The 144,179-nt window shown below is 36.9% G+C and overlaps 5 protein-coding genes across 8 annotated transcripts in view; 3 read left to right on the forward strand and 2 right to left on the reverse strand.

Annotated features, from left to right (window-relative positions):
• Window positions 1-5,847: 5,847 nt before the first annotated feature.
• On the forward strand, window positions 5,848-14,397 carry LOC133527786 (large ribosomal subunit protein uL10). Its single transcript, XM_061864957.1, has 7 exons — window positions 5,848-5,976; window positions 6,154-6,243; window positions 6,325-6,561; window positions 6,631-6,787; window positions 7,940-8,064; window positions 8,330-8,566; window positions 14,136-14,397. The coding sequence occupies exons 2-7, from the start codon at window positions 6,190-6,192 to the stop codon at window positions 14,277-14,279; spliced, it is 954 nt and encodes a 317-aa protein (XP_061720941.1). The 5' UTR covers window positions 5,848-5,976; window positions 6,154-6,189; the 3' UTR covers window positions 14,280-14,397.
• Window positions 14,398-20,401: 6,004 nt separating this feature from the next.
• LOC133527667 (protein arginine N-methyltransferase 9-like) lies at window positions 20,402-25,879 on the reverse strand. The gene has a single exon (XM_061864777.1). It carries the CDS (start codon window positions 22,603-22,605, stop codon window positions 20,416-20,418), a length of 2,190 nt encoding a protein of 729 aa, XP_061720761.1. The 5' UTR covers window positions 22,606-25,879; the 3' UTR covers window positions 20,402-20,415.
• Window positions 25,880-29,106: 3,227 nt separating this feature from the next.
• Window positions 29,107-30,867, forward strand: LOC133527761 (RCC1 domain-containing protein 1). Its single transcript, XM_061864926.1, has 2 exons — window positions 29,107-30,065; window positions 30,313-30,867. Exons 1-2 carry the CDS (start codon window positions 29,467-29,469, stop codon window positions 30,806-30,808), a joined length of 1,095 nt encoding a protein of 364 aa, XP_061720910.1. The 5' UTR covers window positions 29,107-29,466; the 3' UTR covers window positions 30,809-30,867.
• An 11,811-nt stretch (window positions 30,868-42,678) lies between these two features.
• Window positions 42,679-88,715, forward strand: LOC133527595 (zinc finger protein 62 homolog). Of its 3 annotated transcripts, XM_061864673.1 has the most exons (6): window positions 42,679-42,760; window positions 42,884-43,047; window positions 53,027-53,159; window positions 65,896-67,048; window positions 83,771-84,626; window positions 84,717-88,715. In XM_061864673.1, exons 2-6 carry the CDS (start codon window positions 42,928-42,930, stop codon window positions 87,387-87,389), a joined length of 4,935 nt encoding a protein of 1,644 aa, XP_061720657.1. In that variant the 5' UTR covers window positions 42,679-42,760; window positions 42,884-42,927; the 3' UTR covers window positions 87,390-88,715. The 3 variants fall into 3 exon arrangements, with proteins under 3 accessions (XP_061720657.1, XP_061720665.1, XP_061720673.1); XM_061864681.1 differs by lacking the exon at window positions 42,679-42,760 and having other exon boundaries at window positions 42,785-43,047; XM_061864689.1 differs by lacking the exons at window positions 42,679-42,760; window positions 53,027-53,159 and having other exon boundaries at window positions 42,943-43,047.
• A 10,351-nt stretch (window positions 88,716-99,066) lies between these two features.
• The window catches only part of LOC133527696 (actin nucleation-promoting factor WASL-like), a 51,913-nt gene continuing 6,800 nt past the window's right edge, over window positions 99,067-144,179 (reverse strand). Inside the window, exons 2-11 of one of the 2 annotated variants that reach the window (XM_061864832.1) lie at window positions 137,625-137,852; window positions 137,424-137,523; window positions 133,355-133,525; window positions 131,931-132,044; window positions 131,388-131,570; window positions 124,382-124,483; window positions 121,595-121,690; window positions 117,182-117,387; window positions 108,823-108,909; window positions 99,067-104,701 (exon numbers count right to left, since the gene is read on the reverse strand). In XM_061864832.1, coding sequence (XP_061720816.1) covers window positions 104,531-104,701; window positions 108,823-108,909; window positions 117,182-117,387; window positions 121,595-121,690; window positions 124,382-124,483; window positions 131,388-131,570; window positions 131,931-132,044; window positions 133,355-133,525; window positions 137,424-137,523; window positions 137,625-137,852 — 1,458 coding nt within the window. In that variant the 3' untranslated portion in view covers window positions 99,067-104,530. Of the gene's footprint in view, window positions 104,702-106,737; window positions 108,910-117,181; window positions 117,388-121,594; window positions 121,691-124,381; window positions 124,484-131,387; window positions 131,571-131,930; window positions 132,045-133,354; window positions 133,526-137,423; window positions 137,524-137,624; window positions 137,853-144,179 lie in introns of those variants that run through there. The other variant, XM_061864823.1, reaches the window with a different exon arrangement.

A 144,179-nucleotide genomic window follows, 5' to 3' on the forward strand; every position in this document is an offset into this window, starting at 1 on the left:
ATTTTATATAAATTATTACCTATTTCAGTTTGTCTTTGTCTATCTTCATAAAATCTATAGGGCCCTCCACACTCGTGCACGAATCGAGGCGCGAAGCCGCGAATGCGAGTGTGGGGGGCCTCGCCTCGAGTCGATTTCGCAGATTGTTCACGCCTTATTCCCCGTTTTTTGTCGATATTTGGCCCGCCCCAAAGGAGCCACGAAGCGAAAACTTGCAAGACTCCACACTCGCAATCGCTTCGCGCCGCGATTCGCTCACGAGTCGGTTAATCTGTTAAACTGTCATAACCTTATATGGCGGCTACTTGGTTATATTGGGTGCGAACTTGATGAACCAAAAATCTGAGGGCACGGCAGTGCCCCCACCAAGTCGAGCAAAAAAGCACGGCCGTACCATCCTTTTCTCGAAGCAATTCAGACCATTTTCGACCCCCTGTAACTTCGTTGTGGATAAAACTAGAAGACTGAATTTTCAGTAACCATGCAGGCATTGTAAAGACACGGTATATTTCAAATTTCATTCAATTTGAACCAGTATTTTAAGAATTATAACGGGTCAAATTTCTTAATTTTGTCACTCACTGACTCACCGATCATCAAAATTCTAAGGCACTTCTAGCAGACCTAGAAGCTTCAAATTTGGAATATAAGTAGTGTTTGGTGTATGAATCAAGGAAAAACTAAAAAATCTAGAAAAGACCGCAAAGAAAATTAAGCCCATACAGCCAAGTCTTCAGTTAAATTTTTCAATATTGGCTTTATTCGTAACGATGTTTTATGTTTTATTTATACATATATACAATAAGTAGAAGGTACCGAAAGGGAAAAAAGTAGAACTGTCTACAAAATACAAAAAGAAATGAGATCCCATCAAAAACAATACTTGTCAAAAAAACCACGTCTCGCAACTCAGTTGTTCTGCGGTAAAAAGTTGTGAGATCCATGTAATACCAAGTCGGTTATTAATTTATTCAGTCTCTACTTAAGCGACTTTCTGTCTTAATACGTCCAGTCTCTAAGACCACGATCGTGGTCCATAACAATTGAAAATCAATTGTGTCTGGAATCTCCGTACTCGAAGCATTAAGTTGTTACGTAATAATTAACAGCATCTTATAGTGACGCATATCAATATTAAAATTCTTTAATGTTTTATATAAATATATTGAGACTTGGCCATCGCACTAAATAATTGAATTTAGACATCGACATAGACATAGAAAAGTTTTATTTAACATCACAAATATCGCATTGGTACATTTGAACATAAAATCTTAAAACTACTAAAACAATTTTATACTAAAATGCGTTGGCTGACATATAAACAGCGTGATGTTAAAAAGGGGCTCGACTCAGCATAAAGTTGCAGTAAATGTACTGCAACGCTGGTTTTCAGTCGGTCCCTAGTAATAAAAACAAAACATAAGAAAACAAATTTCAAAACAAAAACATTAGGAAAAGGAAGAGAAGAAAAAGTTAGATGGGTGTGTATGTGTATATGTGACGAAACGAAAATTTACATGTGTTTTCAGGCGATTGAATTTACACGTGTTTTCAGGCGATGGCCAAGTCTCAATATATTTATATAAAACATTAAAGAATTTTAATATTGATATGCGTCATTATAAGATGCTGTTAATTATTACGTAACAACTTAATAAGGTAAGAAATATTTTAATCTATAATTAAAATAAGTGTACTATTGCCGTGAACGTGAGAAAATAATCCTTGGCCGTCATATAATTACCTTGGAGAGGCTCAAAATCAAAAGGCACGGATCCGCCGCATAATTCTGACTAGTTGTAGTTTCCCGGTGCCCACCAACAAGACCGCTGCACTGAGCTGTGGAGCAGAAAGAGTCCAACAATCGGATTTTATCGGATAGATGTAATAACAACTTTGGCTGTCATATATTCATGTGTTTTTAGTTTTTTGGCCTGATATATGTGATATGATTAAAATTTACACTAATTGAAATTGTGGAGTAAAATCAAATGTGCTAAAGATCATGTTTTATATATATATAAAGCTATATTAAATGCAATAAATAGTATATGTTATATATGTATATATAATTGTTTTTATCATGAAGATTTTAATGACTACTATTTATTGTTATGAAGGTAATCTGGGAAATAAAACATGCGCTAATAAATAGGCGATTAAACATATATAACGCTTTAAAAAAATCAAAAGATAATAATCACACGCTCAGGATAGGTTAACTATTTGGTAGCCACAACAATAATGAACCGAAATTACCGACCTGTGGTCTCATTGAATAAAAATCATATAGGTATGTAGATATATGCAAGTGTCACAGTTAATTCAACAAGCCCCGTCTGATATATAAATTTGTATAGAAAATGACTTTTTTCCTGCCTATTGTATGTTTTCCGAACGAATTAAGCTCTTTTGATCCGAATATATAGGACTGAAAATATTTATAACTTGATAATAAACTGTTTTGTTACCTTTTATATTGAAAAAGCTTCAAAATATAGATATCATTATCTCTTAGGACAAAAGATGCCTGTGATTTTTAATAATATGTAACAATATTTTTCTATTTGTGAAATGCTAATTTAAAAACCTCATCCCAACAAAAACAAAAATGAAAAAATTCAAAAAGAAATTCCGTCGCCGGGATTCAAACCCAGAACCACTAGCTAGAACTGGATCACTACCTATCAAAACTCGCCAGGCTAAACCGGTTGTCAATTTTAGTACTGAGATACAAAGAGAGCGCCACGAGTATAAACGAACTTTTAAAAGGGACATTTTTTGTATGGAATTATCATTCTTCTCCTAGTGAGTATTATATTCTTTGATATCCAGTGAGCGAACATATTTCATCACCTTCCTTTTAAACTGTTCTGGTCTATCGTTAAATATGTCAACTCCCGCACTGCCCTTCTAATGTTAAGTGCGGTAACTAATTTTGAAATCTCATTTAATGGTGTGACATATCGTATGAGAACAAAGTACACGATCAAATATTGTATTAATATGAGTGATTGTAGTTTATGTTAAGAGGGTAGTGTAGAGCCAGGGATATGATTGTATAATTTTGCCATTCTTAAAAGGGCAAAGTTACGACCTTTTATTTTCCCAAATGGAATACTAAACAGCTTATGCAAACCAGGACGAGGTAGCTTAGCAGGAGCAGTAATTTTAATTTTACTTAACAATTCTGGACAATTCAGCCTCCTACTATTAACCAATTTATAAAGGGACATTAAATCTAGCACTTTTCTCCTGTTACTTAGTGAAATAAATCGAAAGAATTTCAGCCGTTTACTATATGATGTCAGTTTACTAGATATTTGGTGAAATGGAAAAATACTCTTTCTCGGGCCCAAAATCGGGTTTCATGTCAGTCCTGATAAAGTGTGGATGTAATTGGCACATTAGAGACAAAGTATTTTTTACATTTCAAATAAGGTGAGTTCGACTAAGATCGGACATCGGATAAAATCGTATGATGCAAATTTCCGCCTATTGTGGGGTTCTTTTTTCATGCTGGCAAGGTGATGCGATGCGCCATTTTGTTCCGCAACCCTCTTCAGTCCTAGACTACAAGTTCCGCACCCGCAGCACACAAGGCGCGTGCTTTGTACCGTTAGATGAAAAAGTACAAAAAATGGGTTTTTATTTTATCCGGATATAGCATTGGCTAGTTGTTTTGGAATAACTGGCAAGTTTGAGCATTATTTGTTACTTTTACAAATTGTATGCTATTTTCTGTATATTTGGAACTTTGATACGATGCCTGTAGGCCGAGATCCAGTCTTACACGAAGTGGTAAAGGATCGGATGTAAATCATCTGATCTTAATTAATTTCTCAGGGATACTCAAACTTTATACGTGTCACCACGATGCTTGATTAAATTTCTCTTACTGTTAGAGCAAAGAGGATTAGACAATTGTTGACTGACTGGCTGGTTTGAAACTTGGGGGATGTTTGAATGGAATGTGATGGTTCTCTGTCGAGCAAAAATTATAATTGTCAGCGGAGGCTGTTTTTTTGATTGAGTTTTATTTATTGTGTAATGTAATAGTAATATGTAATAGTTTTTAACTATATATAGGTTTTTCCTGAGATTAGTCTACAGGTGAGCGAAGTTCTCACACTTACAGACATAAATAGTGTTTTTTTACATAACCGCAAATTTAAATGGAAAGTAGGTTTAAGTGCTATGAAACAAATTTTAAACATGGTTCATTAATTATACAACTGCCTAAAATATGAGTGTATTGATTTCCACGTTCAGGGTTGCATCTATGTATGAGAGTTTCTTTATTTTATATATTTTAATTTAGTCTTCAGCGGCCTCCTAGCCTAGTAGGTTCTTAGTGATCCAGCTCTTGAAGCAGGAGGCCCCGGATTAAATTCTGTTAAGAGGCCCACTGATATTAAATAGATATATACTTTGCCTTAACTACCAGAACCTAATTCCTCTCTGATTTTCGAGCGGTAATATATTTCGTACATATGTTCCTACACCTACTCATTACTTATGACAATTATGGCGTTACGTGAGTAAATTAAGTATAGACTGATCTTACTGCAATTGACTGCTAAATACTAGTTAATTGTACCAAAACTGCCACATACTTAATTGAAACATTGTTGAAAAATAATTGGTTATATCTTAATAATAGCAGACTGATTAAAATTTGGTTGATTAAGATTTGGTCGTATAAATTCCTCCATTTTCATATTATTTTATTCACATGTCCTCTTTCATAACCTTCTTTCAACCTACCGCGTTTATGGTGTCAATGAACCCATGTGGTTCATTGATCCCACATGGGTTCATTGACCCCACATCTAAAAGTTTGACAACCTTAATTTCTTGAATATTGAGCGCATGGTGTAAGGTCGGACGGAAAAAATGCAAAAAAATATAAATCGGGTCGGATATGTTAGCCCGAATTACTGCTAGGCCAATTCTTCTATATATTAACCAGTGGATAAAACCGGTTATTTTGCAGTAGTAAACTCTATGGTTCTGGCAATAGGGCCGAAGTTATAGGCCCATCCGTTCTTACACCACCAGGCAAAAAAATAATGCTGTCAATTTATTTTGTTTCCTCTATTTAATCAGTCATTAAACGCTCACTATGACGTCTAGAGAAAGAAAATAAAATTCAATCATATAGAGCATTTTATTAATATCAATTATGTACTTGAATCATGTCCGTACTCTATCCACAAGCTGAGAAAAAAAAGATATCCAACATCATCTCAATCCACCTAAAAACATCCGAAACTTTGCCGAACTCACCTTGTTGTTAACGATGTGCTGATATTCCGTGAAACGAAAACGATTATCAGAGGGCCTACCGCGAACCACGTTCGACGTGTTTCTCCCCTATCACGCTTACGTATGAATTTACAAGTGCAACAGAGAGGCAACACGTCGAACGTGGTTCGCGGTAGGTTCGCAGGCCCGATTACGGGAAGTGTGGATGTAATGGGTGCTTAAATCCACACTTTATCAGTTGCCTACCGCGAAAACCGAAATTCGCAAATTGCGGGGATCTTTCTCATTTAGTCTCACTAAGACTTGTTTAGAGTCACAGAAAAAATGCCTGCAATTGACAAACTTCGATTTTCGCGGCTGTAGCCCTGGGCTACTGGGGATATTTGGTGAAACGGAAAAATACTCTCACACGGGCCCGACGCCGGGCCCGTTTGCATGTGAATGTAATTGGCCCTTTTAGCGAGATCGATACGATACGCATGATCGTGATCGGCAAAACGACACAAGTGTGGACCCAGCTCAACGTAGGTGTATGAGCCAGAGTAAAGTATATATACTAAAGTATATTGTTTGAGCAGTGTTTACCAAATCGGATCGTCTGTTACTAGTATTATATGGCAACACTTTACGTACGTCAATAAAAAAAGTTTATGTATCCGCCATTTCAATTTTGTCTCGCACGTACTACGTGCGTTAGTTGTTTTGGTGAGTGAAATTAATCGTAACTTTTCTTACTAATCCATCGAGTTTGTACAATTTAGTACTTCTTACACAATAGTTTTATTACAAGAAACTTATTAGCAGTGATATTTTGTTTGTATGCAGTGTAATCACTTAAAATATTTAACTGGCTCACGTTTAATCGTCCTATTATCTTTTCAGTCCTTAAATTTCTACGAAGTCCCTACACACTTCAAGATGGGTAGGGAGGACAAAGCGACCTGGAAGTCCAACTATTTCGTAAAGATTGTTGTAAGTATATTATTATCGCGCATGAGGAAATTTTAATCCTCTGCGAGGTGGTATTTAATGCTACATATTATTTGTTTTTAGCAACTCTTGGACGAGTACCCAAAATGTTTCATAGTGGGTGCCGACAACGTGGGCTCAAAGCAGATGCAGCAAATCCGTATGTCCTTGCGTGGACATAGCATCGTGCTGATGGGCAAGAACACCATGATGCGCAAGGCCATCCGTGGACACCTGGAGAACAACCCGGCGCTGGAGAAGCTGCTGCCGCACATCAAGGGCAACGTGGGCTTCGTGTTCACTCGTGGGGACCTCGTCGAGGTAAATAACCTTAATCTGCCGTTCTTGTGTTTAAGCCATGAATTGTATACTAATTATATTTTCTAAAAGGTGCGTGAGAAGCTGTTGGAGAACAAAGTGCGTGCTCTGGCTCGTCCCGGTGCTATCGCTCCACTGTCCGTTATTGTACCCGCGCACAACACTGGTCTTGGGCCCGAAAAGACATCTTTCTTCCAGGCCCTTTCCATCCCTACCAAGATTTCGAAGGGTGAGAATATATTAATTATTGTGTCAGGAAATGTCTGTCCTAATACCTGAGAGCTTAATATTTACTCTCTGGCTTCGCTTTCAGACTACAGTAAATTTTTCAAATTTATCCTAGTGTGGTTTTTGTATTTAAAAATTGCACTGGCATTTTGGACATACATGCCTAATTTATAAGAAAAAGTAATGTTGCATAACAATGGTGTACGTTGTTAAGTGTGTTCTACTTTCCATTACTATGATCCCATGTTTTTTTTTTATTCCGTTAATATTAAGAGTGTATTCCTGAGCATAAATTAAGTAACTTTCTCAAAGACACCAGTATTCTTTAACTCCATTTCATCAATATTTTATTTTTATCTGAATATGCCGCTGCGAGAGGGTACACTTGCATTAGGGCCTGTTTGCATATTGAATAGTGTTTTGTACGAGTTTATACACTACTAGACATAAATACTATAGGGACCGTGCACGTTGCCATCTTGTGGCCTGAATGGGGTTGGCCGGCCGAAGTATTAAACAGATGGCGCCATCATAGCTTGCCCTGTCAATCCCTAGAATTGTGTCAAATTCTTGTTTTTTTTTTTGGAATTTTGTGACATGGATTCCAGTACTTTAAGCCAAATCTCATAGAACAAAACTAGAGACAGGGGCAAGCTATGATGGTGCCATCTATGCAAACCTTTGACAGTTGCCAACCCCATTGGAACCATAAACATTTACATGTCACATATTTTCTTGTGCATAGTAGGTTCTGCCATCTTGTGGGCTACATCTGAACAATAAACATCATCACAACATTTCGGCCTCGTGCCAAAAATCTGACAGCTCCTGTGCTGCCTTCTACAGTTCATGCACGCTCCCTATCTCGGACAATCAATGTTCATAATTACATTGATATGTCACGATTTCAATTGTTTGATTGAGTTAAACGTAACGCCTGCCTTACAGCAATACTATATGCAACATTTAGTAACTTTTTATAAAATAAAAGAAAAAGTAATACGAAAATATTGAAAATTAACTATGCCATTTAATTTCCTTAAAAATACTTACCCATACCCCAAAATCAACAGAATTCAATAAAATATGGTACTCATATTTTTTTGATAATTAATAGATGGTGTCTTACAGATGACTGTGATGAATGTTACAGGTACTATTGAAATCATCAATGATGTGCATATTCTGAAGCCTGGTGACAAAGTGGGCGCGTCTGAAGCCACACTGCTTAACATGCTGAATATCTCTCCATTCTCATATGGTCTTGTAGTGAAACAGGTAACTATTATGCAGCCACCCAAAGCAATTGAGTCCAGTTTGTATCTTAATGACAGTCTGGAATTTGTCTTTGGTAAAGCATTTTGCATTTGACTTGTTTTGAGTAATCTATTCCTAGAAAAGATTTTTCAAGTCAAATGCACACAATTATTGCATATCCTCATGTAATTAAACTGAATGTTCCCATTGAGATTTTCTTTGTTTTATCTGAAATGGAAGTTTAATAATTTACAATACAGTCTGCTTAATAGGAATCTCATTTCAGGTATACGATTCGGGTACCATTTTCACACCAGCCATTCTTGACATCAAGCCGGAGGACCTTCGTGCCAGATTCCTGGAGGGAGTTGCTAATGTAGCCTCTCTTTCTCTGTCCATTGGCTACCCAACTATCGCCTCCGCACCACACTCCATTGCCAATGGGTTCAAGAACCTACTGGCTATTGCTGCTGTCACTGAAGTCGACTTCAAAGAGGCTACAACTATCAAGGAATTCATCAAGGTGAGCACAGATTTGATTCCTGTTAGTGATTTTTAATAATGAATAACATATCCATTATTTTCTAAACAAATATGGAACCAGTACTTTATTGTAGATGAAGTGTCATTTTCGTCATTTGTCTGTTCTAATACCAAGGAATTGTTAAAATTAATTCTTTGGCTTCGCTTTCAGACTACACGATTTCCTTCAAATTTATCCTAGTGTGATGAAAGCTTACTAGACATTGCACTGGCATTTTGCAGGAACAATTTTTCTATTATAATGACAAAAACGCTGATACAATGTTCTCACTTTTTCAGATGTTTTACCTAATACTATTTACAGATAAAAAACCTACTACAGTGAAATCTTGATAATCTGGCATGTCTGTATACCCAAAAAAAAAAAAAATATTTATTTCAGATTCATAAGATCCATATCTTTTTAGTCTCACTTAAACTCTGAATCCTATAAACTAAATGTTAGTAAATTTATAATAAAATTAAAACTATAATTCGGCATGAGTTGGGGTACAAATGCTCATTCTGTCCTAATTGGCTAATTTACTATGTGCACTTTACATTATCGTACTTCAATATCCTTATAGAGTCAGACAGCGAAGCGTTTGACATGTATCTGAGTCAGACCAAGCTAAGTTGGCAGCTATAGGCCACCCTGTGCAAGTAAAGTCCAAAAAATCCCACTAGTTACCATTAACTCGGTTTGGTGGTGAATTTTTTTCCCAGTAGTTACCACCAAAATTTGGTTAGAGTTTAATAGTAATAAAACAGTACAAATAGAGAGTGCTTTGATCAATAATTAATTAAAAGTCCAATTAATTATTAGTTCAATAGTTGATTAGTGTTTCAGTAAAATGCCTTAAAAATGATCAAAAAAATTAAAACCAGTGCGAAAAAATTTTGATTAGGTTAGGTTAGAAAAAATTTAAATTTAGATACAAATTAACGTTTGGATAAAATTATTATTTAAATTAGAATTTATTTCTCCAATACAATATTACAGTTCACTTAGAGAAATACAAGCAATCATATATATTAGAATAAATTTAAAAGTGGAAAAATGACTGTCCTGTGTGAGACTTGAACTCACGGCCTCTGGATAGCCTCTAGTTCAAAACTCACCCAGGACAATATTTTTTCCACTTTTAAATTTATTCTAAGCTTATTAGCATTGTTCACAGATGTTTCTGCTTGTTAAAAATTAATCATATATATTTAAGGTCCGACCGAGATCTCGGTCTCGGCATTCTCGGCCAAAAATCGGGCCGAGATTCTTGCCGAGACCGAGACTAGGCAATAAGTTATCATTAGTGGATTTGAATTTACCGCACACGAGTGCCCGTTTCTAAGCCACCCATTGGTGGCATCGCCCGCGTGATGTGACGTTTTTTGTGATTTTGATTGGTTTCGTACCCACATTTTAATCCAATTACTTATCAAATACGGTGTTGAGTTGGGATCGGATAGGCTCGGTTGCCAGTAATGACTTGAGGGCCTACCGCGAACCACGTTCGACGTGTTGCTTCTCTGTCGCACTTGTAAATTTGTGCGTAAGTGTGACAGGGAGGCAACACGTCGAACGTGGTTCGCGGTGGGCCATCTGTTCTTTGGTTCTTTTCGTTTTGTGGTTGTTGTTATTGCGGAAGAGTTAATAAATGAGTGTATAAGTATTGTTATGTAACTTAAATTAAATTTGGGTGTAAGATGACACTGGGTATTTTGATACTTAATATATTTTTATTTACGGGAAAAGGTAAGGTATAGTAGGTATGTACAAAACAATACCTGTGGCGGATTACTGTTGTGGAATATTGGACATAACTATAATTTTGATTATTGTTATTGTTCCTCTTTTTGTGCACATCCGTACTAGAAAAACTGGCCAAGTGCGTGTCGGGAAACGCATAATGGAGGGTTCCGTACCTTATTCATACAATACAAAAAGTCAGACAAGCAAAAGAGAGAATGTTCGTGGCACTTGCTTCGTTTTAATAAAAAGATATTCAAAATAATTTTCCTGAAAAAGTATATAAGTATTACAGCTTAATTATTTACCTTACTAAGATGCGACTTACATTACATAATACACCTTCGTTCCATATATCGTATAGTTTTCGAGTAAAAAAATGGTTGTGACATATGGACAGACGCTATAAGTTGCCATTTTGGCTACGGAACCATAAAAATACCATTTAATAGCGCTACGAATTGATCATGATAACTTTTTCTGATAAATCGTCGAATTTCGACTATTGAAACATTTTGATTGCAAAAAACGGTTTTTTTCGTCTATTTTATAAATTCTCGGTCTCGGCCGAGAATCCCATTGAATCTCGGTCTCGGTCTCGTTCTCGGCCGAGACAGAAAAAGCATTCTCGGTCGGACCTTATATATATTATTTACATAGTGCACGAATAGCATAAAATATATTCTAAAACAAAACAACTTATTTATTTCTGTAAGAAAAAAGTGGGTACATACGATACTGTATGAATTGGCAACTGGTAAGCCAAGTATAGTAAAGTGAAATTGATATCGCGCAAGCGCGGGCGGACCGGGCTGTCGTGCAGACCAGCGTAACGTGACCGAGACATTGATAAAGAGAGCGCGCCAGAGATACGCGTTTATACGAGGGCTGCTATTTATATACCCGGAAACCGGGATTACAATCTTCTTAAATAAATGAATATTATAGGACTTTATTACACAGGTTGACTAAGTCCCACAGTAAGCTCAATAAGGCTTGTGTTGAGGGTACTTAGACAACGATATATATAATATATAAATATTTATAAATACTTAAATACATAGAAAACACCCATGACTCAGGAACAAATATCCATGCTCATCACACGAATACATGCCCTTACCAGGATTTAAACCCGGGACCAGCAGCTTCGTAGGCAGGGTCACTACCCACTAGGCCAGACCGGTCGTCGTAATCTTAAATAGTATATTTGACCTCCATGGTATAATTTGAACTTTTTTAAGTACTGGCCGGTATATTTTTTCTTTCTAATTAACGCTAGTGTTTTGTTTTTGACGGGTTTTAAATGTCATCTCGCTGCAAGAATGGAACTCACTCGTGAAAATATTCGTGCTATGATTTATTATGATTTTCGGCGTGGTTTAACGCAACAACAGTGCATAGATCAACTAACTTCAACTTTTGGTGATGAAGCTCGTGAAAGTCAGAATGGCGGGTGTACCTAAATAAAAATAATTGTAAAGCATACCATATTTTTGTACCTAATTTGTACTATTTAGTACCTCCTTTAAAAAAAATTGTACCTCACGGTACTTAAAGTTATCACCAAAAAACAGGTCACCCGCCATTCTGACTGTCAGGACATGATTTACTGAGTTATAGCGTTTTTTCTTAAAAATTAAATCAATAACTTGAAAAATTATAACGCCTGCAAAATTGTAATAGCAAGCAAAATATTAAATGAGTAAAACTTGGAAAGCACAAATAAAATGACTCATATTATAATTGAATATGAAGGTACAAAAATTTGGCTTTTATAGAATTTATCAATAACCACGGAAACATAGCGTAATAAAGTACACCCGCCATTCTGACTGTCAGGATGGCGGGTGACCTGTTTTTTGGTGATAACACTGATAACTTTAAGTACCGTGAGGTACAATTTTTTTTAAAGGAGGTAGTAAATAGTACAAATTAGGTACAAAAATATGGTATAGTTTTCATTTTATTTTATTTAGGTACACCCGCCATTCTGACTCTCACTGAAGCTCCATCTAAAACTACTGTGTATCACTGGTTTAGTGAGTTCAATCGTGGACGTAGTATGCTTACGGACGAAGTTAAGGCAGGTCGCCCGAAATCGGTCGTTGTACCACAAAATATTGAGGCTGTGCGAAAACTTATAATGGACGACCGACATGTTACGTACCGCGAGATAGAGGCGACTCTGGGTATTTCTATGACTAGCATTAATAGCATATTACATGATCATTTAGCTGTAAAAAAAAATTGTCGGCGTTGAATACCGCACAACTTAACTAAGGAGCAAAAAAAGCTCGCGTCGAATGGTGCAATAAAAAGTTAAAAAAATATAACCGTGGTGACTCAAAGGCCGTTTATAACATCTATACAGGTGACGAATCCTGGATCTATGCATACGATCCCGAAACGAAGCAACAATCAACGGTATGGGTGTTTCAAAATGAGCCGAACCCAGTTACTCGTGCAAAAAGTACATTGAAACAAATGGTGGCCTGCTTCTTCGGTATTAATGGCCATGTAGCTAGTGATGGGTAGGACATCAATTTAAAATGAGTTTGTATGAGTACCTCATTCTCTAAAATGAGGTGTTACAATGTCTTACTTCAAATGAGGAGAGGTACTAGCAGTTTTGCAGCATCGACTATTCCATCAACTCAAAAACAGCCAAACTGATCATGTCCGCTATCGTTTTCATTTAATGTCTTTCTTAAGTTCTACTTCCACGATTTTTTTCATATTTTTTGGACCTATGGTTCAAAAATTAGAGGGGGGGGGGACACTTTTTTTCTTTCGGAGCGATTATCTCCGAATATATTCATTTTATCAAAAAATGCTTGTTGAATACCCCTATTAGTTTTGAAAGACCTTTCCAACAATACCCCACACTGTAGGGTTGAAGCAAAAAAAAAATCACCCCCACTTTACGTGTAGGGGAGGTACCCTCAAAAAAGTTAAATTTTTCGATTTCATTGTACGACTTTGTCGGCTTTATTGATTTATATACCCATGCCGAATTTCAGCTTTCTAGCATTAACGACCTCGGAGCAAAGCCTCGGACAGGACAGACAGACGGACATGGCGAAACTATAAGGGTTCCTAATTGACTACGGAACCCTAAAAAACCCTTATAAACCGCGAACAATTTGAATGAATGACACAACAGCCTTTAGGTTTTTTTAATAACGTTAGGTTTAGGTTGAACATTGACAACTGGTGATAACCCAAGGAAAAATCAGTCAATATTTGGCTAGTCAGACTCTATTATGAATTTAAAAATCGTCAGCCGATTGTATTACGGTGTTTCTAAATACAGCCTTTAGGTTTTTTTAATAACGTTAGGTTTAGGTTGAACATTGACAACTGGTGATAACCCAAGGAAAAATCAGTCGATATTTGGCTAGTCAGACTCTATTATGAATTTAAAAAATCGTCAGCCGATTGTATTACGGTGGAAAGATCGTCAGCTTAACTTTTAGGTATTCCTCCGTTTGGCTATGTGTTTCTAAATTGCGTTTATTTGCAGCAAACAAATAAACGCTTTATCTATCTCTCTAAATATGTCACAGATGAGAATGAAACTCAATGACTCATTGCCATTTGGGAATGGGAATAGCATTTTTTTTTTTACTTCCAAAAAGGTATTAAGTAAGGGTACCATTCTATTCCTTACATTTTATCCAAAATAAGATTGTTTAGCAATTATATATACAGAAACGCAATATTTTACCGACAATATCGCAATTTTTCTTTAACCTCTTTGCCACATTTGAAGGCGCTGTTAGCTAAATGGGCAACTAGTAAATGGTTTGAATGTTTTCAGGATCCCTCTAAGTTCGTAGCAGCAGCTGCTGCCGTCGCTCCGACCGCCGCGGCGGCGGGCGCCGCGCCCAAGGCCGAGGAGAAGAAGGTCGAGGAGGAGGAGCCCGAGAGCGACGACGACATGGGCTTCGGCCTCTTCGACTAATCCGCTTAGGCCTCTTGTGCTCATTTGCACGCTTGAAGGAAGTCAACGCCGCCGGGTTAGACACTCAAATGGCGGCTGACACATCTCTCATTTGTGTGAATAAAGCCATTATGGATAACATTGTTTTTGTTTTCGTCCACTAAACAAATCCTTACAATAATGTCAACTTACTATTTTAACCCTTTAAATGCATGATTTTTTTCTTTTTAGTCCAAATTAATGTAAATGTGTACCTGGGTCATTCTAGTTCCAAGTTCAGACAATAATTTTAGTTACTAAATGGGCCAGGGCAGGAGACAATATGGGGGACAAAATTTGCTTTGGTCTTTTTTCTGAAAAAGGTAAAATCAAAGGGCTCTAACAATTATAGCACAATCGGATTAAGACCAAACTCGAAATCTCTGGAACAGTCATGAAATTTGGTATGTAAATAAATTAAAGGACCCTTTCTCATGCCCGGTGTGGGCATGAAAAATTTTGACATTGGGGACCTCGAGGAATCGCAGCCATCTTGGAAAATGTGTACCATCCAGGAAAAAATCTTGTTTTAATCTTAAATCTACGTTCTTTATTAAATTATCCTGTAAATTAAATAGTGCTCGCTAGTCTTCAAAGTGTTATGTAAGTGAGTTTTGTAAAGAGAGAAAGAATATTCTTTAGGAGATAATAAATGTCTTAAACCATAAAAATACTTGCTGAACCCAGGTTTAGCGCTTATGCCCGTTCAGGGGATATTTGAAAGAAAATGAATTCCACTAACTATACATTTGTACACGATCTACCCCACTATCAATATATTTTACTTGACTGCGACTTAACCAGAAAGTAGGGTTATGGGTATGGGTTTAAGTACTGATGAATGATGATTCAGTACACCCTGTAGCTTAGGATACTGGACCGATTTCTTTAAATGACGTATCGGTAGATTCCTCTTGTCCTTTACAACCTATTTTCAACTTGTTCTATTGAGGGAAAGTCAACGAGAAAAGGTTGGTAGTGCCGTTGACCTTCGCTTTGCTCGTCTTGTCGGGGGCACAGCCGCTTTGAGAGAGGACTCTGAATATTAAATCATATTTTTTTCTTTTAGCGCCTAAACTATTGAGCGGATTTCAATAAAATAGACATCAGTAGATCCACAATTAGTACAGTCGGCGTCAAATACTTTGTAGCAGTCAGTGGCCAAATGGTTCGGTACACCATATATTTAGTATGGTGTACCGAACTATTTGGGTACTTTGGTTCCGAAATATATGGTGTACCGAACTATTTGGCTACTTTGGTTGCTACAAAGTATTTGACGCTGACTGTACACAAGTGCTATGGAAACAAAGTTACAAAAATCAACGTGTGCTACTCTGCAGCGGCGCCACCACCATAAAAATTAATGAATTATATGATGAAATGATGTATCTAAAAGGTACATCATATACCTTTAATGTTTGTGGCTGTATCAGAACTAGGAAGCTAAATAATACGCATTGAAAGTGGCGCAGTGGCGGATTAACCGAACAGCAGAAAAAGCATATGCTAAGGGCCCCCCGCGCACCGACCCTGACCATGCGATGCGACTGGCCAAGTTCAAGTAGAACTCGCACTCCGCGGATCCTGTACTATCACATTTTATTTACAATGTATTTGTTTCGTAAGTCGGTAACAATATTTATCAATTATTATTATTTGTTATTATCCTGTCAATTTTAGGCTTACGCAATGACCAAGAGCAGACTTTAGCATATAACCGAAGGTGCAGAGTGTATGGCTAAGCTGTAGGAAACAGCAGAGCTCGGAAATGAACAAAAAATACTGTGTTAAAAAAACATATTAGTGAAAAGCAAGGAAGGATGATTTATTTATTATTTCAAATAACAAATTGCACCTTACAGCTAATGCCTAATGCTGATCAGCTTTGAACCCGTAGTAGGCCAAAGGACGCGCTCCTCTACGGCTGGCCGGACGCCCGAAATATGCAGAGTTGCTGCAAAACCGTTATAAAAAGAAAACAGCGGGGCCCCTATGCAGGGCTTTGCATTCGCGTAGGCCGGATGTAAAGCCCTGCGTAGGGCCCGATACGATACCCAAAGTATCCCAGCAAGTCGTACTTTCAAGCAAGAACTAAGACCGAGCAGCAGGCGAGCCGAAATCTAAAAATTCGCATACTCGTAGGTACTAGGGAAAAATCGGTGACAATACAATATTATCGACCTGATCTGATGATGAAAACCGAAGGTAAGGAGGAAACCTATATAGAAGATAGGAAATGTGATAAGATAACACAACTTCATTAAGATTAGACTCTTTTAAAATAGCTAAAAAAATGGCGATTGGGAGGAGTGCGGCGCGTCTTCGTGGATGACACGAACTGCAAGAGAAAAAAAAACATTTCTTGTGTAGGGGCTCCATTAATTTTTCTTTTTATTTTATATTTATTATTGGTTGTTGTAGCTGTAATAGAAGTAGGTACATAAACCGATCATTTTCGCTATAGTTTTCATTTAAAGTATATATTAAGCTTTAGAGGGGGGGGACACATTTTTTTTTCTTTCGGAGCGATTATTTCCGAATTTTATACCTTTATAAAAAAAGGTTTTTTAAGAAGAAGTTATTCGTTTTGAAATATCTTATGCAACCATACGCCACACTGTAGGGTCAAAGCAAAAAAAAATCTAAGAAAAAACATTTTGTATGGGAGGTACCCAATTTTTTTTTATAAGTAGTTTTTATTTTACCGTTCTGTCGCAAAGCATGATTTATGTATCCATGCCAACTTACAGCTATCTAGCACTAACACTTACGGAGTAAATAACCCTCGGACAGACGGACATGGCGAAACTATAAGATACACTGCATAACTTGTTACAAACTAACCGAACACGAGTCTAAAAAAAACCGGCCAAGAGCATGTCGGGCCACGCTCAGTGTAGGGTTCCGTAGTTACTCTTCCGTCACAATAAGCTAAACTGGAGCTTAAAGTATACTAAATTGTTAACCAAGGGATGAAACGGTACCTTTCACCCGAGTTAAACAAATAGGCAAATTTGCATAATCAGTACCTAATTAAAGTAAGTCGTTTTACTATGAAGGGAAAACTTTTTGCGATAACTCAAAAACAGCTAAACTGATCATGTCCGCTATAGTTTTCATTTAATGTCTTTCTTAAGCTCTACTTCCACGATTTTTTTCATATTTTTTGGACCTATGGTTCAAAAGTTAGAGGGGGGGGGGACACATTTATTGTTTCTTTCGGAGCGATTATCTCCGAATATATTCACTTTATCAAAAAATGATTCTTGAAAACCCCTATTAGTTTTGAAAGACCTTTCCAACGACACCCCACACTCTAGGGTTGAAGCGAAAAAAATATTTCACCCCCACTTTACGTGTAGGGGAGGTACCCTAAAAAAAAATATTTTTTTAGATTTTATTGTACGACTTTGTCGGCTTTATTGATTTATATATCCATGCCAAATATCAGCATTCTAGCACTAACGACCACGGAGCAAAGCCTCGGACAGACAGACAGACGGACATGGCGAAACTATAAGGGTTCCTAGTTGACTACGGAACCCTAAAAAAAAGATATCGTAAAAATGTTGTGATGGTACTGAATCCTTGGGGTGCGAATCCGACTCGCACTTAATCTTTTTTTTTTCAAACCAGGGGGCCCCGCGCCTTCTTAATCCGCCCCTGAAGTGGTGCCGCTGGAGAGCATACTCTGTAGCGGCGCCACTTAGAATGTAATTGGCTATTGTTTTCCTATGGAAAATGTTGTACTACTGCCGTTTATTACGTACATACATACATATAATCACGCCTATTTCCCGAAGGGGTAGGCAGAGACCATAGATTTCCACTTGCTACGATCCTGACATACCTCTTTCGCTTCCTTCACTTTCATGACATTCCTCATACACGCTCGTCAGTTTAGGGTGCTCTTGACCTGGCCTTTCTTTCAGGATTTCCCCGATTTGATCAGAGAAAGTCCGCCGAGGTCTACCCCTTCCAGCTCCCTCTTCTACTTCTCCCTTATACACTCTCTTTGTTAACCTTCTTTCACTCATCCTTTCCACGTGTCCAAACCATCTCAACATACCTTTCTCAATTTTTGTCACTACATCTTCGTTCAGTCCACACTCTTCCCTTATCACACTGTTCCTACTTCTATCTTGTAATTTTACACCACACACACTTCTCAACGCTTTCATTTCCACTGCATTCACTTGACTCTGATGTTTCTTCTGCCATACCCAACTTTCGCTACCATACTTAAGTGTAGGCACCAACACCCCTCTATGCACAGCCAACCGTGCTTTTTGCGACACCTTCTGGCTGCTCATAATAGCGTTGAGTGCCCCATTCACACGATTTCCAGCATTCACTCTCCTTTCAATGTCTTCATCATGTTTACCGTCCCTAGTGAACAAGGTTCCCAGATACACAAACTCTTTCACTTGTTCAACTCTTTCTTGACCAATCAAAACTTCACAGTTTGTCATACTTTCTCCCTTTTCAAATACCATTACTTTCGTCTTGCTCACATTTATTTTCATTCCTTTCCTTTCAAAAGATCTATGCATTCTAGTTACCATCTCCTGCCATTCTTCACCCGATGACGCCAGCGATACCAGGTCATCAGCGTAAAGAAGACATTTGACGAGTAAACCACTCATTCTCAGCCCACATTCATCATTTCTCAAATCATGCATACTACTGTCCATGAATAGATTAAACAGCCACGGTGACGCTACACATCCTTGCCTAACACCCTTTTCGATGCTAAACCACTCAGTGTACGATCCGTTTACTCTCACACAAGCACTGGAATCCTCATAGAGCGACCGCTCAATCCATACACCGACAGTACCGACCAAATTACGTACATATGGAAAATAATAATTAAAATCATTAATTAGTCATTTTATTTACTTTCATTGATGCCGCGTTCGGTGAGCGTCAGGATGACGGGTGGACCTGAGCGAATTTCAACGAAATATTTATAAACATATTGTACCACTAATAGAAACCAGTGTACCTCTCCCTAAAACAAGATATTTAACAAAAACCCGCCAATTCTGCCGTCCGGATGGCGGGTGGACCTATTTAATTAGCTTTATTTCACTCAAAATGTATGTGGTTATACTGTTCCTCTAGTATACCTTCAATAGAAACCAGTGTACTTCTCCCTAAAGCGAGATATTTAAAAATAAGGTCCAAGGTGGACTTATTATTGGGCGTAACTTATTTTGGGAAGAGACGCAGCTATTTTTATTAAACGTACACTGAGGAACACTCGAGATACAATGTTTATTGTGACATTGTGAATTGCTCCAGCCCAAACCTTAACCCCCTGGATTATGCCATATGGCAGGTTATTGAGGAGAAAGCCTGTACTAAACCCCACACAAATCTTGACTCCCTCAAGCGGGCCATAGTTAAGACAGTGACGGAATTAGACATGATAATCGTGCGTGCCGCGCTATTGATGATGCCTCGTCATTTGAGGGCCTGTGTCAAGGCCAGAGGAGGCCATTTTGAATGATATTGTCATATGTAATTCCTGTTTTGTGTACTTCATTTTAATATATAGTTTATTCAACTTTCGTTCGTATATTTTATGTAGATAAAGATTATTGCAGTACCACAATTTAGTAACTAACTAGGTACAAATAGCCATGTCAGATGAACCTCTGTTTAGTCCATACAATACATATGACCATTGGATGACCATTGGCCGAGGTTATCGATAGAGGGGTAAGCTCTTAAAAGCCACTTCAGTTGTTAAATCGATCAAGGATTTAGCCATCCGTCACGGACTGTCAATTCGGTCGAACTGAACTCGCCAATCGAGTAGTTTGTAAGCGCCGCCCACCTCAGGGTAGTTTACGTTGGGCTATAATTGGGCGGACAGAATGGTTCAATATTTTATTTCCGTTCACTGGGTATAACTTTTAGTATATATTACTATAATTACATGCATCGTTGCGTGAATTAATATTATTATAACTAACTATCCAAACATGTAAGAGAAAAATATATTTTTAGAAGGTACCTAATTATTTTCCGATTTTAATATTTACTTCTAGTCACTCACTGTGTATCACTACACATAAATAAAAACACTTCAATGAATTCAAAAATTTTACGTAACATCTATATCAATCATCAGTTTAAATGATCCATTACAGTCCACACATCGAAAAATATTAGCTGACCCACCTTGAACTGTAGATAATTTGGGGTCTGCTAGAAATGCCATACTATCTATGAAACTGTCACTCCTGTTCGTTTGGATTTCTCCCATGTCCTTAACTAACACTATACTGTACCAACACAATATTGCATTAGCGTTGCCATCATTTAGAATAGGAACATTGACCACACCTGACACCATTGTATTAGTAAATGTTGCTAAAATCATAGGAGCTGACAGTTCAGTAAAATCCATAGTTGTCAAGTCAAGACAATAGTTCTGTGATACTTGGAACTTGTTGACATGCATTGCAATTTTATAATTACTAACATTTTCGTCATAAACTCTGTTCTGTCTATCCAGCCAGGGGCTGTCCACCAACTGCCCCATCAGCTTCACTGTGGCCGGTATGAACAGACCTGCAGGGTGCAGATTATTTTCTTTAAGGTGATAAGCTAATTCTTGTCGGCTTAAATCTATGTCACCACAAAGTTCAAAAGAATTGCAAAATATTGCATGATACTTTTCTTCGGCAAAAGAATCAATAGTCAATTCACTTTCCAGTAAGAATTTTATTTTAGATTGTGGTATCTTGTTCGCCTTAAATACTTTCTTGAAAAACCTTTTATCACTTACAGATTTGGCAGAACAAACCAAGGATCTTGCACCACGCTGCAACATTAACAAGCCAAACAGAGGAAAGGGGCACAAGTCTACAATATCAATCTGTGAAATATCTAATAACTGTGCAAAATAAACACAGGCCATAGCAATACAATCGTTTATTTTCTTAGTGTACTCTATATCATTCAAAAATCTGAGTGTTTCTGGTGAAACTCTTGTAACATGATCCAGGTTATCAGACAGTAAAGTCATTCTGCCTTCATTTATTAAGAACTGGGTTTCAAGGATTTCATTTTGTTCAAGATGATGAGAAACAAAATCCAAAAAGACTGCTTGTTGCCAAGCATTTGCTCTATTCTCTGATTTTGGATCTGTAGTAATCATAATGTTCTTAGTCAAGTGCAAGTTAAACCAGCCAACAATGATGTTGATTTCACCAGTCTGTGTAGCAGTCAGAGGCACCAATACAGGCTCTCGTTGCTGGAGCACTTGCTGTATATCATCAGGATTATTAAAATCTATTTTTAACACCAAACATGCTTCTGTCATATATGTAACATCTTTAAATACAGACATATCTGTGCAATCATAAGTATCACCAAATGTCAAAGTATGAACTGCCATTTTTGGGATTTTCAACAAACATTTGGCTGAATGCCGCAATTGGTATTTCATATAAAGATGGTCACACTTGGCACCCATTACAAAGAATTCTGCACTGTGAGGAATGACTTTTCCAGAATCGGTAATGAGATTGTCCCAGGCATGAGATAAGGATTGTAGCACATGTTCCCCAAGCAATCCAGAGTCAAACACCTCTGTTACTAACAAAGACCTTCTCCCTCCAATTTCCTCCGAGTCCATATCTGTAGACATTTTATTGATTATTACCACTTCCTGGGCTTGATTTTCATTCATAATAACTTTAGCAAGATTTGCCATAACATCCGATCCTTCACAGGCAGTTATTGCTAAAGGAGAACATTCATTGGCGTAGAGGGCTAGCAGCCCAGATCCAGTACCGATATCAAGTACACTGTCCTGAGCGGGTATAACTGTCTCCCAGATGGCTGCATGATATGCCTCATTCCGAATTTTATCATTTAGCATTCTAAAGTGCCATCTTTCAACCATTAGGTTTTTAACAGAATTAAGGTTTCTTTCAGCATCAACAAATCCAGCATCAATCTTTAAAGCATTCTGAAAATGAGACCATGCCACAGTGTAATATTCAAATTTATACAAGAATTTGCCAATGTCGTTAAGGAGATGAATATTTTCAGGAAAAATATTCAAGGCAATGCCAAAATTTGCAAATACTTCGTCAAGTTTACCAAAGCTGGCTAATGTTTCATTTACCCTTTTAAGTACAATCCGAAATTCTGACTCGAACATGGTTTTGATACTGGGATATCTATTAAATGTCAGAGCGTAAAGTTTCAAGGCCTTGTCATAACGACCATAAGATGATAGTTCCCTGGACATGATAATGTAGGATCTTGCAATATCTCCCATGTTCGCTATTTTCTTCTCACTTAATCCAACAAAAATAAACAAGACTGACAGCAGTACTGTTGAATGACAGTCATTTCGTCAGTCATAAATAGTCATAATCATAACTCCATGGAGATATAAACTTATAAGTCTGTGCATAACTCTAATTTTCACACGAGTAAATAATATCGCAGTGTTATTATTAAGATGTAAACTGTAATAAAAATAGACGCGCAAATTGAGGTTATAACGGTGAATACATAATTACATAATAGCACACCAAGCAGTCCAAGCACAGCAAATAGGTTTTTTTTTTTGCTATCGCCACGGAGGCATTTGCCAGCATCACGTCAATATAGTATAGATTTTTTTTTAATAAAACGGGATTGGGAATTTATTACGAAAGTGTTGATCAGATTAAGGAGCCCGGAATAGTCACAATTTTAAATTTTTAATTTTGATAAAATTTTAAAGGATTCGAAATTTATTAAAAAAAAAATATTATTAAATTAGGAGTTAAAACTGAGGGCATATGCGACGGAAGAGGGATTTTTTGAAAAATGAGACGAGTACAAATGTGAATGATTAAGACGGGGGCAATTCAGGAAAATATGGTTCAGGGTAATCAGGGTTCCATCATCCAGGCCACACTCAAGGATGTGTCCCGATAATGCAAAGGGCCCTCCTCACTCGTGCGCGAATCAAGGTGCGAAGACGCGAACGCGAATGTGGAGCTGGAGGAACCTCGCGTCGATTTCGCAGATTGTTCACGCCTTCGCGCCTTATTCCCCGTTTTTTGTCACAATGTAAGGGGTACACCTAGTGGATGTTGCCCTTGCCCGTGTCATGGGACGCACGCAGAGGCAGCACCCGCTAGGGTGTAAGGACTATTAGAGGGTTGATGGAATCTAAAATGAACTGGGCTATTGGGTGAAAGCGATGGACTAAATACTGGGCTATGGGATAAAAAACCGGACGCCTGCCTAATAAAACGGTATTCAATTTTATTTCCGGCAGACGGTGACTCTCCCCCACAAGATTGGCCCCCACAAAAAGCGACATCTAGGATGGCTCAAGGGCAACACCGGTGTGAGCGGCTCAGGGGTGTCGAGAGGTTTACGCCGCTTTCTACCCAGTGGCTGCGAGCAGCCACTGTGCCAACTCGCGTCTTATGCAATTTTTCACTTCCACCCCTGGAGCTTATAGCTCTAACGACTCCACTCTGGCCGGCCGGCTAAGGCAAGCCAGAGGCAGAGAATCCTGTCCCACCCACCCTCCTTGCGGCTAACAGAACTCCCCAGGAGCACTCGGGTACGTGAGGTCGCTACTCCCCAACAGCTTGCCACAAGCTGCCCTGCGTTGACTGATTGCACTGGTAAAACCAGCGGGCGATGGGGTCGTCACATTCCTACGCCTACTATATTATATTATTATTAAGTGACCAGTGACTGCCTTTTTTATGACAAGATTGGTGTCGCGGTCGAAAAGGCCACGTTACCACCGAAGACGAAAAGGAGCAAAACATAATGCTATTTACAGATTGTATTTTTGAGTAGCTAGTAATAAATAGTAGTCAACTCCTGCAGAGCCTGTTCCTTTCCCAGTGAGGGCGGCGGGAGTAATACCCCACAGGTCTGCGAAGGTTAGGCTTGTAGCGAATAATAGGGGAAGTATCCCTACTACTCGCCACAAACCTGCCTTTGTCAATTTCTGCCTCTCGTTGTTGATTTATAGTTGTCCGATCATTGGGATCTAATAGGACATGCCTCGGACGACGCACAAGTGTATTTCGAGGCATGACTTATCAGATCGATGACGTGATTGGATGATTTATCAAAGTAGCGTCTACTCAACACTTTAAAGTGTTGAGCTACAGTTGTTAGTCTCAAGTCCTTGTGCAAATTATTATTTCTCACATACCACGGCGCCCCACCCAGCTTCCGCAAGAATTTGTTTTGGAGTACCTGTAGGCTCTTTGCGACGGGGAGTGGCCTGGGCGAAGGCGACCGAGGCATATGAAAAAACTGTACGGATATACACTTTGTAATAGATGTGCAGCTTATTACGAATCGGCAACTTGCTCTTGTTCGAAGCGGACACAGTACCACAACGGCTCTCGCGAAAGTCACAGATGATATATTATTAGCATCGGATGAAGGAAAAAGTAGTATTTTAGTATTGTTAGATTTCTCAAGAGCCTTTGATTGCATCAATAAAGATCTTTTGTTGGCTAAAATGTCTTATTATGGGATTTCGTTTTCGGCACGAAAATGGTTTTATTCGTACCTGTCAAATAGAGAACAGTATGTCCTAACCGAAAATGAAGAGGGCCAAGAAGTACGATCCTCGGTAAAACCTGTAAACAAAGGAACGCCGCAAGGGTCCATTCTAAGTCCAATTCTTTTTACACTTTTTACAGCTGATCTCAGTAATAGACTAAAGCATTGTTCTATTCATTTATATGCAGATGATACGCAAGTTTACCTATCGTTTGATCCACAAGAGACCGGCCAGGCAGTGGAACAAATTAACGAAGATTTAGATATTATATCTCAGTGGGCAGTTAATAACAACTTAGTTCTTAACCCAACAAAATCCAAATTTTTAGTCTTAGGAACTAAAAATCAGTGTGATCGTGTAGCAAGCCATAAACCTAATATAATGATCAACGGACAGGTGGTTGAAAAAGTACACTCAGCGAAAAATTTGGGCCTTGTAGTTGACGAGGAATTGCGTTACATCGAGCACATCAATGTAAAAATCAGAAATGCGTTCTACAGACTGAAAATTTTGTATGGCGTAAGGAACCATTTAACTGAGCCAGTCAGGTTAATGCTGGTGGAATCACTTGTCCTGTCACAGTTCAATTACTGTGATGCAGTCTACGGGCCAAGAATATTTGCCAAAACTGCCCAAGCTATACAAAGAGTACAGAACGCGTGCATGCGATTCTGCTACTCGGTGCCAAAAAGAGCCCACATCTCACCATATCTTAATAAGAACTGTATACTTAAAATGGCGGGCCGAAGAGTATTGCACTTATCCTGTCATACAAAAAACTGTAACAACCAAGAAACCCGACTACCTTTATGAAAAAATTAACTGGTTAAAGGATGAGCATCATGTGAATACACGCAGTAAAATACAAAATAAAATATCCTTACCGCACCACAAAACTGTTGGGTATAGAGGGAGCTTTAAATTCTCAGCAGCCAAAATCTGGAACGATCTGCCACCACCTCTTAGAAATAATGTGTCCCAAAATACTTTTAAAACTAAACTGAAATCAATATATATATAAACTATAAACAGAAGAATACTTAAGCACCTCTGAAACACTTAATGAACAGTACCTTTTTTTTCATGTCTTGCCCTAGCTAATAGTCTTTTTTTTTTCTTTTCATGCCTTACCCTTGCTAAGTCAACTTAGATTTAGTTGTTAATAAATTTTAAAATACTATATATTTTAATATTTACTTATAATTAGGGGTGAACTGAAAACCAGCGCTGTGACAGCCAGTCTGCAAATGCTTGCTAACACAGCAAATGCTGAGTCCATCCCTTTTGTCACACTATTGTTTGCATAATTTGGATAGACTTAAGAAATTATGTTAATTTTATTGTTGCTGCTCTTCTATTCAACGTGTCTACTTGTTTGTTTTTCTTTTAACGTCTTTGTATTCTTGTATGTTTGTGACAATAAATAATTATTATTCTTATTCTTATTTAGAAGGCAATGAAGTCTGCATACATAATAAGCTGCACGATCGCGTATACTGTCCTAATATGTCGGTGGAAGTTTAACCGTTTATCTAGAACAACCCCGAGGTATCTGGCCTCATCTCACCATGGAATGGGACGATCGAAGAGTGTAATGTTAGGAATGGATGATATTATGTTATGATGTATATGATATTTAGTTTGCGGCAAGGCACTGATTCAAACTGGGAACTGTCAAATTGATTTTTGGTTCATCAAGTTCGCACCCAATATAACCAAGTAGCCGCCATAAAAGGTTATGACAGTTTAACAAATTAACCGACTCGTGAGCGAATCGCGGCGCGAAGTGATTGCGAGTGTGGAGTCTTGCAAGTTCCTTTGACGCGGGGCAATTACCGACAAAAAACGGGGAATAAGGCGCGAAGGCCTGAACAATCTGCGAAATCGACGCGAGGGCCCTCCACACTCGCGTTCGCGGCTTCGCGCACGAGTGTGGGATCCACTTGGGAGGTTTGCAAGTATTTTTTGTTTGATTTCTTGTAACCAATAATAATACATTTCGATGCTAGTGCGGAAACAATGTCATTACTTCACAAGTACCGAGATATCTGGCAAGACTTGGGACGAGTGAAGAATGACATTTCCGCACTTGTACCGAACGACGTTTTTTAATACAGTTGCGAAAAAATAAGAAAACAACAAATACTTTTTTTATGCATGTTCTATAAGACAGAAACAATTGTAAATATAAAATATTATACTATTATTACCTAAGTATCGTTATTTACGATTATTTGTGTATCGTATATTTATATTGTATTAAAAAAAATTGAATGTTGCCTTTGGAAACATAAAACATTCTTGCAGTAAGAAAAAACGCCTCTGCATTGACAGGCGTTTCAGCAGCTATTCCGTTCCATTCAGACAACTTATTAAGAGTTTTTCAACATTCAATATTAAAAAATAAACGTGTTATGATGATAAAGAGGTAAGTAATAAAATATGAAATATGCATATATTTATTATTCTTACATTAGCAGTAGGCTTTTATGTTGATTACGACTTTTAAAGTAAACTAACATTAACACTCATCAATAAGTAGTCATGAATTGGAACAGGTGGAAAAGTAAAAAGCACTAGTTCGCGAAATCCAACTTTCCGCCCGCTAAAGAGCTACGTAAAGTAGCACTTTTTGAGCAACTGTATTAAAATAAAATATTTTTGTTATCGACCAAGTAGACCTATCCTAGAATATTTGTAGGATGACAGTACACGTACGGATGCATATACAGTTGTCCACGCACACATATATACTTAGTTTCAGAATAAAATCAGAGATGGTGCTTTCAAATGAGTTTCCACAAAATGTTTCAAGAGGGCTCTCTTTATCTATATACTTACTTTACTCTTTGGATACATCTCAATCCCAAAAGCAAGAACCAGGCTGACGCAACTAGGAACAAAATAAGTTTTGTATGGAACTTGTTTCGCAAATATTTGCCAACGAAGAAAAATAAAACGTCAGTGCTATTTATTATGTCAAGTTTACATCAAGTCAACTGTCAGCCTAATTGTTTTGTTTGTTATGATGTTATGAAGGCTTCAATGTTTCGGGTATTTCGTGCAATTTCTTTATTATTTAGTGAAAATATCGAAAATAGTGAACCGTGATCAGAGTAAAGAGCGACTTTGTTATAATGCCACCGAGAAAATGGTTTACTAAGTGTGAAATATGTGGCAAGCGAGCCACTCGAGAAAATCACGAACAAAGGGATTTTTTGGCGAAATTTCCCTTGGATAAAGACCGGTACGTATTGCTTTAGATACTTTTGACCTTATTTTGGTGCAGCAGGCTTTAAACACATCGAAAATTTCATATTTTATATTTTTTTTAGTTGTGAACTAGGGATGTACTAAAACTATCGATAATTGTATGTTTATTTGTATATCAGTGTAAGTAATTAAATAAAATATGTGAAATTTCCTGAGAACTTGCATCCAATATGACAAAATTATTTCGTCGAAGATTTTCAGTGGAAAATTATCTATCATCTATGCATTAATGGTCATTATTTAACATATTTTTTTTAATCTAGTAATTATTTAATATATTAATCTGAAATGTAAGTAAATTAATCTCTCTTTTAAAATATTATACGACATTACTACACAAATTGATTTAATCCCATAGGAAGCTCAATAAGATGTGTTGTGGGTACTTAGGCAACGATATATACGTATAAATACATAGAAAACACACATGACTCAGGAACAAATACGCATCACACAAATAAATGCCCGTACCAGGATTTGAACCTGGTACCATCGGCTTCATAGGCAGGGTTACTGCCCAGTAGGCCAGACCGGTTCTCATGATTAACAGACATATAAATACATAACAAGTTAGAGCATTGATAAAGGGTTGTTGATAACTGGATGCCGAAAAACATGATTTATAGATGCATATTAGCGCTAAATAATCAGTTGATCATCTCATTAGCAAATACTTGGAATATAAACTGTAGATAAAGTCATGTTTGTCCAAGGCTGTATGTTTTCAGATGCAGGCAGTGGGTCAAATTTGTTGGGAACGAAGACCTGACGATACATCTTCCCATAGAAAAGTAACATTTATTGAAACATGTATGTGCAGAACATTTTGAAAATAAAGCTTTAAATAAAAAAAAAACACGACTTAAAAACTGCATTAAAATAATTCGGGTCCACATTAAGCCCGACCAGATATTAGTCCACTCAAAGAACTATCCTCTATATAACATACAACTTAGATGTGGACTCGATGCTAACCTGATTTCGAGTACAGGAGCCTATGTTTCAACCCTCCCCATTTTATCGATATCGATAAGAATCGCAAGCGTGTAGCGTACTACACTATTTAAATCGGTTATGTTGGTATTATGGTTCCTTGACAGTTCTTTGTCGTAGATTTTGGTAATGATTTGCGAAACAAACTGAGTCCACTCGCTAGTATGGAAGTCCCGTCTCTTAAAACGTAGTGATTATATGCTCTTTGGCAAGAACTGTCATTTGAGTCATTTCGCTTTATAACAAACCTTTTTCTATAATCTTAATCATTTATTTAGCTACCATGTAGCTACCTACTGCTTTTCTTTACTTCATTTTAAGCTACAGTATATAACTATGTATATGGTAAGTGGGGCAAATTTACATGGCCAGTGGTTTGATGCGATTCCTGTGTTAGATGCATTTCAACATGTATCCATAAAAGACCGTGATGATGATATTGATAGAACAGAATTTAAATTAATTCATATCTGCTGGTCCTATAATTTGTTTCAAGACAAAAATAAAGTTTACTTAGCTGGATCATTTAATGGAAATAATAAAAAGTTAATTATGCTAACTTTACCTATAAAAGTTGTGAACAACAAATTTTTGTTCTGTGGAAATGACTACAGTTTATTTTTGTTTGAGAAAGAGTTACATATAATGTGGGTGATCAATTTAGAAGATACAGATAATGTCACGAAAATAAATATGAAGACAGAAATTCCAAGTACCATTAAACGGTTGAAAGAAGATGATGCTATTGTTAAAGTTTGTAGTTCAAACTTTAATTTAATAAGTTTAACAGCAGGAGGAACTGTTTATACTGGACTACTGCCGGGACCCATAGATGTCTTCAACTGCATAGGCAAAGTTTGTGATGTTCAATGTGGATATGAGCACTATCTTCTGCTTACCGATAAAGGCAGAGTATATTCATGGGGAAATGGAAGGTGAAATACTTCTTTGGTATATTTAGTATTTTAGATCATTTAAGCACATATGGTCACAAGTCACAAACAGATAAAAATAAACATGCAAGGGTTGCACATAGTCTGGTCTGCCTTCAAAGATGTACAAATTTATTTTGATGTATGTGAAAGTGGCCTGTTCCTAAAACAATGGTTTCTCTTTCTGTCTTTGCACTACATATTGTCTGCATATTTGTAGTACCCCTTTTTTAAATGCAGTTTTTTTTAGGAGGCTACAGCTTGGTCATGGAGATCTTAACAGTATTGACTCTCCCAAAGAAGTAGAAGCTCTCAGTGGTATTAACATAACAAAGATAAGTGCTGGAGGTTGGCACTCCTTAGCCTTAAGTGAATCAGGAGATCTATATGCTTGGGGATGGAATGAAACTGGACAGTTAGGAATAAAAGAGACAGAGCCAGCTGACAATGACCATCTAAAAGTTCACCAAAGTGGCCTCAACAGCTACAGTCAGCCCACATTAGTTGACATCTTTGATGAAAATGGTGATATATATGACAAAAATGTAAAATACATATCATGTGGCAATCTACACTCTGCAATAATATTAGAAGACAATACTGTGTGGACAGCAGGCTGTAATAAATATGGACAATTAGGATTTGACAAGGAAATCACAAAACATGAACATTTTTTCCAAAAGGCATATCAGGGTTTAGAAAATTGCTTGATAAAATGTGGGCCTTGGGTTACTGTTATTTACTAATTGTATGTATTTGTATTCATAAGTTATTAAGATGTATCTAATTATACAATATCAAGGTATTATGTCTTTAATTCCATGGTGTCTCATTATTTTGATTTACGGTCCCCAGCCAGCAAGCTCGCCCAAATTTCACCTTCCCATACAAATTGTTCTCATTTTAAAACTATGTGTTGGATTGTAATGACATGAAATGTATCTAGTTATGTGATTAGTTTATACATATAGCTCCAGTTCATAAAACAAACGAAATAGAGCAAAAACAAGTTTTGTATGTAAATTCGTCTTGTAGAAATCTAGCTAGTTGTGTTAAAATGAGAGTGTAACAAGATCTGCACCCCGAAATCTTTTACGAAAAGGTACACATAATATCAGTGACATGTCAAACGCTTCATAATATACCATCAGACACAGGACATCCACCATCTTGTTTTTCAAAATAGTCATTTCAAATTCTGCAGTCTCTGCACCCAAGAAAAGCGAGGAAATGAGTATCATGTCATGACGACGTTTTAAAGAAAGAGCTTGGCCGCCATCTTGAATTCTTAAAAAAATAATATTAATAAAGTAAAAACCGTCTTCCAAACGGATAAAATAAAATATCCCATTTTATATGCACTAGCAACTGAAACGTTTGAAGTCGGTGTCAAGCTGAATAGTTACAATACTGGTTAATTGGCTTTCTGTATTAATCTTGTAAGTTTAAAGCTGTTAGTTCTGGTTGGTTGGTTGGTCTTAATATAAATAAATATAATGGTTCATTCTTTCTTATTAAACTACACCAGGGTTGGCATTAGATTTGTCGGCTTGGTACCGACCCAGACGTTTCAGTTAGTATTTGATCCTTTTTGAAGTCGGTTTTACTTTTTTTATTTAGATAAATGTCTTTTTCCATTTTTAGTGCTAAGTTTTTCTTATGCATGATGCATTAGTCTGTAAGACTTGTTCCTGTCTGGTCTAACTGTCATGTCACTAAAACTTTCGGCGCTTTACGTATCAAGTTTCAAGGTCTGGATCTAAAGCAATCTTAAGAATCCTATTTTTTTCACATTTTCCTGCATATTTTTTTTCACTACGAAAAACGATAAATAGGTTTTGTAATGTACAATTTGAGCACGTTCCTCCGAAACTACTGGACCAAATTAGTTGAAATTTAGGACACGTATGTAAATCTGTGATCCGAAAACGGACATGTAACTAACATAGATGAATTCTAAACATAGGGAGGGGCCACTTTCGTGTTATATATCAAATAAAATGGCTTATTGTGAGAATTTCAAATATAAGTTTTTAAAAAATTTCAAATAATTAGTTTCGAAGTTATTCAAGAAGAGACCATCCCCCCCCCCCCTTTTATTTACGAAACTGCTGGGTTAACATTTTGAAATAAATACACGAAATAGTTCTTTATCTATATAAACATTATAAAGATTACAGGAAAACCTATTAGAAATCTGTCAGTCAAGGGTAAGTCGGACTTAAGAAAAAAAAAATTAAGTGACGAGTTCCACTAATTGCCGCTGCGAAGGTGTTACAGACTCTGGTGAAATTTTGTGAACAGGTTTGATAGTTAGATAGAACTTCTATGTTGTTTCGTTTTTTGGAAATTGTTAAATATAGCGATGATGGGCTCAAAAGCTTAAGGCGCCTTTAACGTCTATGGCACTTAAGATCATTGTGAGTTCGCGGAGATGACTTAACGAACGAAGTAAGTATCTTTTTATATTTTACCCGACTACAGCAAAGCAAAAGCAGTATGTATGTGGATATATACATATGTATGTGTGTTCATCTGCTTCCAGAAAACTTCTAAGATAATCGAGCTGATGTAATGATGGAGACAGGAGGTGGTCATTAGACCTCTGATAAAACAACGCAACTTCTCTCGATGGATATTTATAGTAGCTTGTGGAAATAAAAGCACAGTCAGCGATAAAAGCTTATATCAAATTTCATTATTGACAAAAAAATATTTTCATGTAGACAAGTACTTGTAATAACAATAAATAAGCCTTTATGAACGTCGAATAAAGCTACGCTGGCTCTAATCCTCTCTCTCTCTCTCTCTCTCGCTCCTATCTCTGTCTATTTTTAGACAGAGAGACTACCTATTTCTACCTACCTAATAATGAATAATACCTAATAATAATTATTATTAATTACATTTAGTACCATGTACTAATTATTATTTGACAAATATGGTGTTATTCGAAACGTCTTTATTGTAGCAAAATAACACGTCATTGAACAAATTTTGCCCATATAACTGTAAACAAAAACCATAATAGAGTCTGGCTATTGAAATATTACACACATTTTTGGCGGGAAATTAAAAAAATCTTGGGTTGGTCACACTTTGTGTAGTAGGAATTATAGTTTTGATACTAGAAAATATTTTTGATTAACTGTGCACACGTAAGGTACCTAAGGAAATGAGTTAAATATACGTTGAGGTGCACTATGTAAAGTACAAAGACATACATATATCTATAGACATGTTTCGCCAAGATATTTTTATATATTTATATCAAATTAGTACTGACCAGTCACTCCACAGATTTCTTCTAAATATTAGTTTTCAGTAACTCGTTACGTTCCAATGTTTTGATTTTATTGATATTTTCCAGAACTTCTAGTTTATCCGTTTCTTTACACACTTGTTCTGTTCATGAGATTCAGGTATTGAGAAATTCACGTTCTTAATCAAAGTTATAGGCAAAAGTATCAAAATATTAATAGAGCACCAACCTACTAAATTGTTTAGGACTTGTAAACATTGCAGTTTTTCGTTATACAACGCTTCACGTCGACTTCGCACATTGTCGTAATTATTTACGAGGTTAAATAATAGTTTGCGGACCTCACTCGGTATAGTCATTATTAATATTATTTAAAATAAACTGAAATAAATCCCTTATAAACCGCGAACAATTTAAATGAATTACATAAATTGACAACAGACTTTTAGCTTTTTTTAAAATCATAGACAATTGGTGATACAACAATGAAATATCTGTCAACAATATTTGGTTAGCCAGACTCTACTTCTTTTGCTTTACCAAAATCGGATTACGCGCGTAGGTATTGTAGTGTTATCTATGCTTAGATATAGTGACAGCTGTGAGTTTAGTGAGTACTACAAGTGTGGTATAGGAACCCAACTACGACGATTGCGGATTCAAAATCTACTTTCCCTGCGAAATCCTTGTTTTAGTGGATCAATCAGGTGCTTGGTGCTTGCAAGCAATCCCAAAGCAAGAGCTAACAATACCATGGTATGTTATTTAAAAAAGTGCTTACACGGTATCATAAATAATTTTTAAGAAAAAAAAACCGACTTCAATGAGGGAGATCGGTGAAAGAACGATTATTGTTGATTTTAGATTTCATACAAGGAAATTAAAAAGACAGCGTCGTACGCCTAATTATGTAGAAAAGGAGGTAACGTGTTTTTTTTGCCACTGCACCCACCTTGACACATTTCAGATTTGCCCTATGGTTGACTGGTAAGATACCCGCAATAGGGTATTCGACTGTATATTTAACTTAAATTATTTCACACCATGCATGAAATAAAGCACCAGATAATTATTAAAAAAACTAAATAGGATAGAAATATAAAAATGTGCCTTGAAAACCTGCTAACTGCTTGCCAAAGAGAACAACTTGCCAAACGTGAACTATGCATCATTGAAGAGTTCCGTTCTGTTCATCATCAGCAGTTCCACTTCATCAAATGTCACTTCTACAAATGTAAATACTTGATTTGTTAATGAAAATACTAAGATCACTATTGTAATGACCCAACCTCCTTTCTACTCTTTGGTATTTTAGAACATTTAAATAAGAATATCACTTATGTCATTAATTTTTTATTGTAAAGAAAAGTATATATAATACATGCATATATTTATTACAAATTGAGTTTATTTTAACTATATATATGCCTCTAACATTTGAGGAGTTCCCTCAAGTCCTCGTGGACCCCATTGTCAGAACTCGAACTTGACAAAAATTTGTCTTGAAAATCTTTGCTTAACAAACACAGCGAAGAGGACAAATCGCCAAACGTGTACTATGCGTCGTTGAAGCGTTCCATTCTGATTATCATCAGCAGTTCCACTTCATCAAATGTTACTTTTTTAAGATGTAAATGCATGATTTGTTAAAAAAAAAAATCACTATATGTATGCCTTTCATATTTGAAGAGTTCACTCGATTCCTCATGGACCCCATCGTCAGAACTCGAACTTGACAAAAATTTGTCTTGAAAATCTAATTTGCTTAACAAACACATTGAAGAGGACAAATCGCCAAACGTGTACTATGCGTTGTTGAAGGGTTCCATTCTGATCATCATCAGCAATTTTTAAATGTAAATGCTTGATTTGTTACAGAAAATTCAAAAATCACTATATGTTTGCCTTTCATATTTGAAGAGTTCCCTCGATTCCTCATGGATCCCATCATCAGAACTGAGTTTTGACTAAAACGGGACCAATCTGTATATATATAAATTCAAACAAAAAAATAATTTTAAAAATCGGTTCAGAAATGACGGAGTTATGGAGTAACAAACATAAAAAAAAACATACAACCGAATTGATAACCTCCTCTTTTGAAATCTTGAAGTCGGTTAAAAATAGATTCCAATTAGAATAAGATTAATAAAATAAGTAGGAATAAATAAGTAAAAAACCTGTAAATAGTTGGAAAAGTTTAATAAAATCGCCTAAGAGGGCGGGGCCGGAGAGGTGCGCGGTGCGGGGGACGGGGACGAGGCGCTTAAATATAGGCCTAATTAAAGGCGCGCGCGTCGCCGTACCGAGCCAGTCGACTCGCCCGCTCAAACACGCGACGGGACATCCCAAGTACTAGGCAGAAGACAGGGCGGAGATCTTTGCTGAGTACTTGGGAATCCAGTTCCGGCCCAACCTAACTCGAGACCACGACCACCAACACGAAGTCGAACAACACCTGGAGAGGTACTTCGAGCGACCGCTGGAGACAGAAGAAGATCCGGTCTTCTTCTCACCCGGCCAAGTGCAGCGAGTCCTCCGGCGCTGCAAGCCAAGGAAAGCCCCGGGCCCCGACTCGATCCCGAACGCAGCGCTAAGTCACCTTCACCTGCCACTACGCTCCATAGTGGCCGTGACTCGCCTGTTCAAGGTCATGCGCTCGGGACACTACCCGACAGCCTGGAAACTTGGTCGGGTGATTATGCTACCCAAACCAGGCAAGGACAGAGGAAGACCGGAGAGCTACAGGCCGATTACCTTGCTCAGCACCCTCTCCAAGGTGTTCGAGCAGCTTCTGTTGGGACGGCTCCAGCCCTACGTCGAGCCAAGGCCGGAACAGTTAGGGTTTCGCGACGGGCACTCCACGACGCTGCAGTTAACTAGAGTGCTCCACTTTATGGCGGCGGCACTAAACAAGAAGGAGCACACCGCAGCCGTCTGCTTAGACATGGAAAAGGCCTTCGACAGGGTGTGGCACGAGGGGCTAGTGTACAAACTGTCGAAGACCCAAGCACCCCGACGCATCGTCCAGGTCGTGGCCTCATTCCTGACCGAGCGCCGCTTCGCAGTCGCAGTCGAGGATGCAGTCTCCCGGGAGCGCCTGATCCACGCGGGCGTACCACAGGGAAGCGTCCTATCTCCAGCCTGCTACGCTCTATACACCGACGACATCCCAGTCGTAGGAGACGTCAAGCTGGGCCTCTACGCGGACGAAGCAGCCCTCTTCGCCCCGTTCATGAACCCTACGCACGCCGCAAAGAAACTCCAGAGGTCCTTTGACGCCCTCCCCGACTGGCTCTCCAGGTGGAGGATGTCGGTGAACGTCGGCAAGACCCAGGCGCTGCTCACCGGCTTTACCAATAAGCCTCCCCGCCTCTTCGCCTACTCAGACAAGCTGTACCTTGGATGCCGCAGGTCAAGTACCTTGGAGTGACTCTTGACCGGCGGCTAACAATGAAGCCGCACGTCGATGAAGTGGTTCGGCGCGTGCAAACAGCACGCACCCTGCTCCGTCCAGTGCTCTGCAGCAGCCTCCCCTGCCGCACGAAGCTGGATATACAAGACTTACACACGGTCCTGCCTGACGTACGCAGCTCTTGCCTGGTACGCCATAACGGCTGAGACGAATAAAAAGAGACTGCTTGCGCAGGAGAATGCGTCTCTCCGCACTATAGTCAACGCCCCCCGCTTCGTGCGCAATATAGACATCCAGCGCGGGCTGAAATGGCAGAGCCTGGACGCCTTCATTAGCCAACTATCGAGCAAAATGTTCGAGCGCGCTGACCATTCGCGACACCTTCACCTACAGGGCATCGCGCCACTCCACGCACGCCCCCCGGACAACCGTCGACAGCGCCAGCTCCCCAGGACGACTCACTCCCCCCACAAAAGGGGTGTGGAAGAAATACGAGTACCGACGAGCCATTACCGATCGAGCAGCCACGTGAGCAACATCTCTCCGAACAAGAAGACCTCTCCGACCTCGACCCTCCTGCCTCTTCAAGTGGCCTGGGAGTTTCTTTTCTACATCCTGCCACCTATGCCAACCTACCTACAGTCCACACCCCTACGTCGTCGCAGAACCCTTTCTTCAACCGCATGAAAATAGTTATTTGGTCCTCGTCGAAGCCGGATCTCTGAAGCAAGAAAACAGAAAGATGGTAGTAACAAGAAGCAACCACGGCAAAGAAGAGGAGGAACATTCCTCGGACAGCACCTCGAAGATCCCGAATTCGGAAGAAACACGCACCACCGACCAGACTGGCACTACATCCGGTACGGGCACCACGTGCGGTACGGGCACTACGTCCGGTACGAGCACTACGTCGGGCACGGGCATGACGACAGGCACAAGCAACACGACGGGCACGGACGCCACGTCGGGTACGGGGACAACAAGGAAAACGCGCGCCACACCAGAGGCCGTGACCGACACCAACAACGTCGGAGCCCCCGCAGACACGTCCGGAATCAAAGCCACGCCACAGTCATCGAGCGCAACGCCACCGAACTAATGCCGCCCCCTACCAACAAGAAGACAACGAGACCCGCTCGGTCACACCGATCCAAGGCCTCCAGCAAGAGACTCCTCGCCGAGTTAGAGGCCAAGGGGAGGTTAGCCGAGCTAGAGCTGAAGCGTATACAAGTCAAACGGAGCTAGCAAGAATCCGACAAGAACGAATAGACGTCGCGTCATCGAAAGAAGAGTCCGAAGAGGAAGATCTCGCCCCACAACGTATTGCCGATTGGTTCAATCGCCGACCAGAAAGAGTAACAGCGATAGAAGAGCACGTCCACGAAGAAACGCGCGAGCCCGCCGCGCGCGCCCTAAACATGTGCGTAAGCCATTCAAGCCAGCAAGTCCTACAAGAAATACATACCGGACCTGCCGACATTCAGCGGTCTGTGCAACAAGTGAGTTGCAAGACGTCGAACTCGACACACAACTCTGTTTCATGTTCCCTTCCACTCCACTAACTATGGTTCTAACGCCGTCTTATCACGGATCCCACATTTGTATAACACCGAATTAATGCTGCTCTGCCGATCCTTTTGTAGGGACTAAGTATAAATTTAAAAAAGACATATATTCCGTTTTGCTCAGAGATAACGAAAATTAATATAAAATCAGTTTTGTATTATTTTTGCCACTTGTTCTAATTCGTTCGTAAAATAAGAAAATAAGTACAAATCTTATAATAATATTATCTAAGTAGGTATATCATAACTTCTTCAAGCTATGGGTTGGATGGGTACTAGGGAAATGCAATGCAATTTGTTAGAGGTTTTTTTTTTTTTTTTTTTAAGGAGTTTCTGTCTAAATATTGAATTTTTTTTTTCTTACTACCAAATTCTACCATTAATAAAAATTCAGTTCAAATACTATGTTCAGGTATTTATTTGGGCATATTTTGTGTAATTCCTGTTGATGACTGACTTGTAACTAATGCAAATTTTATGGTCTTTTGCCAAAAGTAAATTAAACTCGATTATTCATTAAGTACATATTTTACGACCGGTATTTATTTTTAAGGTTTCGAGCATTTGTGTGTATATTGTACATTTTCGTCGTTTTAAATTTTTTTGTTATTTTACTTTGTTACATATTGCAATTTAATGGATGACTGTCATTGGCCTTCTTTTATGTAAGCATTTATATGTTTAGTTATATCTACGGCTGTTGTTATCCTGAATACCAATAAAATAAAAATAAAAAATAAATAAAGTGGCTATAATTCAAAGCCGCGTACAACGAGTCCGCGCCCAACTTCTCTGTGAGTGAAAACGTCGCCCGTATAAGAAGAAGTCTCAAGGGTGTCGCCCTGGAGGCCGTCAGCGCCCTCCTCATCAGCCAGCCACATCCAGATGACCTTATCAAAGCACTAGAAAGAAGATACGGAAGGCCCGACGCACTACTCGTCAACGAGCTAGAGAAGATGAAAGGACTGCCGCGCCTTACAGACAGCCCACGCGATCTGTGCATATTTGATTTGCCAGCCCGATCGCCAACACTGTCCTGTCACGACTATCGAGATATTGAAGAAACCACAGTACCTCTACAACCCGTAGCTACTACGGTCGATGGTCGATAAACTAACGCCAATACTCCGCAACAAGTGGTACGACTACGCGGCTACAAGAGAGGACACCCCCGAGCTCAAGAAAATTGCCGACTTTCTGAACAACGAAGCCGACAAATGCACGCCTTACGCTCCGACTGAAAGCATGATGGAGAATGGAGAATGATGAAGAAAGAAAGAAATAAGGACCGCAAGAAAGAAGCCCGAGCGCGCCTACGCCGCCACCGTCGACACTAAGAAGCCAAAAGAAGAGAAACCGGCGTGCCCATTATGCGAACACGCTACCCACCAGCTGCCATCTTGCCCGCAATTCAACAAGATCGACACGAATGACCACTGTTAGGTAGCGAAGAAACACAACATTTGCTACCGATGCCTCGTTAGCAAACACCGTCACTTCGCGTGCCGAGCTAAGCCCTGCGGCCAGTAAGGATGCCCCATGAGACATCATCGCCTGCTACATCACGAGAAGACGCCAACCGAGCCACCACCGCCCAAATCAGAAGAAGTTGTGGCCTCAGCAGTGAATCAGGTCGCGAGCACCGCGACAAGAGCGAGCCGCGCATACTTGAAATTAGTGCCGGTAAAGGGCCCTCCACACTCGTGCGCGAATCGAGGCGCGAAGCCGCAAACGCGAGTGTGGAGGGCCCTCGCGTCGATTTCGCAGATTGTTCACGCCTTCGCGCCTTATTCCCCGTTTTTTGTTGGTATTTGGCCCACGTCAAAGGAGACGCGAAGCGCGAACTTGCAAGACTCCATACTCGCGATCGCTTCGCGCCGCGATTCGCTCACGAGTCGGTAAATCTGAACTGTCAGAAACTTCTATGGCGGCTACTTGGTTATATTGGGTGCTGCGAACTTGATCAACCAAAAAGCAATTTGACAGTTCCCAGTTTGAATCAGTGTCTTGCCGCAAACTAAATCCGATCAGCTGACGCTTCCGCGCCATCTTGACGCGAACCAAACTGCGAAACCGCTGTGAAGTTGTGCGAGTGTGGAGCCTACGTCAACGTCGCGGTATGTTCGCTCCGCGAAGTCGCGCCGCGATTCACGCGCATGGTCTGGAGGGGGCTTAACGCTACGCGACGCATTCGACGCGACTCTATATACACTCGCAGACGCCTTCGGCCTCGACGGACCTACCGAGCCGATGTGGGTACAAAGCGTGGGCGGGAAAGAGATGGAGCATACGCGGAGCAGGATGGTCGAGGTCCATATAAGAAACAAGCACGGCGGGCACGAACAAAGAATAACGAACGCGCACACCGTCGGCAGCCTCGGCTTCACCACGCAGTCTATAAGCAAGATCGAGATAGAAGGCTGCGCGCACTTGAGGGGAATCAAACACAAGTTGACGTACCACGACGCAACCCCGCAAATATTAATTGGCCAAGACAACTGGGAGCTGATCGTGTCACGAGAAATAAGAAAAGGACGGCGCAATCAACTCGTCACATCAAGGACCCTAGTAGGATGGGTGCTACACGGCTGCCGCACCACACAAGCGAAGCCGATCGCGTACTGCTGCGCACACCTCACTCGAGCCGAACCTACCGAGAACATAGAAGAAGCAATGAAAAAATACTTCGCCCTCAAGTCGCTATCAATCGAGCCAAGAAATTCGAACAGCGACCCAGAATAGCAAGCCCTCCGTATTGTTATTAGAGAGAAATCCGTGGATTATATGGAAATAGTTTAATAAGTAAAGTACATGTTTACACAATGAGATCACAAAGAGAAGTAAGAATGACACTTATAAAACATATGAATATACAAAATACAAATATCAAAAACCATGAGAGTGTTCTTATTACAAATAGTAACATAAAGGTTTAACACTCCGAATATTAGAATTTATTTTATTTAATCGTATGGCTAGATATTTGTCAAGGTCGCTTACAGTATTAGTGAAACTTTAACTAATTGGGTACTATAATTTTACATCTGGCTCCTTCACCCATCGGGCTGCGTTTTCATCAGGGAGGAGCAAGTCCAGAGTATCTCCAGGGTACTTTCTCTCTCGAATATTAGAAGAGAAGAGCCGTCGCCTCCCCGACGGCAGGGGGCTTACCGCGAAAACCGAAATTCGCAAATTGCGGGGATCTTTCTCTTTTACTCTTACTAAGACGTAATTAGAGTGACAGAGAAAAATGCCCGCAATTGACGAACTTCCATTTTCCCGGTAGGAGCCCAGGTTCGAGACAGGGGGCCTACCGCGAAAACTGAAATTCGCAATTTGCGGGGATCTTTCTCTTTTACTCTCACTAACACGTAATTAGAGTGACAGAAAAATGCCCGCAATTGACGAATATCGATTTTCCCGGTAGCCGCCCTGGGCTACTGTGGCGCGATACCCAACAATCGCACTGACGCGCTCAAAGATGATATAGAATGGTGCAATGGGTTTCATAATTTAAAAATTCAGTTTGATCTTCGTTTGTTTCTTTGTATCTATATCTCTGAGTGAGGAAACTAGTAATTATACTATAGTGGTTATTGGATCCACACCTGTAAACGGACCCGACGTCGTCCCCGATGCAAGGGTCGATTCCGTTTCACGAAATATCAGCACATCGTTAACAGTATTTAAAATGTACAAAATGTAAATGTATAAAATATTTTTGGCAATTCGGGACAAAGTTTTTTTTTTACATTTAAAATATTGTTAACGATGTTCTGATATTTCGTGAAGCGGAAAACGACCCTTGCAAGAGTCATCGGACCATCGTGTGGATCAAAGAGCATATAATCACTACGTGTGGATTAGGAGTAATAAGTCTATAACCTTGTAAAAAAAATACCTAAATGAAACCAAGCTTTTGAGTAAATTTTAAAGAGTAAAGATATACTACTGGCCACTTAGTCGATATAAAACGACAGACAATTTGAAAAACTTTGGCTGTAATGGCTCCTCTACATGATGGCCCAGCGTAGGCCAGTCCTAGGGACGCATTTATGCGTTAGAGGGAGCAAGTGATATTGCTATCTCATTTCACCGCATAGCTGCGTCCCTTGGACTGGCCTACGCTGGGCCATCGTGTAGAGGAGCCCTAAGAATTAATCTTCCATACAAATTGCCAGAGTCATATATTCTAAATCGATATTACTTAAAAATATAATATTACTCCTTTTCAGTGAATAAAAATGATGAAAATAAATAATAAAATGAATAAACCGAGGAACAACAAAAATATTACATGCATTTTATAAATTTTTGGAGTAAATTTTGTCTACTGATTTTTATTTCAAATCTCCTGGTTTTTAGGACATGTATCTATATATCTGGTTTTGTCAGATTGGACTTGGCAACACTGACGGCAAGACGAGATAGCGAATGGCGTACACCGGCAAGCGAGGTAAGCAAATTTCGTGCAAAATTAAAGTCTATTCTGTTATAAAGCCATAATTGTCAATGATACATGTTTATAGAAATGTGGTGAATAGAGATTGTAATGCATTTTTCATATGATTCTCTACAGATTCTTTGTTTAAATGACATGAAGTTATTGGAGAACAAATCAATATGGCTCTCAAGCTGGGAAAATGTAGACTTTGTCTCAAACTTGGCGACTTCTATTCCATCTTTACGGTGGATAATAGTGTGCAGTTGGCGGATATGGTGATGGAGTGTGCTCGGATCAAAGTAAGTAAAGTTTTGCTTCCAAGTATTTACTAAAATTTTACACGAGTTTTTCAATTTGCAAAGATACATGATTGACTGCCACTGAACTGCATTACTGGAGTTATGAGGGATAAATAATTTCACAATATGAATCTTACAATTTGGACTGAGTCATGCATTATTTTGTATGTTTTTTAACCAATCAAATATAGATATCTCAAGAGTGATAATAATGCAACAAGTTTTTTATCTTTAAATGATCTTTAACAGTATTTATGTAAAGAACATGAACATGAGAGTATTATGAGCTAAGCCTAAGATGGGCAGACAGATGGACATGGCAAAAATATTAGTCCCTAGTTGACTACAGAAACCCTAACCACTCACATGATTGATATTTTATATTAGCTACTGCTACCAAAAGCATGTGAGTGGAATGAAACTTGTTCATCTAAGCCAGGGGTCTCCAAATGTTTTTTACCTATAAGTATCTCAGAAACTTTCGCATGGGCCACCATCGGTTTTCGCACCTTGGGGTCTAGTTGCTGCTGTTAGGAACAGTTCCACTCTCAATGAATGCTGAAGCCTGGGATCCGTTTGGAAATCTCTTGCGGGCCGGACCGTGGGTTGTCATGTTGGGTGTCTGTGGGCTGAATTGGAATGCCCTGCGGGCCGGGAATTGGAGATCCCTGACCTAAGCGTAAGAGGATACTTTTTTGGGGTGTGTGCTGCTGCTTAATGTATATAATACTTAATATAAATGCTTAATATAATTATAAAAACTATCATAATTTTTTTATAATGCCATTCGATATATTATAAGTTTCTTATGTTATATTGTGACTTCATCTAAACTGTCATTGATATAATGCCTATTATAATATAATTTTTAAGTAGTATATAGACATATTTATAATTACTTTTGTTATATTATATTTTTGTATAATGTAATACTATATACAATTTTATCAAGTACCCCAATAATTATTATTTATTCAAAATAATTATATATCAAACTTTAATATATGAAAAAATTATAAAACATGTAGTGCTACCAAGTTTTTGGCAAAAATTTCATTTTTGGTACAAGCTTTTATTGCTTTTCTTTCCACTGCAACTAATAATCATCAAGATAATTCCAACAACCCAAAACACAATTTGTTGTTTGCATTGTTTTATCACAGAGTTCCCAAGCTCAATCGGAAATTGGGAATTGGTTTAAATACTAAATAACATATTTACAAATAATAATAATTTGATGTATGTTAATCATAGCTATGTCCCTTTGTTTGATTTTTTCAATATGTTTATATTTTGATCTCCCATCGCACAAATAGGGGTGTTATTCACCTTGTTTTTTTTATTTCCATTCATTTCAAGGATGCATTCCTCAGCTTAAATTAAACAACTTTCTCAAAGACACCGGTATTCTAATAAATTCCATTTAGGAGATAATTAATAATTTATTTTTATCCTATAAGGCCCTTACGAGCGTATGCACTTGCCTTAGGGCCTGTTTACATATTGATGAATGCTTAAAGTACGAGTGTGTACATTTGCTACTAAACGTAAATACTATCTCGGACGACTGTTGTTCAAAATGACATTGATATGTCACAGTTCTCAATTGTTTGCTTTAATTAAATGTAATGGCCGTGTTATAACAACGCTATATTAACATTTAATTACTTTTTATGAAAATATTTTTTTATATTTGTTTTGAAAATTAACTTTGCCATTTAGTTTCCTTAAAGGTACTTACCCATACCCAGGAGTTAACGGAATTCAATAAGAACACGGTGTATATTTGAAGCCAATGGCTGTAGCGTTGTAGCTGTCCAACGGAGGGGCCATTTTTATAAAGTTAAAGCAAGTTTTCTTGCGGTGATTCCTAGCTATGTTTCATAGAAATCGATCCAGCAGTTTGAAGAGTATTAGCTCTTTTCCAAAATGATGTAATGTATTTTTGCCAACAATATCGATTTTGTTGGAAATTTTAATTTGAAATTTTGAATCTAATTGTTATAAGAATTAGGAGTGAATAAAAAATATTGTTTCCAATTTAAGTTATCACTTTATCACTGAGTCACTTTGGTGGTCACTGCTCACTAGTGGGAATTTATTCGCAGTTATTACCACAAAAATATTTTCTCCTTTCTCGCGTTGTCCCGGCATTTTGCGACGCACTGTGGGCTGATGAAATTCGGCTCTCATTGACATTTAAATCGAAGTCGTTATTTTTATGTTTTTTTGTTTGAAATAGGTTTTGCCCAGCATTGTTGTGGTAACCTATGAATTTTAGACGATTTGGAATGAAAAATGTCGAGTTATGAATTAAAAAAAAAATGTATGTAGCAGGAACAATAAATCATTATTATTCAAGAACCGCAAATCAAACCGTAATATCCTCGTCATTTCAATCATCATAATACTTTTGCACTTTAGATTTCGCCCTGAATCTTGATATGTCAAAGACACCCTTCTCAGTCCTCACATTTAGTTGTATTTTGTTGCCACAATACTTTAAAGCGTCTCATTACCACTACACTATAATATATACTACTTAGCAGTAGCGGCGCGTGAAAATTCTGGCTAGGCAACTTACAAATTATTAAACTTGAGACTATATAAGATTCTTGGATTTTTCTATTAAAAGTCATCATTTTTTTTAAAGGATTTTACAAAAAAAATTATCAATGATAGCAAAATACTGTACAATTTTACCCATTTATTCAATTCAATGTTTTTGTATGGCAATATTAAGCATTCGCGCGGCAAACGCCACTCGATTCAAAATTGTGAACATTACACTCCAATATAAATCTTACCTGTTTGTATTTAAGGTTTAAATTCAAATGAAGCAGTATGTTATAATAACTGACGTTATCGCGGCCGTGTACAGAGGGCCTACCGCGTACCCCGAAGTTCGCAAATTGCGAGCATCTTTCTCTTTCACCCTAATTACGCCATTGGAGTAAAAGAGAAAGTAGCCCGCAATTTGCGTACTACGGTGTTCGCGGTAGGCCCCTCAGTGCTCGCGGACTTTATGAATATGTGCGTGCATTTTTCCAATATAAACCTTATGCTATTACGTTTAAGGTTTTTATTCAAATGAATAACCCGATACAAGACCGAGTTGCTTTGAAGCTCATTCGCGTGGACTCTCTATAGCAAACTTTATGAGCGTGTGTGTGAGTTTTCGTATCTGTGTAGTGGCGCATGAATGAATAGTCAAGCTTAGCTTCACTTCGCGCGCCTGTTATGATTAGTGCTTTAGTAAATCGTGTTATCAATTACAAGGTAATGTAATACGTAGTGTTTTCATTATGGATATATTTTTAATTTTAATGATGATATATAAGTTTGGTTTATGTAGCAATAAATTTTAGGCAAGCCGGTGGGAATCGAGTTGTATGGACCCGCCGCCCCTGCTACTTAGGTCTATATCTTATACCTTTAAACGAGCAATTCTTGTATATATATATATATATTTCTGTGATCTCCGAAACGGCTCTAACGATTTCGCTGAAATTTGGTATATGGGGGTTTTTGGGGGTATACAATCGATCTAGATTAGTCTTATGTTTGGGAAAACGCGTGTTTCGAGTTTTCATGCGTTTTTCTTTCGACGCAGAATATGGTCGCTAATTTCGAATTGCCAGCCACTGTCCGTCTGGTCCAGCGGGGACGCGGACAGCTAGAAACGAATGTTACGGGTTCGAATCTCGCCTGGTGACTAACTTATGTTTTTTTTTTATATGTTCAAGTTAATATATAATTTTTTAATTTTTATTGTTTTAGACAAGTTTAATTTTGTAAAAAATGTAGTTACGATTATAACCTATACACCACCATATTACAATAAATAGTTATAACCGAGCAAAGCTCGGTCGTCCAGGTACTATATATACTTTATTCGTGAAAACAGTGATAGTTTAATTTTAAAGTGCACTATTGTTACTGGTATCATTCTTATGACTTTCAAATATCGTAAACCTATGGACTAAAACTATATTTTTTATACTTTGTACTAGAGTCTGGCTACTGAAATATTACACAAATTTTTGGCGGGAAATTCAAAAAATCTTGGGCTGATCACACTTTGTGTAGTAGGAATTATAGTTTTGATACTAGAAAATATTTTTGATTTTCTGTGCACACGTAAGGTACCTAAGGAAATGAGTTGAATATACGTTGACGTGCACTATGTAAAGTACAAAGACATATGTGTATAGACATGTTTCGCCAAGATATTTTTATATCAAATTACTACTGACCAGACACTCCACAGATTTCTTCTAAATCTTGGTTTTCAGTAACTCGTTATGTTCCAATGTTTTGATTTTATTGATATTTTCCAGAACTTCTAGTTTAGTGTAGGAAATGAAGCAAGTTGTTGTATGGAGACCCATGCATTAATTTCTCAGTCGATGAAATTTTGCTTGGTTATTGTATAGTATGAGTCGAAACTAACATATAAATATCCAAAAAAAAAACACTTCTAAGTTAGGTATTTATACGTAAAAATATAAATCTGTTTATATGTTTAACCGAGTAATTCCTGTGTCCAAAATTATTTTACCAAATAAGTTATTTGTATCAGTATGTAATACTAGAAAAAAATCTAAAAATTTTGTCAAACGAGATTTTTTTTTAAATGATTTTTTTGACGCTCATTTTCATCGGAAAATTGCTCTGTCATTTTTTTCTTCTTATATGATCTTAGAATATAATTTGGCGTAGTAGGTAAGAATATCCAAAAAAAATACATACCCAAATGTATGTATTTTACAACTATTAAAAACTGAGAGTGGAAAATTTCTCAGCCTGTATTCTTTTTAAATATATACTAAGTAGTCACGTATACACTTAAATTCAAAATATCCAAAAGAAATATCATCCAGAACACCGAAATTTTTGAAGCGAAGATAAATCCATCCCGCGGTTACGCAATAATGTACCGTCTTCCTTTAGCAGTTAAGTGCAGATTAGTGTCCTTGTGCTACTAGTCCGACCCGACCCGACCGCGTGACCCGCAGCCGCAGACCACACTTAAGAAGGGAGTTGTCGTTGTCAGTGGTGTGTGAGTCTTTACACTACATTTAGTGATTTTTGCGTTTTCTTTGTACCGAATAATATATACTTACGCAGTTTTATATAACATTGATTAGAATAATATCACGCTAAAGACGTTTATAACAACCGACGTCAAAAACAACTAGGTTTCGAATTTTTGCCACGTAATAAAGATTACCTACTTATTGTATGCGTATCGTTAATAAATTGCGATATCTTAAAACTTAACCGTCGAGATCTTTAAAACTACTGAACCAGTTTTGATGAAACTTGTACTATAAGCTGAAAGATACTTCATTATCATTATCGTCAGCCTGTTGCAGTCCACTGCTGGACATAGGCCTCCCCCAGGTGCGCCACAAAGCACGATTTCCCGTTTTATGCATCCAGTCCCAGTTTTTTGCCAGCTACCTTCTTTAGACGCCCACATAGACTGACATTTATAAATATTATGCAACTCTAACAATATTACATATAACCCACCAAATGAAGACCAAAAACAGCCCACTGGCGGAAATAATTCGTGTATAAGTAAAATTTGGTACTATTGTAGTTGAAGGTGCCTTACACAACATACTGAAAGTACTGATGGATGGTTAGTGGTGGCGCTAACGGGTAGGGGGGGTTTAAAGGTCCCTTTTTTCAGTTTTTCTTAAATAACTCGTAAACGGTGGCCCATAGCAAAAAATGTTCTTTAACGTAAATAATATATATAAAATTGCCTAATCGAAAGATTCAGTGCACTTTTTCGCTAGGATATTTATTTACAAGTCGGCCGGTGCGTGTGGTGGATTTTTTTTTATAATGGATTAAGAAAGAATGGTCGCATTAAGAATGTTTGCAGTGCAAAACCTTCGTCGCCGATCAAAATATCTTTTTCCATTGATTTCGTGAACTCACACCCTTTTAGATTTCGCAGGAGTATTTTGCGATAAAAAGTAAGAGGTGTGCTTCTAACATTGTTAGTTGTCTAGAGGCTAGGGCATTATAGTACGCAAATGGCGGCGGATCTGCACGCAGAGCTGCAGCGTGCGCTTGCGTGACGTGTACAGCACCCTGCGTGGCGTGCGCTGCGTGACGTGCGCGTTACCCGGTGTGACAGGGGTGCTGTGCACGTCTACGCTTACGTCGACGCACACGTGCTGCGGCGCAAGCGGTGTGGCTCGGCCTTTAAAAAATATTAAAGCGGGGAAGTTAATTAAAATAAATTTTATGGTCCATTTTACTATATTTTCGTGAATAACCCGTAAACGGTCCCCAGTAGCAAAAATAATTTGAACAATTTTTTTTACAAAAAAGATTCAGTAAACTTTTTGAAAGTATCAATATTTAAAAAGATATGAAAGAGGGAAAGTCAATTAAAATCATTTCTAAGGTTCCTTTTCTTTCGTTTTTCGTAAATAATTTGTAAAGTATGATCCATAGCAAAAAATCTCTCATACATAAATATTAACCATAAATTTTTCTACAAGATATATGAAACTTTTCGCTAGGATCAACATTTAAAAAGATACTAAAGCGGGAATATTAATACTAATCAATATTAAAGTCACTTCTTAGTTTTTCGTAAATAACTCTTAAACGGCAGCTCATAACAAAACAGGTTCTTATACATAAATAAATAACATAATATTTCCTACAAAAAACATACCGAACACTTTTCTCCAGGATCAATATTTAAAACAATATTAAAGGGGGAAAGTAAATCACAAACAATTTACAAGTCCCTAATTTTTTTGTTTTTAAGATATATGTAGTTAAAATAAAAAAGGGTTTTTAAAATTGATTATTATTAACATTCCCGCTTTAGTATCTTTTTAAATATTCATCCTAGCGAAAAGTGTGCTACATATTTCTTATAGAAAATTTTATGTTACTTATTTATGTATGAGACATTTTTTTGCTATGGGTCATACTTTACAAATTATTTACGAAAACTAAAGAAAAGGAACCTTAGAATTGGTTTTATTAACTTTCCCTCTTTAATATCTTTTTAAATATTGATCCTTTCACAAATTGTACTGAATCTTTTTTGTAGAAGTTTTGTGTAGATTATATACAGCGTTTTTTGCTAATTGCCACCGTTTACGAAAATATAGAAAAATGGTCCAGAAAATTGATTTTAATTGATTTTCCCGCTTGAATATCTTTTTAAATATTGATCCTAGTAAAAAAGTGTACTGAATTTTGCTTGTAGGAAATGTTATTAGAGTAAGGTATATCAGTCGATCCATAAGTTCCGCCACAAAAGTTTTTATTGATAAAATGTAATACATATAATAAACGTATAACCGGGGACGGTTAATAAGGGTCCTGTGTTTTACGCGAAACAGCCGTAATGGGAAAGAACACTCACTGGAAAAAACTATGAGGTCGCGCGCACGTTGCATCTCAAACGCATGCCGGAAACGAACTATGATATGGCGCACGCGAGGTGATTGAGTGATTGATTTAGAGTGAATGTGATGAATGGTGAGTGGTATGAAGATTAAGGGGTTCACAGACGTGTGTATGATGAAGGTGTGTCTACACGTCTGTGTGGAATTGTAGGTTAAGGAGGTGCTACAAACGGCTTTTAATTTAATTTAATTTATTTATTTCAAGAGACAACAATGGTCCATAATGGTTAGTAACATTTAAGGTTTAAAACAAAGTGTTAGTACAACAAATACAAAAAGACAAAAAGAAAAGCGAAAAGTACAGCAACAATTAATAACAAACAATAACAAACAATCACCTAGTAGCGGTCATGATACCCTCAAAATGTCGCACAACAGGTGAGTCGTATCGGCCCGCTACCGTAGCCAGGATGGGGTTGGAGCTGGCCCGCACTCTGCAGAGCAACGAGGCAATCCTCTTTCTTATTATGGCATAGTAATCATCTGTGCGAGCTTGTGCAAACATACCCGATGCGCTGCAGAAACGGGGCAGCCCCAACAACATCCTGAAACCATTATTATATTGGACGCGCAGGGAACTGATGGTCTTCTGCGTAAAACTAGTCCAGAGGCTGCACGTGTAGAAAACTTGACAATAATTTTAATAAAAATGTATCATGATTCGAAAGCTTGTTTTATGCTAATCAAAAATTAATAATTAATTAATTTGATTGTTTTTAAATTTTAGTAACGATTTTATTTACTGTTTGTTTAAATTGTTTACTTTGGGATTGTCGTTAGACGCGAGTTCTCGCCTGGATTGTACTTCACAAAAGGGAGTAAAAATCAGGGTTACATTATTAAAATAGTTACAATAGTATTTTTGAATGAACTTTCTTTATTATAGCATATGTGGCCACCAGAATCCAAATATTACATAGAGTTATGAAGAACTGCGAAAGCAAATTATGTTAATTTATATTGTTAAATAATATTTTTGCAAGCATGAACATATTTGATTATGCTTAGTGCAGGTATTCGAATCGTTGCTAAGACTCTGACTAATATATACTTATAGGTATAAACTACAATGTAATAAATAATTGTTATTAAAACAGTTTTTTCTATGACGTACCGTCGATATTTCATTGAAATTAATAGGTATACTACATTAAGTGAAAAGTAATTACTTCCATACACACTATATCCAGACATTTTTATCGATAACGCTCAAACATCATTTATGCACGAGCGCCACCCTGTTTCGCGTCGGCAAGAGGCTAGCGGTTGGCGGTCGTACCAAGAAACAGTAATGCCGTTGTGAATATCGTTAGCGGCTTAATACATTGCGCCGTTGCTTAGCACACTACAAATAGTTTTCCATGCTAAACCATTAATGTAGAATGCATATTCAAATTGCCATGAGTTTGTTTGACAAAATGGTCCGACTCAGAGAAATCAGATGTCACTGGAATTATTTGTAAAAATATGTGGTTTTATTGACTAATACGTGAAAAAATGTACCCACATGTGGTATGTAACTCCATCATCCTTATAGTTTTTGGATGCACTCCTATTTCGACACGAAACAACGGCATTTTAAGAAAATTGACTCGCACATTTTTCTATGACAGCTAAATTCCGACTGTCGACGGAGGACACGATATGGCCACGATCTGGCCATGTCGCGGCGACACGCGCCACGCCTCCGTCAGATATCTAGTATCTTTTATGATCTGAGGTTGCAAATTAATAACCTATTACGTAGCAAATACATGATATGGGATGCTAGAGGTCTCAACTATACGAATAGGGGAATTAGAGGGGATTGATGTCTAATTTGATGGTAAATTTAGTAAATAGACGGAGACAGCTGTACGAGTCTTCCATCGCTAAATATCGCTGCGTGGGAAGGACCATCTCCCTGAAAGTGATACCTTACTTCAATTTGTGTCTTGCTATTTTAGTTTTACGTGTAATTGTGAACATAACAAGTCGAATTACTCCTTTTTTTTAAATACATTTAAAATTGGTCTTGACTCCATTTTCTAACCTCAAAGGAGCCGATTTCCGTTTCGTGATTGATATTTATAGATTTGTTGCACCCAAAATCCCCTGCAACTTGTTCGTTTTCCTTTTTTCATTGGGATTGCTTTGAAAATCAAAATAGTACATACATGAGCTAAGGCAGTGAATACATAAGCATTTTTGGCCAATTAGGTAATCAAAGTCATCCCTTTAGAGGGTGAAAAGGGGGTAGAAGTTGAACGGGGAATCAATAAAAAACAGATTGCAGAAGAAATAAGCTACTAAAATTACAGATTTCACGCAGGTGAAGTCGGGGGCAAACATATTTTGCAAGCTTTCTAGCCGCTGTTAGGTAATTAAACTAGACATAGTTTATTTCAGGGTAAAATCCTGACCATAAAATTTTCTGATCTTTACATTATTTACAAGAAGCTTGAAATTTACAGTTGTTTTTCGGTTCAGGCCTTACTGAGGTTAAATATTTCGAGTTTTAGAAGAATTTTGTTTTTTTTTTACAGATATTTGAAGGAGATGGATTACCAGATAAAGTATGTGCCGAATGCATTCAGAAACTCAGTAGTGCATATATTTTTAAACAACAATGTGAAAGAGCTGATCAGGAGTTACGTCGAAATTATGTACCTCCTCCGGGTGAGTGTGATCATTAATGTTTAAGGTGCTCATTGGTTTCCTCTCCTTGAAATGTTGCTGCACTACGCTATTAATTTATGTATATACGTATAATAATACGAAATATTTACTAAATTCTGTTAATTTGTTTCGTTATTATCATCTAGTCAGAACAGAACCAAACCTATCTCCTCCATAAATCTTGAAAGTCGTGTATTTTCGTGTTTTAAGTCGGAGGAATAGTAGGGGAGCCCCGTTTATTCCCTCGCTCCCACCCGCTGCCGCTGTGTGGCGCGGTATACACCATCACAATCAGCCCGAAATTCCTCAGACTTCGAGCGCGAAAACTCGTCATATAGTGCATAGCAAACTAGTGGAGCTCCCTCAGAAACTTACCAAATTTTAAATAAATGATGTACCTAAATTTAATATAACGTCGTGTCCTTTAACAATTAGATACGGAAATTATGAGGGACGAGATTTTACGGTGAGTATTGAAACATGAAAAATGTCATAAAAATTTCAATACAAAGCAAAGCTTACTACAATAAAATTTACTCTAATTACGAGTAGGATTAAATGCGAACTTTGCCGAATGCAATGCGAACTTTGCCGAATGCAGTGCGTAGTAGAAGTAGGGTCCTAAATAAGTTACATCCGCAGTATCTATACTTAGTCAGGTCACAAGTTCTTTCACAAAGGATTTTACTGATATAAAAGTAATAGGTACAGATCCTTTATTATTCATATACTTATATGGTTTGAAAGCTTATTTAATGCTGAAGTGCTTACAATATAGATTAAAGTAATTTGCTGTCTCAGTCTTGCATAATTCTATGTATGTCAAGAAACACGCTCTCTGTTCAAGGTGATATTGATCCCTATCTTTATTTAACACCCTTGCTTGAATCTTGTTTAACGGAAAACCGGCTTTATTATCTTTATTTTAATATATAGATAGTATGAATTGAACTAACAAGATTGCTACTGTACATGTTTTTTACCAAATGTACATACTTGTTATAGGGCAGTCAAATCTAAGCGTGTTACTGAAAAGTACCCTAAGTTTGAAGGGTCTATCAGCTGAATTACAGACTTCTCAAAGAACTTACTGCAGGTGACAAAGTTATGCTATAATAAAGTAATTTTTCACAATCCAGCCGCGTCTAACGATAATCACAAAATGAAATCTCTGGAACAGTCATGAAATTTGGTATGTATATAAATTAAACTCCCCTTTTTCATGCCCACACCATGTGACATTTGAGGACCTCGAGGAATCGCAGCCATCTTGGAAAATGTATACCATCCAGGAGAAATTCGCGTTTTACTCTAAATCTACATTCTTTATGAAAATATAGTGTAAGACAACATTAAAGCTTATTAAATTCTACACAAAAAATCCTGGATATAATTGTGGAAAGAATACATCTTGTTATAGAAAATACTTGCTGAATCTAAGTTTAACGCTTATACACTTCCAGGGGACATTCTCTTAATAGGAAACTCGGAGTAATATGAATTCCATTTTAACTATACATTTATACGTGATCTACCCCAATATTAACATTTTATTCGACTGCGACTTAATCAAAAGTAGGGTTATTGGTTTAAGTACTGATGATTCAGTACGCCCTGTAGCTTAGGATACTGGACGGATTTTTTTAAATGACGTATCCGTCATTGACGTATTAAAAGAAGAGGACGCCCAATGCGAAAGATATATGGAGCAAACTGACATTAGGCAATGCGCCCTGGTAGATGCTAATAACGCTTCTTTATAATTTTAGTCAAGATAAGTATTTCATACAAAAGCAAACTTAATGAAATACAGTTTAAGTGTCAAATTTGCAAACAAATTCTATTTGTTGTCTTTTACTTCTGGAGCTTTCTTTTTTCGCAATGTAATGTAAACGTACAGTAGGTAGATACAGGTTGATTATCGACTTTATTACAACAATTCTATGATTGTTGTTATGTTCTTCTTCCGGTGGACATGACGTAAAAATGTTTACGTGCATGAATGTTTTCAATACATTAGATGCTATTACTTGTAGAATTATCATGGTTTACATATTCCCCTTCGCATGTTGTCTTAAAAAAGTTTCAGTTGTTTTACAAACAGTAAATATATCTTCAGACGCATAAAAAAAGCCCACCCATGTACAGTCAGCATCAAATACTTTGTAGCAGTCAAAGTGGCCAAATAGTTCGGTACACCATACTAAATATATGGTGTACCGAACTATTTGGCTACTTTGGTTGCTACAAAGTATTTGACGCTGACTGTACAACAACAAAAAAAAAAACGTTTCGGCAACGAATATGTAACACCTTGGTGTTTCAGAACTCTATAGGCTACGGTGATCGCTTGCCACCAGGTGAGCCGTATGCCTATTTGCCACCAACATGGTATAAAAAAATCTAATGTAGACTCCATAGATTTTTGTTCCGTGACAACCGTTAATTTGTATCAATAAAAAGAATTATTAAATACTATAAAATTACGAAGAATTCACATTAGTTCTGTTAAATATCAATAGAACTCACTGAAAGAAATATATGCCTTCCTTTTTTCTTGTTGTTTTGCTATTCTAAGCGCTTTTTTTTACAGAAAATTTCGTCATGTTTGACAGTTGTCGTTGTCGACGGCCGAAACGAGACTGGGAGTAAAACTCATGCTCAAGCCGTTCGAGCATTACTTTTGTGGGGCGTTTCTTTTCGGATGATTGTGAATCCAGTTAATTATACTTACATCAATAGTATCCGTAGATTCCTCTTACCCTTCACAACTCGTTTACACTTAAACCAACCGCCTTGAGAGGACTGCGAATATTAAAACATATATTTTTTTTTTATACTACGTCGGTGGCAAACAAGCATACGGCCTGCCTGATGGTAAGCAGTCTCCGTAGCCTGTGTACACCTGCAACTCCAGAGGAGTTACATGCGCGTTGCCGACCCTAACCCCACCCCCCTCGTTGAGCTCTGGCAACCTTACTCACCGGCAGGAACACAACACTATGAGTAGGGTCAAGTGTTATTTGGCTGCGGTTTTCTGTAAGGTGGAGGTACTTCCCCAGTTGGGCTCTGCTCTAGATCTGGAATGACATCTGCTGTGCTGTGCCCTACCACACAAGGCGAGATGACATTCACATTGCCCATACCTCTCTTTTGGACGTAGTTTAAGGACATACCCGGGTCCAGATACATATTTTTTCTTCTAGCGCCTAAAGTGCTAGAAGTTTCTAGCGCTTCTTTTAGCGGATAGATCCATAATTAATACACGAGTGCTACGCAATACAAAGTAACTAAAATTAACGGAAGAAATAATTTTACGGCTAAATAATGTGCTTGCAAAAACAGATTTTAGTTCTTAAATGGGATTCAAACAATAGTGACAGTAATCAAATTTCATACCTACGAGGGTGGGATGATAAGTAACTGGCCTAAGTAGAAAATACTTGAATTTCGGTGTTAAAACTAATTTTATTTTTCGACATAGTCTCCACCTAGCTCTATGCACTTATTCCATCTTCGCTCTAAAGCTGCGATGCCCTCCATAAAATAGTACATTACGATACAAGTGCGAAAAATAGGAAATTCGAAACGAGTAGCGATAAATTAAAACACGACCGAAGGGAGTGTTTTAAATCGACACGAGTTGCGAATTACCTATTCGCACATGTATCGTACAACGTTTTACAGTACATATGGCCCTTTAAATGTTCGACACAGTAACATAATATGCTACTTCTCGCACTAGTGCTATAAAGTAGCCCCATATGTACTGTAATGATTCTTTTCGAGGCCTGCAAAATACTCCTCCACAGCGGCTATGACGGCATCATTAGTGGCAAATTTCTGTCCACCCAAAAAAGTTTTAAGCTTCGGGAACAGGTGGAAGTCGGATGGTGCCAGATCAGGCGAATAAGGTGGATGGGGCAGCAAATCATACTTTAATTCGCCGATTTTTGCCATGGCTTTAACACATGTGTGAACCCTAGCGTTGTCTTGATGGAAGATGATTTTTTTTTTTGCTAAGCCTGGTCGTTTTTGATGAATGCATTGATGAAGCTTATCTAAAAGATTAGCATAGTATTCCCCATTAATAGTTTTACCTTTGGGAAGGTAGTCTATCATCAAAATTCCACTAGCATCCCAAAAGACGGAAGCCATAACTTTTCCAGCCGACTTTACAGCCATAGCTTTTTTGGGACCCGAACATCCAGATTCAGTCCACTGTTTTGATTGAATTTTTGATTCTGGCGTGTAGTGGTGAACCCATGTTTCATCTGTTGTTACAAATCGACGCAAAAAATCAGCTTTATTTTTCTGAAAACGATCCAAACATTCTTCCGAATTTTGCACGCGGATTCTTTTTTGATCGTGCGTAAGCAATCGCGGCACCCAACGGGCGGATAACTTTTTCATATTTAATTCTTCACTTAGAATATGATGTACCCGTTCCTTTGATATCCCTGTAGTGTCAGCTATTTCTGATAACTTCAATCGTCGATCTGCCAAAACCATATCGTGCACTTTGGAGACCATTTCCGGAGTTGTGGCACTTTTTGGACGTCCAGAGCGGGCTTCATCTTGGACACTTGTACGGCCTCGTTTAAATTCAGCCACCCAGTTTTTTACTGTGGCGTGAGAAAGAGCACATTCACCTAAAACATTCTTTAACTCTTCATAAATACCTATCCCCTTCATACCCTTCATGTAAAGAAACTTTATCACCGCTCTTTGTTCAATTTTATCCATTTTGAAAACAATCGTCACAATATATTTTCAAATAACAGAAAATCGATAAAATATTTAAGCCATCAAATTTAAATTTCGAACACAGATAGCCAGAGACACGAAGCTTAAATTACGCTAGTTTATTTTTAAATTCAAACTTTTTAAATAGCTAAGGCCAGTTACTTATCATCCCGCCCTCGTACATTTTCGGGGGTCCCGGTTTGCGTGTCTAAAAATTTGAGCTTCGGGGACCATGGGGAGAAGACTGTATAAAAAAAGTATGCGACTTATTTGTTTTTGATTTTTTTCTCTTTAGCTATGGATATTATGAATATTGTGTAAGGCAAAGTGAAAGCTTATTAAATTTCACACAATAAATGTTTCTAACACTATGTCCCTAGAATGAAGCCATCTTATAGAAATATGGCTCAGAAGTCAAAAAGTTGTACTACTGACGTTTTATTCAAATAAAACTCGGTAAAATAGTTATTTGTACAACAAGAGAGCAAAGTTTGATATTTCTTCGAGTGTTTGTTTTGAGTCACGTGCAACCGAAAGATTCTAAGATAATAGATTCACGAGCGTAGCGAGTGAATCTAATTTAGAATCTTGAGCGTAGTAAGGGACTCAAAAGCGCACGAGATGTAAATAACTTTGATCTCGTGTAGTACACAAAATTTTTCACGTCAGTCAGCCATCAAAAAATACAACCTGAAAAAATGTAATCCGTCTTCATCACTATTTCACTCATGTTTTCTGAAGGTATTCTAACAATTAATTTTAATTACCGCAATAAACGAAACGAAAGAAATTTCAATAAAATGATACGAAAATAATGAATTAACGAACATCAATTGACAGTTCAATCGTCAACTTTTTTTTGTTAAAAAAAAAACTGTAAGATACGGTCCGAATTGCGGATACTACTATTTGTCAACTATAGTAGAGATCGTTAAAAGTCGTTAAGTCGAATTATTTACTGCGTAACAATTGCGTACCTAAATTTGTCTAGGTACATTGTTTTGATTGTATAAAAAAATATGTAAAATATCGTATTTTTATTACTTAAATTTTAAACTTTTATTACGAATGAAGACTCGTAGGGTGTTTTGGAACGATGCGGTCTGACTTATTTCGGGGGTCTATTATAAACCGTCAATATATCTTTGAATTACGCACTTTTTTATCTCTTTCTTTTTGCTAATGACGTGAAAGGGACAAAGACAATAGAATCCAAATACTTCGAACTTGTATTAGGCCCCGCACGTTGAAATGACATTCGAATATGAATGTCACTTGAATGTTATTTTGTCTCACTCGGTGAGCAAAATGCGATTTTGCTCACTGTTTTTAAGCAGCAAATTACCCTTGTTCCAGCTGCTGACGTGAAAATATATATTTGTACTGTTTATTAACTTAATACTAGGTACACATAAGGTAAGTGTATATCTGAACGAATCGTTCAGGAAGGAACAAAAATAAAATGTACCCTAGCATTAACTTATATAGAGAGAAGAACCCTTAAATTCGAAAAAAATCTGATTTGCTAACATTAACATGTCTAGTAACAAGTTAATAAAAAGTACTAATATTTATTTTATCCGAGTTTTATTTAATAGACACGAGTTGCGAATTACCGATTCGCACATGTATCGTACAACGTTCTACAGAACATATGCCCATTAAATGTTCGACACAGTAACGTAATATGCTAATATTCGCACTAGTGCGGTAAAGTAGCACCATATGTACTGTAAATAAAGTTGCGATCTAAATGTTTAAATAGTTAATTATATTGTGTTTTGACCAGTATAAAACAAGCTTTAAAATCATTGGAATTTTTTTATTTCAAGCTTTGTATTACATTTTATCAGTCAAAACCTTTGTGACAGAACTTGTGACCTGACTAAATGGATAATTGGCAACATCCATTCCCATTGGCAAAAGTTGACTTTATGATTATGTGGCATGTAGCCAAGTACATTTCACTGCAGTCTCAATGTAGACGGACTCGGTTGTAATAGACTAACAATATACGAGTACTATTCCTCCTTCAATTACTTAGGGCACTAAGAAAGTGTTAAAGCGAAAAAGAAAGGTTTATATGAATGATTATGAATTATTGTTGAAGGACGGTCGCTTCCCGCGTTCTCCTTTCATGATTATGTAGCACCACCATCTGTGCCGTAGCGAAGATTTGTTCACTAAATTTTAGTATTTCTAACTGGATATTATGTATGTTACAAGATACACATAAATGCTTGCGCTTCTGCGAATTTTTGCTTTTCCATCTTGCTTTGCGATGTGTATTTGTCTATGCTCCGCGAAATTTTAATATTCGCATTTAAACAAATATTTTAGGATGATGTTATATTCAGGACATAAAATTTATTAAGGAATCAGTAATGGTTTTACTTTAACTGTTTGGTTTGGTTTAAAATAATACTAAAACTATTTACATTTTAACTGCGTAACTAAATTAATGACAAAATTAAAACAATAACAACACTTGCCCCTAAATCAGGGTTATTCCCACAAGTTACCACCAATTTGTTACCAGTGGTAACTACTGGGATTTTTTCCCCACCTTTTACCACTGGTAACTACTGGGAAAAAAAATCCCACTAAGTAGTTACCACGAACTCGGTTTGGAATAAAACAATAGAAGTAGTATGGTATAAATATAGAGTGTTTTAATAAATAATCATAAGTTGATTTAGTCGATGAGTGTTTCAGAAAACTGCCTTAAAACCGATAAAAAATATTAAAATCAGTGCAAGTGAAAAATAAAATTAGAAAGAAATTAACGTTTGGATATAATTATACTTTAATTTAGAATTTATTTCTCCAACAGAGTATTACAATTCACTTACATAGAGCAATACAAGCAATCATAATACACATTATCTACATAGTGCACAAATAGCATAACATATATTCTAAAACAAAACAACTTATTATTTCTGTAAGAAAAAGTATATGTACTGTGTGAATTGGCAACTCGTAAGCCAGTACAGTGAAATTATCATCGGGCGAGTGCGGGCGGACCGGGCTGTCGCGCGGACCAGCGTATCGTGACCGAGACGTTAATAAAAAGATTGCGCTAGAGATACGCGTTTATACTGGATGGTCTGAGCGGTCAACACGTCCACCGAGCTCGCCCAGCAGTTGGCGATAACAGTCCTACAACATGCAAGAGGTTATGTTACGTGTTAATTTTTAATCGCTACGGCGTCTTATCCTACGCGCCAATAGTTAGTTAAAATGTCATTTTTACGTATAATAAATATTTTACTTTGGTTTTTTTGGAATTATTACATTATATGAATTATTATATGTATTTTTCCTTTTTGCCATGAACCTCGAGAGCATGAGAGCATTTATCTTATTAATTGTAAATTGAATTGATTGTGACGTTATCTATGAAAACTAGATCTTTTGTCAAGGGCGCTTATGCCACACTGCGTAGCGCAGCGTTGTATTTATATAGGAGCATCGTTGATAATTGCTTAAGCGCCATCGACAACAAAATCCGTTTCAATAAATAACGTCACAATTATACGAAGAAACAAACAAATCAGTCAAAAGCCGATTTTTTTATTACTTTTAAGCCAGTTTACTGAAACAGTAATCGACTTGTAATTAAAGGAATTAACTTATAATTAATTCGACTTTTAATTAATTATTGTTAAAGCACTATACTTATACTATTTTTATTAGTATTGAACGCTATCCAAATTTTAGTGGTAACTACTGGGAAAAGAAATTCCCACCTTTTACCAGTAGTAACTACTGGGGAAAAAATGCCAGTATTAGTTACCACCAAACCGAATTCATGGTAACTAGTGGGATTTTTTTTCCCAGTAGTTACCACTGGTAACAACTTGGTGGTAACTAGTGGGAATACCCCCTAAATCATGGTACACAGGCGTATTGGGTATTATAGACTTATAGCCCATTTTATACTGCTGGGAGTTACGAACTTTTTTACTATTAAGTATGCTATACATTACGATTGATATTGGAGTCCACGATTTTAGTATCCCGCACACGCACGAAATGTATAAGGAAAAAAAACAGGGGTCATAATCATAAATTTACTTGTAAATGGACAATTTATAGAGCCTGTGGCTTGCTGTGGTCTTATGGCGTAAGGCAATACGGGTTAGTGTGACCTGTTTACACATTGATTAGTGTTCATTGCGAGTTCATTTGCGGCATTATTCGGATAAACAATCATTATAGTAGTAGTAGCTAGTGCTGGTCGCCATGGTACCAAGGATAAGAATGACAAAGTAAACAATAGCAGGAATAAAACATTATCTGAATATTAAATAAGAGCCAAATCTTTTGACCTTTCCAAGAGACCATAGACCAAATATATGTAAACTAGATTAGCTTTTAAATATTATTGGGATAAAAATAGTTTTTTGTAAGCTAACTATTCGACCATTTTTATTCACGAATGGCTTGAAAGCGCACGTGTATAACGTGTGGCTTGAAAGCGCACATACTTATACATTGGACGTTGGACGTTAAGCTTAACGAGACTATGCGTTGCATCTCTGGCACTATCCTATCTACACCCGTCCTACATATATATACTTAGAATAAGAATAATAATTCGAAAAAAATTATCGTCATTCGCCAATAATTTGGTTGTTCTCAATCGTTAACCGCCATTCTAATTTTGTTCATCTCTGATATGCTACTCGCGTTTAGTAGCAAATGTATGACCTCAAAATAAACACTAATCAATGTATATAAGTACTTGAAACTGGAATTCAAGACCAAAAAAACTACGACAAGGTTGCCACTGCAATAAAATGTTTGTACAATAGTATATTACTTTTACAAAAAAACACGCTAAGTATTTTTTTTATTGGTAATTTTAATTCTATGATTTAAAGACTTATGTGTAATGCAAAAAAGTGCGTTCGTGTGCTAGTCGGAATCCAAAATTGGGAAAGCTGCATAGCTTATTTCATTAAACACACTTACTCTTCAGTGTCTTTACATATTAGAGTTACTACAAAAATATAAACTCGAATTACCCGCGCCAAAATTAGAAATATACCGCAAAAGCCCTCATTATGCAACAATAATATATGTATTATAATCACCTCCCAAATTATTTAAAAGTAAAGGGTCAATACGTATGCAAAGAAGTTGAAATCGTTCCTTGCTGAAAAGGCATATATATTTAATTTTGTAACAACTTGCTTTTTTACCATGGGGCAATAAAATAAACGATTGTGATTATGACTTAATTTTATTTACTTATTTTCACATAAATACGATACGAGACGCCCTAATATAAACTTTAACATCCGTGATTTTTGATTGCAAAGCTGATATTGTACTTATAAACCTTCGCGTATTCATAACATTTGATGCAATCATTTACAAATCTTACATCTAGCTAATCGTCAAAATCGCAAAATAATAGTGTCAAGCTCGCAGAGATGTGGACCATAGTTTATAAAAAGTATTCAAATGCAGAATAGTTTTCAAATTTGTATTTAAAATACAAAATAGGTATTTTAAAAATACTTTAAAATACAAATACTTTGCGATAAAAGGTACTCTTGAATATGTAGTGAATACCTAGTCTGAATTAAAAAATATTACTCGGAATTCACAAGTGGAAAAGGCTTTCTTTATTCTTTAAAAACAGTGTATCAATCAGTCCTCTTGAGAGAAAATTCGTGTTGTTTCTTAGTGTTAACGGGTTGAAAGGACTTTTAAGTGCTGGTTTTTAAAGGTCAATTTATAAAAAAACATTAATTTAGATTTTTAATATTTTACAGCTAGTTAGTATACCTATCGTTGGTTAGTGGAAACGTCTCGTTTGTGTTTCACCAGGGCAGAAAAGTTTATTCACCTCTCATGCCTTGAAGCCTCCAGTTTCCACATTTTTAATCATTCGCTACGCTTGTGGTCATGTGTGGCGTTACTAAACAGATTCACCAGTTCCATGTTAAAATAATGAGAGTTGCAAGAATTATAACGCCTCTTCTGGCATTATAATTCCTACCTACTTTGCCTAATAAAAAAGTGGTTTATATTTTGAAAATCTACCATAGGTATAAAATTGAAAATGCCAGAAAGGGAAAAAGAAACGGTCGGAGCGAGATGTCGCCTTACAAAATTTTAGGAATTTAGGTGACACGTTCTTGAATACAGCGCACGTATCATGAGAAAAAACTATGCAAATCTATTGTTTAAATATGATAATAGAACAAGAGCATAATAATTACCGTTTTCGCTGTGTATTTACTTCACAATCGGCTAAAGAAATCAGCAAAAAAAACTTTTGGTTTATTTTAAGTACTTAGTCCAAAGTATGTTTGTCAAGTTGGTATGCAATTTCATCTGCGTTTTTTACACGTAGTGAAATTAAAAATCAAAAGTGCTATCAACCTTAGTCTATATCCATACGAGAAGTGAGATAGTTTACAAATATGGATGAAAAAATAATATCTCTAATTTTTCCAAATAATATCATTTATTATTAAAGAACGTAGCCGTGTTTTCATGGAAAAGCGGCCCTTCATTTCAGAAAAATAAAATATTATTTGCAGAATATATGAGTATCTATATAGAGATTACCGTACCAAAAGTTTACGTAAATCGTATTAGCCAGTGTGGGATATTTTTTATTATTTATAAAAAGTTTTAAAAAATCATAGCTCAGAAAATAACAGAGATAGGAAGCTAAAACTTACAAGAAATAATACTTGTCATGAGGGCTCTCAATAAAAAAATACTGTAAACATTTCGTGGAAACGCTTTTCCATGAAAACACGGCTACGCTCTTTGCAAACTAACCCCCTTATTCATAAAATTTAGCAAACCTCTGTTAAATTTTCCCACTTTCTGACAAACACAAATAAATATCAATTACCTTTAATTCATAGAACAAAGTTATGATGGAAATTTCCATCACCATGCAAAGAAGGGTTAAAAGTACATACTAACACCACATTATCCCATACAATTTATTCGAGAAAATAAGTAAAGGTCACGCAGCTCGGGGATCTTGGAATGTGGGTACTTAGACAACGATGACTCAGGAGCAAATATCCGTGTTCATCACACGAATAAATGCCCTTACCAGGATTTGAACCTCGGACCATCATGGGCCAGGCAGGTCGTCAATAAGAACAACCATCGTATAATTCTTAGGTGTTACATCAAATGCTAACAAAATCAGGACAGATTTGCTTACATTATTACTTTATTACCCATTTCTATTGAACGCCACGTAATGGCCATGTGTTAGTTATTGCCGAATATATTCTTGTAAGTACAGCGGCTTTTGACAATCGTCACCCGCTTCCTGCTACAATGTCACAATTATATTTATATTTTTTCAAGCTCTTTTGCGCACATTAAAATTTGATCTTACCAAAAAAATACTTTACGAAATTCTTTGTAGTCGTCGGGAGCTCGGGAGGAACCTCAGAACTATTTCAATCTGAATACAATTTAAAAAAGTATGCTACTGTGAAAAGAGAGCGTACTCGTAATAAGGTATAATTTCCCATTACCTAATTAAAAAATAAATAAATAACAGGTACCTTCATAAAGACTGCCAGAAAACGCTGTACATAAAAAAATTGGTACCTTATATCCCATATATGTTTTGCTAAAATTCATAGACAACCTAACGTTATATTATTTTTGTATTTTTATTATTTAGTTTGATATCCACAAATTATTTAAAAAGATTGCTGCATATAAATTCATATTAATTTAAAAGATTTACCATAGTGTATATCGTGTCATTCACGAAGACTTGTGGCTTGACTCGTATAGTAATTGCATTAAAGGTTAGATTTGACAAATCGGTGCATCGTCGTTAATAACACGAATTATATGCATGCCCAGTTTTATATCGTGGACGGTCTTTGGGTAATATCTTGAAAGAAGAACTTTAAAATATTGGTGCTTAATAGTAGTTGAGGAAGAGGTGGCGATGCGCAATAATGGTCTGGAATGTTTCCAGGGTCGAGTTCCACACCGGTGCCACCCAACAGGACCAGTAGTGATTCCGTTTCCTCCATCCAAACTGAAGCTACTAACCAAACAAAACCGTCGCAAGCCTCTGAGCTGGACTCTACTAAAAGGAATAGTCGGAAACGTAGTCATGAAAGTCTGGAAATGGCTTCTGCCAGCAGTAAATCTAACGAATTTCGGCCCACCAATTCAAAACGCGTCGAAGAACTGAAGAGTAGTAACAAGAGGCCTAGGCTAACGGCTAGCAATTATTATATGGATTCAGATTACGAAGACAACAGCGCTTCTCAATTCTCAGGCGAGACGGACTCTGACGAGCCCCTACTGAGAGACGACTTCAAGTGTAAAGTTTGCGGCCGACAGTTCCCCTCGGCAAAAAGCTTAGCCGCGCATTCCAGGATTCATTCAGGCAAAACGAACAAGGCAAAAGATACTTTCCCTGAAAATGTAGTAGTTACTATTCCAAAGAAGAATATCCAGGATGCGACTGATGTAGAAGACAAAATTAGCTGCGATAAATGCGAAAAGACTTTCAAATTAAAAATAATGCTGAAACGTCACCAGGAGACATGCGGAAAGTCACCGCAAAAGACTCCACCCAATACACCGCCCAAGCCAATCCAAAAAGAGCTGTTAATATCGCTGGAACCCATAGACGGTATTCACGTGAAAAGAATAAATTGTAGCATGTGTACAACTACTTTCAAAACTATAGAGAACCTGGAAAAGCACATGAGAGTTGTGCACGCGGCCGTGCTGCCACAAATTAAATCGGAGCCCAAAACGAGCAACGGGAAGGTCTCCGTGCCTTGTATTTACTGTAAAAAACCATTCGACGACTACTATGTACACAGTGAACATTTCAGTAAATGCCCTGAAAGTACTAATGCTACCACATTTTCGTGCCCCGTTTGCAAAAAGGTTACATCAAAAAAGTCGGCATATTTCAAGCACATTAAGGACGTTCACTTCGAGCCGCGGATGTGGGCGCTGAAGCCGGACCAGCTGGAGCAGGAGCAGGCGGCGTCGCAGGAGCTGTTCGAGTGCCGCATGTGCTACAAGCAGCTGGCCACGGAGCAGCTGCTCATCACGCACCTGGCCGCGCACGTGTCTAATATCGAGGAGGCCGGTGACGAGTCCAGGTACGTCTCTTCCCTTCGCCCTCACCCCGCCCGCCATTCCAAACTAGGCTTCCTCACCTTCAAACAAAAAAGGAACCCGTTTAATAGTACCTACATTATTATAGAGGCCGGGAAACGAAGGGCCAGGTAGATATGAACAGTAAAATACGCGGCCGGCAACCCCATTTCTCGGCGAGAATAGTATAGGGCTTTTCTCAAACTTGCAATGAAATAAAAAAAATGTAGACAATTTGTTTTATTCGTAGGTTTACACTGCTAAAAACAAATTACGAATCTACTATTATTTGATGGTTGAATGCCAAGACGTTGTGTCACAATTTGACGTCTTAAAACAAAAGAAGGTTGGTATGATACAGGATTTTAATAGAAAGACAAGATTTTTTCGTGTCTAATACTGTAAATGGATAGTATTAACGTCACTCATAATTAAAAAAATGTAGGGCTATTAGGCCAAGCAATAAGAAGGTATAGAGGGAAATGCTTGGAATACAATTGTTGACTCTGTAACTCGGAGATCAAAGGCTACGGCCGGGGACTTTTGATATGTTCACCTCCTAACTAGTCCAAACAAAGTTACGAAGTCAATTATGTTCCAAGCACTTCCCTCTACAACTTTTTTTTAGCATCGTTGCCTGGCCTTCATTGGTGATCTTCAGAAAGTAAATTACCAATCTTACCAGTGACCTACTCAATATTACCAGAAATATTACTGCAAGGTAAATTCTACACAATAGTACATTACTATAGAGGACGGGAAATGAAACGACGCTCGCTACGCTCGGCCATCTATATCTACTTGGCCTGCAATCCCGTTTCTCGCCGAGGTTTGTATAGTGCTTTTCTCAAACTTGCAATGAAATATTAATTAAAAAAAATAGGATGATGATGATTGTTTCATGTTCTAATGTTATAGGTTATTCAGTGCGTCGGGTTCCATGTGGGAACGAAAAATTGATTATTTTTGCGCTACGGACATACAGCCCTATAAAGATTTCTGCATGACTGAAAAAACACTACAGGGCTGTATCTCCTAAACCGTACGCCGTGGCGCAAAAATAATCAAATTTTCGTTCCCCTTTGAAACCACGTAATAATATTTAACAAACACAAAAAAAGACAAAAAAAAAAACATAATGGCAGAATTTTGCTTATAGGTTTTTTAAGGTTGAATGCCAAGACGTCCCATAATTTGACGTTTAAAAACAAAAGAAGGTTGCCTTACAGGCCTAGGTGTGTAATGCCGTATGAAATTCCTTTACATATCATCTTCAGTCATCGCACCTGATATGTGGTATTTCCGGACCTAATTTGAAGTAAGTTGTGTCAACATTTCATTACAAGTTTGAGAAAACGCTTTTTACCTGTTACAGATCAAGTTTGCTAAGACCTAAATAAAATAAAATATTTGCATTAAAATCAGTTTAATCACAATAATTTTTTGTCTATAAGTATTGATCAAATTGTGTATGACTGTTTGTTACTAAATAAATAGAAAAAAAAAAAAATTATATATAAGTCAATCAATAACGACGATTACAGTCTAAATATCCGTCTGTTTGTCACATTGCAAAATATCTCGAGAACTACTGAATTAAGCTATCAATTTGAAATAGTTGTGAACAACGCTGACACACAAACATTGAGTGTTATTTTTTTTTATTAACCTATGGAGGTAAATACCCAATATGAAGAACGGGCAAAATTTCAAAGTCTAGTTGGTCTTTTTCAAACGCGGAAGGTAGGGTAATATCTGTTTTTTTTTTGGCCGCCGTGTGGTGCCGGCGTTTAGAATAGCACCACCCCATCTCGTCCCGTGGGTGTCGTAAAAGGCGACTAAGGGAAAACCGACGGACGGGCAGCAGCGTCCGTTGAGTATTGTCATCAACACCTACTGCGGTCCCAACTCGCACATCCAACTCAAAATATAACAAAACAAACCCCCATCTTAAAATCAAACACCCACCATCTTTAACTCAACGTGTAAATTCAACCGACCATAAAACTACTCGCATCTTAAAATAAAAATAACCCCCCATCTTAAATCAAAACTCCCATCTTCATAACATTCAACCAGGAACCATGGCCGCCCGTATTTGACGCGGGGACCATGGGTCCATCTAAATCATAACAATAAAGCCGGGTCTTCAACTCGAGCATCATCATTGCTTTTGACTGATGGTGATGCCGGACCCGGCATCGCATAAAACAAACCAGCTTTTCGCAAATGTCACCACGGACACAGGGTCGCCCGTATCATTAGCGAGGGCCCTGTGTCTTCAAATGACACTATAAAACCTAAAAAAAAAAATTGTTTTTTTTTTTTTTCATTCCATGCCATTGACATTTCAGGCGAATCCTTTTTTAATAAAAAATAACATTAATCCCAAAAGGACAAAAATACCTATCTTCGTAGCTTAGAATAATATATCTCATTATAATAGACACAAATCATCTTATACCTTGAAACGAGCAAGATAAGAATCTTTATTGCTTATTCTTATATATATATATATATATATATATATATATATATATATATATATATATATGAAATTTGCTATATGGGGGTTTTCGGCGGCGAAAACTTGATCTAGCTAGGTCTAATCTCTGGGAACAAGTGTATTTTTGGGTTTTAATATGTTTTCCGAGTCAAGTTCGGTCTCCCAGATATAACGAGATAAAGGGTCTAGCAAGCTAAGCTAAGAAGATTGGCCCCCGCAAGGGATTTGGTTGTAATTTGAGGTGCAGTAGTGGCAGGTCCTAAGAACACTGTATGCGTAATATCAGCCTTCGATCTTCTTTTGTTTCAGACTTATCCACGAAAATGTCAAAAAATCAAGGTAATTTTTAAACTGTTATTGCAGCTAAACCAAGCAAGCGAGAGCAACCAAATAAATTCAGAGTTAAGGAGCATAAAATGGGGTTCATAATGAATATTTTTACAGACATTCATTTCCTTGAACTTGGATGAAAAAAATAATGTTATTTTTTTCTGCTCCATTTTTTTGCCACTTCTCGCGGAGACACAACTATCAAAAAAATTACTTGATAAGCCACAATTGTTAACTACGTGTCTATTTAAAAACATTTTGAAAAATCATGGTGCGTCATGTCAAAAAAAAACAATTACGAAGATATGTTTACTATATCATATTATATCAATAGAGTAGTACCTACTACCTAGTGGCAAAAATGTGCCTGTGGTATAACTTCCTCTTTCGTTCATTATGAAATAATTAATTGACACATTTTCTAGCTATTATTTAATTTTTTTTAAAATTTATGCAAATAAGAAACGAAGTGGGTACATAAAAGTATTGGATGTAAAGTCATTGACAAAAACATTTTTTATTACCATTCCATATTAACAAATAACTCGGTACAGCAAACAGAACAATACAATTAAGAAATAGCTATAAAATGTGTAGTTGTAAATGTATGACATATGTACGTCATTGATCAATGACAATTAATTATTTCATAATGAACGAAAGAGGATGTCATACTACAGACTCATTTGCCACTAGGTAGTAGGTACTAGGTACTACTCTATTGATATAATATGATGTAGTAAACTTATGTTCGTAATTGTTTTTTTTTTTTTTAATATGACGCACCATGATTTTTCGAAATGTTTTTAAATGGATACGTAGTTAACAAATGTGGCTTATCACGTAATTTTTTTGATACTTGTGTCTCCGCGAAAAGTGGCAAAAAAATGGAGCAGAAAAAAATTACATTATTTTTTTCATCCAAGTTCAAGGAAATGAATGTCTGTAAAAATATGCATTATGAACCCCATTTTATGCTCCTTAATTCTGAATTTATTTGGTTGCTCTCGCTTGCTTGGTTTAGCTGCAATAACAGTTTAAAAATTACCTTGACTTTTTGACATTTTCGTGGATAAGTCTGAAACAAAAGAAGATCGAAGGCTGATATTACGCATACAGTGTTCTTAGGACCTGCCACTACTGCACCTCAAATTACAACCAAATCCCTTGCGGGGGCCAATCTTCTTAGCTTAGCTTGCTAGACCCTTTGAATATAGTTGAGTTTCATTATGCAAAACGGAACTTAATCGCAATAGAGTTTGACTCACCATATCGACCGAATCGATTCCGCTCGTGTCAAATCATTTCAGTCACGTCCAATTGTGAAGGTATGTTCAATTAAATCATCACCAATATAATTGATTATATGGGTTTTGCAGATTTAATCGAGAATCGTAAAAAAACCTATCTAATTTGCACTGTCACAAGTGTCACAACCCTATAATTTCTATTTCACAAGTGTCAGCTTACCTTTCGAGTTTTGGACTTTTAAAAACATTTATTTTTTTAGTAAGACAAAAACTATTAATAGTCGAAGTTTATCAACGAAAACATACAAATGGTCACACTTCTATCTTGATAACTTTCTTTTTAATTATGAAAAAACATTTCCAAAGTTTGCCATGTTTTGAAAGCTTGTTTTATACTGATCAAAACTTTATATAATTATTTTAAAATTTAGGTCGGGTCTTTATTTACTAATCGTTTACTTTGGGATTTTCTTTAGATGGGAATACTCAGCTGCATTGTAAAAAAATATTCTTGTCAAAAGATAGTAAAAATCAGCGCCACATTAATAAAATAGGTGAAGTTGTTTATTTGTATACCTACCTAGTTTAATATAACGTTATTTTATCACCAGCATTTAGTTCTTTCACCAGTCTGTATTTCAACTAATACCCTACAAAGTTAGGGTACTTTTCAGTGACACGCTAATTTTTGACTGCCATCCAACTAGTAGGTTTGGTAAAACACGTACAGTTGCAATTTTGGCAATTCAATCTACATGAATTATATATTTTAAGAAAACTAAAAGATCGGGCTTTTGTTTTATATAAGATTCAACCCTGTAAAAAAGAGAAAAATAATAGGGATCAAAATCACCTTGAACAGGTCGCGTATTTTATGCATGTTATAAAAAATAAAAAAATTCCGAATATTACATAGAATTGTGCAAACCTGAGACAGCAAATTACGTTAAATTATATTGTAAGTAATTCAGCATTAAATAAGCTTTCAAACCAAATGTATGAATAATAAGGGGTCTGTTTTTACAGCTATTTTATCAGTCAAAACCTTTTTGACAGAACTTCTGACTAAGTATTTACATGAGATAATTGAAAGTTTGTACGGAACCCTCGGTGCACGAGTTAAACGCACTCGCACTGTTTTTTTTATTAGTGGTCTTTTCTGTAAAGTGATAATACAGTAATACACTTTATTTCTTAGATTCAACACACCTATGAAAACTTTACTACATGTACTCTTGAGTCGTGCAAAGTTCCGAACTAATAAGGAAAGGTACCCAACTGTCCGGTTCCGATTTGATTTAGAGGTATATTTGTTATAGAGTAGTCTACGCTTTTTTTAGCTGCCCAAACTCAACCTATTGCGAGAAATTGTCCTCTAAAGTATTAAAAAATTACTAAATCTTCTAACTCCTATAGAAAAGTGATCTTCATCCAACGATGTTCCAGTTTTTTCAACCCCTCTAAAAATATTTTTTGCCAAACCCTGAAAAATATGCTTCAGTTTCAGCTATGACTTCCTCATTTGATGAAAATATTTTCCCACCAAGCCATTTCTTCATGTTTGGGAATAAATAAAAATCACATGGGGCCAAATCTGGGGAATAAGGTGGGTGGGGCAGTATTTCGTAACGCAATTCTACTAATTTGGCTGTTGCGACTGCTGACGAGTGTGCAGGGGGATTGTCGTGGTGAAAAAGGATTTTCTTCTTTGCCAGATGTGGCCGTTTTTTCAGAACTTCTGCGTTACATTTTTCCAACAAAGTAGCATAATAAGGGCCATTTATTGTTTTACCATTCTCTAAATAATCTATATAAATAACCCCTTGGCTGTCCCAAAAAACAGTGGCCATTACCTTTCCTGCCGAATTAACGGTTTTCGCTTTCTTCGGGGCCCGTTCGTTAGCAGAAGTCCACTGTTTTGACTGATTTTTCGTCTCTGGCGTATAATGGTCGATCCACGTTTCATCTACCGTCACAAACGACGTAAAAATTCATTAGGATTACGCTTGAATTTGGCTAAGCATTGCTCGGAAGTTGTTTCACGAAGTCTTTTTTGATCGAGTGTCAGCAAACGCGGCACCCATCTTGCGGAAAGCTTTTTCATATTCAAAATATTATGCAAGATATGAAAAACTCGTTCAGATGAAATGTGTACAGTCTCGGCTATCTCACTAATCTTCACTCAACGGTCATCCAAAACAATATCGTGAACTTTATTCACGACATCATCAGTGGTCACTTCAATCGGCCTTCCAGAGCGTTCTGCGTCATTGGTAGTGGTACGTCCAGAACGAAATTCTGTAAACCACTTATGTACCATTCCTTGAGAAGGAGCAGATTCCCCATAATATTTTTTTAAACAGTTTTCAGTCTCTTAAATAGTTTTTCCACGTAAAAAGTAATGTTTAATTAACACACGAAATTCGCTTTTCTCAATTTTCCGACAATTTTCCGATCGTATTTGACATATGCCTCAACAACTTTTTTATTGCCCCGCCTTATTAAAAAAAAAAAACTGCCAGCTACCAAGGAGTTCAGAATTGTAATTAAAAAGTTTATATGTTAAAATGATATCTGTTTTACATAAAGTCACTGACTTCTCAAACCGCCCTCGTAAGCTCAAGTTTTCCTAAAAAAACACCGGTCTTTATGTTTATCTTTAGCGATAAGATATTATAAAACTTCGAATATCGATTTTTTTTGGAAAAATTTTATTTATTTTTTCCTGCTCTCAAACATACACTTAGGAGCAAAACTGTTTCAATAGTAGCATATTAGTAGAATGTGGAGAAGTTGATGTCGATCAAAGGGAGGGGCACATGATTAATACATAAGAGTACTCCTTTAAATTCTCTACCAATCCGCCTAACATATGATGTACTTGGCATTTACGGTTTTTTTGTAATTTCGAAACGAAAAGTAGAAAAAAAATCACTTTTGTTATTTTTTCCAATATTTTTATTTCCTCCTATGGAAACTCCAAATAGGGAACCATATATAATTAGAAACTCTGCCACTATAAAATCATGAAATTATTTTAATGGGGCATATTTTTGAAGTTACTTTTAGGTGACTCATAGTTCGGTGCAAAAGTGTACCCTTAAAAACAGCCATAGAAAGTGTCTGTTAGTTCAATGTTAAAGACGACTATTTTTCTGCCATAACTAAAAACTATGTTCACGATATAAACAGTTGGCACCTCATTATAGAGAGCCTAAATTTCTTAATTATGTATTTGTATCCTATTTGGAATTTTTCATAGGAGGAACTAGAAATATTGGAAAAAATAAAAATGTGTTTTTTTTTCTACTTTTCGATTCGAAATTACAAAAAAACCGTAAATGCCAAGTACATCATATATCCTACTCTTGGGACAGTTTTGCACCTAAGTGTATACTCAAACCAGCCATCAACTAGTAAGTTGCTTGAGCCTCTGTAGGAGTTAGAAGATTTAGTAATTTTTTAGTACTTTGGAGGACAACTTCTCCCAATAGGTTGAGTTTGGGCAGCTAAAATAAATTAATAGTTTAAAAACACTAGAAAAACACGCTTTTTAACCTTGAAACCCGATCGTGTTCAAAGTCCATTACGTGACCTTTCTCACAAGTGCAAACACGATTATGATACGATATTCCATCATGGAATGCCAGTGCCTATCTTTCGGCTTCATCATCAGACCTTGAAACCTAATCGTGGTCAAAGTTCATTACAAGACTTTTCTAACAAATCCAATCACAGCTATGATACGATGTTCCATCATGAAGTTCCAGTTCATATCTTCCGGCTTCATCATCAGATCAGTTCGACAGTACCATATTATTGTATTGTCATCAGAACTACATTGGTACAGCTGCCAATTTTCATGACGCTACGATCCTTGGAAGATGGTTAAATTAGTTACCTTAGATCCATTACATAGTTACATACAGATCGACCTAATAAAAGCGTGTTAAAAATACCTGTCTGTTATTTTAGACTATAACATATATAAATATAAATTAAATCGGAACCGGACAGTTGGGTACCTTTCCTTGTAAGTCCTATTCGCGTTAGATAAGAAATTTGAGTGAAAGAGCCAAAAGATGATAATGACTTATGCATAATGGTTATAGAGCTGCGCAAATAACCATTAACTTATTTAATTAGTCTCGTATCTTACCACCTTTTGGGAATCTTACTGGGAAGATTGGTAAGTTACTGGTAATATTTCCAAACAGAATGGTAATGGGAATATTATCGCGGCACATCACTAGAAGTAGGTAAGCCAAGTAAGTCATGTCAACATTTCATTGCAAGTTTAAAACAATTATTTGTTGCAAACTGTCCGTCTATTCTTGACCCTTTTTCTGCATGAAGGTATCGAATTGAAACGTACACTTACTTCCGAATAGATTCATACCAAATCTTTGATTTCCCTTGAATTTCTAAGTAATCTCAAAAAAATAAATATATGTCCATTTTTTCATTAGAAAACCATAAGGATGATTTTGATTACCTCAAGAAAGCCGCTTTCCGTATCGTGATCGATATTCATAGATTTGTCGTACCCAAAATCTCTATATCTTTTTCGGTTTTGTTTTTTCTTTTGGATTGCTTTGAAAAGCAAAATAAAATATACACGAGCCATGGCAGTGTATATGTGCAGCACCATTTTGAGCAACTGACTGAGAGACTTCATCGTGCCGAGCACACTGGCTCGGCTAAGGCAAGTGTGCTCACTAAAATGTACACGAGCACGCTGCCGCGCGAGGACGTGTGTTAGCTTCCCGAGGAAATTTCCTCGCAAGGCGGCTCGCTCTGTGTGAACCCGCCTATTTATGAAAATCTTGATGGTAATTTTTTTTTTCTAATAGGTTCCTCCGACGCGGATCCGCATACGAGGGCTTAATTCGTACTTTGCCATTTTTTGGATGTTGAACCCATTACCTATATACAATACTCATTAGCTGCAAAATTGCATTTAAAGTATAGGAATGAATTCATCCATGAACTCCTAAGTATGTAAATATTTTAGAAATAGAGACAAATACCGGCCACGTCCTTGTCGGTCGATTCTTGCATAATGGAGGGTTCCGAATATGAAAAGCCATACAAGCAAGAGGGCGTCGTACTTATGCGGCACCTATGTCCTATTAAAAAGAGAAGTTCTTTATTGAAAAAAGTTTATTAGGCTGCGTTTCAACCAGAGATGTGCAAGGATGCTTAGCGAGGGATGTGTTTAATAAGAACCAATTAAATAGTGTTGGACTTTCGAAGCAATTAGTTTCAAAGATAAGTAGTTAGTTTAATCAAAAAGCTTGTTTTTGACACCTATCATGTGATGTGCCACACAATTATTATAATGGGAGATACGTTATATGTAGAGTATATAGACTATGGTAAAATTAAACTAAAGTCGTCTCCTTCACGATTTTCGTAAACATCTCTTCTAAATACCTAAAAGTGGTATGGATGTGTTCCTCGTTATCTCCAGAATACGAATTGACCGGTTTTAGTTTATGGGGGGGGGGGGGGGGGGGGGACAGATGGCGGCCGACCATCATTGATATTTTTTCACATCTTGAATGCTATGGGACTGATCAGTTCGTGTGAGGTGTCGTTTGAAAGATAATTAAACGTACTATTAATGTTGCTTATAGTCATAACTGTAGTAGTTTACAAAATATTTGAAAATATGTAATTTTTTACCGTGCATGGTTGGCATAAGTACTGATAAAACATGCTCCAGACTCAATAAATTATAACCAGTGATCGGATTTCCCGGTGCAACACGGGGTGAATGACCTCAAACATTATACTAATATGGATATACCCCGCGATCCGACAACTTATATTGTTGAATAAGTTACTGGCTATATTACATTCGGTAAATTTTAGTAAAATTTTGTCGCGAAAAAGAAATATTTTCGGAAAATAAGTGTATGTGCATTGTGCATATAATAAGTGTTAGTATTTTCTTTAAGTATTCATCATAACTCTTAGGTATAGGTTTTTTAAAATATGCATATAATAATAAAATAGCAAAAAATAAAAAAATGCATACAAACACATTATAAACCTACCTAACCTAGGATGCCGCCAGGGCGTTCATTATTATGCAATTTCGATATATGTACTTTCAACAATTACAAAAGATAGGTTGTAATACTCTGTTTAAAACTGACCTCGGTATCAATGTGTTGTTTACGTCCTCGGTGTTATTTAAGTATGAAGACTTAACATAGGTAACACAACACACTATAATAAATATATATTTTACCAAACAATTATGGCTTACTAGGTTGTATAAAATTGAAATAGCATATAATTATTTTCTCTAAGTCCAGTTAGAGTTAGCCACATTAGTCGTGATACAGGATAGCCAATCACAGAGTCCACAAAACAAGCCAAAGTCTTCTAATTAGCAAACAACTAAAAATCGCCACCGAACTTAAAGAATCGAAGAACATAATTAAACATATTTCAGTCATCCAGTCAGTTTGACAAATCACTAATATTTATATGTTTTCTTGCTTTGCACCATAAGTGGCCAGTAACATTAAGATATCGAATGATATATGTATACAACCTATTGAAGTATTGATAAACCGCGTTATATGTGATAATAAGAACAAGTAATATACAGGTTTACCATTAAATTAAACATTAAAGAATATTCAATGCATTAATAAAGATTTAGTTTACGAGTATATTCGTAATTTGAGCTGCCTATCTGAGTATACCTATCATATCGATATAATTTTTTTCACACGAAATCCGGGAATTTTGGTCATATCCATATTACGATTTCTACTTGGTATCCCACGGTGTTGCACCGGAAAATTCGATCACTGATTATAACTTTACCGCAATTAATGTAATTACAAAATATACGGGACATTTCATTAGCATTAATGGTCCTGCATAATTTCTTCTTCTCTTAAAAATATAAGTTTTATTGGTGTATGATATTATTATTAATATCACACACACCAATAAAACTTATATTTTTGAAAAGCCAATGAAATGTCCCGTATATTTTGTAAGGACATTAATGGCGGTAAAGTTATAATTTATTGAGTTAGAAGCACTTTAAAAATATTAGAGAAAATGTTACATGTTTACCTAGTGACCTAAATAATTTGAGAAAGAGTTAAATTTGCAAAGCATCCGACTTGGCAAATTTACTAAATGTAAAATATTTTTATTTGTGGTACACCGCATTTGATTTAAGAAAAAATAAACAATATTCGTTAATATCGGTTTTAATGATAGTCATAGTAACATTAGGACAATATTGAGTAATACTATCGATTTTTATTTAGTATTTGACGTTCTAATTTATAGTTTTTGTTTTGCTTATTGATTAATCGGTCACCTTAACATCGTGCTATAGGCTTAGCTTGTAAATAAGACTATAATAACAGTATAAGATGTACTAAGGTCTTAAATATCGCTCGTTCGACTGTAAGTCATACAAGAGAGTTAAGTAGCGATTGAAATACAAACAGCTATAAAAGGCGTTTTATCGCCTGTTTAGAACCTTAAGTGCAAACTGCAGCTTCTTATTACTCATATAGTTAGATGTTAAGGTTGTATAATTCACTTTGAGCTAACACTAGCTGCTTAACATGCATTATAGCGGCCAAAACAGCTACTGTGGACCTTAAAGCTTTAGATGAGCCTCTTTGAACACTTTTATGTCACCAAGCCTGTAGGCTAAGACTATGTAGCTATTCTAGAACCGCTCTAACGTCTTTAGCTAACAAAATAGGAAAATCTAGTGTACTACATTATAAAATAAAATAGTTATTAATATAGGTTTAGTATATTAGGTAATAAGTTACTAATATAATATGGAAATTTAATTCTGAAATAAATGTTTATTTAATTTAATTTAATTTAATTTAATAGGGACTAAGTGTCGCCTAATTGTTTGTTGGGATTTATATAACGATGCGCAGTGACCTATGCTAAACAAAACTCATCATTAATTGGTTGTGTAGTATCATATACAAAAAAAAAACTTATTTTTTGGGAAGTGCATAAAAATTCCGAATATTCTTTTAATAACATTGATTGCGTCAAAATTATAATTTATTGAGTTAGAAGCATATTTTAGCTGTACTTATGCTATTCGTGTACGTTAATAAATGATGTTGTAAATGACAACAGTTATGACTATAGTTGCTGGGAAAAAAATAATAGCACGTTTAATATTCTTTCAAACGACACCTCACACGAATTGATCGGTAAAATAGAACTGGAGAAATATTGAAAAGTCTACGACGGCGACGGTCGGCCGCCATTTTTGTGACGGTGCGTAGTGATCCATACTGAATAAAATTCGTCATTACTTGGTTATATAATATTATACACCAATAAACTTTGTTTTTGGAAAGTTAATGAAATTGACCGCAAATTTTGTAATAACATTATTTACGGTAAAGTTATAATTTATTGAGTTAAAACTGTTAGAAGCATGTTTTGTCAGTACTTAACGAGGAGCATATCCATACGAGTTTAAGATATTTAGAAGAGATGTCGACGACTTTCGTCGAGAAAGGCCAGTTTACTCCAGATAATTTACGAGGGGCGTCTGAAAAGTTCTAAGCCTAAGATAGAAAAAAAAAACAATTTACCAAAATGAATTTATGTTTATTTATCAATATAATCATTTTTTATACAGTGCTTTTAGGGCATTAAAAAATGCTTTATCTTGCCCTTCAAAATGCTCCTGTACAGCTGCCTTCATCTCTTCGTCACTTCTAAATCGCTTTCCCCTCAACTCTTTCTTTAAATTATTAAATAGAAAATAATCGCTTGGGGCTAGATCTGGGCTGTGCTCCTGTACAGCCGCCTTCATCTCTTCGTCACTTCTAAATCGCGTTCCCCTCAACTCTTTCTTTAAATTATTATAGAAAATAATCGCTTGGGGCTAGATATGGGCTGTACGGTGGGTGGTCAATTTCGTCAAAACCAACTTCCTTCAGAGCACGCCTCGCAACATTAGCGCTGTGAACGGTGCGTTGTCTTGCAAAAACAAAATGCGATAACTTAGTTTACCCCGCCTTTTCTCAACTATGGCTTGTCGCACCTGTCTTATTAGATTCGCATAATGAGTTCCGTTTATCGTAGAGCTTTTTTCTAAATAATTGATTAAAATAATGCCATCACAGTCCCAAAACACCGTAGCCATTAACTTAGAGGCCGACTTTTGCACTTTAATTTTCTTCGGCGGCTTTTCACCCTTTTCTATCCACTGCATCGATTCACACTTACACTCCGGATCATACTGCCTGATCCATGTTTCATCAACATTTACTATTCGGGAACAAACTTCATCTAAATCATCTTCTCACAATTCTAAAAACGCCCTTGAAGTTTGAACACGGCGTTCTTTATCGAAGGCCGTCAGCATTTTCGGTACCCAACGAGCACTGACTTAACTCATGTACAAATGTTCATGTAAAATTTCTCCAACTCTTTCTTTATATCTAAGACCTCGGCTATTTGCCAAACCTTAATTCTTCTATCTTCTAATACCAGCTTTTTGGCTCTTTCTACGTTTTCACCGGTCACTACCGATATTGGCCGCCCTGAGCGGGGTCGTCTTCGATCGATTCCCGTCCGAGTTTAAATAAGCGACTCCACTTTTTGACCGTGGCATAAGAAGGCCCAGAAGCACCGTAAATAATAGCCATTTTCTCAACCTTGTAATGAAATGTTGACATGACATTTCAAATTAGGTCCGGAAATACTACATATCAGGTGCGATGAGTGAAGATGATATGTAAAGGAATTTCATACAGCCTTACACACTTAGGCCTGTAAGGCACCTTCTCTTGTTTTTTTGTCGTCAATATATGGCACGTCTTGGCATTCAACCATAAAAAACCTATAAGCAAAATTCTGCCATTGTGCTTTTTTTTTGTCATTTTTGTGTTTTTTTGCTTTTATGCGTTTGTTAAATATTATTTTAGATTTCTGCATGACTGAAAAAAAACTTTATAGGGCTGTATCTCCTAAACCGTGCGTCGTAGCGCAAAAATAATAAAATTTTCGTTCCCCTTATAATAAACTCAAAGTAATAATAAAAAAACACAAACAAGAAAAAAAGGTAAAAGAAGAAAAAAAAAGAAAGAAAAAAAGCGCAATGGCGTGAATCGTAGCGCCAAAATAATTACATTATTGTTCCCCTTCAATACCCCACGCACTAAATAACCTATCACATTAGGACATGAAACAATCATCATCATCGTCATCCATTTTTTTTTTATTAGTATTTCATTGCAAGTTTGAGAAAAGTACTATACGAGGGTTGCTACTTATATATCCGGAAACAAAAAAACAAACAAACGTACACGGCTGAAAATGGTTTTATAGTTTTTCAAAGTATTCCCCTTGATGATCTATGCACTTTTGCATTCGTGTAAACCAATTTTTGAAGCACTTCTGCCACTCCGCCTGAGGTACCTCCATAACTTGTTGTTTGAATGCGTCGACAGCATCTTCAGCGGTCAAAAATCGTTGACCGCGTAATTTTTTTTTATATTGGGAAATAAATAAAAATCATTGGGTGCCAAGTCAGGGCTGTACGGCGGATGACCCGTTAATTCCACATTTTGACCTTCCAAAAATAGAGTTGTTTCGCGTGACGTATGACAGCTGGCATTGTCATGATGAAGAATGATTCTTCGTCGCTGGTTTGTTTTACTAATTTGTTCAAATACTTCCGGTAAGCAAATGGTCGTGTACCAATCTGAATTAACCGTTTTACGGTTCTGCATATGATCCCGGTTTCCGGATATATAAATAGCAGCCCTCGTAAAAATCTCTGCGAGAAACGGGGTTGCCGGCCGCGTATCCCTACCTGACCTCGCTACGCTCGGCCGTCTATATCTACTTGGCCTGCAACCCTTCGGTTCCCTTCCTCTGTAGTACCTCAAAAATACACTGCGGTGATTCGTCACTTTTTGTTAGGAACTTAATTACAGCACAGTGCAAAATTTTCGTAATATTCGTTGGTAATTCACACATGATGTACTTTTCCGTTGAATATCCCGAAACAGAATAATAAAAATGTGACATGCTTTTAAAATAATTTGTTTTTAAATGGCCTTTCTAGTGGTCAGTATCATAAACGCATATATAACCACGAAATACCTGAGGCTTAGAACTTTTCAGACGCTCCTCGTCTTCCTACTGCCTGCCGCATGAAACTTTTATTTTATGAAAGAAAATATCGTCAGGTGACAAGAAAAACTCGCCAATTACCACCACAAGTACATAGCTATAATGAACCATTTTACTAATAAAATAAGGTTCATTTTTGATATTGATGATAATTACTTTTTAGTAATTAGTGAGTTTTGCTACCTGACGATATGTTCCTGAACACAAATAAATAGGGTTACATATTTTGAATTAATTAAAAAAAAATCTCAATTTTTACCGACTTGCCTAACGAACGAACTAAGTTCCAATGGAAAGTATACAACTTGTACAACATAAATCAATCAGGTTGTCTATCTTTTTCGGTCACTATGATGTGGTAACCGTGTTTAAACAGGTGACTTTATATCGATAATTGCGCTCATCTGCCTGACGCTTGAATTATATATCAAAATGATGGTAATTTTTTTGCGACCACAGTGATATAGGGTTTCCTGCGAAAATCCGATCACAAATAATGGTTGCTAGGCTTTTAAATAAGGTAATAAATGAATAGTTAAAAAAAAACACTAGAAAAACACGCTTTTTAACCTTGAAACCCGATCGTGTTCAAAGTCCATTACGTGACCTTTCTCACAAGTGCAAACACGACTATTATACGATATTCCATCATGGAATGCCAGTGTCTATCTTTCGGCTCCATCATCAGACCTTGAAACCTAATCGTGGTCAAGGTTCATTACAAGACTTTTCTAAAAAATTCAATCACAGCTATGATACGATGTCCCATCATGAAGTTCCAGTTCATATCTTCCGGCTCCATCATCAGATCAGTTCGACAGTACCATATTATTGTATTGTCACCAGAACTACATACAGCTGCTAATTTTCATGACGCTACGATCCTTGGAAGATGGTTAAATTTATGTTCAGGAACATAATTTCTTTCATAAAATATAAGTTTCATCCGTCAGGCAGATCGGTTAAGGTTGGACATATATAACGTATCTTAGACTACTTGTATTAGTGATGTTTTTTTTTTACTTTTTTTTTTCATGTATGCCTTAAAAATATATTTCTTTATAATATTTCTTTTTATCTAAGTAGCGGATCACAAAATACACCAATGTTTCGAAATTCCATTAAAAAATAGCCTATAGTTTTCGAATAAAACGGCAATGACATATGAAGAGACAGACGAGACGGACGGAGGGACGGACATGCGAAACTGAGTTTCGTTTTTGCCTTAATTGCTATGGAACCCTAAATACGATTCCCACCGAACAGGTGGAGTCGGAGCGCATTTCACATTTGTACGGCCGTAAGCCGGTCAGTCCTCGCGGACGTCAAGGGCTCCGCATGGACCCCATCGCTTTTGCCATACTTAATGTATAGGCACATTTAAAATGCGCTCCGGCGCGGCCCGACTCCAGCCGGTTGGTGGGAAAAAAATATAAACTGGCTTTTAATTGTATACAATATTTCAGGCCAAGCACAATCGAAGATTCATCGTCAATAGTGTCTGACAACAGTGGCGGCGGCCCCCAGAAGTGTAAATACTGCGATAAAAGTTTCAAGTACAAGAAATCGTTAGCGAACCACGAGATGAAACATTTTGAACTTGAAAAAACAGAGCACAGCCAGAAGCAAGAAAAGTCTATGAATGAAGACACAGAAATAGAGGCAGAAGCTAAGGCGTCGAGCAGCCTACTCAACGAGTCGTACCGCGAGGAGTCCGAGTCCAGCCAGGAGGAGGGCGACGGTAACACGTGCGACATCTGCGAGAAGCAGTTCTCGTACCGGCGCCTGCTCGTGCACCACAAGCGCACCAAGCACAACATGAGCTCCGGCACCAAGCGCGCCAGCGTTGTGCTTAAGAACTGCCTAGTACGCTGTCTCATCTGCGACCTTGAGATGAGCGTCGGCGCGCTCAACGACCACAACAAGAAGCACATCCAGCAAAACATGAAGCCGCGCAACCTCTACACGTGCACCGACTGCGGCGACAAGTTCAAGAGCTGCAACGCTCTGGCGAACCACATCAAGCTGGTGCACAGGCTGAAGAAACTGCCGCCGAAACAGTTTGAAGGCGCCGACTTGGCGGATTTTTGTGAGGTCGTTGTGACGAAAGCGGAACCGCTGGACGAGATCCAGAGTCACAACGGCTTTGGTGAGGTTCCGGAGGGACAGGAGGGCGAGCCTTTGGTCAATCTTAGCGGATTTAACTGTACTATCTGCGGGAAGAACATGCCCACTCTAATTTCTCTGAAGCGACATGTCAATTGGCATTCAAATGTTGGGAACAATTTGGAAAAAAAGCTAGAATGCTTTGTTTGCAACGAGGTATTACTCTTTTGTTTACTTCTTCTATACAATCGTAATAACTTATGAAATTATTAGTAAATATGTAATCGATTTTATTTTTTGTTACAGACTTTCCGATTTCAATGCCACTACAAACTACATATGCGCGAGCACTATCGTGACACCAACCTCGATCCCAAACTGCTCACTTGTACCATCTGCAATCGAAAAAGCAAACACTTGAGGGCGGCTCAGGCGCATATGAACTATCACAAACAAACACGATTTAAGAATAAAGACTACCAGTGTTCCATATGCAAACGCGTCTTTCAGTACCGGAAGGTGTATCTTTCTCATATGGCTATACACTACAAGCGTGGTGAAAGCCAGAACACGATAGTAGGTGATTTACCACCCACAACTGCCGATAAAGGCGTATTTGATGGCAGCCATACTTGCCTTCATTGTGGAAAAGTCTGTGATTCTGAGAACTCTTTGAAACATCACATGTCTTGGCACAAATCGAAGACTTTGCTTTTTGGTGCGCGACACGAATGCCCAATTTGCCACGTCATGTTCACTAATAAAAAAAGGCAGGAACTACATACACGGACACATTACGAAGACGATAACGGCCCATTCAAATGTACAATATGCGGCAAAGGTTACACAGATGAGGATTATTTCCGCAGGCACGTGAAAGGTCACAACTTCGATCACCAGTCTCACAAGGATAGAATAGCCCGACTTCGAAAGGATAAGGTGAAGTGTCCCATCTGCGTACGCTACTATCCCGACTGGGTGAAGCTGATCCGGCATCTGCGGCGCACGCACCCCGAGAGCAAGATGGTGAAGGAGGACCCGGACGCGCCGGCGCCGCGCGTGTTCTCCTGCAAGCTGTGCGCCAAGACCTTCCGCGATGAGCGCCGCCTGCGCCACCACGAGGACTCGCATCTGCGCAAGCCCGAGTTCTTCAAGTGCAAATTCTGCGGCAAGAAAACTATTTCTCTCAAGAATCATAACGTGCACATTAAAGGACATCTCACTTCCAAACAAGTCGACAATCCATTTAAATGCCCTCAGTGCGATGAAACATTCATCAAAGGATATGATTTGCACCACCATTTGAGAGATGTGCACAAGATTAATGAAACGTGGATTGCCGATCGCAACGAGCAAACGCTAAACGGGCCATTGAAAGAATTTCAATGTTCGATATGCCTCAAAATACTCGCAAGTAAGGGTAACTATGAGAGGCACTTGGATTACCACAATTCGCTGAGATGCAACTACTGTTACGACTATTTTAGTTCGCTGAGGTTCCTGGAAGGACACTTGACGTTTAGTTGTGACAAAAAGAAGTTGGTTGGTGACACTGAAATATATCCGAGGAAAATTAAATGTTATGTCTGTTACAAACCCTTCCATTTACAAGTGAAACTGGATTGCCATTTGCGCACACAGCATGGTATAAAAGTATCTAAGGAGGCTTCAAAGAGCAAAAAAGATCTTGTTTGTGATTATTGCTTCAGAGTATTCGAAAACCTTGATGCTTTGACTGGACATAAAATTTACCATCGTACCGTTGGTTATTACGGATGTATATATTGCAAACGAAAATTTAACACTTTGACTCTTTACAGAAAACATAAGAACCACCACTTCGCTCAGCTAAATGTCGACAACCCCACTAAATGTGAACACTGCGACGACACTTTCGTCGCGTTCCGAGAAATGATTTACCACATGAGGGACGTGCACGGAGATGACAAGGAGTGGATCATAATGCCAAAGGAATCCATCGAGGAAACGTGTCCCATTTGCGGGAAGGTGTTCTTTAACCTGCACCGGCACCTCGACTACCACGAGGCGAACCGCTGCAAGAAGTGCGGCGAGTACTTCTACTCGCGCACCGACTTCGACAACCACCTGTGCGCCATCGAGAGCGACGACGAGGCGGCGGCGGGCGTGGACTTGGACATTCGCCCCAAGTACGAGGAGTGTCGTTTCTGCTTCAAGCCCATCACCCGAAAGAGTTCGAAGGCGAAGCACGACGTCATACACAAGGGTTCTGGCTCTATTTCCTGTAGGTTCTGTTCGCATAAATTTAAAACGATGGACGCTTTCAACATTCATGCGTTTTCTCACCGTAACCGCAAATACAGAAAAAATCCATTGAAATGTCGTAAATGTGGAGAGAAATTTATTCAATATGGACCCTTCATTAAGCACATGAGAGGGGTACATAAGTTCGTGCAAAAAATGCACTACCGGGCGACCGTCAAAGCGGAACCCTGCGTGGTATGCGGGGACGAATTTCCCAACCTGCACAATCACTACCGAGCGCATTTGCAGAACCAGTGCACCTCGTGTCTCAAGTATTTCACCTCCGCCAAAGTGTTCGCCGAACACGAGTGCGCTAAGGAGGACTCCGATCCTACCAAAGTGTTTACGTGTGACGCGAACTTGCCGCTCTTGATCAACACCTATATTCCAAAGGACGAACAGGACGAACAAAAATATTACGGTTACGGCGATGACGAAGAGGAAGAAGATAGCGAGGTGCGGCTGCAGGGCCACATTATAGACGAGGAAAGTCAGAATTCGAACGAGAATGAACACTTCCGGTTGCAGTGTCCCATCATATCGGACGTGCTGTCGCTGTACCAGACGCAGGACGAGGCGCAGGCGCCCGCGCGCGCCTCGTTAGACCCCGACCCCGAAGTCATCGACCTGTCCGACGACGACGTGGGCGTCGTCGACGACCAAGCCATGTGTCCCACCATTACCATTGATGACTAATACTCTCGTAACCGACATGTAACGATACATCTGATCTTCAAAACTAACTATGGACACCTCTATGACTATGATATGAGATCACGAAGGGAGTTTTAGGTTTGTGTGCACTGTGGCTGTGCTACATGATGCCATGAAGTATTGCTCGTCATCTTTAAGTTTGGCTTTAATATTTTTACTTGTTGTCCAGACCTAGTCCGATGTTAATACTGATTTTAAACGTACGGCCATGTAGCGATATCCAGGCGTGCGTATTTTATAAGGTCATCGCAAAATGAATCATGTTCAATAGAAATGGTATGTATGTACATGGACAGTCGATGTCAAAGGTATGTTTACACTTTTTCACCTTACTTCTTACAAGGTGAAAAAATGTAAACACCTTTGATGACGACCGTACCTTATTATTATTAATCGTTAGTCAATGTTTTACATATAAGGTTTATCCTGGTACTCTCACGTATCTAAAAGGTACCATAAGTATTGGCATGCATAAGACATTGCGGTTTTTGTAATTCAGTGTTTTTATTCTACAGTTAAAAATGACACTACCAAACTCACACAAACAATGTAGGCAGCTTAATACTGTTGTTATTAATTCCGTTTACATACTTATGATATATGCCCCTAAAGGAGACTAATGATAATAACAAAAATATAACTATAAATAAATAAAATAGAATGAAAAACATCTACGCATTATGCCAAAAAAATCCATTAGATGCCAATAATGCCTTCCATAAATTTGGATAAAACGAATACTTCTCAAACTGCTGGATCGATTTTTATCAAACATAGCTAAGAACCACCGCAAGGAAACTCGCTTTCTATGCTAATTATTAATATTTCAATGAAAACAACCATCGAAAAACTAGGTTATATGTCAAATGCTAACTAAATCTGTCATATTTGTTTACATTATTTGGAATTTCTAAGCTTTATGACTATCATGTTTTGAGATTTACAGGATTTGATAAGTACCTAAGAGGCAACAACGTGTCGAATTTGTATTCATCTATATTATCATAATTTTAGAACGGAGCCTAAAGCTGCCTGTAGGATTCTGACGAATCAATGGATATCTCAGACAAGTCTCCGGGGAATAAATAATGTCCCATAGACAAATATCACAAGCAACCCGGTATACGCTTGCGTAGCCGGATAATAATACAAGTACGATAAGTATGTCATTTTAGTCTGTAGGTTGGTATAAGTCGGAAAGATAATATGATAATACTACTGTATATATCATCATCATTGGCCTTTAACATCAATTAAATGATGGTTTAAACAACGCCCATAACACGTAAGTGCCGCAAACTTACGTAAATGACTAGTAAGTCCAATTCGAGAGCGGCAGCCGCGACCGCATAATATATATATACATATTCACATTATATATATATTCACATTATATATAATTTAGTAAGTCAAATTAACCTAATCCTTAATGAAAAAAGTGACTACTCAACTAATAAGTGGCCACTTATTATATATGGACTTCCAAACAATTTAACACAATCGATACTGTATTCCAGATCGCTGCTTTATTTTGTCTAACTGTATCCAACAGAATAATAATGTAAGGTTGCTGACACACTTCACCGTATTTGCGCTAATATGGTTCTACCTGTCGTTGGGCGACATTAAGGAAAGAGATTTAACATAATAATTTGAGTGAATACGGCGAAACATGTTGTGTTACTAAACTGCCGGTATTTCGTTGTAAATATAAGTGCTGGAATTAGAGATATTTCTATATGTATTTATTTTATAGATTTTACGTAATAGGTAACATATAAGGTGGCAAAATTGACATTGTAGTACGTACCTAATATTAAATACTGAAAATTGAGTGTTCAACTAGGACGCCATATTTTCTCGAACTGGGGTACGCGCGAAACGACAGTGTAATCTTTTCTTGTGTGAAGTGACATTTTTTTATGGGAAAATACACTATAGTGTGGTATCAAATGAAAGGTCTTTCTTTGTGAGCAGTTCTAAAAAATATGTCACATCATTAAATTTCAGTCACTTTCAATTACTTAAGTCATAAGTTCTGTCACAAAAAGGTCACACTGATAAAATATAATACATAGCTTTTAATAAAAAAAAGGGATTGTCGTTAGACGCAAATACGCGGCGGGATTGTAAAAAATCATACTTTACAAAAGGGAGTTAAAATCAGTGTCACATTAATAAAATAGGTACAATTGTTTTATTTGTATGAACATACTTTATTAGAACATTATTTTATCACCAGCATTTAGTTCTCCGACAAGTAAGTATTTAAACCAGCTAATGTCCTTCAAACTTATGGTACATTTCAGTGACACGCACATATCTGACTGCCATCCAACGAGTAGGTTTGGTAAAACACGTACAGTTGCAATACCAATACTCATGAGTTACTATACATACAAAATCCAGCTTTTATTTTATGTAACATTTAACCAAGTAAAAAAGAAAGAGAAATAGAGATCAAAATTACCTTGAACAGGTCTCATATTTCTTGCATGTTTTTTTAAATATTATTTTTCCGAATATTACATAGAATTATGCAAAACTGAGACAGCAACTTAATTATATTGCAAGTAATTCAGCATTAAATAAGCTTTCATCCCATATTTATGAATAATAAAATAAGGGATCTGTACCTATAGCTTTTTTAATCACTCAATACCTTTTTGACAGAACTTATGACCTAACTAAGTAAAATAAAAGTAATTTTCAAAACACACCATGTTTGGGCTTCTCCAGATACTATACCGTTCAATTTATTTTTGTAAAATATACCTCCAATGATACCTAATATTCCCCAAGAAAGCAATTTTGAAACTGCACACTTAGTAACTTTTTGTTAGATTCGACCCCTGTCGAATTACTCAATACGAGTATAATGTCATTCGGGTGGAATAATTCCCGGAGTATTGAAATTTGGTTTACATGTTCCTTTGGTAATGCGCTTTAAGTAAGAAAAAGTCCTGATGGGTGGGGGGTGAGCTCGAGAAAGGGGAGGGGGAGTTAAAGCTAATATTTTCAGTTAATTCTTACTTGGACTATTTTACTGGGACTTATAGATTCCGAGATAATATAAGCGACATTCTGAAAAAAAAAAACTCATCGTCAAGTCCCAAGGGAGTTTATTGCGTCTGCAATGCTCTGTCTCCTTTCGCAGTCTGTAGCATCACCACATCGCGGAAACTATGTACAAACTCAAGCACGTGTCTTGCGTAGTCCAACATGGTTCCCAGATCAGATCTTGGCGTTAGGGTCTGCTCAACTTTGACAGCTTTTCCCCATTGTTCGGCTGCATACGATTATCCCGCCCGTTTCGCGTGCTGCATTAGAGCAGTTTTGGTTGGAGGAATAGATGTCAGAGCTCTGTCCCCACTGCAAAACAATAGCTAAATGCTTGGTAAATCAAGATCACACTTTGTAGTAATGAAAAAAAAAAAAGTAAATATTTTCAAAATTGCTTTCTTCAGTTTCTTGGGCTTAGTTTAGACTAGATATGAGGAGATGAGATATCATATGATTTGGTATAAAAAAAAAATTCAAAACCGTATCGTTGTGAAAATTATTTTTATTCTAATTTAAAACAAGTGACTGAAATGTAACGATGAGTTCTATTTTTAGGACCGGTTCAAAAGGCCCTTGCATTTGATACCACATAAGTTAGGCTTCAGAATAATAAAAAGAAAACATACAAAAAAACCGGCCAAGAGCATATCGGGCCACGCTCAGTGTAGGATTCCGTAGTTACTCTTCCGTCACAATAAGCTAAACTGGAGCTTAAAGTATAGTAAATTGTTAACCAAGGGATGAAACGGTACCTTTCACGCGAGTTAAACAAATAGACAAATTTGCATAATCAGTACCTAATTAAAGTAAGTCTTTTTACTATGAAGGGGAAACTTTTTGCGATAACTCAAAAACAGCTAAACTGATCATGTCCGCTATAGTTTTCATTTAATGTCTTTCTTAAGCTCTACTTCCACGATTTTTTTAATTTTTTTTGGACCTATGGTTCAAAAGTTACAGGGGTGGGGGGGACACATTTTTTTTTCTTTCGGGGCGATTATCTCCGAATAGATTCACTTTATCAAAAAATATTTGTTGAAGACCCCTATTAGTTTTGAAAGACCTTTCCAACGATACCCCACATTGTAGGGTTGAAGCAAAAAAAGAAATCACCCCCACTTTACGTGTAGGGGTACCCACAAAAAAATTTTTTTTAGATTTCATTGTACGACTTTGTCGGCTTTATTGATTTATATATTCATGCCGAATTTCAGCTTTCTAGCACTAACGACCACGGAGCAAAGCCTCGGACAGACAGACAGACGGACATGGCGAAACTATAAGGGTTCCTAGTTGACTACGGAACCCTAAAAAAAGATGACGTCATACCTCTCCTCCTTTTGAATGGTGGTGCTACGGGTTAAATTGATGCATATGGCCTAAAGATCAATCGTACCGATTTTCTTTTTCTTGGTGATTCGATTCTTGGTGTACTAGTGTTAGTGTTGGTCGGGATGTAGTACTATAGTATTTTTAGCAATAGAAATAGTTTGATGGCCTTGCTGGACTGTACGATATAATATCCACAGCGGAGCTACAAACTTACTTTAGTTTTATCACGAAACGAACAAAAAGATACTTTTTTTTTAATGTCAAGGTATTCCTTCTGGTAATATATACCTTGCTTAACATTGCCTAACATGCCAAAGATTGCCTGGCTTGGAATACAGTTGAATCGTTTATTTAGAATTCCGTACCTCAAATGGAAAAACGGAAACCTTATAGGATCACTTTGTCTGTCCGTCCGTCTTGTTTGTCAAGACTTTTTATCTCGGGAACCCTTTGAATCTGTGACAAATCAAACTTCTAAGTTAACGTAAATAAATATTGCCGTTTGTGCCGAAAAATCGTATATTTTGTTGACACTCTCTAGGGAATCAAAATTCAACTCCCGTTGACCTTGAACCAAAGGGAATTTGCTATAGAAGTGGATTGTCAAAGAAAATTTTGTAGCCACAGTAACTTTACTATTGAGATCTATGCCTTGGCTTGAACCTTGAACTATGAAATTTGGCAAGGAATATCTTCTTACATTACAAATTCAGAGAAAAATCTCAAAACTATAAATTTGTAAAAAATAAACTAAAAAAGAAATTAAACTTGTACGAAACCCTCGGCGGCCGAGTCCGACTCACACTTGTTTGGTTTTTCAAGTTGGGCAATGTTTGCCTACCGCAAGGTTAAGTACACGTTAATGGCACAAATAATCAATATTGTCATCTTATATTATAGGAATAAGCGGAAAATGAAAATCTCTAATAATAATCAAGAAATATTCTAAGCTGGTCTACGCTCAGAGGAGATCAATGGTAGATTTTATTCAAATACGCTGATATTGCTGATCTTATTTCAAGAAATATACCTACAATATTTATGGGCATATTAAAAACTAAGTGTATATACCGTTTACTTTTATCGTAAAATCTACTAATTTTGATTTAATTCCACTCAGAATAACGAGTAGGTTCTACATGATTATTAATTTGATAAATAAAAAAGGAAAGAGTCCGAGAAAAACTGTCAGGTTTGTAACGCATTTTGTATGCACCGTCATAAATCACTTAATCAGACTCAATTTTATTGTATGGAAAACTGGAGACACTTTTTTCTTGTTTGTTACACAATATTCCTCGTGATTCTTCCTTGAAATAATCCAAAGGTAGATAAGTACCTCTAGTGTAAATTTATTCGATAGCCAGACGTGACGTACGCCTTTGCGTTAAGTGTCAATTTTTATGGGATTTTCAGTTTCTAAAACGTCCCGCTGGGCGCGCTGTTTTTAAATCCCATACAAAATGGTGAGCGCGCTCCTCTTCGCAGGCTCGTTCATACCTACTTACAACACACATTTTAACCAGGTGGATATTTTTGGCTGCAGTACTGGTGTATATAAAAAAACTTTTAATAGATGTACTTAGAGACAATAACTAAATGTAACATCTACTGATATGAAGCGAAAAAAATAGTAACTATTCAATATGAACGTCACACTGCATGCACTGTTAAGCGTTAACGATTATTTTATCTTCTTCGTAAATTTATCACTGTCAATGCCTCCCGGAGCCTTAAAATCCAGTGTTATAAAACTTTAAAAAAAATGGTCCGAATAATCTAACTAATTGTACATAATTAATAAGTGGTGAACGGTGTTGGTCACACATACTGTAAACAGTGTTTAAAATACTTTATATTTAAGCCTTTCTTGTAGTGACTGTTAGTTTACCTAAAAAAAATGAGACTTAGTTCAAACGGGTACGTCACGTCACGCTATCGAATAAATTTACACTAGGGGTTCTGTTAATAAACGATTTTTTTCAAATTTAACTAAATGGTACACTTCCTGAAAACACTCTTATAAGAACTGTCGTGGTTTAGTCATGTCATAGGCCATTCGCCAAAACAATTCAACAAATGGATACTGCATCGCTGATCGTGTCATGAACTTGGGTAGGGAAAAAATATATGTCGCTGACACATAATTTTTTTAAATAATTAGTAATAATTTGCATTTATGATATCATTTATTTAATGAATCTCAACATTATCAATAGTCGTAGGACGCTTTTTAAGAGGCTATCGACCGCCCAGTGGCGGCCTCATTAGTGGAATTGTGTTTTCTAATAAACCAATTTATTTCATTAAATTCAATCCAGTATAATAATGTTGTAGTCCTATTAATTCCCCAATTTAAGGCTTTGTCACATACATAGTTTTATTTTACTTATTTTTGCAAAAAATGCAAATGGTGGCGACTTTTTTCCGTTTAGGTGATAAAGTCAAAAGTAAGTAATATAAAATGAATCTCACATAGATCAGAAATTGTGGAAAAAGTAGGACAACATTATTAATATACTGGATTATACAGATGGATTGGTTTATGTAGAAAACACAATCCCACTAATGAGGGCGCCGCTGGACGGACGATGCAGCCTTAAAGGATATTATGATTAGCGCATCTAATTTGTGAACGCATTCGATACTTTTATTGAATCGAATATCGTCAGGTGCCGTACGTCTCCCAGTGTCGTCATGCAACATTGTTCGGGACCACCGATGGTTACAATACATATTAACTCTTATTAGGTAATATTCTTGCACGCATTCACACACTGCGTCATGGCACTGCATCCGTTAATTTACAATTTACAGGTAGGTACACAATTGATATTTTCCGATAATTTTTTTAGTGAGGTGCCAATTGGATTTTACTTTTTTTTTTTCTTTTAGTAGGGGAGCCCAAGAGGGGATTTTTGTAGTTACAAGTTCGAAACACATTATCCGTCAGATTAAGACAGTGTACAAATAATTGTGAGAGTCAGAATGTCGGGTGTACCTAAATGAAAATATAAAAACACTTACCATATTTTTGCACCTAATTTGTACTATTTAGTACCTCCATTAAAAATAAATTGTACCTCGCGGTGTTTAAAGTTATCACCAAAAAACAGTACACCCGCCATTCTGACTGTCAGAATGGCGGGTATATTTTATTATGCTATGATCCCGCGGTGATTGATAAATTCTATAAAAACCAAATTTTTGTACCTTCATATTCAATTACAATACGAGTCATTTTATTTGTGGTTTCCAAGTTTTACTCATTTTATATTTTGCTTACTATTACAATTTTGCAGGCGTTATAGTTTTTCAAGTTTCGATTTCATTTTTAAGAAAAAAACGCTAAGGTACAATTATTTTTATTACGTCAGGAATTAGTACCTTTAATGTTTAATCTGTTAAGTTCAAATAACTCAGAAAATCATGTCTTTTAAATGATTTTACGTAGGAAGATTTCTTTGAATTGGCGCCTAGCCTTTTTTAAGACAGTCAGAACCGTCCGTCCTGACAGTCAGAATGGCGGGTGTACTGTTTTTTGGTGATAACATTAAGTACAGTGAGGTACAATTTTTTTTAAAGGAGGTACTAAATAGTACAAATTAGGTACAAAAATATGTATGGTTTTCATTTAATTTTATTTAGGTACAACCGCCATTCTGACTCTCACAATAAATTGGCTCATATTATAATTGTATATGAAGGTACAAAAATTTGGTTTTTATAGAATTTATCAATGATCGCGGGATCATAGCGTAATAAAGTAGGTACACCCGCCATTCTGACTTACAAATAATTGTCAGATTAAGTATTACCACAATTATAGCATCATCGTGGACTAAACTAATCAATCTACTTAACGATTCTTTTTCCCTGCCCACTAACCAACGGACCAACATGGACGGCTAAAAGTAAAAGTTTTTAAGGCAGTCTCCACGGGTAGCACGATATCACTCGAGTAACTACAAAAAATCCCTCTTGGGCTTCCCTGCCATTTAATTTCCGTCTTAAGTGCGGTTATACTTATAAAGTATAAATGAATACCTACCAGCTCATTGGCTGCCATATGTATAGAATAGTACGAGCTCCGTGCACTTCCCGAGTTAAGGAAGTGGTCGCTCTGTTGCACCAAGCGCCAGAATGTGAAGCTTGTGTGCAGTGTACGTTAGGTTTAAAAATTATGATGTACTAGAAATATTATAATAACGGTAGTCAGAATACAGTCTCATAATGAATGTGTGAACTCATTTTGTATGAAGCTTAACTTTTAGATTAAGAGTTAGCCTCGGGATATGGTACATGCAAATTAAAGCAACGAAACTTGACAGTCGGTTTGCTATACTTTCGTTATTACTGGATCCAGACTTCTGTTGCCTGTTGTCAGGTGCCTGGATACATAGTAAGAATAGTATAGCTAACTATCAAGTTTCGTTGCTTTAATTTTCATGTACAATTTTGCGGCGCTAGGTCTTCGTCTATTGAGAAACTTGACGGTTCGAATGACTGGTAAGCAGCGCGTCAAAAGCACGTTAGAACTAGACTCGCAGCAAATAAGGTGGTTTAGGCTGGCCCTAGACGTTCTGCTTCGCGGTTCGAAACAATTGAATTCGTAGACGAAACTAAACAGTCAAGCCATTTGCGTCAGTAGAAAAAAAGTAGAAAATTAATAGTCCCATAGGATTTTTGAATTTCGTGCCTTTTTCCACTGACAAAGTTGTTTGATCGGCTATAAACGTGCAACAGCTTACCTTTAGTACCGTTATATCAAGTTTAGGGACAGGTTTTCAGCTTTTATTCAAAAGTAGTTATTCGTATGTAAATAGGTACATTTTGGTTTATATTGTAAGAATAGAATAATAATCTTACTGCATTAGGTTTATTATAGGGCTAAGGTTGAAAAGAAGATTTATATATGTACTTGAAGTATTACCAATGAAACTTATGGAAAGTAATTTTACACTGGATTTAATTACAAGATGTAGATGCACATGAAAATTTACCGCGAAAACCGTAATTCTCAAATTACGGGGATGTTTTTCTTTTACTTCCTTTAACCCTTTTCCAGGTCGCACCAATCTACAAGGTTTTCCCAGAAAAATCAAATATATTCGAATAAATTCAGCTTTGATGACTAATTTGAAGACAAGTCACATTTTCCGAAAGTGCAATCTAATTTGAACCTTAAATCGGATAGCTAAGGTTGAAATTCTATTGGCGCGTATGTGGTCGATAAATCGTACTATGCCTGGAAAAGGGTTAAGATGTAATTAGAGTGACAGAGGAAAATACTCGCAATTGAAGAACTTCGATTGTGGCGGTTATAGCGCTGAGACATATGTTCAGTTTCCAATATTTTATTTTGCTCTGGTGATAAAACCAAACAATAATCGTGACTTTTTTCTATTAAATCAATCCCGGCCTGCTTTTAAGGCGTAATGCGTGTGCATTCGCATATTTTCCCATCGGACGCATCGTACTAGATTTACATAGAAAACCATACAATGATCTGATTCGCATCGTACAGAAAGTGTCGGTGTCGGGTGAAGAGTTCTAAATCTGAACACAAAAAGATTGTTAAGAGAATAAGAGCAAAGATCATTTCGAACATTACGACCGCTTAGCTTAGCTACTTTGTTATGCTGCTGATTTCTGAATGCCGAGTGCGTTGTGCTTACAGAGATACATTTTTTGTTAACAACATACAATTGATGCAAAAATGCATGCAAAGAGAGATCAAAAAGTATGGGGTCTATGCAAAAACAAGTTAACAATACAACGTAGATAAAAACATCATAAATGGAAATTAGTAAGAAAAAAATGCTTGTTCAATGCGTTGTATGTTTGATGCGATCCGTCCGATGCTCCAGTGGCCTAGCTTTACGTAACGTAATTAAACAATGTTTACGGCACATTTTACATGTTTTGTCTAGATAAGTATGTGATATTTGTTATTCTACCTATTATTGTTTATTTTTCACTGGCTATTTGGGTTTATATGTGATTTTGTATTGATTGTGAGTAAATTTTCCCATATTAAAAATAAGACAAAATATTGAATTGAACTTTAAGAAGTATATAATTACGATTAGATAACATCTGTTATTGATTTCTTTTTGTCACTTTTCCGTGCTGTAATGATCCAGGGAAATAATAATTAATTACTTAAATATTAATTTGGACAAGTTTGGGCTATTTGGGTTTATATGTGATTTTGTATTGATTGTGAGTAAATTTTCCCATATTAAAAATAAGACAAAATATTGAATTGAACTTTAAGAAGTATATAATTACGATTAGATAACATCTGTTATTGATTTCTTTTTGTCACTTTTCCGTGCTGTAATGATCCAGGGAAATAATAATTAATTACTTAAATATTAATTTGGACTTTTATTTTTTAGAGCTACCCTCTTGTTTATAGCTATACTTCGTATCTTTAGGTATTTAAATAAAAGTAAACAAACAATTGGTAAATATACTTCGTATCTTTAGGTATTTAAATAAAAGTAAACAAACAATTGGTAAATATACTTCGTATCTTTAGGTATTTAAATAAAAGTAAACAAACAATTGGTAAATTTTCGGGTAGTTATAACATTTATTGGTTAACCAACCAAATACAAAACCGCTTGGATCTGTCACTGAAATACCTGACTTTAACCTACATTATTTGATCATGTAATGTTTTCATCTACCCTCAACTTATTACTTTTTATTTTATTTAAATACTAAAGATACAGTTTAGCGATCGACTTAAGTTCAGTTTCACCCTTAGCGGATGTCTGACTGATTAACGCGTACGTCAAGCCATTCCTCTGTAAAATATGAAACATGGAGAAACTTTCCATTATTTCCATACAATAACGATCGCTTTAACGGTGACAGACGGATTGGTACACTTCGACCCTCGCCTCGTGATTGTTTTTTCTTTAGATAAAACGGCCATTAATCTTATTTCACAGACCCATTGCTACAAATTCTTTATACATAGATCCGCACTCAAATCGGTGTGTCTGTTTAGGAGGTACCATATGTAGGTAAAATACACATAAAGTTGATATAAGTAGATGATGAAAAAATATCAATTAGTCAACCATTTTTATTTACTTTCGCTACATTTTTTTTGATATCTTGGGGCAGCTGCCCGAATGTCGTTTGAGTCACGAAAACTGTGTATTGGGGATTATCTTTTTAGGGTTCCTTTGCTTTTCCGTACGGTGTGTGATTATCTGACGATAAGTAAACTTAAAATAATGTACAATTTAAATTAATCATTATTTATTTAGTCAACATAGTGTTACATGCGATAATAACATGATTTGTTAGTCAAATTTCCAGTAAGATACAATTGGTAATATTACAAATAACAATCAAAAACATTAATATTTATAAAAATAGCTTTGCGCTTTTTATACAATGTTTAAATCTACTATACATATAAATATCAATTCTTAGTATGAGTAATTTTGATGTTCCTGCTTTAGCCAGCAAGAATTGCATGGAATGTTGATGCGAGAGTATATTCCCACCTGTGACCGCCTCGGTTTCTTGCTATCTTTTTTTATTATACAAATGTCGATTTTGATAGTTGCATATTCAACGGTTACAATTCAAATTCGTGAAATTAAACGTCATATAATGTAGGTTCAGACAGCGTCAAATACTTTGTAGCAGTCAAAGTGGCAAAATAGTTCCGTACACCATACAACCGTGCAACAGGTATTTAACCCACTCATGGCCAAGGCCCGTCGAGTGTACACAATACGCTGGGCCACCATACACACCGTTTTTAGCTAAAACGTATGACTCAGCTTATGGGTCCCGGGCCTGGTGCGTACGGTAAATAAATCGCCTCTTATGAAGCCGGCCAGTTGAACAACATTTTAACTAACCACCATTTTTCAGTGCCTATAAAAAAAAACATTGCAGTTTGTAGGAATGAACTTTTTATCTTTTTACATATTTAACTTGCTGTGTTTGTTTTTGTTTTATGGGTCAAATGTTAGCAGTTCTATTTGACCCATTTCCCTTGCCTTACCCCTGACACAACACAAAACATTTTTTAATACTTGTAAATATTTGTCACACACCATTATGATAATACAATATTAGTTAGTGGTGACCGTTTCAACTGCCTTGTTTTATATTGAAACGAAAAAAAAAGAATGAATATTAACATCATTGTTAATGGGTAATTGCCTAAGATACCATACAACGATCACCAAATATTATGACACAAAACTACAGTGGGATAAAATCCTCGTTGCCTTACCCCTCACACAAAACAAAATATCATTATACCACGGTTTGGTAAATGTTGCGTGCCATCATCCAAACAGTAATCGGTTGTAAAATGGTACAATATCAAACAGCTTCAATATGAAACCAGCCAATAAAGTTTATTTTAGCCTACTACGGAAACTTTTGTAGTTTTCACAAGTAGCGCCAGGCCACGGTGACCCATACCCTGAGCCATGTCAATAACTTCAAAAATATACATATTTTTGGTATCTTTGAAATATGGATTTATCTGTTTGCTTGCAATGCTTATGTATCTAGAATTTCAGTATATTTACTGTTGCGAATGCAACTTATTATATAAAATATTCCCAATGCGGTACCTAGACGCAGCCGTCGGGCTCGGCAGTATTCGGAGGCTTTTCAAAAGCACCAATAGGAGCGCTCCAAATATTTTGTATCGCCAATTAGAAGCACCTAAATTTAAACCACTTTTGTAGAACCACCTTTGTTTGTTTGTCGGTAGACGATCAAATATTGAAAATCACTCTTTCATAATCCTCCAAACTATCAACACCCACTTTCTACATTTAACAGTTTTAGCAAGAACCCTTGTTAACCAGTACCTTTTGGAAGATTATACTTCACTTCATTATAAATCGAAGTTTTGTTTGAGTCGTCGAGATCCTGACCTGCACGGCGGCTACATTTACTTTATTGCACTGATAGTAAACCAAAAATGAATATTCTAAGCTCTATTTTCATTAAACAAACGCTTTTATAATTTTTATCATAATATACCTACCTTATAGAAATGGATAACCTAGTGGATACGTACGAGTACGTTATTACGTTAAATTTCGTTTATGTTTAAATCAGAATTTATTCATGACTCACATGCGAGTCACTGGCCCTGCGGAACTGTTTGAGCATGACCAATAAGCTGAGTCGCTGGCCCTGAATGGGTTAACATTATTGATAATATTTGTTGTATATGGACCACGGCCAGAGGTAAAAACTTGGTGATAGCAGCATTGATATTAAGAGGCATATTACCCATGTAATATAACTAGAGTAAAACATAACATTTACGGTTCAATCTAGTAACTTATTCGATTTTTGTAATAGGGTTCGTTTGCGTCAAATCCGGTAGTTCTTATTTTATGCAGGCTTGATTATGATGATCGCCCAATAAATAATCCAAATTTGTGACCTCGAGCGCCGAACGCAACTTTGTCAAAAATTTAGAAAACCGCGAACATTTCGTACTTTTTTAGATTTAGTCGATAATAACCCTAAAGGACTAGTCGTGATTGTGCCTTCTCAATGCGTTTATAAAGTAGACTAAATTTGCTACAATACGAGACTAGAAAAGACATTGTCAATGTCGAACAGTGTGCAGATGAATGAAAATACGTGGTTTTAAAACTTGAAAAAAAAAAAAATCTAATTTTTTATAGTTTTAGTTATTCAAATAAAGCTGCAGTGCTGCGCTGCGCTCCGTAAGGTGTTGGTGTCCCAGCTTCTTAGTAGATGCACTAAGCTACGGATCTATAAGACCCTGATCCGCTCCATCCTGATGTATGGGAGTGAGGCTTGAACATTAACACTCAAGGAGAACAGCCTTCTAGTCACAGAACGTCAAAAGAGACGATGGCAGTTGGAGGATTCGAAAGAATGCCGAAATAGAACAACTAATAGCCGAGCCGAATATAATAGGTGAGACCGAAGCACATAGTCTCCGCTGGCTTGGCCACCTCGAAAGGATGGGTGACAATCGGGCAGTCAAGAGGGTTTACTTAGATCGACCAACTGGACGCCGTCCTGTTGGTCATCCTAAATATCGTTGGGCGGATAGAGTGGAGGTAGAGATTGCTCTGGACCGAGCAAAGCGGCGTGCAAGTAAGTACGTATTCAAATACTGAATAGTTACTAAATGGCACAATATTTAATCAGAATGGCGGTGAAATATGTGTGCAGTGACTGTTTATTGTCATTGCAATTATCTACTAGAGCTTCTGCGAGCCGCCTTGCGACCCCCATGTTAACGTAATTTTGAAAAAGTGCAAGAAATCTAAGTATACACCGTGGGCCCATATAACCCGACAGATTTTAACCATGCATTCCTGAGCCTGGCCAAGCAATAAGAAGGTATAGAAGGAAATGCTTTGAAAAATGTTGGCCATATTCATTTCTAGTATCTCATTGTCAGTTGTCACCATTTCGAAGTAAAAACAAAATTAAAAAAAAAAAACTTTAAAACTCCACGCTTAACCCTTTATCAGGCTGACAGTTCAAAAATGAAAATCGAATATCAGTCTTACTCATCGGAAATAGAACACAAGTTTGAAGTGCCATATGTGGGGAATATATCTCCCTTAGCCTGGTAAAGGGTTAAACCGCTGATCCGATTTCGTGTGATACCATAAATGAATTCAGTCATCTTCATTTCATTCAATCAATGAAACACGGCCTATCAGCTTCACTGATGTAGATATCAAGATTGGGAGCCCTAAATAAACAGTTGTGACATCGCGTCATTAATGAGACGTTTTGAGTTAAAAAGTAGTGATAGATTGCATGCTACATTGCTTGCTGAATTATTTTGTATGAAAAAATAAAATTAGTCCATTTTTTATAAAACTACGAAAGTGTGTTAATTACAGCCTAAACTAACATTATATTAATTATTATATTATATGTTTTTTCCTTTTTGCCATAAACCTCTAGAGCAACCTTATTAATTGTGACGTTTTTTTTTAATTTATTTACAGATACATTTTGCGAGTTTCCTTTCAAACTTTAATGTCTGTCATTAGATATGCCTAAACCAAGTCACATAGTGGCAGCGTCGCAGCAAAGGGGCGTTTTTCACTGAGTTATTATTACAGAAACAAATTTTCACATGAATTGTCATTATCATAACATTTCCCAGTCACAAAACATTACGCAACCGATTAAAAAAAATTATCTCTTTTTGTGGTCAAGAATACACCCTTCAAATCTGTCGGGTTTTATGGGTGTATAATTAAATTATAAAGCTGCTCTAAAATATCAGAATTGCAAACCGAACCTTCCGACGAAGAATTTGAACGCCAATTAAGATCTTTTTAATTGGATAATCCATTATATTCTGTAAAAAAATACATGGAAATGACATTTAATATTGTGAATTGATATGATAATTGTTATTTTATTTTAATATTGTAATGCCTTGAGCTTGAGTATAAGTAGCCATTTTGACATCTTATCCATAATAATGCTATTATTCGACATTGTATTATTATTTCCCAATATTTATTTGACATTGTGAATTCATTTTGCTATTGATATTTGATATTTTTTCTGTCGTGATATTGCATATAATAAATAGTTGACGATAATAATATAAATTCATATAGATTAGCTTAAAATTATTTATATTGTAATTTAATATTATGAAAGAAATAAATCTAAATCTTTCAAACCGTATTCTGATTGCGGTCGAGTAATATTCCGGCACAATACTTTATTATACAAAATATTTAAATTCCTTTTTGGCGCGTAATAAGGTGCTCCAAATAGGTTCCGTCCAGCTTGACCAATATGAATCGTACATTCAACGCGTGTCCGTACAATATACCAAATACCTCAAAGGTAATGCTATCGACACGCTTATAATAAACTAAACTAATAAATATTTTAACTAAAACCATACAATGACTATCATAGTCCAACCATAATGGTTGCCGACTAAAAATATACCAATTAAGTATATTGTTTTACTATATTGTAAAAAGTGTACGTCGTGGGCGTAGATGGAAATTGGAATTTTCTGAATGTCATGGTTAAGTCCAATCTATTTAGTTGGTATAATATGTCAATATTTAGTAAATTTGTGGTGTTCATATTGCTATTATATAGTTTTTTTCACTTGAGACAGTAACAACCAAAAACTGGAAATAATCGTATTTATGACAAAAATGCTATAATTATAAAATCACCATTGTTTTGTCAGTCAATTTTCTACAATTAGATACAATATATACACATTCATTATACATACAGTACAGCTTACCTCTACATACAAACTCATTGCATGATATGACTTCTATTACTATTGCTAGGTTATTTTATGATGCCAACCAAATGCAGGTCAACTTACAAAGCGTACATTTGTTAAATTTACCGCACTTTTCTATTGCCAGCCATGCCAGGCTATATGGTATGTTGTGGTGTTCTACACTACTTGAATTCGTATAGTGGTGCCTATAATATTCGTATTTTATTCTAACATAAAGTCGAGAATGTTGTATATTGGGAGGTGAGTCAGTATAAATGTCAGTCAGTTATCAGAAGTTAAGGCGAAAAGACGGCACATAAGGTAAAATGGAGCTTAAAAAGCAAACACTGAAATACAGCACATTACCTCGAGCATGTTATTTCAGGACGTAAAAGTAGAATGTTGAAAATAAATATGAACGGAGGGAGTAGGTGTCATAGTGCGGTTAGTCCCAATCGTCGTCGCTGGTGGCAGGCTCGCTGTCGTCGGAGTCCGAGGAGTGGATGACACGCGAGCGCTCGTCCAGCGCGCGGCGCAGTGCCACGGCCAGGCCCGACGCGCCGCCCGTGCCCGCCGCCGGCGCCGCGCCGTTGCTGGTCGGCCGCGAAGCCTGCACCTGCACAAGTCATAACACACCTTACCACGGCTGCTCATCAACAGAGGGTTTTTTTCGCTAGGAAAACGTGCTATCTCTATCAATCTACCTTGCACGCTCGAACGATATAGAAGCAAATAGACAAACGTTTGAAGTAAGCTGTCTAATTCACACGATAACAGTCTCGTGTGAATATAGACTCGATACTATCTGGGAGCACGGCCGTGCCCCCGCCAAGACGAGACAAAGTGCAAAAGGCAGTGCCTATCTTTTCTCGGCACGATTCGTCGTATTTTTAAACCCTCGTAGTTTCGGTTTGAATAACGCTAGAGAGCTGGTATGTTTAAGGTACTATGTAGTCAGTAGACTTATCAAAAATACCAAGTTTTATTATGCTACCTATTATACTTTAGATTTTATAGATACCTCACTTTTCACTGTCCGAGCCATATGAAAGGCGTCTACGTTTTTGCGGAAAAAATACATCTTGCTATAGAAATTACTTGTTGAACCCAGCCCTTCGGCCGCGTATGTAACCGGAGTTTTGTAACCAGTTACCTAAGAAGAAAAAATGATCCTCATAGGATACTGGTATCCAAGTGATATATTTTTTTCCTTTCACGTAACCGAGTTACAACCTAGGAAAACTTCCTAATGATTACGAGAAAGTACTTTATATTCCTCGTAGGTAACTGCTTGAAAGATAGATAGGTATGGTATTATCAACCTCTTTTGATATCATGGCACTCAACATTCTTTATATAACTGACGTTTTCATTATATTTGAGTTGCAAAGTTATGCCCGTCTTACACGAGGGCAGAGCAGTGGGGCAGAACAGTAGGCAGCACGGTACTGCTACAACCTGAACGCACAAACTTTATAGTACTGTTCTGTCTCAGCTTGTGGTGCCTACTATTCTGCCCCACTGCTCTGCCATCGTGTGAAACGGGCATAACTTTGCAACTCAAATATAATGAACTAAGCGTAGACTAACTCCTTATACTTTCTGTTGCCCTGGTACTTTTCACTCTTTTCTCACCACGAAATTCGTCCACTTATTCCACACCATGTCTTCAATTACAAAAAAATAATATGGTATAGGTCCTAGGTAAAGCATGGGTCCGGATCACTCATGGTTTCATAAGAGTATTATTTATTCCTTACTGGATACTAGTTACGAACAATCATACAGGTATCAGTAAAGGTAAAAATCCTATTACTTGGATACCAGTATCCTATGAGGATCATTTTTTTTTATGTAACTGGTTACAAAACTCCGGTTACATACGCGGCTGAAGGGGAACCCAGAATTAGCGCTTCTTCAGGGGATATTCTCTTAATAGGAAACTTGGAAGAATATTCATTCCACTTTTAACTATACATTTGTACATGATCTACCCCAATATCAATATTTTACTTGACTGCGACTTAACCAGAAAGTAGGGTTATGGGTTTAATAACTGATAAGGTCCGACTGAGAACGCTTTTTTTGTCTCGGCCAAGACCGAGACCGAAAATTTATAAAAAAGAAAAAAATACGAAGTTTGCACCAAAAATACTTTTATAAATTCGACGATAATCTATTCGTAGCGCTATTAAATAGTATTTTTAGGGTTCCATAGCCAATGTCATGTAAACTACCCTAAGGTGGGCGGGGCTTACAAACGACTCGATTGGTAACTTCAGTTCGACCGATATGACAGTCAGTGATAGATGGCTAAATCGGTTTATAAAAACAACGTTTTTACATAATTAAAAATGTCTTCATGTGTCGTGAAGTGGTGCAGAAGTTATTCTGATCATTCCAAGGATAGTAGGATCACATTTCACGTGTAAGTAAACAAATAACTTCAGTAAAATTTGGAATAAATATGACGACATTTTTTTCAATATTACCGTGCTAATTTAAAACGTAACTGCATACGAGTTTCGTCTCTTTAGATTACGAGGATAATAGGGATGATGTTATGCCAAATAAAGTAGATTATTTTATTAACTTATGTTTGATTTAGATATTTTCTATATTGTAATAAATTCCTTTGTATCAGATTTGTATTTTCCTTTTATCTTTCATGGGATAGAGCTATAAAAAACTACCTAGTAATTTCAAATTAATAATCAAATTTGGTATTGTCATTTTACATTGTAGTATTTGTTATACTTTACAATCCGATTCGCACAAGATGGTATTCGCAGCGAACTATGAAAAAAAGCTGTCCAATTAGAAAGACATGACATTGATTGGATGTCTGGATCTAGAATATGTTTTATTGATTTCAAAGATGAATATTTCAACTTATCAAAAAAGGCCGGGTTTACACAGCTTAATAAAACTGCTGTTCGTTCAATTTTGTTACGGCCGCGGTCTCCTATAGGTATGTAGTATATGTAGATATTTTTTCTGTCACTCTTTCAATTAATTTGTTTAACAAATACACACAATATCTGAAAATTTGGATCATTTGAATCCATCCTCTGCTGTCATTTAAATATGGCTAAGAGTTTTTGTCGAATCTTTCTCCCGTTGTACATTTTCACTTGCAGTTGCCCAGAAATCTTTCTTTCGTCTTGCATTTAGACAACGCACGCAGAGGTCACCATTTCCAACAAAAATACTTCCGTTGGAACTGAAAGTGGGAATGAGCCTTTATTTTCGCTCCGCCTTTTCAAATATTTTTGACCCGATTCGTGTACCCATGTAAATTTTGCTGGATATACTTGAACATGACTACGCTCTGCCATACAGATTGATTATAAAATGTATCTAGCCTTAAAAATACTTATTATAGCGGAATATGTTAAACACAACAATGAATATTTACTTATGTTGGGTTAGTGTCTCATTTCATAACATTTTAACTAATTATCTTTTAATTTGCACAAAATTATTATACGTGGATTATTTGACTGGTTCTTCAAACTATTATGGCATAAACCTATCCCTGTCCAAGTCATATTCTAATCAAAATATGAACCGCGATCTCTCAGCTGCCAGTACGTACAGCAAGAAGGTTATTAGCGGATTAATGTCGCTGATTGGTAGTTATTGACATTATATGCATTTCATCTACACTTAGCTGTCTACATAATTAAGTGTAATAGAGATGACTATTATTTCGTTTATCAGTTTTGATTACAGGTTCTGTAAAAGTATCGTCTTATTTGAATGTAGGCGTAATTGTGTATGTGTGCTAATTGTGCCGATAATTTGAACGGTAATGTTCTCAAATGCGAATTCCATGTTTTTCTGTTCACTGGAGTAAATTCATACATGACAGCCAACATGCTTACCGTAGGGGCAGATCCACAGAGACTGCCTTGCTGGAGCTGGTCGACAGAGTGGAAAGGGCCTTGGAACTCTTGGAAGACAAGGAAATAGCCCTGTCGGCTTTCCTCGATATTGAGGGCGCTTTCGATAATACACCCATTCGGCCACCGGTGGAGGGGCTTAGGGCCAAGGAGGTGGACCCCATCACTATCCGCTGGGTGCAAAGCATGCTCTCAGGCAGAGTGGTTAGGCTAGACTTGCTTAACACCACAAATGTGAAGCTCACTCACACTTTGGGGGGCGATTAGGTAATTAGGCGTATCGCGAAATGGACAAAAACAGCTACTTAGGCTTACTGCGTTTGGGACATATTGCGAAATAGGTAATATAAGTAATAGGTCAATAGCGATTTAGACGAATAGCGAATTTCAAATTAAGTTTTGTCATAACGCGAATTAATCAGCCTACGTTTTAGGCAGACCCGGACAAAAGGAATAATTAAAAATACACCTAATACTAAATAACACTGTAGTATTAATGTAATAATAAAGCTGTACTGTTTACCCAAGATGATGGCTTTATAGATTTAGAGCTTGTAAAGTTAGGATTTAAAGGGTTAGGATTAACGGAGTAAAAGTATTGATATTAAGAGATCTGATGACTTTTTAGTGTGAAAACTATAGGCGCATGTTAGTCTTGGCAACACTTTACATGAAATATTTTTGGTGGGATCGATATAGACCGTGAACATGTGTATTGAAAAGTGATTAATAGACAAGTATAGCGTGCGTGTACACTTGTTCCACATGTATGTGTCCAAAGACGACGACGACAAGTGCCGTGCAGTAGCGGTGATGTCCGCCGGGTACTCACGGATCGCAACTCCACGCCCTGACGGATCTCGCTGAGCAAGTTGCTCCGGTTGTCCTCAGCGGCCGGCTTGGACCCGGCTTCCACGTGCTGCAACAAATATCACGATCATTTCTCACGCTCTCAAAGTGGGGCATTGTTATTTATGAAGTGTGCAGAAAATGATACGTTCATTCTTCACTTTACTTTCCAAGTTTTACTTTTTATTACGAAAATAAATAAATATTATAGGACATTATAACACAAATTGACTAGGGCTCGCGGTCGTGTCCGTGATTCGTGAACCCGTAGCCGTGCGCCCGGTTTCGTGATTCACGGCTACGGTTTTCTGGTCCGTTCCGCACGTGACATTCGGCTACGTGAAATTAGGGTACGTGAATCCGTGTAGATCCGTGTAGGCGTGATCACGGCTTCACGTATCTTAAGAACACGCCGGTTCGGTCCGCCCGCGACGTTGAGTGAAGATACGATGCGGTCTCTAAGAGCTACGAATAAATATTTATCATGAATTTTTTATTCATAGCTCTAATTCCGTTTCATTACTTTTCAATTAAAATTTATTTTCAATAGTAAGGCCTTTTAAATATTAATGAGTAATAAATGAAAAGAACCAAACATTAATTACAATGAATAGCTACTTTAATATATTTTTTTTTATACTACGTCGGTGGCAAACAAGCATACGGCCCGCCTGATGGTAAGCAGTCTCCGTAGCCTATGTACGCCTGCAACTCCAGAGGAGTTACATGCGCGTTGCCGACCCTAAACCCGCCCCCCCCCTCGTTGAGCTCTGGCAACCTTACTCACCGGCAGGAACACAAACGAGTTGCTAAAATAATACAACAACACTGTGTGTCAGGAGACCAACTATGATGTCAGGAGTAACTAATGACAATGAATGTGAGTTCAAAATTCTAAACTGCTCCCTCCAGATTAAATAAAAAATACCACGAATTTGTAAAACAAAACATCGCGGTCACTTCTTTCAACTTCACGAGTAAAAGGTAAAGCCCACAGCTACTTATGTATATTGTTTGTTTCATTTTAATAAGTCGCTCGCAAATCTTATTATCTTTGTCTGCACGTGCAACTGCACTTCTTATCTCCAAAAAAAAAAACCGGTATGTTGGCTTAGCTTGTTAGTCATACAATAAAACGCTCTAACAATAATATGTCATTATTATAGTTTCTATTTTCCTCCGTGAGCTTCTACGGGTTATCGTCTTATCTATTGTTTAAAAACCGCAAAGGCGCGTGCCACTATGAAAAAATGGTTAGGCCGCATAGGTAGCGTTTATTGAATTACTACTCTATTGAGCACGGAATAAGATTCATTATGAACTAATACAGAATTCTAACAGAATAGCTGTCTGATCTCTATTGGTGCGTCTAAGGTAGGCGACTAAACGCTCTCAAACCAGCTTAACTTGTGACACTGCGATCCGAAACAAAGATACGTATTCGAAGACCTCGCTTGCACTGGTAATGCGAGCGCACGGCTAGCTAGCGCAAAGGAAGCAATGTTATGTTTATCGAGGAGCAGGTAAAAAACAGGGCCGGATTTTCACACAAATATATTTGGGTGGTTTTACGTTGTTTAATTTAAAGAGATAAAACATAACACTATTTAAATAGTAGGTACACATCTAACAGAATGGGTTTGTGTAATTACAATAATAACGAGATATACTCATTTTTATAATCAACTGTTTAAACAGTTGTTTGCTAATTTTAAACTTTAAACAGGCTAATTTTAAATAAACAATAAAACAATGGTAAAATAGTAATAAATAAGTCTGAAGAGTTAGCGTTCTTCAGACTTCTAACAAACTGACACTGTTTGTATGGTTTGCTTGAAAGAGTTAGCGTGATTTGACTCTAAACGATATGCATATTTTGTTTTATATTTATTTATTTTATGCATACACTATTATGTATATGTTACTTATTTTTTTGTTGACTCATAATATAAATTTGTATAAATGTTTTACTAAATGTGTACTCTATTGTAAATAATATCTTTATTTTAGTGTACATAATTATAACATATAGGTCTATTTTAACATTAGTAGTGCGGGATTGTTAAATGGATATACATATTTATTACTATTTTACCATTGTTTTATTGTTTATTTTTGTGAAAAACCGGCCCTGTTTTTTACCTGCTCCTCGAGAAACATAACATTGCTTCCTTTGCGCTAGCTAGCCGTGCGCTCGCATTACCAGTGCAAGCGAGGTCTTCGAATACGTATCTTTGTTTCGGATCGCAGTGTCACAAGTTAAGCTGGTTTGAGAGCGTTTAGTCGCCTACCTTAGACGCACCAATAGAGATCAGACAGCTATTCTGTTAGAATTCTGTATTAGTTCATAATGAATCTTATTCCGTGCTCAATAGAGTAGTAATTCAATAAACGCTACCTATGCGGCCTAACCATTTTTTTATAGTGGCACGCGCCTTTGCGGTTTTTAAACAATAGATAAGACGATAACCCGTAGAAGCTCACGGAGGAAAATAGAAACTATACCTTCAATCTAGAAATAAACAGTACTCTTTAATGCCCCGAAAGTCCGAAACTGATAAGAACTGCAGCTGCGTACTTTTTTTCCGTGGCCCCGTACATGTGTTTTTGTTGAATTTGTTTACCTGTATTACCTTTATCAATTTTATCATACCTACCGAAGATTTGCAGACCCTTTTGTTTCTTTGGATTAGGATTGCCTTGTTTATATTTAGGCTACGTTATATTCTTTGATAGTAGCAAGCTTTTACAAGTTCAAGTTTGCTTTTTCATTCATTTCATTAATACTTAACAGAGAAAAATGTCTTCTCTTGATTTAATAATGACAACCAGTAGCACAGCGTTGCTTAAGTTCATAATTATAATGATACTTACTAGGGAGTTTTACACCTTATATTTATATTAGTGCTATGCAACGAGCAGGTCACTAGTTTTGACTATTAATCATTAGCTGGTTATACAAAAAACAGGATAACCCCATAAATTATTTAGATATAACCATTATATTCAAATCGATGCAAAAAATACAATACTAAGTGGTAACTTAATTCAATAATACCTAGGCCTTATTTATTTTTCTCCCGGGCGTGTCGAAACTACGAGACGTGCGATAAGTACCTATCCAACGTAACCGAGCCCGAAGCTCCGCACACGAACGCAGGTACGGGCTACGTATCATGGCGTGTCACGGTCACGGCGTGTCACGTGAATCCGGTCGCGAACGCAGGTACGAGGTACGTACCTTGGCGTGTTCGTGAAATTCGTGATCTTAGTACCGCCGGGCTTAAGAACCCGTAGCTACGGATCGGCGTGTATCACGGATATCAGGAGCCCTAAAATTGACTAAGTCCCACAGTAAGCTCAATATGGCTTGTGTTGTAGGTACCTAGGCAACGATATAAATAATATATAATTATAAATACTTAAATACATAGAAAACATCCATGACTCTGAAACAAATATCCGTGTTCATAACACAAATATATGCTCTTACCAGGATTTGAACCCCGGAACGTCAGCTTCATAGGCAGAATTATTACCCACTAGGCCAGACCGGTCGTCAAGACGATAAGCAATTAAAATTTGGTTTTAAATAGATCTGTTATAGGATTTGCGTTCTGATATGTAACTCGCCATTCCATATGTAACAATGCTTTTCCTTCATTGTCAATTGAAGGTATCTTCAAGAAATACTGTAAATAGTTAAAATAGTACATTGTAGATGAAGCCGGAAAACCGCTTATATATATATATAAATATATATTATGTAGTACCTAATATCATTTGTGTAACAATGTTATTCATGTCCAAAATTGTAAATAGTTTTTTTAATTGCTTTTACAGCTGTAATTTCTTTTGAATTATTTTTCTCAATCAATCAATCAATTTCTGTTTTGCCCTATGGTTGACTGGTAGAGAATGCCTTAAGGCATTAAGTCCACCATTTGTACTTATTTTTATTGCGCAATAAAGTTTATATAATATAAATATTTTTGCCAGGAATATTTATATTTTCGTAGATACGTGTTTCTTGTATTTTTTAAGTTGTACACAATTTACACTATCCAATTTAGTAAGTATTTGCCGATCCCGCCTTTTTTACTTCTTTTATATTAGAAGCGTTTTTGCTAAAAAACCACAAACAGCTACAAAAGTAAAAACGCGTTAAGCGAGAACTGAATGGTTTTGACATTTCTTTTTTTAAACAAGTGATTGGCCCTATACATAAACTAATTTTACTTTTGAAGAAAAAAGTTGCGAAAAAAAAGACCTTTTACCATCACCAATGACAGATGGTGATAACAATGATCACCAATGACAGATAATGATAACAATGAAACATTGTAGTAGTGGTGTTTCAGGTGCTACAGCTATTGCCTACTTTCCAGCTTGGTTTTAGACCATCTATTGCCACATTTCCGAACAGTGGCGTGAAAAGTAGATACTTCCTCATTTTTTTTAAATTCATGTATTTTCAGCGATTGATAATAAACAAAGATATCGAACTAGCTCTGCAAAATGACCCCACAAACATTGTGCCGAAGCGGGCGGGGCGTCAACTTTGTGCCGCGGAGCTATTTAGTTCGCAAATGGCGGCCCGTTGTGACAGTCATAGTAAGAAGTATTCAAATTATATCTTTAACGAAAGAAATATGCCTTATTGTTCGGATAAATAATGTGCTAGTCGTTCCAACAAACACTGGAAAAAATATGGGATTACTTTTCACGTATAGTTTAGCTAGGATCATATTATTTTGATTTCTCTTTATCACAACAGGCTTTATATGGGGATGATGTTATGCATTTTAAACAACCATTGATATTAAGAAACATTCATTTTTAATTTGTTCAGGTTGTTATTTTAATAATTTAAATTTGTGATAGTAAATAGTAATCGCCATTGTAGGTGGAGGTTTTTTATATTATGTACTTTCTTACTAAGTCCCGGTATCTCGCTGCTATTTATAACTTTTCGTTACGTTCGCGGACGGCTGGACCGATTTGGCTAATTTTGGTATTGGAATATTTCTAGGTCCAGGGAAGGTTCGAACGGTGAAAAATTATGGAAAGAATGCGAGGAAAATAGTAAAAACTATAATGCTATTTTCTCAAACTTGTAATGAAATGTTGACATGACTTACTTCTAATTAGGCCCGGAAATACTACATATCAGGTGCGATGAGTGAAGATGATATGTAAAGGAATTTCATACAGCCTTACACACCTAGGCCTGTAAGGCAACCTTCTTTTGTTTTTAAACGTCAAATTATGGCACGTCTTGGCATTCAACCGTAAAAAATCTATAAGCAAAATTCTGCCATTATGTTTGTTTTCTTTTTTTTTGTCTTTTTTGTGTTTTTTTTTCTTTTTTGTGTTTGATAAATATTATTTCAGGGCTTCAAAGGGGAACAACTTTTTTTTTCAGTCATGCAGAAATCTTTATAGAGCTGTATCTCCTAAACCGTGCGTCGTAGCGTAAAAATAATCATATTTTCGTGCCCCTTTAAGTAACCCGAAAGTAATAATAACAATCATCATCATCATCCTTTTTTTTTTCATTGCAAGTTTGAGAAAAGCACTATACAAATCTCGGCGAGAAACGGGGTTACCAGCCGCGTATCCCTAGCCGACCTCGCTACGCTCGTTTCCCGTTCTCTATAGTAATGTACTATTACCATACAAACTGTTCCTATGACGACGTGTTCAATACGAATTTCTGCATGTTTGCTCTGATCAAGATGAAAATCGATATCTGAGGATCCTAGAGGACCTTTATAATAAATATGAGGTCAAAATTAAACAAACGCCCGCCATCTTGGATTTCTGCATTTTGGCTCTGATCGAGATGAAAATCGATATCTAAAGATCCGAGCGACCCTTCATTATGATTATGAGGTCAAATTTGGCAATAACGCCCGACATCTTAAATTTCTCCGTGTTTGCTTTTATATGATGAATGATAATCATGATAAGAGCAAAAATGGAAATATTCAAGATGTTGGGCATTTCATTCAAAAGGAGGGCGCTTTTACCAAATATGACTTCAGAATCATAATGAAGGGCCGCCCGGATCCTCAGATATGGATTTTCACCTGATCCGATTGGATCTGATCGGATGAAAAGTTCTAAAATTCAACCCGCGGCTTTTTTTTTAAATTTTGACCTCAAATTCGTAAATAAAAGGCCTCTCGGATCCTCAGATATCGGTTTTCATCTTGATCAGAGTAAATCCAAAATTCCAAATGCTAGCTGTATTTTTCCAATTTTGACCTATCAAATTTACATTAATTTACATCTGACATATTTCTGTGCCACATAACTAAACGTCGCAGGTGCCCTGTAAGATGAACGACACAATGTATTAATTGGTTCGAAGGCTTAATTGCCTTTAAACACGTGCGATAAACGAACAAATAATAAAATAAAATAATAAATTATCATGCAAAAATATTTCATTTAAAACTAGCCTATATTGCATGAAACCGTCTACAGAGCTGGTTCCCATTGACGCTACAGCCAATCACAGCGCCTCATTTTATAGTAGACCAATCGTAGTTCGGGTGGTTTAAATTGGCTAATCATGATCAAGTGAAGTTTCGTCGAAGAAAATAAGACCTGAACTTTGACGAGTTGAAATTGGTCCGTTATTAGTATGGCGTGTTTTAATAGTGGGGCCACTTTTACGCTGATATTTTGTTTGACGTTAGTCTTCTATGTTTTTTTCGTTCGCTGTGTATTTTACTTTCCTCACATCCAAAATGAAAAGTAATTAGCTCGGGCGAAAGACATAATTTCAGCTTCGGATTATTGGCGCTCGAATCAAACTACCTCGTCTGGAATGAATGCCCTTCATCCCTTGGTTAACAATCTAATACTAATTCCCCAATTCCGATACAGTAATGGAATCAATTCCAAATAATGCCCACACCTTATTTAAAAGCTGTCGAGTTGCAATGGAAATTTAACATTTCAGATTTAAGTGATTTTACGCGGATCCCTTTGTTTGGCATGTTATTGAAAGTCATAATGTAATGATAATCATATTATCATTAGTTATAACTCCGAAACCGTTAACTTTTTAGGAATTTCCTTAGGTTATCCTATAGATAGGTTAGGTTAGGAATCCTGAAAAGTTTGTTTCATGGCAATGCTGAAAAGTTACGCGTTTCTGAGAAATACCAAATTATGGCTAACGAAAATGCGGACAAACAATACATTATGACTTAAAACTTTATGGGAAATAATAGAGACCCGATTTTACGTTAATGAAATAAGTGTTTTTAATTAAATTGTTCCTCATTTGTCGTTTACATCGTAATATAAGTAGTGAAAATGTAAAATATTTCTAATAATATTGCATGCGCTAGGCAGGTATAATTATTGTACGTCGCATGACATGTTACAGAGAACAAAAATTGTTTATAAATCTGTATTCGTTACCTGTAATGCACAATATATAAATAAATGATTAAAAAATAATTGAATGATTTACTCGGTTGTTGATTAAATAATTATTTATTAACAGTATAACTAGAAATAAATAAATAATACAACTCCTCACACATTTCCGCTCAACATAACGAAGAACCATCACGACTTCACGACAGACAAGACTTTCGTTGTTTCGTTCAACATGTTTCTATTTCAAACAAATGTTTTAGGATAATTTTGGTGTCATTTAAGTTCATAAAATTATTATTAGTACAACAGAAAAACGCCTCTTAAACGTGATAAAAAAAGTAACAAAGGCGGGATCGGAAAATACTTACTGAATTGGATAGTGTAAATAGTGTTTGACTAAAAATACAACAAACACGTATCTACGCTATAAAAATGAGTTCTAGAAGAAAATATAAATGTTCCTGGCCAAAATACATCGCTTTCTTTCAACAATTGTCCTCACGCTAATATAAAGATTAATTTCTATTAAAGTACTTATAGTTATGCAAATGTTTTCTTATTTCCTCGCAGTAGTCGTGAAAAACACTATGTTATGCCTCGGCCGGAAACGCTAAAGATGGACTCGTATTATTTGAGGGCCTCCTCTAACGTGTCCGCCCTCAAACTGACTCGTCCATCTCTAAGCGGTTTTCCGGCCTCTCGTACAATGTACTATTTACCTACAGTATTTCTTGAAGATACCTTCAATACACAATTAAGGAAAAGCATCGTTATATATGGAATGGAGTGTTACATATCAGACAAAACAGCTCTATTTAAAACAAAATTTCATTGCTTATTGTCGTTCAAACTTACTCGTCCATCTTAGACCGGTTTTCCGGCCTCTCCTACAATGTACTAATCGTGTAGGAACTTAAGTGTGAATTAGAAATATAGGTCACCTTTAAAGACTTGTTTCCACTGCGAATGCTTTCCATGAGTGCGGCTCTTGCGTCCAGTGGCACCGCAGCGTTTGGCGGGCCGGGCGGTGCCGGCGGGGCGGGCGGCGCGGGAGGCGCGGGCGGCGCGGGCGGCGGCGGCGGCGCGCCCGCCGGCGGCTGCGTCGGCGGCGGCGGCGGCGGCACCGCCGGTGGGCCACTCGATGGTGCTAAAACACACACAGTTTGGTAACTTGTAAGGTGGTCCTTAAGATATTTTTTTATTCGACTATGTGAAGAAGAGGGGTAACAGGATGAAAAGAAGAAAGAAAAAGAGATGTAATTTTTTTTTTCCCATTCACCGCTAATCACGACACGTCGTAATTCTGGAGCGCTCCTCGGACACTGGTCACGACACTATGTCGTTAAAACTGTTTGGCTTTTATCTCTATCATTAGTTAAAACACCTAGCACTTGTGTTATACAATGTGTGATTATAGGTGTGTGAGTATTTTTTTACATGTAACTAATTAGGATCGGATAATCGGATTAGGACCAACCTCGAAATCTCGGGAACAGTCATGATTTCATGAAATTTTGTATATATATAAATTAAAGGCCCCTTTTTCATGCCCACACCATTTGACATTTGGGGACCTCGAGTAATCGCAGCCATCTTGGAAAATGTGCACCATCCTGGAGAAATTCGCGTTTTATTTTAAATCTACGTTCTTTATGAAAATATCGTGTAAGGCAACATTCAAGCTTATTTTTAATTTTATGTTCAATAAATATAAAATTGTATAAATAACCAAACAAAATATTAATATTTAGGTTACTTTTTAGCCTCACGACATCTTGTTATGATTCAGCGAGCAAAGCGTGTTGCATTTGTACCACTGCTAAGAATGACCAAACAAAGAAGTAGCCATGTATAGTCATTATGGACCTTAATCCGCACGCATAAGATTTATTTTGGTTTAAATCGAAATCGGGTTAGGTTCTTTGTTCTACGCGAGTAATGGATAGCTTTATTTAGTTTTGTCTGTCACCAGTGATACATTGTTCGGTTTAGAGCAGCTCATTTTAACAATGATTAACTATATTTGGGTGGTAGTCTAAATAGTGGGTTCTATGTAGGTTCATATCTCGATTGTGCCCACAGAACTATATCGAGATAGACGAAAAGAGGTCGACAATTTGTATTTGTAGGGAAACCGAGCATGTAACATTTTGCGAAGATAATTTTATGTCACGAGGGCACTTAGTCAGGTCATAAGTTCAATTTGAACTTTTGACTGATAAGAAAGCTATAGGTACAGATCCCTTATTATTTATGTTTATGGGATAAGAGCTTATTTAATGCTGAATTACTTACAATATCATTAATGTAATTTGCTGTCTCAGTTTTGCATAATTCTATGTGATTAAGGTGATTTTGATCCCTATTTATTTATTTTTCTTTTTTACATGGCTGAACCTTATATAAAACAAAAGGTGGATCTTTTATCTTCCTCAAAATATATAATTCATGTACATTGAATTGCCAAAATTGCAACTATGCGGGTTTTACTTACTCGTTGGATGATAGTCAAAAATTAGCGTGTCACTGAAAAGTACCCTAAGTTTGAAGGGACTGATAGTATTAAATAAAATCAAAAGGGCTTACACTTACATAGATACAGCTTCATCGAATAGGAACCAAGTTGGCCAAAGGCGTCGGCGGCTTGGCAACGACTAGGGATTGCAAACAGGATTGATTTTCAATCCGGCCGGGTTTTGGCAATAACCCGGCCGGATCGGATCCGGTTTGGTATAGGGATGTTAAAGTTAATTAAATGACATATCTTTCTAATTTTTTGCGTAATACGTATTCCTAAATCTATAATTAGAAGTTAATAAATAACTTCTTACCAATAACATATAACTTAGTAGTAAAAAGTGTGACACTGTCAATATCACTTTAAAAACAAAATATGAAATCGGTCATTTATTATATTTAACCATTAAGAAGTGATCAAATTTTCGCTTAAAAATATAAATTTGATTAGTTTCCAAAGCCCGATGATGGGATGTGGGGTGGGAATTGGAACTCCTTGAAAGGACAAGTTTTCGTAACTGTTCTTTGATTGAATTCTTTGTAACGTTGACATCCATTCTAGTAACAAAATAAGATATTTTACTGTTAACCAAAATGATATTAAATTTGCCCTCATTTTTTTGCCCGAGAAAGTAGTAGACTGTATGATTTAAACAAGTGAACTTTTTCTTAAATTACAGAGGTAATTTGACTTATGACAAACTGAGACACTCGAATGGCGGATGGTTTTAAAGTGTGCGTGTAGACGAGTGATACCATGTAAAACATATTCTCCGTGATATAATAATTATTTTTAAAATAAAAAATTGCACTGTTTTATGTTTGACAAGAAATATGTACTTACCTGATAATAGGTATTGAAAATGCACAATGTTGCATAATTTCTTTGTGCAAACATATTTAGCGTCGGAATGATATCAGTTCGTTTTTTTTTTTAATTTATACATTTAACTTGAAACATATCTTTAAAACATAAGTTAAAAAACAATGATCGAAAATTTATAAATATTGATTTTGTGTAAATTTTTAAATGTATAAATAATCCTGAAATATTTTTTTAACAAATATAGACTAAATTTACAAATATCTACGCAGGTATATGCTTTTATAAGTCTAGACACATGCGCGCCATAACTACGGACTTCAATTACATGCACCGCGTGCAAACACTTATAAAATCATATTATTTAACATTAGAAGAAATCAATTGTTAAAAGACATTACAAACATAGGTTTACTATCAAATATTAGTCATAAACGCGTCTTTAATCTCCTTATTTTCGGGAAATTACACCTTACTGACTTATTTTGAAATTCACAATCAATAATTTATCTATTTCCCTAAATAATTTCTTATAGATAACGATTTAATAAGAAGGGCATCAATTACCCTACTTTCGGGGAACTACCCTATTCAACCTCCTGGTCATACTCCTGTTCCACAGAAACTGTAATTGAAATATCGTGATTTTACGTACGATAACATGATAATTGATAAATTTACCTATGAAAAGACATCCGATCTCTTTTTCATCTGATCTGCATAATTCTTACAACACTTGACCACGCATGTCGGCTTATATTTTTTTTCTTCCACCAATTTACTCAAATGACATGTCGATCCGACTGACGGCAAATTGGTGGATGAGGGCATAGAGATAACTGTCAATGTCTGTGTCACGCGTTAATACTAGAAAATTGGTGGATAATGGAATCCTAGTTGCGTTTTACCGAAATTCCGTCCGCAGTATTATTAGTCCAAGGTTATAGGGAATGGAATACGACACGACGATCTCATGCGAAAAATAATACAGTGTATGATTGAAATCCGGAAGGGAAAGGGACTCCCTAAGAAAAGTTACATGGATCAAAGAAAGAATTGGCTAGACGTAGAGTAGCATTTACCAGGAGATGAAGGATATTGCATAAGATTGCATGAAATTGTAAATACAAAAGATTCTCTCTAAATTTGAATAGAAAATAATCAATATTATATATATATATATATATCGGAGTAAACTAAAGATTATCAATGTTTCATATATTCATTCACACATATAACACATATTGATTAGCCCAAATCTAGTCGGTTGAGTACCGCCGACTTAATCCTGCTCATTTGTTTACTTTTAATCTCCTATCACATCATTATGACACGACATTAACCTTCTCTTTAGCATAAATTACAAATGCCTTCCATGGCATCTCCATCCTCTAATGTTTCCTTCTATTACAGTATTTATGTAATCGTTATATCGTGCCACCAACATGAAAGGCAAATTCTGGTCCCAGTCCTCGTGATAATAAATATATTTTTATTTAACTAAATTTAAACTTTTTCATTCATTTTATCCTCTGTTCCACTTCATACCTCTCATCGGTCGCCTTTTCCTCATCTAAATCGCACAGTGCGTGCCGTATTCAGGAGTTTTTTTTTTGTTTTACCGGATCCGGTAGCTCCTGAAGTGCTGGATCCGGCGGTCCGGATTGCAAAGCAACGACGCCGAAGCTGATAGGGTACCTTTATGAAAGCGGTTAAGGTACCGGGTAACGGTACCGTTATTTTTAGGTAGCGAAATAAATTTATTAGGTTACCTAAATGGTTCGGATTAAGCCGGTGTGACGTCATATCGTTATATAAAGGCATCGTTATTTTGTGTTGCCTAAAATATACCTCGAAAAAGTTGTTCTAGGAGATGCCAAAAAATGACTGCAAAGTTCAGTCAGGGTCCTTAACAAACATAGACAATAAGTTTAAAACTTACTTGTTAATTGTAACATATTTTTTATTGCCCAAATATTAAACTGAGAACAAAAATACGTATATGTACACTTACGCTGAATGGGTCTCGGCGGTGGCGGATTGCGGGAGGCGGCGGGCGGCGGCGGCGGCGGCACGGCGCGCGCCGGCGGCGGCGGGGGCGCGCGTGAGGCTGCACAACACACGCTCTATATTAGAACAAGGCCCGTTTTCTTGACGTATGGGTATTTGCTTGACAAATTTTTAAATACCTTTTTTATATAATAACAAATAAATATTTACTTTTTATCGTGTAATAATATTTTGTGTACGCAATAAATGTTTAATGGTGAAATAAAAAAATATATACAATTTTTTTAACATCAAAACTCTTTGGTGTACTGGGACGTATAGATTACGGTCAATGTGGATGTCAATGCTGCCGCTGCTCAAAGAAACATGTCATGGAGTGATAGCGTCACGGTTTGTTAAGCACTTTTATTTTATTAAAAATATTAATAATCCTTATAGTTTTGCCAAGTCCGTCTGTCTTTGCTCCGTGTTCGTTAGTGCTAGAAAACTGCTATTTGGCATGGACACATAAATTATGCATGGCGACAGAACAGTAGATGTATATTAAGTATTTTTCTCAAACTTGCAATAAAATCTTGACATGACTTACTTCAAATTAGGTCCGGAAATACTACATATCAGGTGCGATGAGTGAAGATGTTACGTAAAGGAATATTCATACAGCCCTAGGCCGGCAAAGTCCTCTTTTTAAATTTCCATTCCACATAAATTTGTGGCACAGGCATCATGACATTCTGCCATAATGCGTATTATAAAAAAAAAGATTTGGTATGTACTCAGTGCAGTTTTATATAATTAAATGTACCTTGAAGTTTTGTCTTCAAAATGATCTAAAACGGCCGCCTCCAGTTCTACGTCATTTAATTTTTTTTTTGCTCGCAAGTCTCGCTTCAGGGTCAGGAACAAAAAGTAGTCACTGAGAACTATGTCCTGACTATACGGGGGATGGTCGACCTCAGAGAACCCGCACTCGCGCGCAGCCTTGGCCACGAAGGTGGTATGCACGGGAGCATGGTCGTGTAGCAGCAGATCCCTTTCACTAGTTTTCCTTTATTGCAGTCAGCAATTTGTGGATAAAAGAAGCGTAGCACTGGCCATTTATAACAGTATTACGTTTTATGAAATCGACCATCAGAATACCATGGCAATCCTAAAAAATTGTGTACATCTGCTTTTTGCTGGACTAGTGCAACTTCGCTTTGATAGGGGGATTTTAGTTTGTAAAACGCCACTCCATCGACTCGAGTTTGCTCTCGGGAATCTCGGGATCATAATAAAGCACCATTGTTTCGTCTCCAGTCACCAGCCGTTCAATTATGCTTTTAGGGTTTTCGCTACAGAGTTCCAAAAATTTCGAAGCATAGTTCACTCGTACTTCTTTCTGAAAGAAAGACGAGTGAAGTATGCTTTTTCAGGATTGAGCACCTCCACTGGTCTTCCATCATGCCCCAGATCTTCAACAGCTTTCCGACCAAATCGAAACTTTTTTACCCAGTTTTTTTACGGTGGTATAAGAAGGAAAAGACTCGCCGGATACGCAATCTAATCTCTCTTGATTTGAGCGGGAGATAATCCTTCTTTAAACAGGAATTTTAAGTCACTTCGGTACTCAATTTTCCACATTGTTAAAAATCTTACGACAACCTTGACTTAACTTTCTCTAAACCTGAAAATAAAGCAAGGAAGTTGAAGATTTTCCGTCTAAAAAGTACTGATTAGATATGCTATACAATAGTGCATAACATGCCATGACATGTTGCGCAGAAACGGGTTAGGACAGGTCATTATGGGGCAATCTGGTAGAGCGCCAAAAAAATGTACACGACCTTATTGGCTAAGAGTGCTTAGACATAATAAGGTAGTCGTAATAAAGAAACAATTGGCAAAAAATAGCATAAGAAAAATAAAAGTTTTCGTTTTCATACAAATATGTATCAGAAAAGTTATCCTCGATTTGTGGCTTTTCTAGCTGGATTTTTTTTTTTATCCCGTAGGTACAAGCTTTTGATCTTCGATAGAAATGGGATAGATTGGCATCAAAAAAAGTTTGTCAAAAGTGAGCTTTTTCTTGCAACCTGTATGTTTTTTCCAAAACTGTATACGCCAATCTTCTTTAATTTTAAATCGAGGGAAGGTCTTCTAAGACTGTTTTGTTTTGTTTTGCGTAGCAGCACGGTATCTGGTAGCTGCTCTCATTGACGCAAAAAGAAAATCCAGCCTGTATTTATGCTCTTTATACGTAGGGTAAGTCCGGGTTAGTTGGCCAGTTTTTTTTAAACTAGATAAAAAAAAAGTTAATATGCAATTAAAGAAATCTTTATTTCTTCATTAACTTTTGCATAGTGTAGGTAGACCTTCATTTTTTGTAGGAACAGAGGCGAAGGACACACTCTACTAGATAGACTTATAGCTACAGGGCGGTGACCCTAATAATCTCTGGACTCCATACACGAAACGTTGAGCATTTTCAAAGCATTGCTAAGCTTCGTATAGGAATAGGAGTTGGGATAGTCAGGCCTAGCGCTACCCCCTTTTAATTAGAATCGGCTGAATGGATGCTGATTTCCTGAATTGGGGAAAACGTCCGTAGAAATTAACCCGAGGCCCGCGGAACATACGTTTCTTTTTACTCTTAATAAAGACATATTTTTACAAGCAAACCCTTGAGTGATCACTAGTATATAGAACTAGCATCGATAGTTGAGTTTATCGATACAGGAACTCCCTACTTGTAAAACAATTTTGCCCCGCGGATTCCTGTCTGCTGATTCGGATAGAAAAGTGGACTCACGCGGCTGTGGCGGGTGCGGAGGCGCGGGACTGCGGTGCGGCACGGGCGGCGCGGGTGCCGCCGGGGCCGGCGACGGCGCGCCGCGCCCGTACCCTCCACCACCTGTAACAAACAGAAGAGACAGGGTCCTTGAATAGTTTAAATTTGCTTATAAATACGCATAGATATCTTCGAATGAAGCGAGTCATATAATATTGATCAAACTTCGCTTGCGAAGCTCGTTTGATCATATATAGATACACTGTCATCGTCAGTTAGTATCGGGCCCGATGACGCCGCAGTTAAAAACGTTTACAATATTGTACGCATAAGGCCTACTCATATATAGACAGTGTCATAATACGTACGATCTTGCGTTCTGGTTGGTACACACACACGCTAAATTATTGTAACTACACAATAAAAAAAACAACCGAAACTTCTGAGAGTGTGTACCCCTAGTGTAAATTTGATCGACATCATAACGTGACGAACGCATTTGCGTTAAGTTTCATTTTGTATAGGATTTTGAGTTTCCAAAACGTCCCGCTTGGCGCGCTCTTACTAAATCCAATACAAAATGAGACTAAACGCAAACGCGTACGTCACGTTTCGAAATCGAATTTATTTACACTAGGGGTACTGTACCCCTAGTGTAAATATTTTCGACAGCGAAACGTTACGTACGCGTTTGCGTTAAGTGTCATTTTGTATGAGATTTTTGACTTTCCAAAACGTCCCGCTTGGCGCGCTGTTCAAAAACCCATACAAAATGAGACTTAACGCAAACGCGTACGTCACGTTTCGCTATCGACTAAATTTACACTAGGGGCACTGTTTGTACTTTCTGAAGTTAAAACGTCACATCTCCATACTATATTCTCAACACATGTGGCATTTTGCTTTCGAAGGCATTTTAAAGCCATTCTAACTACTGTCCGAGATCTAAGTTCACAAATTTGACAGTTGTCTAATGTATCGTTTGTCAAATATAGTGATTATAAATGAATTACTCAGGAATTACTCGAATCGAATTTACTGCCGATTTTTGCATGTTTGTATTTTTTGTTTATATTATTAACTAACATTTTTTCACATCTTAATTCATTTTATTGTCATTTTGTTTTTGAATTAAATGTAGAGCTTATTATTATATTTATTATATACATTTAAAAAAACCGACGACAATGAGGGAGCGCGATGAAAAAAAGATTATTGTTGATTGTGGATTTCATACAAAAGAAATTAAAAAAGATAGCGTCGTACGCCTAATTTTATGTAGAAAAGGAGATAAAATGTGTTTTTATTTGTCACTGCAACCCACCTTGATAGACACATTTCAGATTTGCCCTATGGTTGACTGGTAAGATACCCGCAATATATAGGGTATTCGACTGTATGTAAAAAAAAATTATCATTGGCACCAGACATAGATACCGGAACCGGTTTTGTGCAAAAACAACGAAATAACCATATATTTCGGTTTATTTTATACTCAAAATGTAGGACTCAGTTATGTTTTTAGATAACGACTTCGTATTATTAGATTGCCCGATTAGGAATGAAATAATTAACAAAGAACGAAAAAATACCTATAGGTAATCTAATAATACATAGTGTGTCAAATTATTGATTTTTTGGTATAATCATAACGTAATTTCAATTCCGCGCGACTCGAAAATCGCGTTCGGAACGACTCGGAAGACGTCGCCAGCCGAATCGCTACCCGATGAATTCCGGGAAAAATGGGCGAATTTTTGTTTGTACAAAAAACATTGGTTGGACCGCCCCTCGCGCCCGCCGCCACTCGCACCCCGCACCGTTGCTCTGTCTAGACGCCTTCGTCGACCGAGTGTATTATTTCTTAGACTGTGCCTATATTATGTATTACTTCCTCAAAACTTAGCTTACCTTTGTATTTACTCTTTACAAAATATTTATCTTCCTTAAAATGCAGCTATATAAAATCGGTCGTTGTCATTTGCCTTAGTTTTTGATGCTCAAAGCTTTTTCTCACCGATTTATGCATATTGGGTCCTTGGAAAAAAAGTGAGGTCCTATATTTCCACAATTCGTCACACAACATTGAATCATTTAGAAGAATAGAGAGAATGTTTACAAAATTGCTTTGAAAAAATGTATGTGATTTGACAGTGACAGCAGTATTCAAAATGCCGGTCATATTTTATAGCTTATTTTAAGAAATTACGAGTACTTTAAGACTTTATTTAAAAAGTAAGAAATTGTTTTTGCTTCTGTTTGTATATCTATGATGTAGTATTTGATGTTTTAATTATTTATGAGAGTACTCAGGGTGCCGATTACAAAAATGACACCCGTTTTGAAATCCAAGATGGCGGACATTAATTTTTCTTAAAAATCGATATGGGTGTCATCTCCGAGGTTCTTCGGGGTTCCGATTACGAAAATGACGTCCTTTTTGGAATCCAAGATGGCGGACATTATTTTTTCTTAAAAATCGATATTGTCGTTGATATGTATAGTCCATTTTGGGGGTGCAGATTTCAAAAATAGAATCCATTTTAGAATTAAAGATGGTTGACATCACTGCTACACGCATCGACACCCTTTTCAATAAGTAACGTCCGCCATATTTATTTCCAAAATGGACGCCATTGTAAAATTAATACATATACATACATACATGAAACCTAAAAACATTTCCCTTCTCTTTTGGGCAGTTGTGTAAGTCTGTGACAACCCTAGTAGGTACGGTGACCTTGAGCTGTGTCTGCATTTACGCAAACATCAAAGGCGTCGGCCCACTGTTACTTTTTACACTGTGATATAAGGCATGGCTTGGCCACACATGCTGTGCATGCTGCTCCGTACGCATAACGACTTTGTGTACTATCTGATAGTGTCGTAGGGCGGGCGTATATGAAACGCCTTCTTGTATAACCAGGTATACTCCAAAGCTTTGTTTTCGATCGAACACTCGTAATTTAAGAGGAAAAACTGCACGTGAGCCTTCAAATTTTTTAAATAAACGGTAAAATACACAAGATAACCTCAAATATATTAAGTGATTACCTTTGTTTAAGATCAGCCTTTTTTTCACCAACTCTAGCATTTCTCCTTCGAAGCTCGGTTTGCAGTTCCCGTACAGTCATAAATGAGTACATTTTACTTTAATAATCGCAAGTATTACTAAAAAAATCGCAACCATACACTTACACGAATCGTAAACAAAGAACGGTTGAAGTGGCGACATCAGTACCTAACCTAACCTTTCAGTACGCCTCCTCATTGACACTTCATTTCGAGTAAAACGTCATCTTGACTGATACTAGGATAGAGGTCAAATCAAATTGCTTTTTTTTCAGAGATGTTCGCAATTTGAATATTACCAAATCGATTTCTTAATATATAAATAAGTGGTGGGCAAAGTACGGCCCGCGGGCCAACTCCGGCCCGCGCAAGGCTTTCATCCGGCCCACCGCCGGTCCTTCGAAATAATTGTCAACATTTCAATTTTCTGACCCTATAATTTTATTGGTTCTCTACATTTTAATTGAAACGAGGAATACGTTAATAGTTTTTTTTTTCACTAGGAGTTGTATTTAATGTATTATATTTTTTTTAATGTGTACTTATTCTAATATGGCGTAACTCCAGTTCTTTGCTAGAAGCTAGGTCTTATCTCGAAAGAAAAAAAACATGACTTCACTAATCTGACGTTGTTTGTCATTGTCAATGTTTTAAACTGGTCCGTTGTTGTTTTGTTCTGTAGATAGTGTAGTGTTAGTGTTTAATTTTTGTATGTAGTCTATTAGTTAGTGGTAATTTGTATTTCTTTGCAGATCGGATACTCCACCGAACACTGTCTATGACCGTAATATGATATGATTCATATACTAGCCGTGTCTTATCCAACCTCGAGATTGGCAGAATCATCAACACCTTGATGGAGCAATAAAACGAAAAATTGATTGAAAACAATATTGATAAAATATCAGATTTCTACGACGATTTGGATATTTTAACGGATACTGATACATGAATACGATACCAGGCTTTCATATGGATACGACGGATCGACGGATAAACACTAACGTATGTAATGTAATTAAATGTTTGTACCGATAGCTTCGACGAATCATTTTTGCTATTTTTGCAGTAGGTAAGGGACGAAACAGTGTTTGGTATACTTTGGAGGAGTATGTACCTCATCGATCCATACGGATTTGTCCATTTTAAAAACGATTAGTAGATAGTAACTTAATTATGTAAATAAATTTCTCTTTGTTCTGAAATTCAATTAATACGTCGTATTTAATTGACATTGTCAAATCCAATATTATGACAGCTAATTTTTTTCGTCATGAATGACCATGGCATTTCACCTATTGTGCCGTAAAATTGGTAAAATCACAACATTTTTTAAATTCTTTTGTTTTTTTTTTAAATAAACTATATAAAATTTATATGAATATATTGCAGTGTTCAGTAAGCAAAATACTTCCAAATCATATGTATAATTTCAGGTTTTATAAAAATTAAATGTTGTTAATTAGTATCATGTTAATAACTGTAATACCCTGTCGCGTTCAGCCTTCAAAATGAACCAAGGTCTAAAAGAAAAGTTCATTTGTAGCAAGGGCGGATCCACCGTTGTGGGCACGATGGGCATGCCCACAACCCTAATAGGGTGCCCTATTAATTCCCCGAGTAAAATTATGCCGATTTTTGTTTCGCAGATGCTATGGCAGAGGAATCTTTGTAAAAATTTCATAACACAGAGTAGTTGGTTGGCTAGCATTGATACGCGGATTTACTTTTCGTAAATTGATAGTTTGATAACTATCACGCTTATCCAAGTCGAAAACAGATCATCTGGTGTTAAAATTCTCGCCACCATGAGTCCTAGTTATTTGTAAAAAATAAAGATTATTTACTTACAGAGGCAATTACTTTTAGCTTATAGAGTCTTAGAAATCTTTAACATTCACAAATATTAGTACAATATTTAAAAATAATGCCAGCTTTTAATTTATAGCTGTAGGAGTTCTTTTAGCGTAGTTAGTGTAGCGTTTATCTATCTATGTATAAAAAGTGCTCCATATAGGTAGACTGCAATAAATCGTTTGCGATTTTCGATATTATGCCGACCCGAATGTTGTAAGTACCTACCGCAATTGCTAAATTACTAATTTAACTGTTAGTTAAAGTTTAATTAAATTGTCACTTTATCCGAAAATAACTTTAGTCAGCAAGTTCAAAATGTTGAAAAATTTAGATACAGCTCCTAAAAATACAAGTGGTACCTCATTAGATTCGGAATAAGTAATGTCTAGATAAATGTATTCGAAGCGTATATTAGCATTAGCACATAAACAATTGCAAAAGTTTAAAAAAATATATTCATGAAAAAATAGGTATGGTATTTCGTTTTTAGCCGAATCTCATAAACTATAATACATTTAAGAAATGGAAATAAAATATTCCTAAAGAAGTGGAAATTTCCAATAAAAAATCCCGAGTACTATAACTCTGTTCATTGTAGTTTTCATTTACCGCTGAAAATAGCACTAAGTTATGGAATAATTAATTTAAAAAAAAACTCGTTCTTACGTCATTATCGTAAATGAAAACAAAAAAAAATTTCAAATATTTGGCGTAAAAATATTTCGGTTATCGGTGCTCTTCTTAAATACATACTAAGCAATATCACGCTATAAAAAAAAAACAATACTTTGTTTATAATATTGTTTTATATTTAACAACTTTACCCTGATTTTTTATTTTTGTAAATTTTCACTATTATTCTGAAATTTCACACAAAGTATTAATTTTATTAAATTTTTTGTGGCGTGATCTTGTTAAGTGTATAAATAAGATGGGCTCCACGAAGTGAAATATTTTTACGCCAATTTTTATAACATTTTTAAAAATTTACAATAAAGACGAAAGTTTGAGAAAAAAGTGTTAATTAATAATTGCCTATCTTGTTGAAAAAACTACCTTTAAAATAATATTTAATTTTCACACCGCGCGCGCATCCCGAAAATGAGGCGCAGTGGGCTATTTTTAACGTTAAATTAAAACTATAATGAATAGAGTTTAGATTACCTAGAGTTGAATTTTTTATTGGAAATTTATCTCTTCTCTATAGTATTTTTTAAACGGGAAGGGTACGCTGATAGATATCATCTCCATACAATTTACCTATATCCTAAAAGCTCCAAATCTCTGAGAATGAGAATCTATCAACATCCCCTTCCTGTTTGAAAAATACTATAGGAATCTTTTGTTTTCATTTGTTAAATGTTAATAGTTTATGAGATATTGACAAAAAACAAAATACCATATTTTTATAAATTTGCAATTGCTTGTGCTAATAAACGATTCGAATTCGAATACCTTTTTTCTAGTTATTGTTTCAATTGCAATGAGGTATTTTTCAAGTATTTTTATTTATATTTTTGGCCATTTTGAACTTGTCGACTAGACTACTCAAGGAAATATTTAAAAAAATGTATAAGTAAAATAAAATAAAAAATTACTCTACTAATAGTTCCTTAAACGAAAAGATTACTCTGCCAAATGAAATTCATACAATAATTGTTCTGCCAGTATTCTGCTAATTAACACAAAAGCGAATTGAAAGGTATCTGAACCAAGACTAGCAAATGTCGACTAAAAGTTAGATCTACGAATAAATCCCTCTATGAAACGTTGTCTCGAGAATCGAGTATCTGCGAAAAATTGATAAGGTAGCCCCCTAATAGCCTTGTGACGTCACACTTTCAGTCTATTGAGATCGGTAGTACGATCGTTTAAGACTTGCAAGAGTCATGATTGTTCATGAACGACTTCGGACTCCGACTCGCACTTGGCTGATTTTCGGGTGGCTGTGCTGTGACCACAACCTTTTTTGAGGGCTGGATCCGCGCCTGATTTGTAGCGATGTTCACATTAGATGCGAATCCGCACGCCGCTCTGGTGTGTGAGCGAAACATCGCTATAGGTATAATAAAAAGTTGATTTGGTGTGTGTAAATAACCTTGTGCGGGCGCGGGGTCGGGCTTGTGCAGCTCTTCCTTGACGGCGTCGACGCCGCCGTGCTCGTTGATGAAGTCGTAGATGAACTGCCGCGTGCTGGAGTCCTCCAGCTGCGACGCCGACACGCCGGCCATCGAGAAGAACGACCGCATCTCCTCCTCCGGCAGGTTGTCCAAGTCAAAACCTGCAACATCCATCACCATATTTACTAGCTGACAACAGCTAGCAGGTATAAGGCAGTGCTAGAAGAGCCCCCTGTTTATTGGCGCGTAATACCTATATAAAGGAAAATTTTCAATTTGGGCCAATATATGGCAAACTACAATGCGCAAGAGAGCATGCGTGAGAAGTAGGATACAAACTGGTTTTAGGCGTACAGCGTTCGTTTTCCATTTCGGTCACGAGGTGGCAGTCTCTCTATACTACCTATACTATATAAATCAAGGTACGACAACATTATCGCTTTATTACTAAAGTAATTTTGTTTGGGTGCTATAACCGATGGAACATGTTTCGGTTCAGTTTATGTAGTATGTGACTGTACCTTTGTTAGCGTCCCACCCGACGTGGGATATATGCTTGAAGTCTTGTGGATTTCCAATGTCAGCTTTTGTGATTTTTCTCATCTTTGGTTTCTTGCTGGTATTCTTCAACATACCTGTCACAAAAAAGTAATATATACACCGTGTCTTTATTGAATACCGTTAACTTCGGGGAATGGGTAAGTTAAGTACGTTTAAGGAAAGTAAATGGCATAGATAAATTAAAAAATATATACTTTTCAACACACTTGCTCAAAACGACGTTCTTATTCCACCGATTATTGGCTCATAATCCTAGATATTAAACACGCGTGCTATTTCAGTATATTATAACACTCGTGCGCATTCATTATATTTTCGGACTCAGTTAAGAAGGTAACTGATTGCTAATAGTATGCATGGAAACGGAGCCTTCTTAATTTGGTCGAGTAATACATTTTTTTTTACCAACTGTTAGGTTTCAAATGTCAGTTCAAAGAGGTTTTATCACACCAAACATAATTTATAGATTAAATAATCTCGTAAATTGCATTAATGAAGAAACATAACATTTAATCGTTTAATCTCCATACGTCGAATAGAAATATATCGCCGTTTATCGATTTCGTTCGCGCTTTTGCCTTGGGCGCGCATTAGGATCGAGCGTAAAAAGAAATAACGCGCCAGCCATTTCACGTATTTGTCATAAAATTGGAATAGATTTGCATGATTTTAGTTTATATATTGACAAAAATGTCATTTACAAGTATTGAAAATGAAGAACACATAAAATTGACGCTGCCAGTAATACTAATAGAGGCAAGAGCCGAAGACGATAGCCTTTTACCATCAAAATCGGGTGAAAAATAATTGGCGGCATATGAAACTTTTATTCAATGGAAAGTCAGCAATAACGTTCGGTATTTCTTGGAAATCGTGTTGGTAGCTTACTTCAATGAACTAGCGAATAAGTGCCTACAAGCCCAGCACGCTTTGGTGCAATTATTCGATGTTAAAACTGTAAGCCACCAGTTTGTAAATTGTACTTTTACTGTTTTGACAGAAAAAAATCTTATTTAGAAGTTTTGTTTTTTCCTCGCAAGTGTGTTGAAAAATGTCGTATGAAACGCGAGTGCATTGATCATTACCCACATCGGCTTTCTTATTGCGCGCTCGCTTATCGCCTAATATAATATCGCCTCGTGTATGATGACCAACTTAGCACACTTGTATCATAATGTACTATTACTTTATTGTTTTTTTTTTTTACTTTTTTAAAGTAATTAAATGTTGCATATAACGTTGACTCAACCCAATTGAAAACTGTGACATATCAATGTCATTTCGAACATCGATCGTCCTTACGTTTAGTAGCAAACGGATAACGGATTACGATGGTGGCGATGGTCATGTAACATCGTAAAATAGTAGATTCTGTGAGATTTACCAGATGATATAGATTTAAGAGGCGGCGCGGGCACATGGTGCGGCATGGGTGCGGGCGCGGGTGCGGGGGCGGGCGCGGGCGGCGGGCCGGGTGGCGCGGGCGGCACGCCGTTGTGGCGCGCCGACTGCTGGCTGTTGGCGCGCGACGCCAGCATCGACCGCTGCCGTCGCTCTGCGACAAATAAATATACATATTTTGTATCATATCATTAGTGGTTTATGTGACTGCTACATAATTAAAGGCATTAAAATACGAGTGTTGTTTTAAGTAACGAACGAAGCGAGTTTCTTAGAAAGACCACACGTGTGTTTTAATTCCTAATTATGTACACTATTTTATTGAGGCTCGCGGATATGAGGTGAATGTCACTACCAAATCGATTTTGATATAATAATAATAATGAAGCCGAATGATATAATAATAAAAAATAATTAGATATAATAGAAAAAGGCGATATAATTTTAAAAATAATAAGTAATTGTTAAATAGAATGTCAACAGTTCGTATAATAAAGGCTTTAATAATAAATAATAATAATGAAGCAATTACAACACTTTCACAGATTCAACATCAAGAAATTTGTTGCAATAGGTCAGCCATTATTTACGGATTTTAAAGGCGTCATATAGGGTTTATGATATATGTATGTAGATAAACATATTTGAATCGCCGGTACACTCATCTCAACATCGAAACATCTCTGCTTTTAAGATTTATTTCAATGGAATAAGCTGCCAAAATATAAATAATAAAAGTTATAACAATTGACCGAGCGTCTCCATTTCAACTTGGGCAAAAATACTTTCGTATGTCCGGGTGTTCTCCTCCGCAGGTCAAGAGACGGGTGTTCTCCTCCGCATTTTCTGTCGGTTCGTTTTTTGGAAAATGTTACAAATAGCGGAAATTGATATAAATGACTTTGAGTTCGCTGTGATAAATGATAATTTTTAATGACTCAACGAAGTATTTTGTACATTTTTAAGCTGATCGCGAGAACTATGGCTCATAGAGCCACTAGTTGTTTAAGTTTTAAATTACAGCTTGTAATTTTAATATAACCGCGAATTGAAACAAATAGTAAGTTTCAATGCTATGAAACTATAAAAAAATGCCTTAACTAACAGAGGACAATTAATTATTGATTTTTATAGTCATCACTTGTGACTCAGTAAAGGTGACGTTTTAAATAAAACAAAGTTTAAAAGAAAATTATTTTATAAGGAAAAATAAGTCGTATTTTTGGTTTACTAATGAATGGCCAAAAATCTTTTCCCAAAGTTTCACTGCCCAAACTATTATACCCAAATTATCATTTCCCAAAATAAATGTTTGGTAAAACAACTTATCCCAATTATTATACAGTTAGCTAAACCCTTTTTTGGCAAGTTATTGTTTAGCAAAAAATTACTTCGTCAACTTTCATTTTACCAAATTATTTAGTCAAATGTACCGTTAGCCTTTCATTTCCCAAAATATTGCATGGCATACGATTTACATCTCAATAGAGCGCTATAGTATTTATATTATTTTTCTTTAATTGCGAATATTATTATTTTTGCTTTCTGTTGAAAAGTGTAATCATATTTATAATATGTATGATGATCTTAAATTTACGCGAATGGATGTGATTTGGTGAACCATAACCGTTAAAATAGTATATCTAATAAACTTTTTAGAATTAGATATATTTATTTGAACATAAAACAAAAATTCAGTAATTAAGATTCAGTAAACAATTTAGTGTAGTGTGACTGGTAAATTTTCTATTAGATAGGATGCTAGTTAGGAAGACTGAATTAAGTAAGGTGTGTAAAGCGTTTTAAGCACTTAGACATATTAAATACACACCTTATTTAATTCTATCGTCCTATCTGGCATCCTAACTAGGATCCAAAAAATAATGGCGTTTGGTTAGTGCTGTTACTAAACGCGGTTTCAATTTAGGAAATAGTATTATTAGCACAATCGGATTAGGGCCAACCTCGAAATCTCTGGAACAGTCATGAAATTTGGTATGTATACAAATTAAAGGCCCCTTTTTCATGCCCACACCATTTGACATTTGGGGACTTCGAGGAATCGCAGCCATCTTGGAAGATGTGTACCATCCAGGAGAAATTTGCCTTTTACTCAAAATTCACGTTCTTTATGTAAATAAGGTGTAGGGCAACATTAAAGCTTATTAAATTCTACACGAAAAAGTCCTTGATATCTTTGCGGAAAAAATACATCTTGTTATAGAAAATACTTGCTGGATCTAAGTTTAGCGCTTATACACTTCCAGGGGACATTCTCTTAATAGGAAACTCGGAGGAATATGAATTCAACTTTTAACTATATATTTGTACGTGATATACCCTAGTATTAACATTTTACTCGACTGCGACTTAACCAGAAAGTAGGGTTATTTGTTTAAGTACTGATGATTCAGTACACCCTGTAGCTTAAATATATGTAGTAAAATGCTGGTCACTGTTTTTAAGCAGTAAATTGACCTTGTTTGAGCTGCTGACGTGAAAATTATATAGTAATCGCGTTTAGTAAGAGTCTGACTGCACTAACTAGAAACATTTTTTAGGATAGTATTTATGTGTGGGTTGGTTCACGTTTGCAGAATTGCGTCCATTGATGTATTAATTGTAAATTAATATGGTTTCACATTTTGATGGTAAAAAATATTGTAGATATAAAATATGTCTTTGCCATTACTTTAAATAGTAAATGTTTTTGGTAGAAACTGAATTATAGTTTCATTATTTTTGATATTAAATATATTTCATCATTTGTTGGTTTTATATTTTGGAATACGTGTATAGTTTTATATAAAATAAAATAAATTATCATTATATATTTCTTCATAAAGCGGTACCCCCCAACTTGCATTTAAGTTATTTATTTATTTTATATTTGTCCGTTAGGTCTTCTATGAAGAAGACAAAAAATTGGGACAGGTTTTTCTCGGTAAAAACGGAAAAAGCACGTGAATCTGAGTAGAATTAACTCGTCATATAAAAAATAAAAACTCTAACACAAAAAAAAAAATACATATTTAAATATAGATACTTATTTGCCAAATTTGCGAAGTGACAATTAAATCAAACATCTTTTTAGAATAAAAACTTTGCCTATAAAAAAGTTTGTTAAATAAGTTTTTTCTTAATAAAATTTGACAAAATAAAATTATGCCAAATGATAATTTGACCAAGCAAATTATTTGCGAAGTGTAAATTTGCCAAAGATTAATTTGCGAAATGAAACTATTGCGATATGTTTATTGGGAAGTGAAATAAGGCGAGAAGTACTTTGGCCAAACGGAAGTATTTTTTTTGTAAAACATGAAAGTTAATTCATTTCGGATTGTACCTACCATAGAGAAATAGGTAAATACGTTTAGCATGCTCACTCCATACATCGATATAAACCCATTTATGATAAGTTTTAAGCGAGCTATCTATGCATATATCTAGTCGTTTTTAGGGTTCAGTACATTTGGTATAATTTTCAACTAAATCAAAGATATAGACGTAGATTTCATCTAAATCGGCGGTTATTGATTCCTCATACAAACCTACACATCCGTTTTCATGGAATGGCGTCAATATGATACCATAAATGAATTCGGCATCCCCGATTTATACGATACCAAACTTGGCCTAGTAGCTTAAATGATATAGATATCAAGTTGAGTAAGATCAAGAGATAAGAAGGATCGTGGTCGGCAGGAGAAGTGTTATTTTTTCATCTACATTCAATTTAGTGAAAACCCTGAAAGCAAGCGCAATGTTGGCCTGCCCACAACAACTATATTACATTGGTAAAGTCATTCCATACCTTGTTATCACACGATATAGCGAAGCTTGTCATTTTTTTCAATGCTGTTTTTATGACCTTATAAAGACGTGGATTGTTTACAGTTTTAATATGTGTAGGTCGAGGGAAAATAAATGTTTTTAAAACGTGTTCATAAAAAAAAATTTTAGGTCAGAATTTGATTGAATTTTAACCGCATTATGATTTATAAACTTCACATGTATTATACTTCCTGTGTACAAATATTAAAAAATCAAACCTTCACGCTTTTGCTTCCTTAATTCAATCTTCTCAATGAGGATATTTCTGAGGACCTTCGCTTCATCTTCATTGGCAAAATTAAAAGCTGTCATATAGTCCTGAAAGTTAACAAATACATTTTGTAACAGTCTAAACTATTTCTCAAAACAACCACATATTCAAAACGATTTTTTCCATTAAAACAAAGCTAAGTGCTTACTTCAGCTTCAAACGTATGCAAATAAGGCCTCGGGTGTTTATATTCAATCTGCAAGTACACTTCATGTTCCCATATCATTGCCTTCCTGTAGAGGCAGTAAATGCGGAAGAAGTACGACCGCTTGCTGTTGTCCTTCACCAAGCACAAGATGCCAGTATCCTTTTTCTTCCATTCTGAATGTGCTGGTCCCTCTGTAGTAAACAACTGAACTACTGCCGTTGCTAAGCTCTGCAATAAAATAACAAGGACATTATTATCTACGTATCAAGCTAAACAGCTTTATCATAGAGAAATATAAATAAAGAAAGAGTGGTAACTCCATACATCAGTTTTCTTACCATAACGCGAGTTATTTCGTAGTCGACATCTAGCGTCCAGTAGCGGAATTTATCAGTACTGCTAGTTGACAATAGATGTCGCGAATAATGAAAACTCTAATGCTCAACAAATTTCAGCTAATATTATAACCGGGTTAGCCAGAACTCTATTTTCAACTCCATCTTCTGCTTGTAATATTAGTTTTAAACTGTCTTGGCAGTATAATTTTCTTAAGTCGCGATACTTGTGAAGTCTGGGCTATAACCGCGACAATCGAAGTTCTGAAGTTCGTCAATTGCGGGCATTTTTCTGTCACTCTAATTACGTCTTAGAGAGAGTAAAAGAGAAAGATCCCCCACAATTTGCGAATTTCGATTTTCGCGGTAGGCCCCCTGGTGTCAAGTAGCTGTACTGATAAATCCACTACTTGATGTTAGATGTCGACTACGGAATAACTCGCGTTTTGGTAAGAAAACTGATGTATGGAGTTACCACTCTTTCTTTACTTATATTTCTCTATGTCAAATATATGGACCGAAATCTACATTCTTAGTATAAAAATTGGTATCAGTATTTTTATTTTTTGCCTTTAAGTTCTACGCGGCTGTCTACTTATTGTCTAATACATCAACTTTTTTATCTTCTTTCATATCATAAGTTCCCTACAATATGTTCAGAAGCGATAAGCTAATGGCTTAGACTCTGTGCGGAAAGAGAAACGTCGTGGCAGAAACGGGAACTAGCATTATCAATTTTATATACCAATAAAAACTTCGCTGTCTTATAAAAAGTAAACAAACTTCTGTCGTTTATATGTCATTGTGGATTTTTATTTACAAAGGTTTATGTATAAAATAACGTAGATACGGGGTAAAACCATACATAAGTAATTCCACAAGGGAAATAATATTTGATATTATACAGTTTTGTCAGCGGGAAAAACGAGCTATAAGTTTGAAATCGAAACAAAAAGTCATAGAACGTGTTTCCGCTATGACGGGTATTTATGCTGTATTAAATTATTACCAATTTTAATTTATTCCCTTAAGTAGTTAGTCTCTGACACAAAATCACTACGTTTATTCATTAAAAATATAATAATTTACATGAATAAAAAAAAGCAAACTTGGCATTTATCAGCTGATAAAAAGCACGTTGTAAAAATACTACAACAAGTAATTTATATCAGAAACTTTTCCTTTACTTGCGACTCACACATATAATGTTTGCAACATTAAGGTGCGACCAGACCGCAGCTTAAAAAACGGTCACAATACGGAATCGCAGTGACGCGTCGTATGCGTACCGTTTTTGACGCATGCTCCCCACACCGCTGCTTAAAAAACGGTGACGGTACGGAATCGCAGTGACGTGCTTCACGCGAATCTTTTTTGTTCGCAAAACAGTTGCGTCTTTTACGTCACCGGTGTGGTGTCTGCCATAAGATCTCCGTGTAATATTTTTTGCGATTTTAACGCAGATCAATTTACGGTGCGTCAGCGTATTTTAAGCAGCGGTGTGGGGAGCATGCGTCAAAAACGGTACGCATACGACGCGTCACTGCGATTCCGTATCGTGACCGTTTTTTAAGCTGCGGTCTGGTCGCAACTTTATATACATTTCACGAAATCACACAGAAACTGCCTCACTCAAAATATCACTCCTAATAGCCCTGGCACTTCAGCCCCCATACCTTACGCCACTAACAATCCAGCTGTTCCATTTCATCTTCATCTCAGCAACTTAAAACATAGTATCCCAGTAGTTAAAAGAGTCCCGCGTGGCGCTTGAATCATTGTAGCAACCAATCTTTCCAAACTCATTGAATCATGCATAGAAAATAATAGCATCGATGACTGGCACAATCTCCCCCTGTTCTCATACCGCACGCTTCACTTCAATGAAGATGACTCTAATACCTCACTTACACATAAAATTAAAAACAACTGCTATAATCAAACTTTTCCGCCCTCCACAACAAACACACATAAGAATCCGAGACTATTTGATCGCCGAAAGCATATTGAAAACAAAATCAGCGACGGGGATTTAAAAGGTGCAGCCAGTCTCCTTTTTACAAGCGACCCGCTGTCGCCAGACAATCTAGACACCCTTCAGGCCTTACAGACTAAACACCCTCCAGCTCCTTCAACCCCATATTTTCTCGACCCACCAACGGCTAGCCAGGTATGTCTCCAAATCAATAGTAAAGAAACCCTCGATGCCATTGCTTCTTTTAAAACTGGATCCGCAACAGGCCTAGACGGAATCTCACCCCAACATCTGAAAGACCTCATTTCACATTCTTCAGGCGATGTTGGTGAACAGCTTCTAAATTCCGTAACAAAATAAATAAAATGTATACAGGAAACATTAACCCTGACATAGACATCAAACAAAAAAGACGGAGGGGTGAGACCAATAGCCGTTGGTACAACACTTCGGCGTCTCGCATCTAAATTAGCAGTTCGGCATATAATATCTAAATTAAAAGCTCATTTTGAACCGATACAACTAGTCTTTGGCACCAAACGGGGGTGCGAAGCAGCCGTACACTCCCTGCGCACGTACCTCTCTAACACGACTTCCGAAGTGTTGATCAAAATCGATGTTAAAAATGCCTTCAACTCGGTAAATAGAGACATCCTGCTGACAGAAACAAAACATAACCTACCCGAAATTTACAACTATCTCCTATCCTACGCAGATCCTACAAAAATATTATATCGCGAAAACGTGCTTTCTTCAGAAGTTAGCTGTCAGCAGGGTGACCCGCTCGGGCCAGCAATATTCTCTTTGGCAATTAACCCTATTATCAAAACACTAAATTCCAAATTTAACGTGTGGTACCTAGATGATGGAACCCTGGATGGAAAGAGGTGACGTAGATACTGTTTTTTCCGATCTGTAAACAATCAAGACCAAGTTAGGAACATAGGTCTTGAATTAAATTTTAGCAAATGTGAACTGTACTTCCCAAATTCCATCCCTAATCACAATAACATTGAACGAAAATTCAACTCCCTAACTCCGAACATAAAAATAGTTAATCGCGAATCACTTTTCCTCCTGGGGTCTCCTATTTTCAAAGACTCTTTACCAAATTATATACAAAATTTAATTTCTAAATTCAAAAACTATTCAAACCGTCTCTTCGAATTCTCGAAATAAGCCCGCAGTACGCAATTTCAATCCTTAAATTCTGCCTTTTTGTCCCTAAATTGACATAAATCATTCGCTGTAGCCCTATTTGGAAATTCGAAAATATTATTATACCTTTAGATGACCTTATCAAGTCGACTTTGGAATCCATTCTCAACATTCAGGTCTGCGACCATTCCTGGACCGGAGCATCCCTACCCATCCGTCATGGTGGGCTAGGGATCAGAAAAATTTCTAGTGTATCCCAGCCAGCTTTTTTGCCTTCAGTCCACAGCTCCGCAAGTCTCATAGGAAAAATCCTACAGGGTTTGGATGAAGCCAAGAAAGCTTGGTCAAGTGCTTGCCCGAGTAAGGACTTCCCAACTCATCCAAATTACCAAAGGAGCTGGGGCGACATCATGTGCCAAATTTCAGTTACTTCCCTCCTAAGCCGTAGTACAGGTCGCGAACGGGCCAGACTACTGGCTTCGGCGTCGAAGGAGTCCGGTGAGTCGCTCCGGGCGTATCCTTCACCAAACACTGGAGCCTTCCTCACGCCGGACACCCTCCGCATCGCGACCTGTCTTCGGCTTGGAGTTCGCATCTGTGCTCCACACAGGTGCCCTTGCGGTAGTGAAGTCGACGAATTAGGACACTACGGGTTATCCTGTCAAAAAAGTGCTGGCCGCTTTTCGAGGCACGCCGCACTGAATGACATAATCCGCCGGTCTCTTGCATCCGTCAACGTGCCAGCTCTACTGGAGCCAACTGGCGTAGCCAGAGACGACGGCAAGAGACCGGACGGTATGTCCCTGATTCCCTGGAGTTTGGCGCCGCGGGACGAGAGGAGGGAGTAGTCTTGTTTCGCGGTAGATTTATTTTGATGGATTGTGGTAGTGGCGCCCCCTGCGCAGTTCCACGTAATATTCCCTATTCTTTCTTTTTTCTTAGTAGGTTTACATTTCCTTAGTACGTATACCTATTGTAGGTAAATTTGTGTAGGTAAGTGTGATAGTTTAGTTCAGTTTGTTGTTTATACTGTAGGTAATAGATAGGTTTTTCCATGCATTATTTTTACTTATTTTCCCTATGATTTCAAAAGGCTCCAGTTTCCCCTGAAGGTCTGTTTCTCCATGTCCATAAATAAGTCGCAGGGGAAACTCTCAAATTCGCCGGAGTAGACCTACGACAGGACTGTTTCTCCCACGGTCAGTTCTACATATGTGGCGTGCTCCCGTGTAAGTTCACCTAAAAGTTTGGTTCTATTGCTACCACCTTCAAACATGGCAAAAAGATTCATAACACTTACACACAAGTCCAAACAACAACAAGAACAACAACAAGTCCAAAGTTGTTGAACACTTAATGCATTTTTCAGAACATGATTCTAAATCTAATAATCGCGGACAAACATACATACCTACATGCGATCATACAAACATACGGGTCAAACTGAGAACCTTTTTTTTTGCTTAGTACGCGGGCGAAACCGCGGGAAAAAGCTAGTTTATTTATATAACTTTGGTAGAAGGGGAAATGGCTGTAACTTGCGTGAAAACTAATGCCTGTGCTAATTCATAGGAATAGGCCACGCTAGGCTCCTCTTAGTGAGCCGTGGTAAAACGCCGGTATAACGGGACTCAATTCACTCATGATCTTTAGTGTCGTACTATAATTACGTGGCAGTGTTGTCAGCTTAGCAAAATAAAATAGCACTGGCATGTAGGGATTGCAATCCGGTCCGGCGGATCCGGTAATCCGGCCGGATCCGGCACTTTTCAGGACCTACCGGATCCGGTAAAAATCACCGGATCCGGTAAAATTAAAAAATGCCTAAATACAGCACGCGCTGTGCGTTTTAGAAGAGGAAAAGGCGACGGATGAGAGATATGTAGTTGAACAAAACAGAAAACGAATGAAAAAGTTTAAATTTAGTGAGATAAAAATATATTTATTATGAAGATGACTGGGAACAGGAGAGGATTTCTTCTTCTTTATTGGTGGCACGATATGACGATTACATAAATACTGTAACAGAAGGAAAAATTAAAGAATGGAGATGCCATGGAAAGAATTTTTAATTTATGCTAAAGAGAAGGTTAATGTTATGTCATAATGTTGTGATAGGAGATTAAAACCAAACAAATGAACGGGATTACGTCGGCGGTTCTCAACTGACTAGAGTTGGGCTCATCAATATGTGTGAATGAATATTTAATAATATTGATAATGTTTAGTTTACTTCCATTATATATATATGTATATGATAAATTATAGATTCTTTTTTATTCAAATTTAAGAGAGAATCTTTTATCTTTACAATTTCATCCAATCTTATGCAATTTCCTTTATCTCCTGGTACGTGCTACTCTACGTCTAGCCAATTCTTTATTTGATCCATGTATTTTTTCTTAGGAAGTCCCTTTCCGCGATGGTTTTAAATCCTACACTATTATTTTGCGTATGAGATCGTCGTGTCGTGTTGTGTTCCCTATAATTTGACCAATATACTTTTCTGTAAATTATTATTTTATTTAATCATACAGTTTACTACTTTCTCGGACAAAAAAAAAATAGAACAAGGTAATATTGGAATTAAAAGTAAAATGTCTTCTTTTGTTACTAGAATGGATGTCAACGTTACAAAGAATTCAATCAGAGAACAGTTACGAAAACTTGTCCTTTCAACAAGTTTTATTTCCCACCCCACATCCCCTCATCGGGCTTTGGAAACTAATCAAAATTATAATAAAATTGTAAACGAAAATTTGAGCACTTCCGAATGGTTAAATATAATAAAAAACCTTTTATTTTTAAAGTGATATTGACATTGTAACACTTTTTACTACTAAGTTCTATTTTATTGTTAAGAAGTTATTTTATTAACTTCAAATTATAGATTTAGGAATACGTATTACGCAAAAAACTAGAAAAATATGTCATTTAATTAACTTATATATTCCTATACCAATCCGGATCCGGTCCGGCCGGTTTGCAATTCCTACTGGCATGCCCTCAAATCATACAACTCTTCTCTTTCTGCACAGACACTATTAACAAACCTTCATCTATGGTTGACTCGTAATTTTTACTTTA

Source organism: Cydia pomonella, chromosome 1, assembly GCF_033807575.1.
Source record: "Cydia pomonella isolate Wapato2018A chromosome 1, ilCydPomo1, whole genome shotgun sequence".
Taxonomy (NCBI): Eukaryota; Metazoa; Arthropoda; class Insecta; order Lepidoptera; family Tortricidae; genus Cydia; species Cydia pomonella.

Excerpts from the sequence above, each read along its gene's own strand:
- LOC133527786 (XM_061864957.1), top strand. The coding sequence starts at position 6,190 with ATGGGTAGGGAGGACAAAGCGACCTGGAAGTCCAACTATTTCGTAAAG. Across the intron at positions 6,244-6,324 it reads ACTATTTCGTAAAGATTGTT|CAACTCTTGGACGAGTACCC; the intron begins GTAAGTATATTA and ends ATTTGTTTTTAG. Across the intron at positions 6,562-6,630 it reads CTCGTGGGGACCTCGTCGAG|GTGCGTGAGAAGCTGTTGGA; the intron begins GTAAATAACCTT and ends ATTTTCTAAAAG.
- LOC133527667 (XM_061864777.1), bottom strand. The coding sequence starts at position 22,605 with ATGGGAGATATTGCAAGATCCTACATTATCATGTCCAGGGAACTATCA.
- LOC133527761 (XM_061864926.1), top strand. The coding sequence starts at position 29,467 with ATGTATATGGTAAGTGGGGCAAATTTACATGGCCAGTGGTTTGATGCG. Across the intron at positions 30,066-30,312 it reads TATTCATGGGGAAATGGAAG|GAGGCTACAGCTTGGTCATG; the intron begins GTGAAATACTTC and ends AGTTTTTTTTAG.
- LOC133527595 (XM_061864673.1), top strand. The coding sequence starts at position 42,928 with ATGGCTCTCAAGCTGGGAAAATGTAGACTTTGTCTCAAACTTGGCGAC. Across the intron at positions 67,049-83,770 it reads GAGGCCGGTGACGAGTCCAG|GCCAAGCACAATCGAAGATT; the intron begins GTACGTCTCTTC and ends ACAATATTTCAG. Across the intron at positions 84,627-84,716 it reads AATGCTTTGTTTGCAACGAG|ACTTTCCGATTTCAATGCCA; the intron begins GTATTACTCTTT and ends TTTTTGTTACAG.